This window comes from Cryptomeria japonica, chromosome 9 (genome assembly GCF_030272615.1).
Source record: "Cryptomeria japonica chromosome 9, Sugi_1.0, whole genome shotgun sequence".
In the NCBI taxonomy this organism is placed as follows: domain Eukaryota; kingdom Viridiplantae; phylum Streptophyta; class Pinopsida; order Cupressales; family Cupressaceae; genus Cryptomeria; species Cryptomeria japonica.
Genome location: NC_081413.1, coordinates 576,554,547 through 576,698,725, shown reverse-complemented (window position 1 = coordinate 576,698,725; position 144,179 = coordinate 576,554,547). Strand labels below are relative to the sequence as shown.

The 144,179-nt window shown below is 35.6% G+C and overlaps 1 protein-coding gene and 1 long non-coding RNA gene across 2 annotated transcripts; one reads left to right on the top strand and one right to left on the bottom strand.

Annotated features, from left to right (window-relative positions):
* Window positions 1-24,749: 24,749 nt before the first annotated feature.
* On the top strand, window positions 24,750-39,829 carry LOC131062858 (uncharacterized). The gene is made up of 27 exons (XM_057996595.2): window positions 24,750-25,111; window positions 25,208-25,271; window positions 25,407-25,465; window positions 25,581-25,656; window positions 25,821-25,892; window positions 26,093-26,180; window positions 26,362-26,620; window positions 26,855-26,970; window positions 27,084-27,304; window positions 27,400-27,428; window positions 27,539-27,641; window positions 27,882-27,990; window positions 28,089-28,345; window positions 35,980-36,071; window positions 36,235-36,396; window positions 36,492-36,555; window positions 36,691-36,749; window positions 36,851-36,926; window positions 37,091-37,162; window positions 37,363-37,450; window positions 37,628-37,886; window positions 38,121-38,236; window positions 38,373-38,593; window positions 38,683-38,711; window positions 38,816-38,918; window positions 39,158-39,266; window positions 39,365-39,829. The coding sequence occupies exons 1-27, from the start codon at window positions 24,965-24,967 to the stop codon at window positions 39,624-39,626; spliced, it is 3,312 nt and encodes a 1,103-aa protein (XP_057852578.2). The 5' UTR covers window positions 24,750-24,964; the 3' UTR covers window positions 39,627-39,829.
* A 685-nt stretch (window positions 39,830-40,514) lies between these two features.
* On the bottom strand, window positions 40,515-94,689 carry LOC131062847 (uncharacterized). The gene is made up of 4 exons (XR_009110972.2): window positions 94,553-94,689; window positions 87,901-88,013; window positions 41,266-41,413; window positions 40,515-41,148 (listed from the first exon to the last, which is right to left on the bottom strand). It is a non-coding gene; the product is annotated as an uncharacterized LOC131062847 (long non-coding RNA).
* Window positions 94,690-144,179: the final 49,490 nt, after the last annotated feature.

Here is a 144,179-nt window from a genome sequence, read left to right as displayed (position 1 = left end):
TAATCAAGGGTTGATTTTGAAAGTTGGGAATGTTGGCATTATGTGAACCGGCATGAGCCTTATGTAAACTAGCATGAAGACATAATGATATTATATGTTGTCATTGATGTCAATATGAGACATGGTAAGAACCGGCACATGTGATAGGTGAAGAGAGAAGAACCGGCATATGTATGAACCGGTTTATATGCCAAAGTGAAGCGGCACATTTGTTCAAGGTGAACTAGCATGTAGTGATGTGAACCAGCACATGGAAGCATTGTATGGTTACCGGGTTGTAGGTAGCTTCCAGTTCAGGGTTTCCTGTTGGAGCAACTCAAGTGACTCAATCGGTAATCTTTGTGTGATGAGTTAGCAGTATGATGGAGGACAGATCGTGTTGCCACGTAAGCTCTATGCGTGTGAAGGATCTTGCATGAAGAAGACTATTCCTATCCACCTCGGGAAAGTGCGAAGTCTGTCAAATGATGATAATGCATGATGGGTTATCAACTGCCATGAAAACGGTGGATAATGGATGATAGAGAATGTCTCAAAATCGATTCAAGATTGTTACATTTAATGCAATATGATTCAATGGTCAGGATTGAGCCGTTTGAATTGCTTAGCCTAATAGGTTTAGGGTTTAGGGTTTTTGCTACCAACCTGTATGTTTCCTATAAGGTCGATGTTGGGCTTCTATCTGAGGTTGTTGGAAAAAGTTGTGAGTGTGTATCCAAGGGAAGTGATACGTGATTCTTGCCAGACCAAAGGAGAGAAGAGATATCTGCAAAGTGAATGTGCAGAAGGTGAAGAGGACCCAAAATGGATCTGCAGTACCATTGAGTGTTGTCAACAGATCATTGTAATACCTATTGATCTCTAGACATTTCAACAGTTGTAAAATCCCCTAATAGGGTAGCCTTAACTAGCTTGATTCAAAATCCCTTAAATCGGGTGGTCTTAACCGGCTTGTTTCAAATCCCTTAACCGGGTAACTCGAAGCTAATGAGTTTTGAGAAGCTAGAGAAGCTTAGGAGATCATTTCAGCTATTGAGTTCTTAAAATCCTCTAACAAGATGACCCTACCAGATTTTAACCCTTAACCGGGTGATTCCTAATAGGATCGGTTCCTACCACAACCTATTGTAATGTTCTTAACCGGATAAGGCTCCTAACAAAGTGGACTTCTAAAGAGTTCAAAAAGTAGCTTGTGGGTATTCATCCCCACTGTGGTTTTTCCCAGTTGGGTTTCCACGTGAAAAATATGTGTGTCATGTGAAATGCTTTTGTCTTGTGATGCTTTATTTTATTTGTTATGCACATGAAGGTTCTATGTTTTATGCCTGTCTATAAAACATATTGAACTCACTGTTGTGAAGATTTGATGGTTAAGTCTACTAGTTCATGCATGTGAATATTATGATAATGTGGTATTGAGCTAAGAGAAAAGCTTATTGGGTGACCGGTTCATGACTGATTGAGCTATACTGGATGTTACTGGTTGCACTCTGTTTTATCAGTATCTCTGTTTATCAGTCATTCGGATTGTTTGTTGTCAAACCGGTTTTGGACTGTATTTGTGTTTGTACTGATTCACCCCCCCCCCTCTCAGTATCATTTTGGTACTAGTGGTTCATCATTGAGTTATCAATTGGTATCAGAGCGCTCCAGGTCCTCTGTGTTGTAACCTTAACCGCTTGAGGAAAAGATCCTAGCCAAATGATGAAGAGGGAAGGTCCAAAGTTCAACAGGGAAAACTTTGGCATATGGAAAGACAGGATGAAGATATTCATCAAAAGCATGGGTGTTCAACACTGGAGTTATGTTGAAAATGTATATGTTGTTCCTACCGGTACTCTCACTGATGACCAAAAGAGAGAGATACAATAAAATGGGCAAGTCATGGAAGCCCTCATCAGTAGTCTATTTGACATTGAGTTTATTGATGTTCAAGACAAGGCAAATCCCAAAGAAGTATAGGATTCTCTTGAAAATATCTATGGTGGTGATGAGCATGTAAAACAGGCTAAGGAAGAGAGCTTGAGAGGAAAGTTTGAAGACGTGAGGATGGTTGAAGGAGAGACCATTCAGCAGTATGGAATAAGAATCAAAACAGTTGTTGGAGAAATAAAAAGTGCAAGTGGCAAAATAGAAGATTCCACTGTGGTCAGTAAAGTCCTAAGATCCCTGTTGCCAGTCTATGCAATAAGGGTTGCTGCTATTCAGGAGTTGAGATCAATAGACAAGTCTAAGGCATCCTTGGACTCTATCATAGCCAAGTTGACAGCCTATGAGCTGAATAGTTTTGATGGTAGTGTTCAAAAGTCAGAATCAACTTTTAAAGCTTCTGCTATACCATCTAGAAAAGGAAAAGAGGCTAGCACTAGTGGGGAACCTAGTCAGAACAGAGAAATGAAGGATGAAGAGTTTCTGATGGAATTTGAAGCTCTTCTAGCCAAGAGATTCCCAAAAGGAACTAGTAAATACAAAGGTAAGCTACCTTTGAAATGTTTCTCCTGCAACCAGATAGGACATATTGCTATGAACTGTCCTATTAGTGACAACAAGGACAAACTAGAAAGGTTCACGAAATTCAAAGGAGGAAACTGGAGAAATTATTTTGTGGCAGTTAATGAAGGTGTCACAGATGAGGAATCAGAAGATGAAGAAAATGAAGACATTGTGTTTGTTGCTGTAAAGGAAGATGTGGCAGACAAGAAGGCTCTTGTCTCCCGGTTTGAAAATTCCAATGAGTGGATCATTGACAGTGGCTGCTCTCACCATATGACTGGTGACCGGAGCAAATTTCTATCATTAGAAGAGTATGATGGTGGTGTGGTTCGCTTTGGCAATGATGGACCATGCATGGTCAAAGGCAAAGGGTCCATCTCCTTGAATGGAAAGAGTAGTGCTGACAATGTGTATTGGGTTGATGGTCTTAGACACAACCTTCTAAGTGTTGCCCAATTAAATGATAGTGGACTCACTCTGCAATTCAAGAATGGAGTTTGCAGAATCAAAGGTGAAGATGGTAAATTGGTAGCCACTGGCATGCAGACTAAAGGTAACCTATTTCATCTAAATGCTAATATAAGTACATGTCTTATGGCTAAGCGTGATGATAGCTAGATATGGCATAGGAGATTCTGTCATGTGAACTTTGACAACATTGTGAAGGCTAGTAAGATCAAGGCAGTTAGAGGGTTGTCGGTGCTGAGAAAACCGGATAATACCTTGTGTAGAGAATGTCAATTGGAGAAAATGTCTTCCTCAACCTTTAAAGGTAAATCTTTCACTGTTGACAACTTGCTTGATCTTGTGCATACTGATTTATGTGGTCCTATGAAAACTAGAAGTGTACAGGGTGATAGGTACTTCATGATTCTCACTGATGACTGCTCAAGAATGATGTGGGTCACATTCTTGAAAGACAAGTCTGAAGCTTTTGGGAAATTCAAAGCATTCAGAGCATTAGTGGAGAAGGAAAGCGGTAAAAGGATCAAATGTCTCAGAACTGATCAAGGAGGAGAATTCACTTCCAATGAGTTTAACAAGTATTGTGAAGAATTTGGCATCAAGAGACAGCTGTCTGCCCCCCGGACTCCACAGTAGAATGGCCTAGCAGAGAGGAATAACCGGACTATGGTTGAAGCATCTAGAACTATGTTGATCCAAGGAAAGGTTGCTCACACCTTTTGGAGAGAATCAGTGAGCACTGCAGTTTACACTATGAACCGGGTACTCATCAAAAAGGGTAAGGACAAAACTCCTTATGAGTATTGGACCGGTAAGACCCCTGTGGTAAAACTACTTTAAGGTATTTGGCAGCAAATGTTACATCAAGAGGAGTGAACATCAGGGCAAATTTGAAGCAAAATGTGATGAAGGAATATTTCTAGGATATTCTACCAAGAGTAAAGCCTTCAAGTGCTACAACAATAGGACTCAGAGAATTATGGAAAGCATCAAATGTAAGAGTTGATGAATCCTCTGAGAAGACTGAGAAAACCGGCAGTGAGCAAGTTGTAAATGAATCGGTTGCAACCTTCTGGGAACCGGTTGTCAATCAACTGAGTACCAATAATAGTGTTCCTGAACCGGTGAATGCGGATACTGATGAAGATGAGGATGAAGAAGAAAAGCAAGAAGAACCAATTAAGACCATTCCTCGATATGTCAAGTTGAATCATGATCCCAAGCAGATCATAGGTGATAAGGATGCAGGAATTCTTACCAAAAGAAAGATTAGAGAAAACTTGTGTATGATCTCTGAATTTGAGCCTAAATCATTCAAAGAGGCTCATAATGATGAAGACTGGATCAAGGCAATGGAAGAAGAACTTGACCAGATAGAGAAAAATGGTACATGGTCCTTGGTACCCAGACCAGAGCATAAAAATGTCATTGGCACCAAATGGGTGTTCAGAAATAAGTTGAATGAGGATGGCACAGTGATTAGGAATAAAGCCAGACTAGTATGCAAAGGATATGCTCAAGAAGAAGGTGAAGACTATGGGGAAACCTTTTCTCCTATAGCCAGATTGGAAGGAGTTCGTATGCTTCTTGCATATGCAGCTTTTAAGAGATTCAAGGTATATCAAATGGATGTAAAATCTGCATTCCTAAATGGTGTACTTGAAGAGGAGGTATATATTGAGCAACCAGATGGGTTTACCTTATCTGAAGACAGTGACATGGTATGTAGGCTACATAAAGCATTATATGGTCTAAAGCAAGCACCTAGGGCATGGTATGAGCGCCTACATTCCCATCTTGTGAAGATTGAATTTGAGAGAACAAGTGAAGATAGCAATATCTACTTGAAGTCTGAAGAAGATAAGATCCTGATCTGTGAAGTTTTTGTTGATGACATTATCTTTGGAGGAGATGACAAGATGAGTCATGAGTTTGCTGATGAAATGAAGAAAGAGTTTGAGATGTCACTCATAGGGGAGATTAAGTTCTTCATTGGACTGCAGATCCAGTAGATGAAAGATGGAATCTTCAACACTCAGTCCAAATATGTCAAAGAGGTGTTGAAGACTTTTGGCATGGAAGATAGCAAACCGGTTGGTACACCGATGGTGATCGGTTGCAAATTGACAAAGGAGGATGATTCTGCACTGGTTGATGAGAAGGAATACCGATCAATGATTGGTAAGTTGCATTATGTAGTGCATAGCAGATCGGATATTGCACATGTAGTTGGCATCACTGTAAGGTTCCAGAAGAGTCCAAGAGAATCTCACTTGAGTGCAGTCAAGCGGATTCTTAGGTATCTGAAGGGAACAGTTGACTATGGATTGTGGTACCCATACAGCAATAATTTCAATCTGAAAGTATTCATAGATGTTGATTGGGCCGGTAATGTGGATGACCAGAAGAGCACAACCGGTGGTGCATTCTTTCTCGGTGGTAGACTGGTCTCATGGATGAGTAAAAAGCAGAGTTGCATCTCTCAGTCTACAGTGGAAGCGGAGTATGTTGCAGCTTTCATGAACTGCACTCAGACAATCTGGATGAAGCATGTACTGGAAGGCTTCAAGATCCTTGTATCTGAACTGGTAAGTATATTTTGTGATAACACAAGTGCTATCAATATATCAAAGAATTTGGTTTTACATTCTAGAACCAAGCATTTTGAGCTTAAGTATCATTTCTTAAGGGAAAAGGTTCAGAACAAAGAGATTGCACTGGAGCATGTATCCAGTAAGGAGCAGTTAGCAGACATATTCACCAAGCCTCTCCCAAAGGCAACATTTGTACATTTGAGAGGTGAATTAGGGGTATTGCCCCTTCAGGAGGTGAACTAAAAGTGATTGTTCCACATTAGTCAAGTACTGAAAAGACAAATCTTTTGTTGATTGGTGTGTTTATGGATGCTAATCCTCAGGGGGAGTAGCATGATGAAACAGTGATGATTGTACCTCCACTTTGGCATTATTGTCAAAGGGGGAGAAGGAGTGAGAGTGAAGCGAAAAGATATCTGCAGAAAATGGGGAGAAGATGTGAAGCAGAGAAGATATCTTTTGTATATTGCCATCAATGTCAAAGGGGGAGATTGTTGGCATTATGTGAACCAACATGAGACTTATGTAAATTGGCATGAAGACATAATGATATTGTATGTTGTCATTGATGTCAATATGAGGCATGGTAAGAACCGGCACATGTGATAGGTGAAGAGAGAAGAACCGGCATATGTATGAACTGGTTTATATGCCAAAGTGAAGCGGCACATTTGTTCAAGGTGAACCGGCATGTAGTGATGTGAACCGGCACATGGAAGCACTGTGTAGTTACCGGGTTGTAGGTAGCTTCCACTTCAGGGTTTCCTGTTGGAGCAACTCAAGTGACTCAATCGGTAATCTTTGTGTGATGAGTTAGCAGTATGATGGAGGATAGATTGTGTTGCCACGTAAGCTCTATGCGTGTGAAGGATCTTGTATGAAGAAGACTATTCCTATCCACCTCTGGAAAGTGCAAAGTCTGTCAAACAGTGATAATGTGTGATGGGTTATCAGCTGCCATGAAAATGGTGGATAATGGATGATGGAGAATGTCTCGAAATCAATTCAAGATTGTTGCATTTAATGCAGTATGATTCAACGGTCAGGATCGAACTGTTTGAATTGCTTAGCCTAATAGGTTTAGGGTTTAGTGTTTTTGCTACCGACCTGTATGTTTCCTATAAGGTTGATGTTGGGCTTCTATCTGAGGTTGTTGGCAAAAGTTGTGAGTGTGTATCCAAGGGAAGTGATACGTGATTCTTGCCAGACCAAAGGAGAGAAGAGATATCTACAAAGTGAATGTGCAGAAGGTGAAGAGGAGCCAAAAAGGATCTACATTAGCATTGAGTGTTGTCAACAGATCATTGTAATACCTGTTGATCTCTATACATTTCAGCAGTTGTAAAATCCCTTAACAGGGTAGCCTTAACTAGCTTGATTCAAAATCCCTTAAATCGGGTGGTCTTAGCCGGCTTGTTTCAAATCCCTTAACCGGGTAACTCGAAGCTAATGAGTTTTAAGAAGCTAGAGAAGCTTAGGAGATCATTTCAGCTATTGAGTTCTTAAAATCCTCTAACAAGGTGACGCTACTGGGTTTTAATCCTTAACCAGGTATCCCTTAACCGGGTGATCCCTAACAAGATCGGTTCCTACCAGAACCTATTGTAATGTTCTTAACTGGACAAGGCTCCTAATAGAGCGGACTTCTAAAGAGTTCAAAAAGTAGCTTGTGGGTATTCATCCCCATCGTGGTTTTTCCCAGTTGGGTTTCCACGTGAAAAATATGTGTGTCATGTGAAATGCTTTTGTCTTATGATGCTTTATTTTATCTATTATGCACATGAAGGTTTTATGTTTTATGCCTATCTATAAAACATATTGAACTCACTGTTGTGAAGATTTGATGGTTAAGTCTACTAGTTCATGCATGTGAATATTATGATAATGTGGTATTGAGCTAAGAGAAAAGCTTATTGGGTGACCGGTTCATGACTAATTGAGTTATACTAGATGTTACCGGTTGCACTCTGTTTTACTGGTATCTCTGTTTATCAGTCATTCAGAGTGTTTGTTGTCAAACTGGTTTTGGACTGTATTTGTGTTTGTACTGATTCACCCCCCCCCCTCTCAGTACCGGTTTGGTGCTAGTGGTTCATCATTGAGTTATCAGGGAATCCATGTTTGTAATTGGCACCAATAAAATGGTGACAAATGTCAACATAAGGTTGGTTGAGAGGAGATGTAAGAAGCATTAAATGTTTGAGAAGACCTCATGTTTACCCTAGGGGTTAAGGGTTAAGGTTAAGTTAAGATTACCCATTGGATAAAGCTTTTATCCAAAGGATAAATTCTTGTGCAAAGGATTAAGGATAACCATGGTCAAAGCAATAAATGCTTGACGAGACCCTTGGGTTACATGGAGGTTGAGTTTAGGGAAATTCTTTAGCCATGCTAGAGGGTTGAGTTAACCATTAATGGTTATGAAGACTTTGGGGACAAATTTGTAAGAGTCCTTCCAAATTTGGGGGTATTCAACAAGTTAGCTTGTTGAATGGATAAAGGCTTTAATGCCTTTAGAAGACTTTACTCCAATTTTGAGAAGTGACCTCGTCAAATTTAGGGGAAAGGGATAATGGATGGGTTTGGGTTAATTAATTAGGATTAGATGGATTCTAGAAGAAGTTAGGAAGAGGGTTAGGATGCAAGTGGGAGGTGTAGGATTTTGCAAGTGGATGAAGGGATAATGGGTTTTAATTGAATTTAATTCAATTTGGTTGCAATTAAATAAATTAGATTTATTTAATTTAGGATAACTATTTTAATTAAATTTGAATTTAATTAAAAAGTGGATAGGGGCTTTAATTGAATAAAATGAATTTATTCTATTAAATGGGTATAGTGAACTTAATTGAGTAATTTACTTAATTAAATAGAGGAATATGGGTAATTTAATTAAATTGGATTTAATTAAATAGAGAAATGAACATAAAATATTCATTTAGGAATATGGTCATTTTTATACATCTACACTTATCATTATACTAATTGTATTTAATCTTTGAATATTTTTTGTATAGGTAATAGCGACAGTTTCTACATCAATGGTGGGCCATCGTCAGTCCATTGGAGAAGCATCTCAGGCACAGGCACGTCATTGTTCTTTATATTATAGCTTTTAAGTGTTTTTGATAGATTTATGTTAGTACATTGTATTAATTGTACATTTAATCAACAATAGACCCCTTCGCGGTATGGCCATAACTTGGATCCATTTAGGTATGTCTTCAAGAAAACTCCTTAGAGTGACAAGGAGAGGAGAGCGAAGACATTAGCTCCTAGATCAGCCAATGAGGTAATCTACATTTCAATTGCAAAGGAATTAAAGTTAAGTGCATAGTTATGTTGTTAATTGCGAACTATTTTCTACAAAAGAATTCTAACTTGGCTTTTGAATTATAGTTTTGCAGCGATCTACAGAGCTGCGTACTGCATCGAAGAGGCTTGATTTTGATGATCCACCACAAGTTTAGGATCATATAGTGTTATTTTTTGTCATAGAATGACCAATACATGTAGATATATTCTACATTTTTATTGTATATCAATTTGGACATGGTATATGCCACATTTTTGTAATACTTGTATTGACTTGGCAGACATGCTTTATATATATATATATATATATATATATATAAATATCGATATTCGATCCAATAAATGTGTACTGAGTTCATTATTTTGTATTCGTTGTATTTTGTGGTTGTCCTTTTATAAATTTAAATGAATATTTGCATATGTAATCAACAATATGAATATAAACAACAAAAATTTATGATATAAAACATTGCAATCGTGGAATATGATTTGATAAAATTTCTAAAATGTTGAATTAACCCTACAAAACTCCTTGTATTCAGTTCATTATTGTGTATTCGCTGTATTTGGTGGCTGCCCTTTTATAAATTTAAATGAATATTTGCATATGTAATCAACAATATGAATATAAACAACAAAAATCGACAATATTAATATAAACAACAATATGTGTTTGGTGCGAGAGCACCCTCACGCTCGCAATGGTCAAATTGTGTTCGTCGTGTGCACAAACTGACGTCGCGAGCATGTCCGAGTGGGCAGTTTATGCTAGGCATGCTCTTGTCGTGCATCCCAAAGCATCGGAAGGTCGAGAGTCATACCATACTGGTGCGATCTCTCAAGTGCCCTGAGTCCAAAAAATTGTCAAAATTTGACGGATTGTTTCTTCAAATCTATGACACATATGGTCGATCCGTTTGAACCCGTGGGGTCATGTGAGGCTCCTCTATAATGGCCTATCTCGGTTTTGACGAGTTGGAGCCATTTTCAATTGGTAGCATTTTTTCGCCTGCTGCAAAAATTGTCAGTCGCATGCAATGCAAAGTTGCAAGATTGGCTATAATTGATTTGGTTCATCGTGTCCACAAACCAACGTCACAAGCATGTCCAGGTGGGCAGGTTTACAATAGGCATGCCCTTGTCGTGCATCCCAAAGCACCGGAACATCGAGAGTCATACCGTACCGGGGCAATCTGTCAAGTGCCCTGGGTCCAAAAAATTATCAAAATTTGACGGACTGTTTCTTCAAATCTATGACACATATGTTCAATCATGTTTGAACTTGTGGGATTGCATGAGGCTCCTCTACAATGGCCTATCTCGGTTTTTGACGATTCGGAGCCATTTTCAATTGGTAGCATTTTTTCGCCTGCTACAAAAATTGTCAGTTACATGCAATGCAAAGTTGTCAGATTGGCTAGAATTGATTCGGTTTGGCGTGTGCACAAACTGACATCACGAGCGCATCTATGTGGGTAGGTTTATGCTAGGAATGTTCCTTTCGTGCATCCCAAAGCATCAGAATGTCGAGAGTCATACCATACCGGTGCGATCTCTCAAGTGCCATAAGTCCAAAAAATTGTCAAAATTTGACGAACTGTTTCTTCAAATCCAGGACACATATGGTCGATTCGTTTGAACCCGTCAGGTCACGTGAGGCTCCTCTACAATGTTCTATCTCAATTTTTGACGATTTAGAGCCATTTTCAATTGGTAGCATTTTTTCACTTGTTGCAAAAACTGTCAATTGCATGCAATGCAAAGTTGTCAAATTGGCTAGAATTGATTTGGTTCGTCATGTGCACAAACTGACATCACGAGCGCATCCATGTGGGAAGGTTTACACTAGGCATGCCCCTGTTGTGCATCCCAAAGTGTCAGAACGTCGAGAGTCATACCATACTGGTGCGATCTCTCAAGTGCCATGAGTCCAAAAATTTGTCAAAATTTGATGGACTGTTTCTTCAAATCCAAGACACATATGGTCAATCCATTTGAACCCATGGGGTCACATGAGGCTCCTCTACAATGACCTATCTCTATTTTCGAGACTCGAAACCATTTTCAATTGGTAGCATTTTTTCGCCTGCTGCAAAAACCGTTAGTTGCATGCAATGGAAAGTTGCAAGATTGGCTAGAATTGATTCGGTTCGTCGTGTGTACAAACTGATGTCACGAGTGCGTTCGAGTGGACAATTTTACGCTAGGCATGCCCCTGTCATGCATCCCAAAGTGTTAGAACGTTAAGAGTCATACCATACCGGTGCGATCTCTCAAGTGCCCTGAGTCCAAAAAATTATCAAAATTTGATTGACTGTTTCTTCAATTCCAGGATACATATGGTCGATCCGTTTAAACTCGTGGGATTGCATGAGGCTCCTCTACAATGGCCTATCTTGGTTTTCAACTACTTGGAGTCATTTTCAATTGGTAGCATTTTTTTGCCTGCTGCAAAAATCGTCAGTTGCATGCAATAAAAAGTTGCGAGATTGGCTAGAATTGATTCGGTTCATTGTGTGCACAAACTAACATCATGAGCGCATCCGGGTGGGCAGTTTTACGCTAGGCATGCCCCTATTGTGCATCCCAAAGTGCCAGAACATCGAGAGTCATACCCTATCGACGCAATGTAGAAGTTGCTTGACAATGTTTTTGACATTTTTTTTAACAACAATGACAATTTTTGCTCAAATTGTATCTAGTCTCAATCTATGACCCCTATGACCCGATAATGACTCAAATAATTATCCATGATTATACAAGAATCAAGAATGCTCATGATTGACCAAGGACACATCACATATACTCAAAAAATAGTCACAAAACATTGACACACAAAATAGTCACAAAACATTGTCACATATTATTCAAAAATTTGCGTCTAAATATGGTCAAATCAGCTCTTGGCTATTTGATTATACAAAAAAATGTCTTACAAATCATCGCATGGGATTTTATACAAAATTTGGCATTACAATATGTGCGATTCAACTCATCGCCATTTTAATATACAAATCATCTCATGGGATTTTATACAAAATTTGGCATTACAATATGTGCGATTCAGCTCATCGCCATTTTAATATAAAAAATTTGGTATGTACATATGTACAAATCAGCTCATTGCCATTTAAATATACAAAATTATGCCCCTAAACATGTAAAAATCAGCTCATGGGCATTTATATATACAAAAAATGAATATAGAATAATTCGTTGATGACTTATACAAAATTCTCAAAATCATTCTACTTTGAACTATAGAATCAATCAAGTGAGCCTTCAGGATCGACTCTAACCCGTATTGTGTCAAGTATTGCCTTGTGGTCAGATTCACGAACTTTCCATAAAATCTTGTTATGAGGTCTACCACGATACTTAATCAAATGAATATTTGTTGCAACAACAAGGTTAGAGAAATGAAGAATATGTCTTTGTGTTTCAAAGTCCTCAAACAACCAAACATCAGAATTCTTGATTATCTCTGAAGCCATGTTCCTGTCACGACAACAAACCCTATTGGGTACTCAATACCCTCTCCATCAATGATTGTGGTTGTCAATTTTCTTTTTGGCTCAACACAACAACACAAATAGTAATATGTTCCTTCTTCATTGTTCTCTTCTGCAACAACTGCATACACATGACCTGCATTTTATAAAGTGTTAATTAATAACAAAAATAAAGTATGATGTACAACAAAATGAACCAAAAAGAATACTTGCAAAAAAATTAACTCAAAAAATCACCTGAATCCACTAGGTTGGATACATGGTCAAAATCCACTGATGTCTCCATCTGGCTCAATTGTAGTGCTTTGGGAATTTGATATGAATCAATGGGAACCAACGGTCTACAAGACCATTTGTCAACCCACTCTTGTGATTCACATTCTTCCCACAAACAATACATGCATGAAGAGCAAAAACATACCATTTGTCTCATATAAATTACCAGTGAACTTGAATTTGAACTCATAAATGAGTGCATGTCACTCGATCCTGCAACTGTACAACAATCTAGATAGTTTTCAATGTTATATTTAGTGATCAACCAAAAATATCTACGAACCATTGACGTACCTGGATTACTTGGACCCATCGTAGACTTACACCATCGCACAATTATTTCTGCATCTATCAACTCAGCACCACCTTCCTACTTCAATTCTTCCCTAGCTAGGGCTCTTTTCACACATGCTCCTGCACCATCGTGCTCTCCCTTACCATGTCCAGCCTCAGTGAAATTCCAAAAGTGTTGTACATCATTTGTCATATGCATCCTTGTCAACCAATAAAACATCCTTGCATTCTTGAATTGTGCAGTGCAATTATCTGACCATATTAAGTGTCAGTTATATCGTATGTTCCTTTCCCTTAAACTATCATAGAAAACTTTAAAGCATCCTTGTACAAACTCCGATGAATGAGTATGATCATCACTTATGTAGAAGTGATACTCTCTTACAACCTTTCTATCTTCCTCTGTGCTATCATCTGCATGCATGAATTCTATGTGTACAAAAATAGAAACTTGTGTAGAGTGATAATACATGGATTGCACTTAATTTTGAGGTTGTAGTGTATAATTTTTAGCGAAATCAACAATAGAGACAATGGTGCCAAGAGGAAATGTGTCCTTACATAACTTGAATTGCTCATCTAACCATCGAGCTCTATGTGTATGCATTATGTACTCATAAACTAGTTTTTCTTGAAACATTTTCATAAATTGAGCTACACATATATCATTTTTCACTAGCTCACATCTCTTCAAATCTTTTCCATCTTTAACTCCATATGTGACTGTCTTGTATTTTTCGAAAGAAACTAGTTTCGTACCAATTTCATGTGTGCTCTTCAAATGTACGCATCTTGGTAAACGTTTCAAACCACCACATATAGCACACGAACCTTCCAACCAAGGCATCTTATAATAAATGCAACCATCATGTCTCTTACATAGCACTTTTGAAATAAATTCTCTTACCGACTTTGGAGGTGCTTGTATATTACATTCTTGCAAAACATCGTTAGTGTGCAAAGTAGAACAAATATGACAAAAAATATCATAATGCATGGAAAATTCAATATGCATCCTACAACAACATGTGGTGCGTACATGATTAATCTTAATATAAAAAGGTTTTGCCATTTCAAAAAATCTTTGAGAAATTCTTATTTGAGGAAACTTTTGAAGGAATCTTTCATAAAATTTAGTTTGAAACATATCTAAATAGTGTTTGGCATGTGGCTCACGATTTGTAGACCCAATTCGCCTTCTACAAACATCTTTTTGGTTGGGCGAAACTCTTGTGTTGTCATGCCAAAAAAATTCAATTAATGTTTTTAGTGTATCAACAACCTTGTCTTTGTGTGGTAGTCTACCCGAGAATGCCCAAAGAGAATTATTGTTAGGTTCCTCTATTTTTTCCTACCTCTTTAATGCTTTACTTAATGTTGTTCTACTAACGTTTAATGACTTACTTGTTTTGCTTATCAAACGATCTTTTTTTATTTTCTTTCTCATTATGGTTGATGTAATGACACGTCGAGTAGAATTAGAATCTTTAGTACGTGATTTTGAACCAATAGCTTGATATGCATCAAATAGATTTCTCACAGTAGTTTTTTCATTGTTACTTTCAGATGATCTTAGGCCTATAATTTTCATTGTCTCTCTAAAATTAAAAATTTTAATCATTTGAATAATTAATTGACATCTTGCAGTTTGATTTAAGTTTTCAAAATAGTTTTGTCATATTCTTTTAACCATTCTCCTACAAGTTCGGTCATTCATTTTATTGGGCATTGGCTTCAATATATTCTCATCAATGTCAATTAGATACTTTGGTTTCCTACGAATGATTCTAGGAGGTGTAAACATCAGTGCATTATGTACATTCAATTCATCAAGTAGAGAAGGTGTAATATGTTCATCATTTAATTGATTATTCAATGCGATATCTTTTTCAATTGCATTAGGTTCATACGGTAAATCAAATGTCTCTTCAATTTCATTAGGTGCATTATATTCATTTGGTAAATCGAATTGAGATGTTGAGGATGACATACCTTCTTCTCCCATTATTCTTATGTCACACAATTTCTTCATACGTTGCCTTTGTCTTTCCTTTTGAGCCTCTCGTTGTTCCATCGTTCCTCGCTTGTTCTTTCCCATGGTTGATATTGGTTGTCCTAAATAGAATCATATTACATATATATGTAAACAAAAGTTCATAAACAAACAAATAACCATAAATATGCATCTTATCACTATTGTTTGGAATCAAACTATTAAACAATCACAATACTATTGACAAAACTAATAAGAACAACAATTCAATCATTTGAAATCATGCAAAAACAAAAAATTCACTTACTTCTATGTATAAAATAGTGATAGAAGTGCAGACACAGTACCAGTGGGGCCTTCAACAACCTCAAAAACTTCTTTTGAGGCCATTGAGGCTCTTGGGCAACTAAAACTATGTCTATGTATCACATATGTGCTACATTAATAACCGTGTATGCGCTATTAGTCCATAAAATGTTGGCAAGCCCAACGATATTCTTTTTCCCATTCTGGACTAATAAGTAGCATGTATGCGCTCCTAAGCCTAAAATATTTTATCGCAAGGTAGCAAATAATGGGCTCAGTACCCCGTACGCGCTTACAAGTAATAAGTACCACGTACGTGCTCCTTTGCCTTTAAAAATTTATGGCAGGGCAATAAACTAATAGTTTCAGTATCTCGTACACAATATTGGTAGTAGAAAAGATGTGAATGAAAAGGGAGGGAGGGAGGGAGAGGGAGAGAGGGAGAGAGAGAGAGAGAGAGAGAGAGAGAGAGAGAGAGAGAGGGAGATGAGGGAGAGTAGGGGGGAGGGAGAGAGGAGGGGGGCAGAAGGGAGGGAGAGAGGGAGAGAAGAGGGGGGAGGGTGGGAGAGAATAAGGGGTATGGAGGAAGGGAGAGGGAGAGTAGGGGTGAGGGAGGGGGAGTGGGAGGGGGAGGAAGAGAGAGAGAGAGAGAGAGAGAGAGAGAGAGAGAGAGAGAGAAGAGAGAGAGAGAGAGAGAGAGAGAGAGAGAGAGAGAGGGGGGGGGGAGGGAGAGGAAGAGAGTGAGAGAGAGGTAGAGGGAGGGAGAGAGGGAGAGGAGAGGGGGGAGGGTGGGAGAGGAGAGGAGAGGGGGGAGGGTGGGAGAGGAGAGGGAGAGTAGGGTGGAGGGAGAGAGAGAGAGAGAGAGAGAGAGAGAGAGAGAGAGAGAGAGGGGGGGGGGGGAGGGTGGCAGAGAAGAAGGGGTATGGAGGAAGGGAGAGGGAGAGTAGGGTGGGAGAGGGAGAGGTAGGGTGGAGGGAGAGAGGGAGAGAGAGGGAAGGAGAGAGAGAGAGAGAGAGAGAGAGAGAGAGAGAGAGAGAGAGAGAGAGAGAGAGAGAGAGAGAGAGAGGAGAGAGAGAGAGAGGGGAGAGGGAGAAGGAGAGGGAGAGAAGGAGGGAGAGGGAGAGAGAAAGGACACAAGACACCATATGACTGATCTCGATTGTGACTATAGGAATTACAGAAGAAGAGAAAGAGGGAGGGAGAGAAGAAGAGAAAGAGGGATGGGGTATGGAGGAAGGGAGAAGGGGAGGAGAGCGAGAGAGAGAGGGATGGGGTATGGAGAGAGAGAGAGAGAGAGGGGGGGAGGGAGAGGAAGAGATATCAAATCCAGGACACAATATGACCCCTAACAACATCTATGGGGTCATAGGGTGTCCTAAGGGGTCATATGACACTATATTATCCCTTAGCACACCATAGGACCTATAACGACACCAAATAGTGTCCTAAGGGATCATAGAACACCATATGACCCTTTAGAACACCATATGGTGTTGTTATGGGTCATTGGTGTCCCAAGGGGTCATATGACCTCCTATGACCCCTTAGGAAACCATATGGTGTTGTTATGGGTCGTATGGTGTCTTAAGGGGTCATATGGTGTCTTAAGGGGTCACAAGACACCATATGACCTCTTAGGAAACAATACGACCTCTAAAGACACCTAAGGGGTCATATGATGGGCTAATAAAATGATATATTAAATTTAAAGTTATGAATAGAACATTATACAATGAGACTCCAAGCGAAAAAAACAACGAGGCTTCGCTAAAAAGCAAGTGTAAGAGCTTGACCTAACCCTAAGAGTACTGCCTAAGTTCTAAAATATATGATGCTATTAAATTTGCAAGGTTATAAGATTGATCTCGATTGTGACTATAGGAATTACACACTTAATTTCTTTCATGGGTATGGACTGTTCCAAACCATTTGACAAGTGATGATCATCATATACTACCACTGCCATGCATACAATAAACTTTAATTTCTTTAGGTGACAGGCGTTGTGTAACAACATGGGAACTCTCGCATACCCACCACTATCATTCTCCAGGACATCATCTGTGTTACTCTCCCTCTTTCTCTTCCTACCTGTTGTTTCCTTCTGAAAAACATATTGCAAGTACTTTGACTCATCATGTTGCTTTGTTGACACTATTTTCCACATCTACTTTGCTCATTAAAAACACATTCGAGAAGAATATTGCTACAAGTTTCCTTGTTTGTCACGGTAATACACTCATGGTTCAATTTCAAACCCTATTCCTCCTATTCAATATACACACACAAATCCATCAATCAATTTTCTTAGGAGAGCATATATAATAAAAATCAAAGAGGAAGTTGCAGACAAGAAATAAATTCACTTATTTCTATAGAAGTGCAGACACAGTTGCAATGGGGTATGGAGGGAGGGAGGGAGAGAAGAAGAGAAAGAGGGATGGGGTATGGAGGAAGGGATGAGGGGAGAGAGCGAGAGAGAGAGAGGGATGGGGTATGGAGGAAGGGATAAGGGGAGAGAGGGAGGGATGGGGTATGGAGTAAGGGAGAAGGGGAGAGAGGGAGGGAGAGAGAGGGATGGGGTATGGAGGAAGAGAGAGGAAGAGAGAGAGAGAGAGAGAGGCACCTTGTATGCATTTGAGAGGGGGAGACAATACACTTACATGTGTATATATATACTTAATATATTTTATATATATACATATATATATATATAAATATTATATATTATATGTATATACACATATTATATATACAATATCATATTATACACATATTACATATTATATGTATATACACACATTATATAATACATATATTATATGTATATACACAAATTATATATAGAATATCATATTATACAATAGCGCATACGCGCTATTTATAGTAAAAAGAGCGCGTACATGTTGTTTATAGTAAAAAAAGCATGTACATGCTACTTACACCATAAGTACCCCGTACGCACTTTTTAAACCATAAGTACCTTGTACACGCTTTTGACTGTTTAGGCTTGGAAATAGGCCTAGATGACAAAGCTACGGTTTGGAAGTTTGATTTCCCTCCATTTCTCTCATTTTTGACGTGTTTTATTTTATCAACTTGGTTTCTCGACTTTGTCATCATCAGGTTTACACTTTATCAAGTGGGTATTTCTAAAATTGCTACCATATTTTCACCCATCTTCTGAGATTTCTAACCATATATTTTTTTTTCAATTTGAACAACAATAACATATTATTATTGAATTTCTTTTACCAGTGTCTCCATAGTTCTCACAGACATAGGTGCACCATTTTTTGAATAACTTTTGATATACTTATCCAAATTTTAAAAACTTTATATATTATTGAAGTGCACTCGATTCTTTACAATTTTTTTTTTAAAAATTATTTTTGATTTGTTTAGTGCAATTTATGCTTCGCGCACGAACAGGTACCTAATTTTCAAGATGTGCTCGTTTGGAAAAATCATTAAAAAAAAAATACTCAACAAAAAATTACAAAAAAATACACATCTTCTAGTGCTCACTCTGAACTATTTTTTTGCCAAACAATTTTTCAAAATACTATATCTAACTATGACTTTTTTGATGTGCATGTCAGACACTATGTTATGTTTTTCAGAAAAAATCTGGGTCAATTTTTCATGCGCGAAGGATTTGACCCCTTAATCTTATCCAATTTGAAAAATTTTAGTAGTTTGGAAACTAGATTCAAAGTACTACAATATTTTTTCTTTGATTATCTTCATATCTTGAGTGGATGACTTTCAAATTTTGCCTCCAAGTTCAGGTTCACCTGATTTTAGAAAAAAAAGTGTCCACTTATACCCCCCTTTTTGACCACCATCTTTGTGCACTTACCCTAAGGTACTAAGTAAAATAAGTAAATGATATAATTCTAGATAAATTTATAATATATGAATAACAAATATGACATCAAAGTTAAGTGGGTGTGAACATGAGATAGATAGTGAAATTAAAGACGATGAAATTATATGATCAATGTTTCTAAATGACTATTTGCTAATTTTATTTTATGAAATGATTATTTTAACTATATATCGCACACTTATCTAGGGAAGACTTGCAAATATTTACTAATAAAAGTTAAAATTAAGAGAGAAGATACTGAAATTATGTATAAAAAACTTTAAGGATTAACGACGTGTCTGATATTAGATACATCAATTTTCCACAATCCATGAAATTATGATAAATGCTTTTGAATTTGATTGTGTTTTATTTTTTACATTAACATTTCAGATCACTCTCTATGATCCATCATCAAAATAAATGAGTGTTTGATATTTGTAAACTCACATATTGTGAATTTAAAAATGATTCTACTATAACATGACTCACCACTGAGATCACACTCAGATGATGAAGATATTTTTGGACTCCTTGGAAGAGATCCACTGTCTTTTCTAACTGCCTATAAAACCATTAGCTTGGGCAAGGAACAAAGAACTACAATCCAATGGTGACTCGCTGGCAATTTAGTTGCACTCATAATTTGACCTTTACGAAAATGGCAGAATTAGGTATACCCTCCACTTAAATTGATATTCATAATTATTCATTTATCTTGAAAAAATGGACGACTTAATGAACTTCACACGAAATTGATGTGAATGAACACAGAAAAGAAGATTTAATGTATACACCCGTGGCTGCAATTTCCTACAAATCTCTCGTTGCTTTGCCAAAGTTGTCGTCTTACATTTCCCCTCTTCCTCTTTGCACTATATTTATACATCAATTTACTATTGTGTATCCTACAAAAATTAAAACAAATTAAAATTCAACTAAAATTATATCTGTAAAAGGATTTGCTCATGGTGTAGAAATGAAGATGAGCAAGAGATAAACATTGTTGTTTTAGTTCATCAAGGAATTTGAATTCTTGACTCTCTGCAATTCAAGCTGGGAATTTTGCAGAAAACTTTATATTTGGTTTAGGCATTTCTTGTTAAATTTTCTGCATAGCATAATACAGATCTAGCTAAAAAGTAAAAAAATAAAATTTGCAGAAAAACAGAGAAGAAAAATAAAGCTGCAAAAATGAAATTTAGGTTGATATGAACAAAGAACAAAGTGTTGTGGATACTATACTTAATTTATAATGAGAGAAATTGATATGATTATGTGTGTGGTTGAATAAATTATTATCTTTGAGAGGTAAATTGGATTGTGGAATAAAAAATTTAAATCATATATAATATATATACTGTTACACTTTTGTTTATGTCAAATGTCATCAAGTTGACAAGTTATATTCTTTGATATGGTAAAAGAATGTGTGCTACATTTTTAACTTTCTTCTTATCTATGTCTAGAATTTATATATTCTATTTACATTGTAATATTCTTGTATATGTTGATGCTTAAATAGACTATCAAATTAATTTGATTATAAGAGGTGAGTTTAAAAGTCCTTAGGTTGATATTCTTTTGTTATGAATGGCATAGGGACATAAACCTTAGTATTCTTACATATAAATATGATAACGAAGAATTAAATATGAAATATATACTATGGAAATTCAGTATCTTATGGATTAGACATTATCTAAATTATACCATAAAGTGCAAGTTAATATTGATGTGCAAATTGAAGTAAAGTATATTCATGGTATAGTTTAAGGGAAATGAACATTTAGTAGAGTATGAAATAAGTATTGAAAAAGTTGTATAAATAAATCAAATGTAAAAGCAATGGCTAAGAAATGGAATATAAATATTAAGAAAAAGATTTGAGATTCAAGGAAAATAGATAAGGAATATAATAAACTAGAGACTTATGTTATGTAGATACAAGATAAAGTAAATAGTAAGGTACTAAGTGAAAGAAGTAAATGATATAATTTATAAAAAAATTATAATATATGAATAACAAATATGATACCAAAGTTAAGTGGGTGTGAACAAGAGATAGATACTGAAATTAAAGATGATGAATTATATGATCAATGTTTCTAAATGACAGTTTGCTAATTTTATTTTATGAAATGATTATTTTAACTATATATCTCACACTTCTAAAGAATCGTTGGATGTTGGGGTTTCTTCTTTGGTTGGTTCAAATTCTTTATTGACGATGAAAGATTCTTCAGTTGCCACTAAGGTTGCTTCTAAGATTAATGATGATGTAATACATGTTGATGTTGTCCCCTCTACTGAAAATGGATTGTTGTCTCTTACCCCGCTGGTTGCTTCACCATGTGTTGACATAACTGTTACCCCACCTGTTGGTTGTCTTGTGCCCGCGATGGTTGTTGCTCCTTCTTCTATCACTCTTTTTTCTAGTCCAGAAAGATCAATGTCGAGCCCTTCGGATTGGTCAGTTGTAGCAGCTAAAGTTGAAGAAGGATGGAAACTTGTAAAGGGGAAGCATTCAAAGACATCCAAGCCTTCTTTTGGTATGACTCTTCGTTCCCACAAGGCCAATTGCAAATCTTGAGGGCCCTTGTAGTTGGTTGTTTGGGTTGGTTTTACGGGTCCTTTCTTTGTATGGGTTGCATGTTGTCTTTAGGAGCAATCCCTGTTTTTTTTTTGTTCTTTCTAGTTGGGCCTTCAATGCTTTATCTATTTTTTAATCTGATGTAAAGGGTTTCGGGGCCCCTTCAAAACCTTCTTTTCACTTAATCAAAAACTATATATCTCACACTTATACAGGAAGACTTATAAATATTTACTGATAAAAGTTAAAATTAAGAGAGAAGATACTAAAATTATGTATAAAGCATTTTAAAGAAAAGAGATTGTTTTGGATTAACAATGTGTCTGATATTAGATACATCAAATTTCCACAATCCATGAAATTATGATAAATGTTTCTAAATTTGATTGTCTGTTATTTTTTACATCAACGTTTCAGATCACTCTTTGTGATCCATCATCAAAATAAATGAGTGTTTGATATTTGTAGACTCACGTATTGTGAATTTAAAAATGATTCTACTATAACATGACACACCACTGAGATCACAAGTTCAAATGATGAAGATTTTTTCAAACTCCTTGGAAGAGATCCACTGTCTTTTCTAACTGCCTATAAAACCATTATCTTGGGCAAAGGAACAAAGAATTACAATCCAATGGTGACTTTTTGGCAATTCAATTGCACTCATAATTTGACCTTTACAAAAATGGCAGAATTAGGTATGCCCTCCACTTAAATTGATCTTCATAATTCTTCACTTATCTTGACAAAACAGGCGACTTAATGAACTTCACATTGTGAATGAACACAAAAAAGAAAATTTGATGTATACACCTGTGAGTGCAATTTCCTTCAAATCTCCTGCCGCTTTGCCAAATTTGTCATCTTGCATTTCCCCTCTTCCTCTCTGCACTATATTTATACATCAATTTATTATTGTGCATCCTACAAAAATTAAAACAAATTAAGATTCAACTGAAATTCTATCTGTAAAAGGATTTGCTCATGGTGTAGAAATGAAGATGAGCAAGAGATAAGCATTGTTGTTTTAGTTCATCATGGAATTTAAATTCTTGACTCTTTGCAATTCAAGCTAGGAATTTTGCAAAAAACTTTATATTTGGTTCAGGCACTTATGTTTACCAAATAGTATCATTTGTCGCTATTTCTTCTTTCTTTTCTTTTTTTAAAAGTACAATAAATTTTTTTCTTATATACATGTTGAAAGGGAAGAGGTTAAATAGTTTATTTCATTTTTATTTTTTTTCTGTTACATAGTATTTTCGCGACCCAGCCCAACATCCATTTGGAGCAAGTTAAGGCGAGACTAGTCCCTGGGATGTACCAAGCAAGTCGCAAGCCAAGCGCATTGGGTGAACCCGGGCCTCAGAGTCAAACTCAAGACCAATGGGAAGCAAACCCACTACCCAAGCCAAACTTCGCTATCCGTTCGAACTTAAAAAGTCTATATGTTGTGTATAATGTACTGAAAGTTTATATCATTCTCTCAGATTTTTTCTCAGCACTTTCAACTATCAATTGATAGCTTTCATTCTTGCTTCATTTGACCACTACAGTAAAGTGTCAACACATTGTGCACAACATAAGAACTATTTAAGATGCCACATAATGGATGGCTATAAGCCTTACATTTGTAGTACTTATATATATTTTGGTTAATGTGGATTAACCAAAATATGTATAAGTATCCCAAATGCAAAGTTTGCATAGCAAAATTTAGAATGCAAATGTTGTTGTTCATAATTTTTTTTTTTTAATAATTTGATTATTAATTAGTTGATATATTTCTTATCTAGACATTTATTCTGCAAACTCTCTCAACTAAGCAATTGATACGATATCAAATTATTTTACACTAATTAGGTTAGATTGGAAAAAATGATATCAAATTATACAAACAAGTCTAGACATAAACTGTTATTCTTCACCTCCATTAAAATCTTGGTAAAAAAAAACTTTAAAATCTAAAATCAAGATTTTATTTCAAAATTAGATATTTCAAAATTAGATAGACAAGCAATAGACTTCTACATAAGATGTTATAAATTAAATTATTGTATCTTCTATGCACATATAAAATTATACTTTCTTATATATCAATTTATATAATTCTCATCAGCATAACCCTTGCACCTCTTCCTTAAATAACTAATATTATCTATTGTATCACATATTAGTATGACACTACTATTTTGGAACCAGAATAGCTATGTCATATATATATATGAGGGGAATGTACTCTAGAAGATTTTATTAATACTCATGAATAATGTCATGAACATCAAGGTAGGTGGGTATGTACTCTTCAAACTATAAATGGAAGTCATTGTCTTGTATCAAAAAGTATGTTTTTATATTATGTCGAAATAACATAACTAAATGTATGTTATTATATTATGTCAAAATAACGTAGCTAAATGTTTACAAATTCTTAAATTATCTTGATAGCTTTATCATAAACTGTAGAAATTTAATGCATTCAAATTCTTAAATACAAGGAGTCAAGCAAGCGGTCATTTCGGGGAAAAAATAGACGCAGATGGTGCATATTATTGTCCACTCATTCCAACCAGATATTTTTTTCTGTCCTTTCTTTCTATCCCTGTTATACAACCTTGATTCCACCGACTTTAATAGTGTATACGATTTCATAATTACGATTCTACTGTATTTAATCCAATAAAAAATTGCGATTAGTTTTGACTTCTGTGTACAGTTTTGTATTAAAGCATGATTTCTACCATTTTTCATTTTGTAGGATATCTTGATTCCATCGTTTCTAATTCTCTGTAATATAAAATCGTGATTAGAATTGATCACATACTTATACATATATGTCAACGTTGCATTTCTAGGTCATTCGAATTGATCATTTTTAAACCTGGATAAAACCATGATTCCGTCGCTTTTAACCATTATTTTGGGGGGCAAAAGGTCAATTCGAATGACCTAGAAATACAACGATGACATATTTCCAGTTCAATTGCACTGATGACATTAAGACTTTATGCTCTTCAAACACAATTGATGTGAATGTACCTAAGAACAGACAAGATTTGATGCTTATATTGCGGCTGCAATTTCTTCGGAGCTGCCGTGCCGTGTTACATTTCCCATCCTCTCCTCTTCATTATATATTCATACTTCGATTTTACCCACGCATACACTAATAAAATCGAAACAATTTAAAACTCCAAAGAGCATTCTTTACAAATAGATTTGCTCATAGTGTAGAAAATAGGGGGGGAAATGGAGATTGGCAAGAGAAAAATACTTCTGTTTTGGTTCATCATAGGAATTCAAATTCATGCCTCTCTGGAATTCAAACTAGATGGCCTCAACAGAGATGATTTTCCCGAAAATTTTATATTTGGGGCAAGCACTTCTGCTTACCAGGTAAATTCACTTATCCTAATTTCTTCTCTCTTTTATATAATTTTTTGGACTGGTAAAATAAATTTTGGTATTTGGCTCTGGTATGGCTGTGTACAGGTTGAAGGCGCAGTACAACTTGATGGCCGTAAGCCTTGCATTTGGGATACTTATACGCATTCTGGTGAGTTTCTTATTTTTCTTGTGAGGCAGAAATATAGAATGTGAATGGACCCATTGATCATTTTTGGGCATTAATATTCTATTTTCTTCTTCAATAAACACACTGAAAAGAACTAAGTTAAATGTGCATGTACAGGGAAAATGTCTGATGGAAGCACAGGGGATGTTACTGCAGATCAATACCACCATTATAAAGTAATCTCGATTACTACACTATGCTTGATTGATGCTGGACCGCTGGTAATTTTAAAGAGATTATATTTATCAGCTTTAAGTTGGCTTACCATTTCTGCTGCAAATATATTTTCAGGAGGACGTCCGTCTGATGTTTAAAATGGGATTAGATGCATACAGATTTTCCATCTCATGGTCTCGATTAACGCCTGGTACTTCCCAAAGAATATTTTTTTTCAATATCAAAAAATAGGAATAGCAGTGTATGCTTATTTTTCTCGATGGTCTTATCTATAGTACTAAACTCTACAGAACTAGAAGAGAAATAAACCCTTTTTTTCAGTTACATATTATGTTAACTTGCTGTCTTCCGCAGATGGAAGGGGTGCCATCAATCCAAAGGGATTGGAATACTATAATAATCTCATCAATGAACTCATTCTCCATGGTAATTGTCACATGAAAAGAGCCCAAGCTCACTCATTAATTGTAAACCCAATATTTTATGTTCGCAATCAAATTAAACTATATTATACAGCAATGACTAAAAGAAATCTTGGAACTCTATACAGGATAAAGAAACTAAATTGAAAATTGGTTTAAGTTAACCCAAAATCATATGATTGAAGACACTTGTAAGATTTGCAGGTATTCAACCGCATGTTACCTTATTCCACTTCGATTTGCCCCAGAGCTTGGAAGATGCCTATGGAGGATGGCTCAGTCCCAGAATAGTGTAATGTTACAATTTATAATTCATATTGAACTTGGGTTTGTGTTATAACTTTGTTTGTAAGCTATGCTTAATAAAAATGTTCAGAAGCCAGTATCTTAAGAAGTGGCTATGGTTATTCATGAAGCTAATCTTTACTCTTTAACAGATGCCTAACAGTTTTCTATTTGCTGTTGTTAAACAGAGAAGATTTTAGAGCCTTTGCAGAAGTTTGCTTCAGAGAATTTGGGGACAGAGTGAAGTACTGGACAACTTTCAACGAGCCAAATGCATTTCCCCCTTTAAGTTATGACATTGGTTGGTGGCCTCCGCAGCGCTGTTCTTATCCATTTGGATTCGGCAACTGTAGTGCAGGAGATTCTACGGAGGAACCATATCTTGTTGCTCATCATGTTTTGTTATCTCATGCTGAAGCTGTTGAACTCTACAGAGAAAAATTTCAGGTTATAATTTATAACACTTAAATAGGGTAAAAGTAATTCATATGAGTGGTTTGCCCATGCTCACTTCTGAAAAGGCTCAAGTACTCTTCCTTTGGTTTAGCCCTAAACTAAGAAAATAGAGAAGTCCTTAAGGGCTATCAAACCAGGGATTGAAATTTGGAATGAAGGAATTTACCTTTTAATAGGCCCATAAAGTTATGGTTTAACAGCTGGATAATTCTGTTTTTCCTGCAGGCCAAGCAAAAGGGTTTTATCAGCTTGGTCATTCTGGCGATGTGGTATGTGCCATTGACAAACTCGTCCAAAGACATAGCTGCAACTCAGAGGACATTTGATTTTCAAAATGGGTGGTAAGTGTTTACTGAAATGAAATGAGACAATGCTTTTGAAAACCCTGTGATAGAATTTCACATCTAAAACAATTTAATTTATGATGGCCCTTTTCTTTCTTCATGTCCAAAAGGTTCATAGATCCTCTTTTCTTTGGGGATTATCCTTCCAGCATGAAGAAAATTGTAGGCTCCAGGCTGCCCAATTTTACCAAAGAACAATCTAAAAAGCTAAAGGGATCTTTTGATTTCGTTGGGTTGAATCATTACGGCACTTCCTATGTCTCCGATTTACCTCGTCCGTGGGTTTCTACAGAAAGAGATTTCATGAGAGATTTAAGCTCCAAGACGGCAGGTACATTACATAGCCAATTGTAAAACACATATCAAAGTTTGGAATATTGTTAAATCATTTTACAATCTAATGCATATATATTTGTCTGTGTAAAGTAATGCGAGACGATGTCCCTATTGGTAAGGTAAGCCCATAATTTATTCCTTTGAGTTGGAAATCTCCAAATAGTCAAAATCTTCAATGTTAAATAGAATTGGTAAAGTGGAAGATGAAAATCTTATAATTTAATTGCAGTTCGCACCAACTGGAATTACAATTGTTCCATGGGGATTCCAAGCATTATTGGAACATTTCAAGCAACACTATGGCAATCCAGCTCTTATAATCTATGAAAATGGTACTACTTCTCGTGCTATAGATAGATTGCCTTAACAAATCAATTGTATATTAATGGCTATTCAAGTGAAAAGAGCCTAAAATACCAGTGGTCTGTTTTTATGGGCTCAATGTAACCACAATATACCTATTGTGTACCAGCCATTCAAGTACATTTCTGTTTAGTTCTAGGCAATTTTCAATGTTAATTTGGTTCTTTTTTTTGTTTAGCTTTTGAAATGTTTTATGAATTGGTGCGTAGGGTATGGCACCATAAACAACCAATCTCTTCCACTCTCTGAGGCATTAAATGATACGGGAAGGATGGAGTATCTCCATGATTATCTTGAGAGTATGCTCCTCGCCATCAGGTAAGCTGAATAGACACCATAACTTCAACTGCATACAGCTTATTATATTGATTCTTGAATGCTCCAGAATTATAGTGAGCATGATTATGTGGATGCAGGAATGGATCCAACACTCGAGGGTACTTCGTCTGGACATTAATGGACAATTTTGAGTTTTTGTTTGGTTTTAAGATTCGTTATGGCCTCTTCTATGTAGATTTCAAAGATAAAAATTTGAAGAGATATCCAACTCATTCTGCTCGCTGGTTTACCAAATTTTTGAAAGGGAAGAAACAGATTGAATATATATGGAGGAGAGGAGGAGGGCCCACTGATGTGGATCAAATTGTTGCACCCTCTGATTTTCTGTCCACTACTTAATTTCAAGATGCTCGCTACCCATTTTATTTTCCTTATTGAAACGAAATATCTGAACAGGACACAAGTGCCTAGGATTTTAAGGTTTGTGCCCTGTTTTCGGGGTTTTATACAGTATAATTAGGACAGAACTTCAGCTCTGGTATCAACTTTAATGTCTTTTAACACAACGAAGTAGAATTATAAATGGCGGGGCTTTTCTCTACAGTCTCAATATATACATGGCCTTCAATTCATTTTATTTGAGGATCGATAACATTTATAAAAAGGCAGTTAAGAAGGATACACATAAAACATTGGAGTATGATTGTAATTTACTTTTACTAAAAAGGGGTAAAATATTATTCAATCACAAAAGAGATACAAATAGAGAGTTCAGAAGAGAGCACTAGAGACCCTATCACTATCCACTAACTGATCTAGCATAAGAGCCATATCAGGGGGCAATTGCCCCCTATCCATTATGTTCTAACCCTGCATTTGAACCGAGGCCCATTTGGCCAAACAATTTGCAACACCATTCCACTCCTTAGGAATGTGTGTGAAAGTAACTGAATCCAAGGAGCTGCAAAACTGAAGAATCTATCTAATAACTAAAGCCAAGTGCCAACTAACATCCCCATGCTCTTGCCTGGTTAGCAAATTCACCACCTTAGAATCAGACTCGAATAATTTTGCACCAATCAAGAGCAGAACAATGCTAAACAACATACAAAATGGCAAGAGTCTCCATTAAATTATTAGTATTAAAGCCCTTATAAACAGGGAAAATGAACTAAATATCTCCAAAACTATCCCGCCGAACTCCACCAATGCCAGCATGCCTAGGGTTCCCCAGAGATGAACCATCAATGTTAATTTTTAACACATCGAGGGGGGGTGGTGTCCACCAACCCTCTCGATTGACCCGTCGTAATGGATGTTTGCACCTACCTCTTCCACCCTACCCACCAAACACCGAAGCACCCCCTTGAAGAGAAGAGTAAGACAAGTGCAAATAGAAACATCACCAGGATCCACGATGCCAACCAAATCACACTTAGCCACAACAGTCTCATGAAGAGAATGAATAATTTTCCACCACAAGTGTATAGCATCCATCCTTATATCTTGAAAAATCCTCTAATGCCTTTCCAACCAAACATGCCAGATGAAAAAAGGACCAAGAGCCCAAGCAACATGAAGAAAAGGGGTAATAGCATGGGAATTGTACCCCAATGCGCCCAAAGCTCAGACAAAGAAGAAACATGGCAGCAAGTTTGACCCTAAACACCCCACCAAAAGTGCCCCTATTTCCTTAGCAAAGGAGCATTGAAAGAACATATGAGAGACAAATTCCTCACTATTGTAACACAAAACACACATCGAAGGGCCTTGAAAGCCCTGCTTGCAAGGATTATCCCAGGTCAGACAACGGTTGTAAACTGGCCACAAGACACAAGAAGAAATTACATTTGGGCCAGGAAAATTTATTCCAAACTTGCTTCCACCAAAGCACCTCAATATCTACAAAGAACTGTCTATTAAGCTCCAAGTGCCATGCATAAACAAAGTATTTTCTAGACGACTCACCCTAGAACAGGACATCATGTCCCCCAAAGGAGCTGCACACCCTAGAAGCCATAATTTGAGTCAACTCAATTCGATCCCTCAACTTTGACCCACCCAGTGGCCAATTCGAAGAATCCTTCCATCTGTAACCAACAACCAAACCAAAATGTTGAGCAGTCTTATAGTGCACAACTTTATCCCATCCAACAATCTACTTATGTATTGACATACAGTGCATCTTTGTGTTATGTTTGATTCGTGATCTAAGGTTTGTTCTCATCTTTTTTACATTTTTTTACACCTATTTATGTATGTTTGTATTTATCTCATCATTCTTTTGCACACTCTCACATTCGTTGAAGACAACCATTTCAATTTGCTACAACAAGGTGCATTGATCAATTTGTCAATGATGAGGTGTCAATGCTATGGCTTAGTGCTATAACAAGAGTGTATGTTATTGGGTCTTCTAATTATTATCAATTAACCAAGACAAATTCAAGAAAAATCTCATTAACATATAATTTCTACTATACATTCATATGAGATTATTATAACAACAATTTATTATACTATTAAAAAAATCAAAATAATGAAGTTCTTAATGAACAAACTAATTATTAATTGACTAAATTTTAGCATTCTTGTATAGAAAAAATATGGAAATCGCATTATGTAATTATTATAAATCCACAATTATTTTATATTCACTAAAACATAATTTTAGGTAAATATCTCACAATTTTATTTATAGACGTGGGGAACCTTGAGAAATTAAAATGTTATATAAAATTGGTGGGGAGCAATATGAAGAGAGATGTAGGTTCAAGGGATAAATCAATACAAATTCATTGACCATGTTAGGGCATGTAAGGTAGAAAGGAGGGCAACCCTGTGAAAGAGGTAGGTGCTCAAAGATTTGTGCTGGTCTTTAGAGGTGATTTGGGAAGTCTGCATAAAGAAGAGATCTAAAAAATTTAAAGTAGCGTTTGGGGTATGTAAACCTTATCACTCTAATTTATGTCCATGTAATAAAAGCTTATTATAGCAAAGAAATGTTTTTCTTTTCACCTTTGTCACATCCTCACAAACTTGAGGTTCTTATTAAACACCTTGAGTCCTTATGTAATTTGGACAAAGGTGGAGACCTTATTAGTTCGACATCTAATTGCATTTTGACAATTATGTATCTCAAGATGAATTAATCATCTCTTAAGATCCATAATGGATTCACATGCATAACCAGGTGTAGGCTCCTTTATCTTTCTGTTGAAATCCTCATCAAAGAGTAACCATCTCAACGCACGATCCCAAAAAACATGAGATCTCATAGCCTCACCTAGGTCTATGTAGTCTCCATGAGCATCCACCAATCAATCCATGTTGACTTCAAATGCAACCTACAAAATCATGAAGCTCCAAGCAAATGATTAATACCCAAAAACCAAAGAGAACCAACAAGACCATTGTCAAATTTCCAACCATGGAACTAAGAACATAAACATGACATCACAATCTAACATCTCCTCAAAGGAAGATCATATGCTCCAAAGAACATATTATGAACCAACACCTCAATGAAGACTCAAGAGTCATCCATGGAAAACCAAGATGTCACCATCTCCAAACCACATGAAGATAACCATCTATCATGGAATGATGAATTTACATCACTGCCAAAGTTCCCACTGAACCATGTAACCAAGCCATCCAGGCATCGTGATAAACATCTCCTAACTAAATGATGAATCTACATCATTGCCAAAGTTCCCATTGAGCCATGTAACCAAGCTCTCCAGGTATCGTGATAAACATCTCCTAACTAAAGATCCTTTGTGGCCCCAAAATAATCACATAACTTAGCACCACGAGATCTCAAATGGAAGATACAAACCATGATCTTCAAACCAAGAAGATATAACATTGCACATCCTTTGTTGACAGAACTAGAGATGTCAAACCCTCACTGAACAATCTAAAGGCAAAATCCAAGACCTCCACATGACACCAACAACCATTGAAAAATATCATCCATCTTCTATTCAAATATTGTTTGTATCTCACTACACATTGCAACAACAACTTAGAACCAAAATTTTGAAAAAAAGAAGATATAACACATTATGTAAATGCATAAAGCTCCCATTGAAGGTGATACCAAGTTATATATGGCATCATGAACAACATCATTAACAAACCTTCATTGAAAGTGAATAGAGCTTCTTATGCACCATAATATGTATTGCTAAGAATCAAACGAACAACTATATCAAGTACTCAAAAAATCTTGTTCTCATTGCAATCAACATACCATTATAACAATGGTGACCAAAACCAAGGCTTGCCCAATTGAATCATCAAAAAATTTACAAGATAAGCACATATGCAACATCTTACAAGAGAACTACTTAGTTAGTTCTCCAATCTCAAACAATTGAAAGATTCAACCTCACATCAATATCATGCAAAGGAAAGACTTTAATGTACTATAGAAGACTTTATTAATACTGCTAAATAATGTCATGACCATCAAGGAAGGTAGGTATGTACTCTTCAAACTATAAATGGAAGTCATTTGAGTAAGACAACATGCACCAGTTATTTGAGGAAGACAAGATTAACTAGATAGCAAGCTTCCTAGTCAAAATCAGTAGCAAAAGGTCATACATCAAAAAGAATATGAAAATAAGTTTAAGAGCAAAGTTGCATGGACACAAATACGGATATGGTATCGAATATGGATATGGCCATTTTTAAAAATCCCCAATATGGATACAGTATCGAATATGGATATGGCCATTTTTAAAAATCCCCAATATGGATACAGTTGGATACGTCATTCATAAAATACACATACACATATATTTAACACAATTTTCAAAATTGTTCGAAGAGATTTTCATTACTTAAAAAGCAATATAGACACATAATTGCTACATAAATAATGATAAATTGATTTAACATTTGCAAAAAATAATAGAGTTGCATTGAAAGATAACTCAAAAAATGGATCACTGGAATAGAAAAATGGATCAATGGATCATTTGGAATAGAAAATCTCTCTTCTTTCAATCATTTTCATTTCTCGAAAGGTAAGTTTTTTTATTATGTTCAGGTAAAAAATTAGACGCAGAGTGTGAATATTATTGTCCACTCACTACATCCAGATATTTTTTCCCATGAGAAGGATTCGCTGTCCTTTCTTTCTAACGTGGGAAGGATTCCACCGACTTTAATAGTGTCTAAGATTTCATAATTACGATTCAACGGTCTTTAATCCTGTAAAAAATTACTATTAGTTTTAAATTCTTTGTACAATCTTGTATTAAAGCATGATAGGTATCTACTATTTTCCATTTTGTATGATATCATGGTTCCATCGTTTCTAAATCTGCGTAATAAAACCGTGATTCCATCGTTTTAATATTTATATAAAATAATGATTTCAACATTCCTAAACATGTATATAAAATCTTGATTCCATCGTTTCTAAGATTATATAAAACCATGATTCTATGGTTTCAAAATCTATATTTAAAAACACAATTCCATCAATTTAAACCTGGATAATACCACGATTCCATCAATTTAAACCCTGTTTAAAACCACCATTTGCGGGCAAAGGGTCAATTCGAATGGCACATGTTTCCGATTCAATTGGACTAATGAACTTCAAACACAATTGATGTACCCAACATTTGATGTGTATTTGAGGCTGCAATTTCATTGGAATCTGATGACCGAAAGCTTCGGCAAAGGTGCCGTGACGTGTTACATTTCCCATCGGCAATGGCTATGCAGCGGACAAAATGGCCCGCGCATGCCATGCCTTCTCCATGGATGCCCCCCATGTCCTGACCGCACGGCACTGCACCGCCTTCCGTCCTCCTGCGCAAACGTCGGGAACGGCCAATCACTGTCCAATCAAACCGTACACGTCCACCACCATCAATCCATCAGCTCGATAAGTTAAATATTTAATTTTTTAATTTTTATTTATTTTAATATAATTGTATTATAATATATAATTATGTGATTTTAACATATATGTAAATTTTAATAATATTATTTTTTAACTTTTTAAAATACATTAGGGGTAAATAACAGTTTAATTTTTTAATTATATATTTCTTTTTTTAATAATAAATTTAATTTAAAAATAAAAGTAAAAAAGTTGTAATTAAGTAAAAATATATGTAACTAATATAAAAATTTAACACATTTATTAAAAAAATTATTAATATAACTTAAAAATAAAAGAATAATATAATTAAAAAGAAGCTTTAAAAAATATAAAAAATATGTGTAACTTGGTTAAATATTTTTAACTAACTTAGTTACTTAGTTCCTTTTATTTTTAGTTTAGTAAATTTTTGATATTTCTTAACTTAAAAATGTGTAACTTAGTTATTTAAATATTTTTAACTAAGTAACTTAGTTACTTTTAGTTTATTTTTTAATTTTTTTTTAACTTAAATATGTGTAACAAATCATTAATTTTAACTTACATAAGTTAAAATCGCTTAAGTAGTTATATATTATGGATGTTAAAATTTTACATTACTTACACATATTTTGATTTTATTTTTAAGTTATATTAATATTTTTTTAATATATATGTTAAATTTGTATATTTTGTATATTAGTTACATAGACTTAATTACACATATTTTTACTTTTATTTTTAAATGAAAAAATATCAAAAATATATATTTTTGGTCATGTGTTCACAATAGATATGAACTTTAAATACAGATGTGGTGTATGGTACTTCATAGAAACATCTATTGATCATGTAATCATATGTTTCTATAATATGATTCGCTGAGGAGAATAACATTTCACAATCCATCATTTGCCGAGTCTATTTACTAAACTTAATTGTCATGTACTCTAACTCGAAACTTCTTTGAAGGTTGATGTTTGATCTATAAACATTTTAATCATTATCTTTGCTCTAATATTAGGATTTATAATACATACAAACTATACAATAGACCTATAATATCATATGTTAGCATCGTGTTTTTAAATAATTCTTCCATGTTGTCCATTAACATCATGGTCTCACATAAATTACAAATCACTATCATCCCCATGAAAAGTTCAATTTTATATACCTAGATATATTTTTTGTTATCAATTTTAAAACAACAAGCATTTAAGTTACATATATATCTTATGAACATGAATTAAAAACTCCAAGTGATAGTAGTTTTTTCCTTTAATCCTGGGACATGTCTGACATGTTGAATAGTTCTTACTACTCCATCAAACATCTTGACTCTTACACATATTTTTGATATTTTTTCATTTAAAAATAAAAGTAAAAATATGTGTAATTAAGTATATGTAACTAATATACAAAATATACAAATTTAACATATATATTAAAAAAATATTAATATAACTTAAAAATAAAATTAAAATATGTGTAAGTAATGTAAAATTTTAACATCCATAATATATAACTAATTAAGCGATTTTAACATATGTAAGTTAAAATTAATGATTAGTTACACATATTTAAGTTAAAAAAAATTTAAAAAATAAACTAAAAGTAACTAAGTTACTTAGTTAAAAATATTTAAGTAACTAAGTTACACATATTTAAGTTAAGAAATATCAAAAATTTGCTAAACTAAAAATAAAAGGAACTAAGTAACTAAGTTAGTTAAAAATATTTAACCAAATTACACAAATTTTTTATATTTTTTAAAGCTTCTTTTTAATTATATTATACTTTTATTTTTAAGTTATATTAATAATTTTTTTAATACATGTGTTTTTTATATTAGTTACACATATTTTTACTTAATTACAACTTTTTTACTTTTATTTTTAAATTAAATTTATTATTAAAAAAAGAAATATATAATTAAAAAATTAAACTGTTATTTACCCCTAATGTATTTTAAAAAGTTAAAAAATAATATTATTAAAATTTACATATATGTTAAAATCACATAATTATATATTATAATACAATTATATTAAAATAAATAAAAATAAAAAATTAAATATTTAACTTATCGAGCTGATGGATTGATGGTGGTGGACGTGTACGGTTTGATTGGACAGTGATTGGCCGTTCCCGACGTTTGCGCAGGAAGACGGAAGGCGGTGCAGTGCCGTGCAGTCAGGACATGGGGGGCATCCATGGAGAAGGCATGGCATGCGCGGGCCATTTTGTCCGCTGCATAGCCATTGCCTTTCCCATCGTCCTCTCTTCATTATATATTAATTCTTCGATTTACTCACGCATACCCTAATAAAATCGAAACAATTTAAAATTCAGCCGAGCTTCCTTTACAAATGGATTTGCTCATACGGTAGAAAATAGGGGAAAAAATGGAGATTGGCAAGAGAGAAACACTTCTGTTTTGGTTCATCATAGGAATTCAAATTTATGCCTCTCTGCAATTCAAGCTAGACAGCCTCAACAGAGATGATTTTCCCGAAAATTTTATATTTGGGGCAAGCACTTCTGCTTACCAGGTAACTTCACTTGTCCTAATTTCTTCTCTCTTTTAAATAATTTCTTGGAGTGGTAAATAAATTTTGGTATTTGGCTCTGGTATGGTTGTGTACAGGTTGAAGGCGCAGCACAACTTGATGGCCGTAAGCCTTGCATTTGGGATATTTATACGCATTCTGGTGAGTTCCTTCTTTTTCCTTTTAAGAGGAAATATAGAATGTGGAGGGACCCATTAATCATTTTTGGGCATTAAAATTATATTTTCTTCTTCAATAAACAAACTGAAAAGAACCAAGTTAAATGTGCATGTACAGGGAAAATGTCTGATGGAAGCACAGGGGATGTTACTGCAGATCAATACCACCATTATAAAGTACTCTGGATGACTACACTGTGCTTCATTGGTAATTTTAAATATATCATATTCATCAGCTTTAAGTTGGCTTACAATGTCTGCTGCAAATATATTTTCAGGAGGACGTCCGTCTGATGTTTAAAATGGGATTAGATGCATACAGATTTTCCATCTCATGGTCTCGATTAATGCCTGGTACTTCCCAGAGAATATTTTCTTTCAATATAAAAAATAGGAATAGCAGTGTATGCTTATTTTTCTTGATGATCTTATCTACAGTACTAAACTCTACAGAATTAGAAGAAAAATAAAACCCGTTTTTTCAATTACATATTATGTTAACTTGCTGTCTACTGCAGATGGAAGGGGTGCCATCAATCCAAAGGGATTGGAATACTACAATAATCTCATCAATGAACTCATTCTCCATGGTAATTGTCACATGAAAAGAGCCTAATCTCACTCATTCATTGTAAACCAAATATTTTCCGTTCCCAATCAAACTAAACTATATTATACAGCAATGAGTAAAAGAAATCTTGGAACTCTATACAGGATAAAGAAACTAAATTGAAAATTGGTGTAAGTTAACCCAAAAACATATGATTGAAGACATTTGTAAGATTTGCAGGTATTCAACCGCACGTTACCTTATTCCACTTCGATTTGCCCCAGAGCTTGGAAGATGCCTATGGAGGATGGCTCAGTCCGAGAATAGTGTAATGTTTCAATCTATAATTCATATTGAACTTGGTATTGTGTTGTAACTTTGTTTGTAAGCTATGATTAATAAAAAATTTCAGAAGCCAGTATCTTAAGAAGTGGCTATGGTTATTCATGAAGTTGTTTTTTTCTCTTTAACAGATGCCTAACAGTTTTTGTTGAATGTTGAGCAGAGAAGATTTCAGAGCCTTTGCAGAAGTTTGTTTCAGAGAATTTGGGGACAGAGTGAAGTACTGGACAACATTCAACGAGCCAAATGCATTTACCCCTTTCAGTTATGACATTGGTTGGTGGCCTCCGCAACGCTGTTCTTATCCATTTGGATTTGGCAACTGTAGCGCAGGAGATTCTACGAAGGAACCATATATTGTTGGTCATCATGTTTTGTTATCTCATGCTGAAGCAGTTAAACTATACAGAGAAAATTTTCAGGTTGTAATTTTGAACACTTAAATAGGGCAATAGTTATTCTTATGAGTGGTTTGCTCATGCTCACTTCTGAAAAGGCTCAAGTACTCTCCCTTTGGTTTAGCCCTAAACTAAGAAAATAGAAAAGCCCTTGAGGGCTATCAAACCAGGGCTTGAAATTTGGAGCGAAGGAATTTAGCTTTTAATAGGCCCATAAAGTTATGGTTTAACAGCTGGATAATTCTGTTTTTCCTGCAGGCCAAGCAAAAGGGTTTTATCAGCTTGGTCATTCTGGCGATGTGGTTTGTGCCATTGACAAACTCGTCCAAGGACATAGCTGCAACTCAGAGGACATTTGATTTTCACAATGGGTGGTAAGTGTTTACTGAATTGAAATGAGAGAATGCTTTTGAAACCCCTGTGATAGAATTTTAAATCTATAACAATTTAATTTATGCATCTATAACAATGTAATTTATGATGGCCCTTTTCTTTCTTCATGTCCAAAAGGTTCATAGATCCCCTTTTCTTTGGAGACTATCCTTCCAGTATGAAGAAGAATGTAGGCTCCAGGCTGCCCAATTTCACCAAAGAACAATCTAAAAAGCTAAAGGGATCTTTTGATTTCGTTGGGTTGAATCATTATGGCACTTCCTATGTTTCAGATTCACCTAGCCAGTGGATTGCTGCTGAAAGAGATTATATGAGAGATTCAAGCTCAAAGCAAACAGGTACATGGTAAATTGTGAAACACAAGCAAAGTTTGGAATATTGGTAAATCATTTTAGATACTAATGCATCTATATTTGTGTGTGTAAAGTAATGCGAGACGATGTCCCTATTGGTAAGGTAGGCCCATAATTTATTCCTTGGAAATCTCTAGGTAGTCAAAATCTTCAATGTTAAATAGAATTGGTAAAGTGGAAGATGAAAATCTTATAATTTAATTGCAGTTCGCACCAACTGGAATTACAATTGTTCCATCGGGATTCCAAGCATTATTGGAACATTTCAAGCAACACTATGGCAATCCAGCTATTATAATCTATGAAAATGGTACTATTTCTCGTGCTATAGATAGATTGCCTGAACAAATTAATTGTATATTAATGGCTATTCAAGTGAAAAGAGCCTAAAACACCAGTGGTATGTTTTTATGGGCCCAATGTAACCACAATATACCTATTGTTTACCAGCCATTCAAGTACATTTCTGTTTAGTTCTAGGCAATTTTCAATGTTAATTTGGTTCTGTTTTTCGTTTAGTTTTTGAAATGTTTTATGAATTGGTGCTAGGGTATGGCACCATAAACAACCAATCTCTTCCACTCTCTGAGGCATTAAATGATACGGGAAGGATGGAGTATCTCCATGATTATCTTGAGAGTATGCTCCTTGCCATCAGGTAAGCTGAATAGACACCATAACTTCAACCGTATACAGCTTATTATATTGATGCTTGAATGTTTCAGAATTATAGTGAGCATGGTTATGTGGATGCAGGAATGGATCCAACACTCTAGGGTACTTCGTCTGGACATTGATGGACAATTTTGAGTTTTTGTTTGGTTTTAAGATTCGTTATGGCCTCTTCTATGTAGATTTCAAAGATAAAAATTTGAAGAGATATCCAACTCTTTCTGCTCGCTGGTTTACCAAATTTTTGAAAGGGAAGAAACAGATTGAATATATTTGGAGGAGAAGAGGAGGGCCCACTGATGTGGATCAAATTGTTGCACCCTCTGATTTTCTGTCCACTACTTAATTTCATGATGCTCGCTACCCATTTTATTTTCCTTATTGAAACGAAATTTCTGAACAGGACACAAGTGCCTAGGATTTTAAGGTTTGTGCCCTGTTTTCAGGGTTATATACAGTATAATTAGGTACAGAACTTCAACTCTGTTGTCAACTTTTAACACAATGAAGTAGAATTATAAAATGCATGACTTTCGTCTCTATTCTCAATGATATACTACAAGTGCGTCAATTCATTATATTTGAAGATGGATAACATTTATATTAGCGCAATCAAGAATGATAAACATAAAATGTTGGAGTATAATTGTAATCTAGTTTTAAGTCTATTTGATGGAATGATTTAATCTAATTATGTATTGACATATAGTGCATCTTTGTGTTAATTTTGACTCCCCATCATTCTTTGCACACACTCGCAATTGAAGACGCCCATTTTAATTTGCTAGGGCAAGTTGTATTGATCAATTTGTCAATGATGAGATGCCAAATGATGTAGGTTTTGTAATTGAATTGGGAAGTGTTTCAATGTTGGCTTCAAGTCTAATGTTGATGGCATTGGCCAATCTTATAATGAGAGTGTATGTTATTAAGTCTTTTAATTACTATCAATTAACCAAGACAAATTCAAGAAGAATCTCTTTAACATATAATTTCTACTATACATTCATATGAGATTATTGTGACAACAATTTATTATACAAAAAAAAAAAAAGGTATAATGAAGTTCTTAAGCATCTAACTAATTATTAATTGTCTAATTTTAGCATTTTTGTATAGAAAAAATATATGGAAAGCCCATTATATAATTATTATAAACCCATAATTATTTTATATTCAATAAAACATAAGGTTAGATAAATATCTCACAATTTTATTTAAAGACCCGGGGAACCTTGAGAAATTAAAATGAGTTATATAAAATGGCGGGAAGTAATATGAGGAGAGAGGTAGGTTGAAGGGACAAATAATTACAAATTCATTAATCGTGGTAGGAAATGTAAGGTAGAAAGGAGGACATACCTAAGAAAGAGGTAGGTGCTCAAAGATTTGTGATGGTCGTTTAGAGGTGATTTAGGAAGTTTGCATAAGGAAGAGCTCTAAAACTTTTAAAGTAGCATTTTTGGGTGTGTAAACCTTATCACTGTAATTTATGTCCATGTAATAGAAGCTTATTATGGTAAGAAAAAATGTCTTTCTTTTCACCTTTGTCATGTCTTCACAAGCTTGAGGTCCTTATTAAACACCCAAAATCCTTATGCAATTTGGACAAAGGTGGATACCTTATTAGTTTGACATCTAATTGCATTTTCACAATTCTCAAGATGAATTAACCTTCTCTTTAGATCCATAATAGGTTCACATGCATAACCAGGTGTAGACTCCTTGTTCTTTCTATTGTAATCCTCATCAAAGAGTAATTATCTCAACACACAATCCCAAAAAAGATGAGATCTCATAGCCTCACCCAAGTCTCTATAGTCTACATGAGCATCCACCAATCAATCCATGCTAACTTCAAATGCAACCTGCAAAATCATGAAGCTCCAAGAAAATGATCAATACCCAAAAAAGAGAACCAATAAGACCATTGTCAAAGTTCTAACCATAGAACTAGGAACATAAACATGACATCATGATCTGACCTCTCCTCAAAGTCCAATATCATATGCTCCTTGAAGAACATATCATAAGTTGACACCTCAATGAAGACTCAAGAATCCTCCATGGCAAACCAAGATGTCACCATCTCCAAACCACATGAAGATAACCATCCATCATGAAATGATGAATCTGTATCAGTGCCAAAGCTCCCACTTAACCATGTAACTAATTTTCTAGGCATTCTAATAAATATCTTCTAGCTAAATATCTTTTGTGGCCCCAACAGAAGCACAAAACCCAACACCAAGAGCTCTCAAAATATTAAGATGTAATAACCAAAAGAAATCATGTTTTATATCACTAGTATGTTCTTTTTTATTGTTAAAGATGAGGTTCTTACACTAATGATAAAGGAAAGTATTATAAGAGTAATAAGAATAATTAAAATGTACATTTGTTTCACCTTTGAAATCACAATTTCTTCTTATTTTGGGAATTTCAACATGCATATAATATGAACTATATAAAATATAATTTATTTACACACATCATAAGTACACATAGTGGTTAAGTCATGCATACATCCCATGTTCACATAGTGATATGCAACAAAAGTCGTAAGAAAACAATATGCTAAGATGTCACAACAACAAAAAAAATTATGTTTTATATTACTAGTGCGTTGTTTTTAGTGTTTGAGATAAAGTTTTTACACTACTAATGATAAATGAAATAATTATGACTAAAACTATAATGAATAATTAAAATGTGCTTTTATTTTCACCCTTGAATTCATAATTTTTAAAATTTACTTTGAGAATTTCAACATGCATATAATATGAATTATATAGAATATTATTATTCACACATCACAGGCACACATAGTGATATGCCACAAAGGCAATAGGGAAACAATATGCTAAGATGTTATAACCAAAATAATCACATTTTATATATATCACTAGTATATCCTTATTATAGTTTGAGATAAGACTCTTACACTACTAATAATAAACGAACTAATTATAATTAAGACTATAATTTTTTTTTGCTTTGAGAGTTTCAACATGCATATAATATTATTTATTTTAAATGAATATATTTACACAAACTTCTCTTAGCTTCAAGAATATTTTTTCAAACATTCTCTACTAACAAGGTCAACCACGTGAAGGTGGAAGCTTGTTTGGCCTCCCCTAATTGACCTAAGACAACCACAAAACAACACAACACAATACTACACATGATGCGACATATTTTGTTTTATTTATAATAAAAATTATTTACAGTGTTAGTATGTTATGAGTCAAAATACGTTTTTAAATAATTATGGTGAAATTCTTATGCTCTCTAAATGATATTTTTATAGTGAATAAATGTTTTTTTGTGCATTATTTTATTAACATTTATTTTGAAATATTCATAAAACATTTAGGAAGGGGGTTTATATTTTTTTTTAAATTAAAGGCATTCCTCACAAACCAACCCAACTTCTATCTGCCTCACCTTGGTCTTACTTACTGTCAAGTTCGAGTCAAGAAGGAGTTGAGGCGAAAGGAGGCTTATATTGCGAGGATTATTTATAATTATCGATTTGAAATATTCATAAAATATTTAGGAAGGGGGCTTATGTGTTTTTAAAAATTAGAAGCATTCCCCACGACCCAGCCCAACGCATGTCCACCTTACCTTGGTCTTATTTACTATCAAGTTGGGGTCAAGAAAGAGTTGAGGCGAAAGAATGGGCTTATGTTGCAAGAGTTATTTATAATTATCAATTTGAAATATTCATAAAATATTTAGGGAAGGGGGCTTATGTTTTTTTTTAATCAGAAGCATTCTCCATAACCCAACCCAACATCTATTCGCCTTACATTAGACTTACTTACTGCCAAATTGGGGTCAAGAAGGTTTTGAGACGAAAGAAAGGGGTTTATGTTGCGAGGGTTATTTATAATTATTGATTTGAAATATTCATAAAACATTTAGGAAGGGGTTATGTTTTTTTTAAATTAGAGCCATTCCCTATGACCCAACCCAACGCCTAGCTGGCTTACCTTGGTCTTACTTAATGTCAAGTTGGGGTCAGAAAGGAGTTGAAGCGAAAGAAAGGAGCTTATGTTGAGAGGGTTATTTATAATTATCGATTGGAAATATTCATAAAACATTTAGGAAGGGGGCTTATGTTTTTTTCAAAATTAGAAGCATTCCCCACAACCCAGCTCAATGTTTGTTTGGCTTACCTTGGTCTTACTTATTGTCAAGTTGGAGTCAATAAGAAGTTGAGGCGAAGGAAGGGGGTTTATGTTGCAAGGGTTATTTATAATTATCGATTTAAAATATTCATAAAACATTTAAGAATGGAGCTAATGTTTTTTTTCAAAATTAGAGGCATTCTCCACTACCCAGCCCAACACATGTTCACCTTACCTTGGTCTTACTTACTACCAAGTTGGGGTCAGGAAGGAGTTGAGGCGAAGGAAGGGGGCTTATGTTGTGAGGGTTATTTATAATTATCGATTTAAAATATTCATAAAATATTTAGGAATGGGGCTTATATTTTTTACTTACTGCCAAATTAGGGTCAAGAAGGAGTTTAGACGAAAGAAAGGGCTTATGTTGCGATGGTTATTTATTATTTTCGATTTGAAATATTCATAAAATATTTACGAAGGTGGCTTATATTTTTTTTTAAATTAGAGGCATTCCCCACGACCCAGCCCAACGCATGTCTGTCTTACCTTGGTCCTACTTACTGTCAAGTTGGGGTTAGAATGAGTTGAGGGGGACAAAGGGGGCTTATGTTGCGAGGGTTATTTATAATTATCGATTTAAAATATTTATAAAACATTTAGGAAAGGGGTTTATATATATTTTAAAATTAGAGGCATTCCCCACGACCCAGCCCAATGTTTGTCTGTCTTACCTTGGTCTTACTTACTGCCAAGTTAGGGTCAGGAAATATTTGAAGCGAAGGAAGGGGGCTTATGTTGCGAGAGTTATTTATAATTATCGATTTGAAATATTCATAAAACGTTTAAGAAGGGAACTTTTTTTAAAAAAAAATTAAAGACATTCTTGATGACCAACCCAACACATGTTCATTTTACCTTAGTCTTACTTACTGTAAGTTGGGTTAGAAAAGAATTGAGGCGGAGGAAGGGGGCTTATATTGCGAGGGTTGTTTATAATTATTGATTTGAAATATTCATAAAACATTTAGGAAGAGGGATTTTTTTTTCAAATTAGAGGCATTCCCCACGACCTAGTCTAACGTCTGTCCACCTTACATTGGTCTTACTTACTGCCAAGTTGGGGTCAATAAGGAGTTGAGGCGAAGAAAGGGGCTTATATTGCGAGGGTTATTTATAATTATTAATTTGAAATATTCATAAAATATTTAGGAAGGGGGCTATTTTTTTTAAATTAGAGGCATTCCTCATGACCCAACCCAACGTCTATCTGCCTTACATTGGTCTTACTTACTACCAAGTTGGGGTCAGGAAGGAGTTGAGACGAAAGAAGGGGGCTTATATTGCGAGAGTTATTTATAATTATCGATTTGAAATATTCATAAAACATTTAGACAGAGGTCTTATGTTTTTTTTAAATTAGAGGCATTCCTCACGATCCAGCCCAATGCCTGTCCACCTTACCTTGGTTTTACTTAATGTCAAGTTGGAGTCAGGAAGGAGTTGAGGCGAAGGAAGGGGGCTTATGTTGTGAGAGTTATTTATAATTATCGATTTGAAATATTCATAAAACATCTAGGGAGGGGTCTCATGTTTTTTTTAAATTAGAGACATTTCTCACTCAGCCCAACACATGTTTGTCTTACCTTGATCTTACTTAATGTCAAGTTGGGATCAAGAAGAAGTTGAGGTGAAGGGAGGGGGTTTTTGTTGCGAGGGTTATTTATAATTATTGATATAAAATATTCATAAAACATTTAAAAATGGGGCTTATGTTTTTTTTTTTAAATTAGAGGCATTATCCACTACCCAGCCCAATGCATGTCCACCTTACCTTGGTCTTACTTACTGCCAAGTTGGGGCTAGGAAGGAGTTGAGACAAAAGAAGAGGGTTTATGTTGTGAGAGTTATTTATAATTATCGATTTGTAATATTCATAAAACATTTAGGAATAGGGTTTATATTTTTTACTTGCTGCCAAGTTGGGGTCAGGAAGGAGTTCAGACGAAAGAAGGGGGCTTATGTTGCGATGGTTATTTATTATTATCTATTTGAAATATTTATAAAACATTGAGAAAGAGATCTTATATTTTATTTTAAATTAGAGGCATTCCCCACGACCCAGCGCAACGCCTGTCCGCCTTACCTTGGTCTTACTTACTGCCAAGTTGGGGTCAAGAAGGAGTTGAGGGGGAAGAAAGAGGCTTATGTTGCGAGAGTCATTTATAATTATTGATTTAAAATATTCATAAAATATTTAGGAAGGGGGTTTATGTTTTTTTTTAAATTGGAGGCATTCCCCACGACCCAATCCAATGTTTGTTTGTCTTACTTTTGGTCTTACTTAATGTCAAATTGGAGTCAAGAAAGATTTGAAGCGAAGGAAGGGGGTTTATGTTGCGAGAATTATTTATAATTATAGATTTGAAATATTCATAAAACATTTAGGAAGGGGGCTTATATTTTTTGTTTAAATTAAAGGCAATCCTGATGATCAACCCAACGCATGTTTGTCTTACCTTGGTCTTAGTTACTGCAAGTTGGGGTCAGGAATGAATTGAGGCGAAAGAAAAGGGCTTATGTTTCGAGGGTTATTTATAATTATCGATTTGAAATATTCATAAAACATTTATGAAGAGGAATTATGTTTTTTTCAAAATTAGAGGCATTCCCCACAACCTAGTCCAACATTTGTCCACCTTACCTAGGTCTTATTTACTGCCAAGTTGAGGTCAATAAGGAGTTGAGGCAAAGGTAGGGTTTTATGTTGCGAGGGTTATTTATAATTATCAATTTAAAATATTCATAAAATATTTAGGAAGGGGGCTTATATATTTTTTATATATTTTTTAAATTAGAGACATTCCCCACGACCCAGCCCAACGCTTATCCGTCTTACCTTTGCCTTACTTACTACCAAGTTGAGGTCAAGAAGGAGTTGAGGCAAAAGAAGGGGGTTTATGTTGCGAGGGTTATTTATAATTATCGATTTGAAATATTCATAAAATATTTAAAGAAGGGTCTTATGTTTTTTTTTAAATTAGACGCATTCCTTACGACCCAACCCAATTTCTGTCCACCTTACCTTGATCTTACTTAATGCTAAATTGGGGTCAAGAAAGAGTTGAGGTGAAGGAAGGGGGCTTATGTTGCGAGGGTTATTTATAATTATCGATTTGAAATATTCATAAATCATTTAGGGAGGGGGTCTTATGTTTTTTTTTAAATTAGAAGCATTCCCCACAACCCAACTGAATGCATGTCTATTTTACATTGGTCTTACTTAATGTCAAGTTGGGGTCACGAATGAATTGAGGTAAAGGAAGAGGGCTTATGTTGCGAGAGTTATTTATAATTATCGATTTAAAATATTCATAAAACATTTTAAAATGGGACTTATATTTTTTTCAAAATTAGAGGCATTATCCATTATCCAATCCAACACATGTCCACCTTACCTTGGTCTTACTTACTGCCAAGTTGGGGTCCAGAAAGAGTTGAGATGAAAGAAGGGAGATTATGTTGCGAGGGTTATTTATAATTATCAATTTGAAATATTCATAAAATATTTAAAAATGGAGCTTATATTTTTTACTTACTGCCAAGTTGGGGTAAGGAAGGAGTTTAAACGAAAGAAGGGGCTTATTTTTTTCTTAAAATTAAAGACATTCCTCACGACCCAGCCGAAAGCATGTCTGCCTTACCTTGGTCTTACTTACTGCTAAGTTGGGGTCAGGAAGGAGTTGAGGGGGAAGAAGGGGGCTTATGTTGCGAGACTTATTTATAATTATCGATTTGAAATATTCATAAACTTTTAGGAAGGGGGTTTATATATTTTTTTAAATTAGAGGCATTCCCCACGACCCAGCCCAATATCTATTTGTCTTACCTTGGTCTTACTGTCAAGTTGGGGTCAGGAAATATTCGAAGCAAAGAAAGGGGGCTTATTTTGTGAGGGTTATTTATAATTATCAATTTGAAATATTCATAAAATATTTAAGAAAGGGGCTTATGTTTTTTTTTTTAAATTTGGCATTCCTGATGATTAGTCCAACGCATGTTCATCTTACCTTGGTCTTACTTACTGCAAATTGGGTCAGGATTGAATTGAGATGAAAGAGGGGGCTTATGTTGCGAGGATTATTTATAATTATCGATTTGAAATATTCATAAAACATTTAGGAAGACGGTTTATTTTATTTTTTTCAAAATTAGAGGCATTCCCCACGACCTAGCTCAATGTCTATCCACCTTACCTTGGTCGGTCTTACTGCCAAGTTGAGGTCAATAAGGAGTTGAGTCAAAAGAAGGGGTTTATGTTGTGAGGGTTATTTATAATTATCAATTTGAAATATTCATGAAACATTTAGGAAGGGGGCTTATATTTTTTTTAAATTAGAGACATTCCCCACAACTTAGGTCAATGTCTATCTGTCTTACCTTGTTCTTACTTACTGCCAAGCTGGGGTCAGAAAGGAGTTGAGACGAAAGAAGGGGGCTTATGTTTATTTACAAATTAGAGACATTCATACATAAAACATTTAGGAAGGGGGCTTATATTTTTTTAAAATTAGAGGCATTCCCCACGACCTAGCCCAACATCTATCTACCTTACCTTGGTTTTACTTATTGCCAACTTGGGGTCAGGAAAAAGTTGAGACAAAGGAAAAGGGTTTATGTTGCTTATTTATAATTATCGCTTTAAAATATTTGTTTTTTTTAAAAATTAGAGGCATTCTCCATGACCCAACCCAACACATGTCCACCTTACTATGGTCTTACTTAATGTCAAGTTGGGGTCAGGAAGGAGTTGAGGTGAAAGAAGGGGGCTTATGTTGTGAGGGTTATTTATAATCATCGATTTGAAATATTCATAAATCATTTTTAAAAATTAGAAGTGGACTTATATTTTTTTTTAAATTAGAAAATTTCTCACGACCCAACCGAACGCATGTCCGCCTTACCTTGGTCTTACTTACTATCAAGTTGTGGTCAGTAAGGAGTTGAGACAAAAGAAGGGGCTTAAGTTGCGAGGGTTATTTATAATTATCAATTTGAAATATTCATAAAACATTTAAGGAAGCTTTTTTTTTTTTTCTATTAGAGGCATTCCTCACGACCCAACCCAACACCTATCTGCCCTACCTTGGTCTTACTTACTACCAAGTTGGGGTCAAGAAAGAGTTGAGGCGAAAAAAATGGGCTTATGTTGCAAGGGTTATTTATAATTATCAATTCGAAATATTCATTAAAAATTTAGAAATAAAGCTTATGTATTTTTCAAAATTAGAGGCATTCCCCATGACCCAGCCCAACGCCTGTTTGCCTTACCTTGGTCTTACTTACTGCCAAGTTGGGGTCAAGAGGAGTTGAAACGAAGGAAGGGGGCTTATATTGTGAGAGTTATTTATAATTATCGATTTGAAATATTTATAAATCATTTTTCAAAATTAGAAGTGGGCTTATATTTTTTTTAAATTACAAAATTTCTCACGACCCAACTTAACGCAAGTCCGCTTTACCTTGGTCTTACTTACTGTCAAGTTGGGGTCAGTAAGGACTTGAGACAAAAGAAGGGGCTTAATTTGCGAAGGTTATTTATAATTATCAATTTAAAATATTCATAAAACATTTAAAGAGGGGGCTTATGTTTTTTGTTTTTTTTTTTAAATTAGAGACATTCTTTACGACCCAACCCAACACCTATCTGCCTTACCTTGGTCTTACTTTATGTCAAATTGGGGTCAGGAAGGAGTTGAGGCGAATGAAAGGGGCTTATGCTGCGAAGGTTATTTATAATTATCAATTTGAAATATTCATAAAACATTTAGGGAGGGGTTTTATGTTTTTTTTAAATTAGAGGCATTATTCACAACCCAGCCCAGCGCCTGTTCGCCTTACCTTGGTCTTATTAATACTAAATTGGGGTTAGGAAGGACTTGAGGCGCTTATGTTGCGAGAAATATTTCCCATGACCTAGCCCAATGCCTGTCCACCTTACCTTGGTCTTACTTACTGTCAAGTTGGAGTCAGTAAGGAGTTGAGGCGAAGGAAGGAGGGAGAGTTATTTATAATTATCGATTTAAATTATTCATAAAACATTTAAGAATGAGGCTAATATTTTTTTCAAAATTAGAGGCATTCTCCACTACCCAGCCCAACGCATGCCTAACTTACCTTGGTCTTACTTACTACCAAGTTGGAGCCAGGAAGAAGTTGAGGCGAAAAAAAGAAGCTTATGTTGCAAAGGTTATTTATAATTATCGATTTGAAATATTCATAAAAAATTTAGAAAGAGAGCTTATGTATTTTTCAAAATTAGAGGCATTCCCCACGACCCACGACCCAGCACAACGTCTATCTGCCTTACCTTGGTCTTAATTACTACCAAGTTGGGGTCAAGAAGAGTTGAAACGAAGGAAGGGGGCTTATGTTGCGAGGGTTATTTATAATTATCGATTTGAAATATTCATAAATCATTTTTCAAAATTAAAAAATGGGCTTATGTTTTTTTTTAAATTAGAAAATTTCTCATGACCCAACCTAACGCATGTCCGCCTTACCTTGGTCTTACTTACTATCAAGTTGGAGTCAGTAAAGAGTTGAGACAAAAGAAGGGGCTTAAGCTCCGGGGGTTATTTATAATTATCAATTTAAAATATTCATAAAACATTTAAGGAGGCTTATGTTTTTTTTTATTAGAGGCATTCCCCACGACCCAACCCAACACCTGTTTGCCTTACCTTGGTTTTACTTTCAGCCAAGTTGGGGTCAACAAGGAGTTGAGGCGAATGAAGGGGGCTTATGTTGCGAGGGTTATTTATAATTTTCAATTTGAAATGTTCATAAAACATTTAGGGAGGGGTTCTATGTTTTTTTAAAAATTAAAGGCATTATCCACAACCTAGCCCAACGTCTGTTTGTCTTACTTAATGCTAAATTGGGGTTAGGAAGGAGTTGAGGTGAAGGAAAGGGGCTTACGTTGCAAGATTTATTTATAATTATCGATTTGAAATATTCATAAAACATTTCGGAAAGGTCTTATGTTTTTATCAAAATTAAAAGCATTCCCCATGACCCAGCCCAACGCCTGTCCACCTTACCTTGGTCTTACTTATTGCCAAGTTGGGGTCAGTAAAGAGTTGAGGTGAAGGAAAGGGGGAGGGTTATTTATAATTATCGATTTAAAATATTCATAAAACATTTAAGATTGGGGCTAATATTTTTTCAAAATTAGAGGCATTCTCCACTACCCAGCCCAACGCCTGCCCAACTTACGTTGGTCTTACTTACTATCAAGTTGGGGTCAGGAAGAAGTTGAGGCGAAATAAAAGGGGCTTATGTTGCAAGGGTTATTTATAATTATCGATTTGAAATATTCATAAAAAATTTAGAAAGAGAGCTTATATATTTTTCAAAATTAGAGGGCATTCCCTATGACCCAGCCCAATGCCTGTCTGCCTTACCTTGGTCTTACTAACTGCCAAGTTGGGGTCAAGAAGGAGTTGAGATGAAGGAAAGAGGCTTATGTTTCAAGGGTTATTTATAATTATCGATTTGAAATATTCATAAATCATTTTTCAAAATTAGTAGTGGGCTTATATTTTCTTTTAAATTAAAAAAATTATCACGACCCAACCTCACACATGTCCATCTTACCTTGGTCTTACTTACTGTCAAGTTGGGATCAGTAAAGAGTTGAGACAAAAGAAGGGGCTTAAGTTGTGAGGGTTATTTATAATTATCAATTTAAAATATTCATAAAACATTTAAGGAGACTTTTTTTTATTTTTTATTAGAGGTATTCCCCACGACCCAACCCAACACTTATTTGTCTTACCTTGGTCTTACTTTCAACCAAATTGGGGTCAGGAAGGAGTTGAAGCGAATGAAGGGGGCTTATGCTGCGAGGGTTATTTATAATTTTCAATTTGAAATATTCATAAAACATTTAGGGAGGGGTTTTATGTTTTTTTTTTAAATTAGAGGCATTATCCACAACCCAGCCCAACACATGTATGTCTTACTTTGGTCTTACTTAATGCTAAATTGAGGTCAGGAAGGAGTTGAGGCGAAGGAAGGGGCTTATGTTGCGAGAGCTATTTATAATTATTTATTTGAAATATTCATAAAACATTTAGGAAGGAATTTATGATTTTTTCAAAATTAGAAGCATTTCCCACGACCCGACCCAACGCCTATCCACCTTACCTTGGTCTTACTTATTGCCAAGTTAGGGTCAGTAAGGAGTTGAGGCGAAGGAAGGGGGAGGGTTATTTATAATTATTGATTTAAAATATTCATAAAACATTTAAGAATGGGACTAACAATTTTTCAAAATTACAGGCATTCTCCACTACCCAGTCCAACGTCTGCCCAACTTACCTTGCTCTTACTTAATACCAAGTTGGGGTCAGGAAAAAGTTGAAACGAAAGAAAGGGGCTTATATTGCAAGGGTTATTTATAATTATCAATTTGAAATATTCATAAAAAATTTAGAAAGAGAGCTTATGTATTTTTCAAAATTAGAGGCATTCCCCACGACCCAGCCCAATGTCTGTCTGTCTTACCTTAGTCTTACTTACTGCCAAGTTGGGGTCAAGAAGGAGTTGAGATGAAGAAAGGGGCTTATGTTGCGAGGGTTATTTATAATTATCAATTTGAAATATTCATAAATCATTTTTCAAAGTTAGAAGTGAGCTTATATTTTTTTTTTAAATTAGAAAATTTCTCATGACCCAACCTAACGCATGTCCGCCTTACCTTGATCTTACTTACTGTCAAATTGGGGTCAGTAAGGAGTTGAGACAAAAGAAGGGGCTTAAGTTGTGAGGGTTGTTTATAATTATCAATATGAAATATTTATAAAACATTTAAGGAGACTCATATTTTTTTTTCTCAGAGGCATTCCCCACGACCCAACCCAACACCTATCTGCCTTACCTTTGTCTTATTTTCTACCAAGTTGGGGTTAGAAAGGAGTTGAGGCGAATGAAGAGGGTTTATGTTGCGAGGGTTATTTATAATTATCAATTTTAAATATTCATAAAATATTTAGGGAGGGGTTTATGTTTTTTTACAATTAGACACATTATTCACAACCTAGCCCAACGTCTATCTGTCTTACCTTGGTCTTACTTAATGTTAAATTGGGGTCAGGAAGGAGTTGAAACGAAGCAAGGGGGCTTATGTTGCGAGGGTTATTTATAATTATCGATTTGAAATATTCATAAATCATTTTTCAAAATTAGAAGTGGGCTTATATTTTTTTTAAATTAAAAAATTTATCAAGACCCAACTTAATGCAAGTCCGTTTTACCTAAGTCTTACTTACTGTCAAGTTGTGGTTAGTAAGGAGTTGAGACAAAAGAAGGGGCTTAAGTTGCGAGGGTTATTTATAATTAACAATTTGAAATATTCATAAAACATTTAAGGAAGCTTTTTTTTTTTTTTTCTATTAGAGGCATTCCTCACGACCCAACCCAACACCTATCTGTCTTACCTTGGTCTTACTTTCTACCAAGTTCGGGTCAAGAAGGAGTTGAAGCGAATGAAGGGGGCTTATATTGCGAGAGTTATTTATAATTATCAATTTTAAATATTCATAAAACATTTAGGGAGAGGTTTTATGTTTTTTTTAAATTAGAGGCATTAATCGCAACCTAACCCAATGCCTGTCCACCTTACCTTGGTCTTGCTTAATGCTAAATTGGGGTCAGAAAGGAGTTGAGGTGAAGGAATGGGACTTATGTTACGAGAGTTATTTATAATTATCGATTTGAAATATTCATAAAACATTTAGGAAGGGCCTTATGTTTTTTTCAAAATTAAAAACATTTCCCATGACCCAACCCAACGTCTGTCCACCTTACCACGGTCTTACTTACTGCCAAGTTGGGGTCAATAAGGAGTTGAGGCGAAGGAAGGAGGGAGGGTTATTTATAATTATCGATTTAAAATATTCATAAAACATTTAAGGATGGGGCTAATGTTTTTTCAAAATTAGTGGCATTCTCCACTACCCAGTCCAACACCTATCCAGCTTACCTTGGTCTTACTTACTATCAAGTTGGGGTCACGAAGAAGTTGAGACGAAAAAAATGGGCTTATGTTTTAATGGTTATTTATAATTATCGATTTGAAATATTCATAAAAAATTTAGAAATAGAGCCTATGTATTTTTCAAAATTAGAGGCATTCTCCATGACCCAGCCCAATGCCTGTCTGCCTTACCTTGGTCTTACTTACTGCCAAGTTGGAGTAAAGAAGGAGTTGAAATGAAGGAAGGGGGTTTATATTACGAGGGTTATTTATAATCATCGATTTGAAATATTCATAAATCATTTTTCAAAATTAGAAGTGGGCTTATATTTTTTTTTAAATTACAAAATTTCTCATGACCCAACTTAACGCAAGTCCGCCTTACCTTAGTCTTACTTACTGTCAAGTTGGGGTCAGCAAGGAGTTGAGACAAAAGAAGGGGCTTAAGTTGCAAGGGTTATTTATAATTATCAGTTTGAAATATTCATAAAACATTTAAGGAGAGGGCTTTTTTTTTTCTTTTTTTTTTTATTAGAGACATTCTCCACGACCCAACCCAACACCTATTTGTCTTACCTTAGTCTTACTTTCTGTCAAATTTGGATCAGGAAGGAGTTGAGGCGAATGAAGGGGGCTTATGCTGCGAGGGTTACTTATAATTATCAATTTGAAATATTCATAAAACATTTAGGGAGGGGTTTTATGTTTTTTTAAATTAGAGGCATTATTCACAAGCCAGCGCAACGTCTGTCCGCCTTACCTTGGTCTTAGTTAATGCTAAATTGGGGTTAGGAAGAAGTTGAGGCGCTTATGTTGCGAGATTTATTTATAATTATCGATTTGAAATATTCATAAAACATTTAAGAAGGGCCTTATGTTTTTTTCAAAATTAGAAGCATTCCCCATGACCTAGCCCAATGCCTATCCACCTTACCTTGGTCTTACTTACTACCAAGTTGGGGTCAGTAAGGAGTTGAAGCGAAGGAAGGGGGAGGGTTATTTATAATTATCGATTTAAAATATTCATAAAACATTTAAGAATGGAGCTAATATTTTTTCAAAATTAGAGGCACTCTCCACTACCCAGCCCAACGTCTGCCTAACTTACCTTGGTCTTACTTACTACCAAGTTGGGGTCAAGAAGAAGTTGAGGCGAAAAAAGAGGCTTATGTTGCAAAGGTTATTTATAATTATCGATTTGAAATATTCATAAAAAATTTAGAAAAAAAGCTTATGTATTTTTCAAAATTAGAGGCATTCCTCACGGCCTAACACAACGCCTGTCAGCCTTACCTTGGTCTTACTTACTACCAAGTTGGGGTCAAGAAGGAGATGAAAAGAAAGAAGGGGGCTTATGTTGCGAGGGTTATTTATAATTATCGATTTGAAATATTCATAAATCATTTTTCAAAATTAAAAATGGGTTTATGTTTTTTTTAAATTAGAAAATTTCTCATGACCCAACCTAACGCATGTTCGTCTTACCTTTGTCTTACTTACTGTCAAGTTGGGGTCAGTAAAGAGTTGAGACAAAAGAAGGGGCTTAAGTTGCGAGGGTTATTTATAATTATCAATTTGAAATATTCATACAATATTTAAGTAGACTTATGTTTTTTTTAATTAGAGGCATTCCCCACGACCCAACCCAACACCTATCTGCCTTACCTTGGTCTTACTTTTTGTCAAGTTGGGGTCAAGAGGGAGTTGAGGCGAATGAAGAGGACTTATGTTGCGAGGGTTATTTATAATTATCAATTTGAAATATTCATAAAACATTTAGGGAGGGGTTTTATATTTTTTTTAAATTAGAGGCATTATTCACAACCCAGCCCAATGGATGTTCGTCTTACCTTGGTCTTACTTAATGCTAAATTGGGATCAGGAAGGAGTTGAGGTGAAAGAAAGGGGTTTATGTTGCGAGATTTATTTATAATTATCCATTTGAAATATTCATAAAACATTTAAGAAGGACATTATGTTTTTTTTAAAATTAGAAGCATTCCCCACGACCCAGCCCAATGCCTGTCCACCTTACTTTAGTCTTACTTACTGCCAAGTTGGGGTCAGTAAGAAGTTGAGGCAAAAGAAGGGGGGAGGGTAATTTATAATTATCGATTTAAAATATTCATAAAACATTTAAGATTGGGGCTACTATTTTTTCAAAATTAGAGGCATCCTCCACTACCCAGCCCAACGTCTGCCCAACTTACCTTGGTCTTACTTACTACCAAATTGGGGTCAGGAAGAAGTTGAGGCGAAAGAAAGGGGCTTATGTTGCAAGGGTTATTTATAATTATCGATTTGAAATATTCATAAAAAATTTAGAAAGAGAGCTTATGTATTTTTCAAAATTAGAGGGCACTCCCCACGACCCAGCTCAACGCCTGTCTGCCTTATCCTAGTCTTACTTACTGCCAAGTTGGGGTCAAGAAAGAGTTGAGACCAAGGAAAGGGGCTTATGTTGCGAGGGTTATTTATAATTATCGATTTGAAATATTCATAAATCATTTTTTAACATTAGAAGTGGGTTTATATTTTTTTTAAATTAAAAAATTTATCACGACCCAACCTCACGCATGTCCATCTTACCTTGGTCTTACTTACTGTCAAGTTGGAGTCAATAAAGAGTTGAGACAAAAGAAGGGGCTTAAATTGCGAGGGTTATTTATAATTATCAATTTAAAATATTCATAAAACATTTAAGGAGGCTTATGTTTTTTTTTGTTATTAGACGCATTCCCACGACCCAACCCAACACCTATCTGTCTTACTTTGGTCTTACTTTCTGTGAAGTTGGGGTCAGCAAGGAGTTGAGGCAAATGAAGGGGGCTTATGATGCAAGGGTTACTTATAATTATCAATTTGAAAAGTTCATAAAACATTTAGGGAGGTATTTTATGTTTTTTTTAAAATTAGAGGCATTATCCACAACCCAACCCAATGCCTGTTTGTCTTACTTTGGTCTTATTTAATGCTAAATTGGGGTCAAGAAGGAGTTGAGGTGAAAGAAAGGGGTTTATGTTGTGAGATTTATTTATAATTATCGATTTGAAATATTCATAAAAAATTTAAGAAGCGTCTTATGTTTTTTTTCAAAATTAGAAGGATTCTCCACGACATAGCCCAATGCATGTCTACCTTACCTTGGTCTTACTTACTGCCAAGTTGGGCTCAGTAAGGAGTTGAGGCGAAGGAAAGGGGGAGGGTTATTTATAATTATCGATTTAAAATATTCATAAAACATTTAAGATTGGGGCTAATATTTTTTCAAAATTAGAAGCATTCTCCACTACCCAGCCCAATGCCTACCCAACTTACCTTGCTCTTACTTACTATCAAGTTGGGGTCAAGAAGAAGTTGAGGCAAAAGAAAGAGGCTTATGTTGCAAAGGTTATTTATAATTATCGATTTGAAATATTCATAAAAAATTTAGAAAGAGAGCTTATGTATTTTTCAAAATTAGAGGGCATCCCCTATGACCCAGCTCGAGGTCTGTCTGCCTTACCTTGGTCTTACTTACTACCCAGTTAGGGTCAAGAAGGAGTTGAGATAAAGGAAATGGGCTTATGTTGCGAGGGTTATTTATAATTATCAATTTGAAATATTCATAAATCATTTTTCAAAATTAGAAGTGGGCTTATATTTTTTTTAAATTAAAAAATTTATCACGACCCAACCTCACACATGTCCATCTTACCTTGGTCTTACTTACTGTCAAGTTAGGATCAGTTAAGAGTTTAGACAAAAGAAGGGGCTTAAGTTGCGAGGGTTATTTATAAATCATCAATTTAAAATATTCATAAAACATTTAAGGAGGTTTTTTTTTTATTAGAGGCATTCTCCATGACCCAACCCAACACTTATCTGTCTTACCTTGGTCTTACTTTCAGCTAAGTTGGGGTCAGGAAGGAGTTGAAGCGAATGAAAAGGGGCTTATACTGCGAGGGTTATTTATAATTTTCAATTTGAAATATTCATAAAACATTTAGGGAGGGGTTTTATGTTTTTTTAAAATTAGAGGCATTATCCACAACCCAGCCCAACACATTTCTGTCTTACTTTGGTCTTACTTAGTGCTAAATTGAGGTCAGGAAGGAGTTGAGGCGAAGGAAGGGGGTTTATGTTGCGAAAGTTATTTATAATTACCGATTTGAAATATTCATAAAACATTTAGGAAGGGTCTTATGTTTTTTTCAAAATTAGAAACATTTCCCACAATTCAGCCCAACGCCTGTCCACCTTACCTTGGTCTTACTTATTGCCAAGTTGGGGTCAGTTAAGAGTTGAGGCGAAGGAAGGTGGGAGAGTTATTTATAATTATCGATTTAAAATATTCATAAAACATTTAAGAATGGGGCTAATGGTTTTTCAAAATTAGAGACATTCTCCACTACCTAGCCCAACGCCTATCCAACTTACCATGGTCTTACTTACTAACAAGTTGGAGTTAGGGAAAAGTTGAAACGAAAGAAAGGGGCTTATATTGCAAGGGTTATTTATAATTATCAATTTGAAATATTCATAAAAAATTCAGAAAGAAAGCTTATGTATTTTTTAAAATTAGAGGCATTCCCCACGACCTAGCCCAACGCCTGTCTGCCTTACTTTGGTCTTACTTATTGTCAAGTTGGGGTCAAGAAGGAGTTGAGATGAAGAAAGGGGCTTATGTTGCGAGGGTTATTTATAATTATCGATTTGAAATATTCATAAATCATTTTTCAAAATTAGAAGTGGGCTTATATTTTTTTTTAAATTAAAAAATTTATCACGACCCAACCTAACACATGTCCGCCTTACCTTGGTCTTACTTATTGCCAAGTTGGAGTCAGTAAGGAGTTGAGGCAAAGGAAGGAGGGAGAGTTATTTATAATTATCGATTTAAAATATTCATAAAACATTTAAGAATGGGGCTAATGGTTTTTCAAAATTAGACGCATTCTCCACTACCCAGCCCAACGTCTACCCAACTTACCTTGGTTTTACTTACTACCAAGTTAAGGTCAGGAAAAAGTTGAAGCGAAAGAAAGGGGCTTATATTGCAAGGGTTATTTATAATTATCACTTTGAAATATTCATAAAAAATTTAAAAAGAGAGCTTATGTATTTTTCAAAATTAGAGGGGCATTCCCCACGACCCAGCCCAATGCCTATCTACCTTACCTTGGTCTTACTTACTGCCAAGTTGGGGTCAACAAAGAGTTGAGACGAAGAAAGGGGCTTATGTTGCGAGGGTTATTTATAATTATCGATTTGAAATATTCATAAATCATTTTTCAAAATTAGAAGTGGGCTTATATATATTATAAATTAGAAAATTTATCACGACCCAACCTAACGCATGTTCGCCTTACCTTGGTCTTACTTACTGTCAAATTGAGGTCAGTAAGGAGTTGAGACAAAAGAAGGGGCTTAAATTGTGAGGGTTATTTATAATTATCAATTTGAAATATTTATAAAACATTTAAGGAGACTTATATTTTTTTTTTATTAGAGACATTCCCCACAACCCAACCCAACACCTATCTGCCTTAACATTGTCTTATTTTCTGCCAAATTGGGGTCAGGAAGGAGTTGAGGTGAATGAAGGGGGTTAATGTTGCGAGGGTTATTTATAATTATCAATTTTAAATATTCATAAAACATTTAGGGAGGGGTTTTATGTTTTTTTAAGATTAAACGCATTATTCACAACCTAGCCCAACGTTTGTCTGTCTTACCTTGGTCTTACTTAATGCTAAATTGGGGTCAGAAAGAGTTGAGGCGAAGGAAGGGGGCTTATGTTGCGAGAGTTATTTATAATTATCAATTTGAAATATTCATAAATCATTTTTCAAAATTAGAAGTGGGTTTATATTTTTTTTTAAATTAGAAAATTTCTCACGACCCAACTTAACGCAAGTCCGCCTTACCTTGGTCTTACTTACTGTCAAGTTGGGGTCAGTAAGGAGTTGAGACAAAAGAAGAGGCTTAAGTTGCGAGGGTTATTTATAATTATCAATTTGAAATATTCATTAAACATTTAAAGAGGGTTTTTTTTTTTTTTTAATTAGAGACATTCTCTACGACCCAACCCAACACCTATCTACGTTACCTTGGTCTTACTTTCTGCCAAATTGGGGTCAAGAAGGAGTTGAGGCGAATGAAGGGGGTTTATGTTGCGAGGGTTATTTATAATTATCAATTTTAAATATTCATAAAACATTTAGGGAGGGGTTTAATGTTTTTTTACAATTAGACGCATTATTCACAACCTAGCCCAACATCTGTCTACCTTACCTTGGTCTTACTTAATGTTAAATTGGGGTAAGGAAGGAGTTGAAGTGAAGGAAGGGGGCTTATGTTGCGAGATTTATTTATAATTATCGATTTGAAATATTTCATAAAACATTTAGGAAGGGCCTTGTGTTTTTTTCAAAATTAGAAGCATTCCCTACGACCCAGCTCAACGTCTGTCCACCTTACCTTGGTTTTACTTACTCCCAAGTTGGGGTCAGTAAGGAGTTGAGACGAAGGAAGGGGAGGGTTACTTATAATTATCGATTTAAAATATTCATAAAACATTTAAGAATGGGGCTAATGTTTTTTTCAAAATTAGAGGCATTCTCCACTACGTAGCCCAACGTCTACCCAACTTACCTTGGTCTTACTTACTACCAAGTTGGGGTCAGGAAGAAGTTGAGATGAAAGAAAGGGGCTTATGTTGCAAGGGTTATTTATAATTATTTATTTGAGATATTCATAAAAAATTTAGAAAAAAAGCTTATGTATTTTTCAAAATTAGAGGCATTTCCACGACCTAGCCCAACGTATGTCTGTTTTACCTTAGTCTTATTTACTGCCAAGTTGGGGTCAAGAAGGATTTGAAATGAAGGAAGGGGGTTTATGTTGCGAGGGTTATTTATAATTATCGATTTGAAATATTCATAAATCATTTTTCAAAATTAGAAGTGCGCTTATATTTTTTTTTAAATTAGAAAATTTCTCACGACCCACCTTAACGCATGTCCGCCTTACCTTGGTCTTACTTACTGTCAAGTTGGGGTCAGTAAAGAATTGAGACAAAAGAAGGGGCTTAACTTGCAAGGATTATTTATAATTATCAATTTGAAACATTCATAAAACATTTAAAGAAACTTATGTTTTTTTTTTTTATTAAAGGCATTCCCCACGACCCAACCCAACACCTATCTATCTTACCTTGGTCTTACTTTCTGCCAAGTTGGGTTCAGGAAGGAGTTGAAGCAAATGAAGGGGGCTTATGTTGCGAGGGTTATTTATAATTATCAATTTGAAATATTCATAAAACATTTAAGGAGGGGTTTTATGTTTTATTAAAATTAGAGGCATTATTCTCAACCCAGCCCAACACATGTCTGTCTTACATTGGTCTTACTTAATGTTAAATTGGGGCCAGGAAGGAGTTGAGGCGAAGGAAAGGGGCTTATGTTGCGAGATTTATTTATAATTATCGACTTGAAATATTTCATAAAACATTTAGGAAGGGCCTTATGTTTATTTCAAAATTAGAAGCATTCCCCACGACCCAGCCCAACGCCTGTCCACCTTACCTTGGTCTTACTTACTGCCAAGTTGGGGTCAGTAAGGAGTTGAGGTGAAGGAAGGGGGGAGGGTTATTTATAATTATCGATTTAAAATATTCATAAAACATTTAAGAATGGGGCTAATATTTTTTCAAAATTAGAAGCATTTTCCACCACCCAGCTCAACACCTGCCCAACTTACCTTGGTCTTACTTACTACCAAGTTGGGGTCAAGAAGAAGTTGAGGTGAAAGAAAGGGGCTTATGTTGCAAGGGTTATTTATAATTATCGATTTGAAATATTCATAAAAATTTAAAAAGAGAGCTTATGTATTTTTCAAAATTAGAGGCATTCTCCACGACCCAGCCCAACGTCTGTCTGCCTTACCTTGGTCTTACTTACTGCCAAGTTGGGGTCAAGAAGGAGTTGAGACGAAAGAAGGGGGTTTATGTTGCGAGGGTTATTTATAATTATCAATTTTAAATATTCATAAAACATTTAGGAAGGGGGTTTAAGTTTTTTCAAAATTAGAGGCATTCTCTACGACCCAGCCCAATGCTTGACTGCCTTACCTTTGTCTTACTTACTATCAAGTTGGGGTAAAGGAGTTGAAGCAAAGGAACGAAGCTTATGTTGCGAGGGTTATTTATAATTATCGATTTAAATGTTCATAAAACATTTAAGAAGGGGTTTATGTTTTTTTTAAAATTAGAGGCAGTCTCAACGACTAGCTCAACGTCTGTCCACCTTACCTTGGTCTTACTTACTGCCAAGTTGGGGTCAAGAAGGAGTTGAGGTGAAGGGTGCTTATGTTGAGAGGGTTATTTATAATTATCGATTGTCCACTATTTTAGTAACAATTCATATATATTTTTTAAATATTCATAAAACATTTAAGAAGGGGGCTTATGTTTTATTTTACCTCTAGAGTATCCCTGTGACCAAGCCCAGGGCTCGTCTGCATTACCTTGGTCTTACTTACTGCCAAGTTGGGGTCAAGATGGTGTTGAGGTGAAGAAAGGTGGCTTATGTTATGAGACGAAGTAAGGGGGCTAAAATTTATTTTCACAATTCTGATTTTTTTTGGGGGGGGGCAAAAAGTCGAAGCCTATAATATATTAATAAAAGAGAGATTACAATATGGTGCTTGGGAGAAAAAAACAACTTCCCCAAAGGCTACAAAAAACCTTCCACAGTATGAGGCCAAGAATATACAATGCAGCTCGAATACATGGAATTAAAGTTGCAAAATGAGTCTGATCTGATTGCAGCTCAATTACATGAAATAAAAGTTACTAAATGAGCCTAATCTGCAAAGATTGTTCCAAAAAGAAAGACAGGGACACTCCATGTCTCCTTCCATTACCAACTAAGAAGACTGATCTAGCCTCCAACAAAGCAACCAATCTCTAGCAAAATAATCAAAGGCATTGAGGGATCGTAGCCATCCAAAACACTGGCCAGCTACTGAGCCAACCAAAGGAAACCTATAGAGAAGATACACTGCCACATCCAACTCAAGCCTACCAAAGCTAGCAGTGGCACTATCCAAAAATAAAATTAGCTGCAACAATCTTCGTCTTAAACCTGAGAACACCACCAAAATCTCAGCAGGCACATCCACTGAAAAAATCATGACCCCAAAAACTTTGCAATCCATGCTTAACAAGAAGTTCTAGATTCGTGTGAAGAAGCTGCTTCACATGGATGAGGGAAGGAATTTGCAAACCCCAAAAAATCAATCAACGTGAACTCCCTCAAAATCCAGACTGCAGTGAATTTTGCAAAAAGAAGAGACCGAAGAGATTCCCCAATTAACCAAGCAAACTAATGAACCCAGGAAAGGGGTGAGGAAAAGGGAAATGTAAACCATAGATGAGGGAAATGAACTATGCTTTCAGGATGGAGTCAACCAAATAAAAAATCCATATTCAAGAAGCCATCCCACCAAATATCTCCCCTAAACAGGTCATAATTATCCAATTGGAAGTTCACTTCCTCCAAAGTAAAGGTGAAGGAATGAACATACGCTCCAATTACCAACTTTGTTAGGTCCCTTGACTGAGATAAGTCCATGAAATTTGAGGCAAATCTAGAAGTAACGATATTAGGAGAAGCTACTAGGTTTGCAACTATCCATTCTTCCCCAATAACCGTCCTAACTGCCCATTCTATAGAGTCATTTGAGATTGTAAATGTATCAGTCATGATGATTGGATGAACGAATGCAAATCTCATTGGTTTGTTGGGACTCCCCTATAGATATATTCGTTGAGCCATGAACCGATTGTGTCGATGTTGCCCATAAGCAAACACTATGCCAACTCAAAGTAACCTCAAAACACCTTGTGCTCCTGCGAACCACTCTCGACAAAGATTACCCACAAGAAGAGGAAATTGATTTGAATTCAAACAAAAAACCATCCACTTTACTGGACCCAATGAGCTTGAGAAAAAAAGTGTTGAACTTCTCTATGGCCGCATATTTCAAGGGATTTCCCATGTGCAAAATCTCTATAAATCACTTAATCGTTGAGCAAACTGAAATTGAGGCTTGGAATGACCTTCACTTAGCAGAGTTGTACTACACAATAAATTATTCCCACAATTCATAAGCAATCAATCGTAAATATGTAATGATTAATAACCCTTAAAGTCGCCCCCTTCTTTATAAATGAATGGCAAAATCTAGTTAAAATAAAAGACATAACTATAACTCGCGTAATCTTACGGCGAGTTGATATAAGGCTCACTACTCCAGCTTGACAGTGTACCATTCATATGCTAAATTGTTGCCACGTAATCCCTTGTCATGACATATGAATTGCACTAAAAGGATAATCCCATAGAAGTGAGGATCTCCAATTAATGTACTTTATCAGTGTGAAGGACTCCTAGGAGTGATTACCCACATGGCACCAATCAGTAGTCATATCCAAAGGGTTTTACAAGATGTCTGATCTAACAACAACTACACTTCATCCTACCAAGAAAATAATATGTCATAGGCAAAGGAAATGAGGAAGCTCGTGCCAACACTCTAATATGTGCACCTAAGCAGTGGCGTTGAGCTCAGTGATAAGTGCAATTGAAGTTCGTCCCAATTTTAAAAGTAAAATTGAAATTGACATATATGTAAAATATTACACTATGCCAAATCTGCAATCAACGCAAAAAAGAATTAATAAGGGGATAATAAAATTGAGACAAGTCCCTATCTGGTTGATCCCTGAGTGATTCGACATCATGAAATTCCTGTTGAGATACCACCTTGTTAGCTTCTTTGTAACAGTGCACTATCTGATAAGGAGCTAGAGAAGGAATTAATTCTCTTGCTTCTTGTATAATGTAGTCTAACTGCCAATTGGGAGTTTGATTCTTAAGGAGTGCAGATATGATATTCCGAGAGTATCCTTCAATAATTAGATTGAAGGCATTATATTTGATTGCTATCTTGATACTGAGAAGGAGTGCCTTTGCTTCTACAATGTTATTAGAACCATTCGGGATCCTTCCATAACCTGCTACAAGTATTTTGCCCTCTTGGTCTCTGATGACACAGCCAATTCCTGAAGTTCCTGGATTCCCATGAGCTCCACCATCAAAGTTCAATTTGGAAAACAAACCAATGGGGGGTTTCCATCTAATTTCCTTTCTGTCGATTCTGGATTCTTGATTGCACATTAGACTCTGCTTGAATGGAAGCTTAATGGATTTCCATTCTTTCATAATGTTATCATCCCAAGAGGAGAACAATGAACTTAATTTTTTCTTTCTGGATGTGCATGCGTAACTGGTTCTGAAATTGTTGACTCTATTCTGAGCTTCATATCTGCTATCTTATTTTCCTCCTTTCTAAAAACTCATTTGTTTCTTTCCCACCAAATATTCCAGATTAAGACTACTAGGGCTATTTCCCAAATGACTGCAAAGAATGACTCTTTATAAAGTTTAGGCCAAGCTTCGAAAACTTCTCACACTGATTGTTGCAAGGGAGAGGATTAATCTAATTTGTAGAGAAGCCACTTCCAGCATTCTTGTGCTACATCACATTGTAAGAGGAGATGATCTGTAGTCTCAATGCTTGAATTACATAGAATGCATTTGAAAGTTGTGGTAATTTTTTAGTAAAGCCAATATGTCACTAGTCAAGATATGATATTTCAATGCAAGCCATGCGAAAGCTCCAGCCTTTTGATGAATAATGATGAACAGTTAGTACCGAACCGGTACTAAGAGGGGGGGTGAATTAGTACATGCAAAAACTTTCCCTGAACTAGTTTGACTGTAAAGACTGTACTTAATTGGTAGATAGTAACACCGGTCTAAATCAGGGCACTACCGGTAAAACACAGTGAGAGTATAAAAGACATAAACTGATAAACATTTAGATCTCCACACAATTGAATATCTCCTTTCCACTTCACCTGTATGCATAAACAAAAAATATATCATCAAAAATATAATGATTTCTGGTTCAACATGCTTTACCACTTGACAAAGAATATTAAAGCATCACATGAAAAGCATCACACATGACACATAGATTTTTTTCACATGGAAACCCAACTGGGAAAAACCACGGTGGGGATGAATACCCACAAATTTTTCTTTGAACTCTTTTGAAGTCCACTCTGTTAGGAGCCTAGTCCGGTTAAAGACTTTTATAATAGGTTCTGTTAGGAACCGATCCTGCTAGGGATCACCCAGTTAAGGGATGGCTAAATGCTCGGTTAAAGGTTTACAACCCTATTAAAGGTTACCTCACAAGAGGATTTGAAGAACTCATTGAATTGAGTCACCCTCTTAAAGGATTTACACAAAAGCCTGTTAAAGCTACCCGGTTAAGGGATTTTCCAACTGCTGAAATGGTTAGAAAACAGGTAAATCACTGATCTGATAACAACACATAATGCCAAGGTAGATCCACTTTAGCTCCTTTGCTTCTGCAATCACACTCTGCAGGTATCAACACACTTCTCTGGTCTAGCAAAAATCAAGTATCTCTTCACTTGGATACACACATAACATTTGCCGACAACTTCAAAGTGAAAAACATCATCGACCTTATAGGATATAGATAGGTCGGTAGCACAAACCCTAAACCCTAAATATTTAGGTTTAACAATTCAATCGGTTCAATCCTGACCGTTAATCATATTGCATTGAATACAACAGTCTCGAACAGATCTCAAGACATTCTCCAACGTTCATTCTTTGTCGGTTTAGGAAGTTGATAACCCATCACGCGCTCTCCACCGTTTGCAGAGACTTTGCATATTCCTGAGGTAGATAGGATCAAACTCCATGCAAGATCCTCAAGGGAATCCTTCACACGCACAAGGCTGACATGGCAACACAATCTGATCTTTATTACAATGCTAACTCATCACAAGATGCCATCGGTTGAATCACACAGGCTTAGAATGCATCAATTGGAAACCCTGAAGCTGAGACTACCAACCGGTAGTCATGCCAAATGAAACCCCGAAACAAAACTTCCCATATATCGGTTCACAATATCATACCAATTCTCTTGCCAGTTTGCTTACTTCAATATACCAGTTCATACATCAGCATATTGACATCAATGACAACATTGCTTACTTTAATATACCAGTTCATACTTCAGCATATTGACATCAATGCTTCAGCATATTGACAACATACAATATCATCATGTCATCAAGCTCTACACATATGCCAACAATCTCCCCTTTGGCATTGATGGCAATATACAAAGATATCTCTCTGCTTCACATCTTCTCCCCAATACTGCAGATATCTTCTCCACTTCACATCTTCTCCCCCTTTGACAACAATGCCAAAGTGGAGGCACAAACAGCTATGTTCCACTATGATGCTCCTCCTAAGGAGTAGCATCTTTCAACACACCAATCCTGAAAAAGATTTATCAATGCAATACCTGATTGATGTGGAGCACACACCTTTAGTTCACCTCTTGAAGGGGCGGCACCCCTAATTCACCTCTTAAATAGGTAAATGTAGCCTTCGATAGAGGCTTGGTGAATATGTTTGCTAACTGCTCCTTACTGGAAACATGTTCCAATACAACTTTTTTGTTCTGAACCTTCTCCCTCAAGAAATTATACTTGAGATCGAAGTGCTTGGTTCTAGCATGTAAAACCGGATTCTTGAAAATATTAATTACACTTGTGTTGTCACAAATATACTTACCGGTTCAGATACAGGAATTTTGAAGCCACTTAATACATGCTTCATCCAAATTGTCTGAGTGTAGTTCATAAATGCTACAACATATTTCGCTTCTACTTTAGACTGAGAGATACAACTCTACTTCTTACACATCCATGAGACCAGTTTACCACCAAGAAAGAATGCACCACCAATTATGCTCTTGTGGTCGTCCACATTGCTAGCCCAATCAGCATCTGTAAACACTTTCAGTTTGAAATCATTACTGTATGGATACCATAATCCATATTCAAAAGTTCCCTTCAGATATCTAAGACTCCGCTTGATTGCTACCAAGTGGGATTCTCTTGGACTTTTCTGGAACTATGCAATAATGCCTACTGCATGTGCAATGTCTGGTCTGCTATGTACTACATAGTGCAGCTTACCAATCATTGATTGGTATTCCTTCTCATTCACCAACGTTGAGTCAACCTCTTTTGATAATTTACAACCGATCACCATCGGTGTACCAACCGGTTTGTTGTCTTCCATGCCAAAGGTCTTCAATACCTCTTTGGCATACTTGGACTGAGTAATAAAGATAGCATCTTTCATTTGTTGAATCTATAGTCCAATGAAGAACTTAATCTCCCCTATAAGTGACATCTCAAATTCCTTCTTCATCTCATCTGCAAAATCATGACTCATCTCGTCATCTCCACCAAAATATTATGCCATCAACAAATACTTCACAGATCAGAATCTGATCTCCTTCTGACTTCAAATAGATATTGATATCTTCACTTGTTCTTTCAAATCAAATCTTCACAAGATGGGAGTGTAAGCGTTCATATCATGCTCTAGGTGCCTGCTTCAATCCATACAAGGCTTTATGTAGCCTACACACCATGTCACTGTCTTCTGATATGGCAAACCCATTTGGTTGCTCTATATACACCTCCTCTTCAAGTATTCCATTCAGAAATGTAGATTTTACATCCATTTGATATACTTTGAATCCCTTGAAGGCTGCATATGTAAGAAGCATAAGAACTCCTTCCAATCTAGCTACTGGAGGAGAGGTTTTTCCATAGCCTTCTCCTTCTTCTTGAGCATATCCTTTACACACTAGTCTGGCTTTGTTTCTTACCACTGTGTCATCTTCATTCAGCTTATTTTTGAAAACCCATTTGGTGCCAATGACATTTTTATACTCGAGTCTGGGTACCAAAGACCATGTACCATTCTTTTCTATCTGGTCAAGTTCCTCTTCCATAGTCTTGATCCAATCTTCATCTTTATGTGCCTCTTTAAATGTTTTAGGCTCAAATTCAGAGATCATGCAAGGATTTTCTCTCACCTTTCTTCTTGTAACAATTCATGCATCCTTATCTCCTATGATCTGCTTTGGATCATGATTCAGCTTTACATACCTAGGAATGATCTTAGCCGTTTCCTCTTGCTTTTCTTCTTCATCCTCATCTTCATCAACATCAACATCTATTGGTGTAGAAGCATTGTTACTGGTACTAGGCTATTTTGCAACCGGTTCCCAAAAGGTTACAATCGGTTCATCTACCACTCGCTCACTGTCGGTTTCCTCAGGTTTCTCAGAGGTTTCATCAATTTTGACATTGATACTTTCAACAATTCTTTGAGTCCTATTGTTGAAACACTTGAGAGCTTTACTCTTGGTGGAATATCCTAAGAATATTCCCTCATACATTTTGCATGAAACTTGCTCTGATGTTCACTCCTCTTGATATAACATTTGCTACCAAACACTCTAAAGTAGCTTACTACAGGAGTCTTACTGGTCCAATACTCATAAGTTGTTTTATCCTTACCTTTCTTGATGAATACCTGATTCATTGTGTAGACTGCAGTGCTCACCGCTTCTCTCCAAAAAGTGTGAACAACATTTCCTTGAATCAGCATGGTTCTGGTTGCTTCAACTATGATCCAATTGTTCCTCTCTGCTAGGCCATTCTGTTGTGGAGTTTCGGGGGCAGAGAGTTGCCTCTTGATGTCGTTCTCTTCACAGTACTTGTTGAATTCACCAGAAGTGAATTCTCCTCCTTGATCAGTTCTTAGGCACTTAATCCTCTTACCACTTTCCTTTTCGACTAGTGCTTTGAAAGCTTTGAACTTTCCAAAAGCTTCAGACTTTTTTTTCAAGAATGTGACCCACATCATTCTTGAGAAGTCATCAGTGAGAATCATAAAGTACCTATCTCCCTGCACACTCCTAGTTTTCATAGGACCACACAAATCAATATGCACAAGGTCAAGTAAATTGTCTACAGTGAAAGATTTACCTTTGAAGGTTGAGGAAGACATTTTCCCCAGTTGACGCTCTCTGCACAAAGGATTCTTTGGTTTGCTCAGCACAGGCAATCATCTAACTGCCTTGATATTACTGGCCTTCATAATATTATCAAAGTTTACATGGCAGAGTCTCATATGCCATATCCAGCTATCATCAAACTTAGCCATTAGACATGTACTGATATTTGCATTCAGCTGAAATAAGTTACCTCTGGTTTGCATACTGGTGGCCATCAGTTCACCTCTCTTTCCTTTTATTTTTCACATTCCATCTTTGAATTCCAAAGTTAGTCCACTATCATTCAGTTGGGCAACACTCAAAAGGTTTTGCCTGAGACCTTCTACCCAATACACATTATTAGCACTGCTTTTTCCATTTAGAGAGATGGATCCTTTGTCTTTTACCATACATGGTGCATCATTACCAAGTCGGACCACACCACCATCATACTCTTCCAGAGACATAAACTTACTCTGGTCACCAGTCATGTGGTGAGAACAACCACTGTCAATAATCCACTCATTGGAATTATCAAAGTGGGAGACAAGAGCCTTCTTGTCAAACACATCTTCCTTAACTGCTACAAACACAATGTCTTCATTTTCTTCATCTTCTGATTCCTCATCAGTAACTCCTTCATCAACTGTTAAAAAACAGTTTCTCCTATTTCCTCCTTTGAACTTCTTGAACTTCTCTGGTTTGTCCTTATTATCACCATTAGGACAGTTTACAACAATGTGTCCTATCCTATTGCAAGAGAAGCATTTCAAAGGGAGATTACCTCTATATTTACCAAATCCCTTAGGAAGTCTCTTGGCAAGAAAAGCTTCAAATTCCATTAGGATCTCCTCATCATCCATTTCTCTTCTTTGTCTTGGTTCACAACTGGTACTAGCCTCTTTTCCCTTTCTAGATGGTGTAGCAGATGCTCTAAAGGGTGATTCAATCTTCTGAATACTTCCATCATAATTATTTAGCTCATATGCGGTCAACTTAGCAATGATGGAGTCTAGGGATACCTCTGTCTTGTCTATAGACCTCAACTCCTAAATAGCAACAACCCTTATTACATAGACCGGTAATAAGGATCTCAAGACTTTGCTAATAACAGTGGAATCATCTATTTTATTGCCTGCACTCTTGATGTCTCCAACAACAGTTTTGATTCTTATTTCATATTGTTGAATGGTCTCTCCTTCAACCATCCGCATGTCTTCAAACTTTCCCCTAAGGCTCTCTTCCTTAGCTTGTTTCACATGCTCATCACTGCCATAGATATTCTCTAGAGCATCCCATACTTCTTTGGGATTATCTTTATCCTGAACATCAATAAACTCAATGTCAGATAGACTGCTAATTAGGGCTTCCATGACTTGCCCATTCTCCTAAATCTCTCTTTTTTGATCGGTGAGAGTACCGGTAGGAATAACATAAGCAATGTCAACATAGCTCCAGTGTTGAGCACCCATGCTTCTGATGTAGATCTTCATTCTATCCTTCCATATCTTAAAGTTATCTCTGTTGAACTTTGGACCTTCCCTCTTCATCATTAGAGTAGGATCTTTTACTCAAGCGGTTAAGCTTACAACACAGAGGACCTGGAAGATGCTCTGATACCAATTGATGAATAATGATGAACAGTTAGTACTAAACCGGTACAGAGAGGGGGGGGGGGGGGGTGAATCAGTACAGGCAAAAACTTTCCCTCACCAAGTTTGACTGTAAACTTTCCCTCAATCCTGACCGTTAATCATACTGCATTGAATACAATAGTCTTGAACAAATCTCAAGATGTTCTCCAATGTTCATTCTTTGTCGCTTCAGGAAGTTGATAACGCATCACGCGCTCTCCACCATTTGTAGACTTCGCACATTCCTGAGGTAGATAGGATCAAACTCCATGCAAGATCCTCAAGGGAATCCTTCACACACACAAGGTTGACATGGCAACGCGATCTGATCTTCATTACAATGCTAACTCATCACAAGATGTCATCGGTTGAATCACATAGGCTTGAAATGCATCAACCGGAAACCCTGAAGTTGAGACTACCAACCAGTAGTCATGCCAAATGAAACCCCGATACAAAGCTTCCCATATACCGATTCTCATTCCAACATACCGCTTCACTTTTTCACATATACCGGTTCACAATATCATATCGGTTCTCTTGCCAATTTGCTTACTTCAATATATCGGTTCATACTTCAGCATATTGACATCAATGACAACATTGCTTACTTCAATATACCGGTTCATACTTCAGCATATTCACATCAATGCTTTAGCATATTGACAACATACAATATCATCATGTCATCAAGCTCTGTAAATATGCCAACACCTTTTGCAAGCAACAATCGTTCCAATAGAAGGAAAACTTTCTCGATGGAGGAGCGAAGTCCAGATTTGAGAAGACTTTTAGACCATCCTTGACCAAGTAAGCCTCGGATTTTGATGGAATCCATACCATTCTATCATCCTTTTCTTTAAAGAAGATCTATCTCAACTTTAATGCTGCAATACGTTTTTGAATTTGGATCTGGGAACTGGAAATTGTGCAAAGGATTTCCATTTTTCTTTGGGCTTGCATTTGATAGATGTGATATAAAAATAATGCCTTACTAAACAACCCCAAGTATTTTGCAAAAATTGTTTAATGTCCTTTAATCCCTGGATGTTGATTAAAGCCGAGAAATTGTTCCATGAATCCTCCCAAAATCTTGCTAACCTGCCATTATGAATTACCCAAGCTAGATTTGGTAACATGAACTCTTTACAACTCACAATAAAGTTCCACATTTTTTATCCTTTGGGAGGATTGGCAATAGTAAATATCCTTTCAGGTTCATTAGAGTCAAGATATTTTCTTCTAATAATAGAAGCCCAGATGGAAGAGGGATTTTCCTAGAGTTTCCATGCTAGCTTTGCACCAAGAGCAAAATTTCTATCTTCAAAATTTGGAATACCCGCTCCACCTTGCCTTTTTGGAGCACATACCTTTTCCCAAGCTATAAGCTGAATTTTATTTTTGGTATCTCTATTTCCTTGCCACAAGAATTTCTTGAGGTGAGATTCAAGAACATCTCTTATTTTTTATGGCATAGGTAGAACTCATATGATGTAATTGGGGATAGTAGACAACACGAACTTGATCAGTAATATTCTACCAACAAGTGATAACCAATTATTCTTCCAAGAGTCCATCTTGTTTTTAATAGTTGAAATGATTGATTCCCAATACTGATTTTTGTTTACACCAGTAAACAAAGAGATACCCAAATATTTACAGGGAATCTTGGCTTGCTTGAATCCTATGGTACTAATCAAATTGTTAGACAAGATGGGAGAGCAATGAAATAAGAGAACTTTGGATTTTGCCTCCCTGACTTTTTGACCAGATGCTTCACAATAAGATTTTATGATTTCCTTGATGATCTTGGCTACCTTAACCAACGCTTCTGCAAACATAATTGTATCATCAGCAAATAGGCAGTGTGTGAGGACTACTTGAGATTGGGGAATATGTACTCCCCTTCATAATGAGGACTCCTAACTAGCCAATATCATCCTGCTTAAGGCTTTAGCCATAATAATGAAGACGGAGACAAAGGATCTCCTTGTCTCATACCTTGTGAGGATGAGAAAAAACTTACTGGAGATTCATTCAACAAAACTGAGAACTTTGCACCCAAAATGCAAGAAAGAATCCATTTGCTCCAAACTACAGAGAACCCAAATCTAATAAGGACCCGATGTAAGAAGTTCCAAATTACTCGATCATATGCCTTTAGCATTTCTAGTTTGATCATCATTGCTTCCATTTTATGTTCCATGATTGTGTGAATTGTTTCATGGACCACCAATGCCCCTTCTGTAGTTTCCCTACCCTAAACAAAACCTCCTTGTTGCTTCAAAATGATATTGGGAATAATTTGAGCCAACCTTAAAGAAATGGCTTTTGAGATGATTTTATAAATCGTATTGCATAGTGATATCCGTTTGAAATCTGCAAAGGATGAAGGATTTTGCATCTTAGGGATGAGAACTATAAGAGTAGTATTGAATTGAGCCAACATTTTACCATGTTTTCTTGAATCCTCAACTACCCTCCAAATTTTTTAGCCCAAAAAACTCCAACATTTTTGAAAGAAGAGGGCGGGGAAACCATCAGGCCCTGGAGACTTGTCCGGATGCATAGAGAAGGCTATGTTTTATTTCATCTAAAGTAAACAGTTTCAAGAGAAGCAAATTGTCCTGCTCATTGATTAACTGGGGAATATGTTGGAGGATAGTCTATAATTTTTGCCTAATATCTACCCCATTTGTGAATAGTGTAGAAAAGAAGGAACTGCTTCTTGTTGAATCTTTTCTACACCCACTATGATATCACCATCTTCATTCTTTATTTGGTGAATTAGATTGTTAGATCTCCTCATTTTTATCGAAGCATGGAAATACTTTGTGTTTGTATCACCTTCTTGTAGCCATGTTTCTCTGGACTTTTGTTTCCAAAATAGTTCCTCTCTTGCCAAGATTTCTTGAAGTTGGGCATTTGGTTCATTTTGCATCTTGTAAGTGTTTTTATCTATTCCATTTTGGATAATGAGCACATTTAAGTCTTTGATCTTATTTTCTATTTGACTTTTTGTATGGAAGATGTTTTGGAATGAGGATGCATTGCACTCTTTAATTTTTTATTTTAACCATTGAAGCTTTTTACATAACTGAAACATCCAACTACCTTGATTAAAGGGTCCTTCTAACCACCATTTCTGTAGGAGTAGCAGAAAGGAGAAATCTTTGAACCACATCTTCTAGAATTTAAAAGATGGCCTACCCTTCCTCAAAATAGGAATAAGTGGAACTTCAATCTGAAGAGCAAAGTGGTCAGACCTTGAAAGTGGAAAAATTATGGAATTTGGAATTCCAAAAGCTGGCATCTAATTGGGGTTAACAAAAAAAACTTCAAGGCGCTCTGCTATATGTGTAAAACCCTTCCTTCTATTTGTCCAAGTAAAAGAGCCATTGATGGGGATGCAATCTTTTAATGCAAAATTAGAGACAAAATTATTGGAATCTTGCATACTTTTTGGAGGTGAGATGATACCCCCGTCTTATCTTGAGAAGAAAAAATCGCATTAAAGTCCCCCCCTCTAACAAAGGGGTCTAGGGGAAAGATAAACAAAATTTGTGCAATGCTATCCCAAAATGCCTTCTTGCCTGTTGTGGAGGTTGGGCCATACACCGCTATGAGTTGAAAAGACCCCCTGGATGACTGAACTAAAATGTGAATGAAATTTGCCTTTGTTTCTATGATTGAAACACTGCCCACATTCGATTTCCATAATATGGCCAACCCTTTGGAGGCACCAATGGCTTGCGAAGTTGAATAGTTCCAATGTTGCCACTTTTTGAATAGCTTCTCATCTTTACTGTTTGATAATTTTGTTTCTTGGATAAGAACAATATCTTCCCCACAATTCTCAATTTGAGATTTAATGTGGTGTCTTTTGTCAGGAGCATTAATACCCCTGACATTCCATGTTATTATTAATACCCCTGACATTCTGTGTGCTAGGATGGATTGCAGACTTGCTTTAATTTCCTCAGTCATCTTTCTTGCAAGTCTCTTCTTTTTTGGAGGCCTTCCTACCTTTCCTTTTGGTTTCTAAACCTATTTTGGGGATTTGGATCTTGTTTGGTATATAGAGGACACTATGGTTCGGTTGACTTGTTGATCTTGAAGAGTGACAGAGAAGTGATCTGAATAAATTTGCTCCTGATTCTGATCCAAGTATCCATTGTCTTGCAATTTTGGAAAGGATCTTATGGAATCCACCTTAAGCTTGTCCTTTTTTGTGATATTATCATAGATTTGGAAAAGGTCCTTAGTATCTAGATTATAAGTTACTTGGGCCAGTTGTTCATCTAAAAACAGTGAACAAGCTCTGTGAAACTGATCTTCAATGATTTTACATTGCGATCCGCACAACAATGGAGCTTTAAAGTGCAATAGAAAATCTCTATTACTATCTAGTAGAGAAAGCCTGGAATCTCTAGAGGACATGGGAAGACATCTTGGAGGATCTAGGCCTATTGTTATTGATTGAATTTTGTGCCTACCAATCCATTTTGTAACCTTGGTGGGCCCTCCTTCATTAGAATATTGGATGACTACCTGGTCTTGCATTTGATCCTCCTCTTTATTAATTTTCCCCAAAAAAGAGTTATTAGAATAAACGGCTTGAATTTTTGCTCTATTCCACATATTAAGCTTTTCTGGTGGAAAGGAAAGTAATCCAACATTTCCCCTATTGGGCCAAGTATTGTTCTAAGCTCTTGCCCTCGATTGCTTTAATACTGAGACTAAGCTCAATTTAGAGGGAAGAGCCATATCCTGAAATCTGAAGTTAAACTTTTTGATCCCTATGCTTCTATGATATCTATCCCAATGTTGTCTCATTTTAGAGCAACTAAAAACAATATGTTGATTTGAAAAGAGTGTTTCCTTGTGATCTCTTAATTTGAAAGTTGCTACTGAAATCTCGCCTGCCCGTAATAACACTTCCTGAGAACACTTTCCCTCATCGGCTGAGTCTCTGAACCCAAGCCCCTCCTCTAGGAGAGGATTCACAGATTGGAGAGATATGGGCTGAATTTTACTCTAAAGTGGGGGAACAATATATGGATGTACTTTACATTGACAGGCTTTAGAGGATTGGTCTTCACAGACCATATTGATTTTGCAATCCACCCCCATACACTCCGACGTCAAATGGCCTAGGTGCTCGCATTGACTGTTTTTGGATTATCCAAGTGAATTTTTGGCAAACATTTTCCAAAGGAAGAAGACATAAGGATTTCTTTGGCCAACGGTTTTGACAGGTCAAAGAGGAGGCAAACCCTAATACGGAGTTGTGGTTTCTCAAATGGGATAAGATCATGTCTAATGAAGATTCCCAATCTATTTTCCAAAATCTCTATGAGGTCTAAATCATTGTATTCAAGAGGGAGGTCCAGGAACGAAATCCAAACTGGAGCAAATTATATGATGACACTTTTAGGATCAAAGTTCAGATATCACAACATAGTGAATAAATTGAACCCTTTGAAAAACCATCCTTTATTTTTATGAACTAAATCTCTGGCAGATTTTGAGTGAAATGTAGCAATAAAAACACCAGAGACTTGATTGCAATAAAATATTTGATCTAAACCCGGCCAAATTTTTTGGGCCCATGCATTTAAAAGCTCAGAATTGGGGGAAAAGACCTGAACTTACCGATCAATGCATACTTCCTCAATGTCTGGATTTGAAGCTCTAGCATGGCATGTGGAAAGGATATCTTGAGGCACTCTTTCATCTCTTTCTCTTCTGAGTGAGAGTGCTCGATTTTGTCTATTTCCACTTCCCTTGAGGGTTTTTTAAGTTGTCATTGTCTCTTTGAAGGGCGATGAAGATAGTTGCCTTGATAACCCTTGATTTGCGGTTTGTGCCTGATGTGAGAAGATTTTCTCTCTTTCTGCTTATGGTCAAAGATTTTAGGCATATAGCGAAGACCCAAGGGGATGTTGTTGGGGGATGAAATAAATGGACCCGAAGAAGAGGTTCCATAAGCTAAAATATCCTTTCAAATGATATGCGATCCAATCGGATAATGTTCGAGAAAGCTAGACAATGCTCCCGCAATCCGATCTGGATATTATTTGGAAAGGTTAAGCAATGCTCCCTAGGTAGCCTCTACTCTACATAAAACTTACCGAGATACTCCTGCTGCCTGGTTTGGAAGTCTCGGGAATCAAGAGAGCGATAACTACCAGGTCTGTCTACCAAACAAATGTCGAAGATAGGTTGTTTGCCTTTTGATTGACGTGGGAGGGAGGATGAAAAAAAGGTTTGTTTCTCATATCGAATCTTGGATTGACCATCCTTATGGTTTCTGCCCCAGCTCCTTCTATCAGTATTGGGAAACCCTCCCTGATCTTTAGAATGGTCGATGAAGAAAGCTTCTACGGAAACCTGCTCTATAGAATGGTTTACGATCTGCCTCTACCCTCCATTGAATTTTTTTGTATTGAAAAGGAAATTCCCACTCGACTGCCTCCTCCTTCACCTCTACCCTCCATGCTCTTTTTGTAGAATTCTGATTTTTAAATTTACTGTTGAGATCAAAACTAATAAGTTCTTAAATAAAACATAAACTAAAATGAAAAATGCAAAGAAAATGAGACACAAACCTTAAAGAATGGTCATGGCCTACTGACCATTCTTTAGGCTGTTAGAAAACATGACTTCAAGGAATAACCATCATTTCTATCAAGGCAATCTATTTTTGGCCTCTAACAAATCTTATGCAAACAATAAGGTACCCTTACCAGTCACTCCACCCATGCCCTTTAGAATAGTCAAATCATATTGGTGAACCACTAAACCGTAATCTTCTAGCTCATATAATCTATAATTTAGTTGCTAAAAGGAAAAGAAAATTACAGGTTCAACAAATCAACAAAACACAAACTATGGATTAAATTTACTAGAAGGGCTTGTAAACCAAAAATAAATCCCCATGGAATTAGAAAGGAAAGGGCTATAAATGAGTCTTTAATTTTGTAATGGATAAACAGATTTCAAAAAGGTCTTTGATAAAACTCTAACCTAAAGTAAAAGTCATTGGAAGAAGGATAAGTGTATATCCCATTAGAGAATCTTTACTTTTGTAACAGAAACAGATTTCAAAATGGTCCTTGACAAAAAGACAACCTAAAGTAAAATTCATTGGAGGCGGTAGAAGTTTATATCCTATTAGGGAATCTTTAGTTTTGCATCAAACAAACAGATCTCAAACAAGGCCATAAACAAAATTTCCACTTAAAAGAGAAAAAGAAATTTTAAGTAGGTTAAGTTTTGAACAAATAATCAATAGCAATTTTGCATTATATTCATATTGAAAAGTAACAAATAATATTTTATTTTTTATCATAGCAAATGTTCTACTGTGGGTGCAATACAGAAATTTTGAATCATTACATCAAAGCATTGCATTCGTTGACACTAGAGTTGCATTACTTAAAAGAGTGTGGTAACATCCTCTTGCATCAATCAAAACAAAAACAAAAGTAACATGATCTAGATATGGACCTTTCTCTTGCATTTATTATTAATCAGTCAGACTATACTCTATGGTTCACATAAAGGAAAATTTGTTCAATTTCTTGAAGGAATGTTAATCATTTATTATGCACCTAAATTGAGCAAATTATTCATCCTAGTTTTTGTTCATGCTACATACCAAAGTGTTTTCCATATTTTTAGACATTTATACCACATTCAAGCATATGTCTAGTGTCTCATCACCTATGTTGCTTTGATCTCAAGAACAACACTACTATAAATGACTTAGCAACTAGAGATGGACCTTGAAATATTGTAGGGTTCATTCTCAAGTGTTTGTCATTCAACATTTATATGCACTCATATTAAACAATAAAATATTTTGCAATTAAATATGAGCTATTGGACCATTGTGGCATCTGCATTTTTCTTGTGTGGAATGACTTTCAATCTAGGGTCTATGTACTGAATGGAAAGAAGATTTGTAAGATTTAAAAAGGTAAATAATAATTAATAATGTCATGTGTGAGATAGGGACAATCATGAGGGTCATAGCAAAATAAAGAGGTATGGGATGTGAAAAGAAATATCAAGAATCCATAAGCAGACACATTATTGGGGAGAAACAAGTGTGAAGATAGTCCATCCCATTACTTTGGGAGACAAATCGATGGGAAAATAAAAATAGTTAATTTTAAAGAAGAGCAGTATGAATGAAAGGGCGTAGGAACCTGAACAAAAGTCCCAAACAATAATAAAATCAAAAGTAATTGTTACCTATTTTTTTCCTCCAGGTCAAAAATAGCCTCTTTAGTATTATTAGTCTACATTTTAAAGGGATTTTAATATAAGAGAGACAAAATTATAGTCAAAATATCTTTAGTCCCTATATATCAAGTCATAAACATTAAATTCCCTCCTCATTTTGATTAAAAGCTTTGACTCTCCAAATTTATGTATTTTCACATTAAATGAAGGCAAAAAAACATCTTTTGAGATTTGTTGGGAAGTTGGAGTTGAAAGCCATAAGTTTTTGTCATGTCCCCTCCTTGATCATTATTATATCCTAAATGAAGTAATTATTATTAATTAATAAAAATTATCAACAAATGATTACTTGAAATCATTCAATATTTATTTATTTATTAAATATTATTGTCTAATAATATTTATTAATTAATATTCTTGAAATATTTAAATAAAAATAAATTAATATTATATTTGAAAATACTATAAATAAATATTACATATTAATAAAATAGTGATTTAAATGTTTGATCAATAACAGTGTATAAAAGTAATTGATCAATAATTAATTAATAAGCAAACATTCATTCCCATAACAATGTAATTAGAAATAAATATAATAATAAGTTTAGAAAACAAACATTCAATTAAAAAAAACAATATATAATAGAATAACACTCATTCTGATCAATAAATAAAGTTAATTATTATATCAAATACTAAGCAAATTGTTGGTGTTAGAGGTTGTCCCCTCAACAATAGACAGTGATATTCAGCAAGAGTGCATTCACAAGGCAGCGTGTCATGAAAGGAAGAATACATACGTTTCAGAATGAATGTTATATATTAGCAAGCATGAGGTGGTAGAGGATAATAAATAGCGTTGGAATATTAACAAGTCAGCAATGTAATCAGAACTAGTTAGATTTGACTTAGTCAAGGAGGCAAACGATGATTGATATCCAACAGATAAATAATTAAAAGGTGCGATGGATATTGGAAGAGATGTGATCCCTCTCAAGCAACCATTCCATTGAGGGGCAGAGATATATTAGGAACCAGCTCTCATTTGTCAATGGGGGGAAATGCTAGTAAAAACACAAATCAGAATATATGGATAATAAACATCGATTACCATGAAGAGGTAGGATTTCTTAATGACAAGGTCATGTATTAATCGGGTAACACACACAAACACACCAAGAGGGACTAAGGGAAATGAAGGTTAATATCATCATTGAGAACGATCTAACTAATAAAGCAATATATTCCCTAAGACGACATCTATAAGATGAAAAGAATAATCAACTTGGTAAAGTATAGATTAACATTGTGGTTGGCAGCATCAAACCAATCAATATGCCTTATCAAACCCAAAGACCAGTCATATGATTAATTATGAACATCAAATTATAATTAATAAGTAAACATACTCATCAATAACAAGCAATACATGCAGAAGCATTCCCACATTCATGGCCAAGGAAAGATAATAGATGCTTACATTAATTAACAAATCATTAGTGTCAGTTATCTTTTCATATGGGATGTGATCTCATGTCGGGAGGACAACTGTTCACATTCACATCTTTTTGCTTCTTATTTAAGAGACATCAATATCATTCCAATGGGGGAAGATAGAAGAATTTATGTATTTATTTTATTCAAATCTGAATGCACCAATATGATGGTAGATATACCAAACACGGATGCATGAGTTGACGCTACTGATCAAGGAAGACTCTATCGTAGAAGTTTATATCACTGATCAAAAGGACCCAATACTATATTGATGCTCGACATTGAGGGGTGAAACAAGTTGTGCAATGAGAGATTTCTAAGCATATGGAAATCAATATATAATATAGGAGTAGATAGTGAGGAATTTTATGAAAGGTTTATGAGGAGATTGTAAGAGTTCTAGAGCAATTTGTAAGAAGATGATAATCAATTTAGGGGGGAGGTTTATGATCCTCATAATCAAGGAAAGTTATCAAGATAAGCTCCATCTTCTAAAATTATTCTTAGCATTATGATAGTAAAAAATGTCTTTAGAATCCATTAAATTATATTTATGAGTGTATTACAAATCTCATTTTAAGTTAGAATTGTTGATTCGGGACTAAATTAAGATAAATTCCAAAAGGGGACATTACAATTTTGCATGCATTTAGGGCTTCATTTTATTTCTACTCTGAGTTCTTTCATGAGAATGAATTCTTGTTGTGAGTAGGTTCTCATGCAAAGTTTCACATGTCTACTACAACATCAAAGATAAATATCTCAAGATTCACAAAAGGGCAATCATCTGATCTATGTAATGGGTCATGCATAAAGGAGAGCAGTCAAAGGGTTACTTCAAAGAGTTTGAACGTGAAGTTAGTCTCTTCAATGAAGGAGTTTGCATGAAAAGGTTAAGAGAAGCCATGTGCCAACTACAAAGGACCATATCATGCAAAGGCTCAACAAGCTCCAGACAGGTTCTTCTTTTACATTCACACCCTCTTTGTGTTTCATGACAGTGATTAATTTTTGCATGTATATAATGGATTTTACCTCTTTGTTTCTTTGTTTTTAAAGCAAATCATTCCAAAATCTGTGATAAAGAATGAATGAAATTTCTTGAAGAGTAGTTCACATGTTTCAAAACATGGACTCACACCTTTGACAGTCTAAACCTTTAAAGGAAAGAATGCTTGATAACTTGTATTCGACTGTCATAGGAATAGGGCATGTTTGTTGATAATTTTTTAAAGTCATGAGCAAATAGCAGTCCATTTTTCATTTCCAAGCCTCCACGTACAAGCACATCAAGATCGAGGTGAAGACAGTCATATGAAGCTTCTACAAGACAAAGAGAGTCGAATCAAAGATATACATAGATAAATGACAGTCAAAGGCAACCATGAAAGATGGAGGGACAACCCATGGCAAGCAATGAATCAACCCATTCAAGGACAACAATAGCACAACCCATTCTAGTCTGCAAAACACAGATATCACTATCAAAAAAGCATCCTTTAAACACACAATGACATAACCCTACCCAAAACAGAGAGAGAGAGAGAGAGAGAGAGAGTAGCACCTATATCAAAAGAATGAAGAGTTGAACAATGTTCATTGTTGTTGCATTTCTAAACAAAGCATTAAGTAGTCAATATTGTGACAAAAGGAGATGTGATCAAGGATAAATCATCTTCACAGTGAAATGATAAGGATACAGAGCAATCTTTTGTCCTAAACATAATAGAGGATAATCATAGCAGTAATGTGAGTTGTTATATACTTGAAGGCTACATGTATTATAGAAAATTGTAGTTGTTGAAGCAGAGTTGTTGCAACAATCTCTTCATGATTTTATGAAGTAGTAGTAGCACAAATAAAATAACATCCAAAAGAATCAAGTCAACAAATAAAGAGACTGTTGGAACCCTCAAAGTCTAAAAAAAGCTCAAGCAAAGGATAAAAGGATCAACTTCAAGGCATATATGGCTATCAAGACAGTCCAAGGATATAAAATGAGCATGAATACTCATTCATAATGGTTATATGACATAGAGAATTTTGTTGTAGACCTCACACAGTCACTATTAAAGAGATAATACAATGATAAAGTCATAAAGATAGTATGATAAGGTCAAAAGTGAATGACAAGGGTTGTGTGAGCAGCCTACATAGAGTGCCTATGATACAACCCAATAAAGAAGTTTATGATAGTGGTATACAATGAGCAGCTTTAGATCATAATGAAAGATGCAGGGTAGAATTGATTTGTTTTGTTTGAGCATATTGGAGGTTAATACCAAAGGTGACAATGAATAAACGTTGCAACAACATCAAGAATAATAAGGCCAATGCTAGCCTCAATCAACATACATAGAGTAGAGATGATTCACAAAGTAGAGATGGGTGTTAAATGGCATATATGCATTTATTTTTTACAAGAAAAGACAGTAAAATTATCAAGTTGCAGTCCCTTTGAAATAAATAATGGATTCAAGAGAAAAATAGGGAAGGTCTTAACTATAAATAGAGCACTATATAAATGTTGTTGATAGTGAATTTCTTCATGATTAAAGAGAAGACCTGAAAGTGAATAAGAAATAACAGTGAATAAAAGAATGAATTTGTCTTAGAAATATTAATGCTTAAGAGCCCAAGTATCAAGAGTTCACCATCAAAAGAGGTAAAGAGTAGTTCATTCTCAAGGCATAAGGAGTCAAACTTAGTCATAACAGGCCCTAAAAAGACAATTCTAAGAAACAGAAGGTACAGTTCATGACAGTGATGATTGACAGTCAGCATAAAGGATTGAGCACAAGGTAATCATTGTGATATCAAGATTGAAGTCATAGTGTAGTGTATATGGTGTATATTAAAGAGGATGCATTATAAAGATACTATTGTAGCATTTGTCGTAGAATATAGTCAATCCTACCATATATCACAAAGGCATTACCTACAATGTTCACCAAGGATCATTACATACATAGTCATAAAGATACATCACTATCAAAGAAATAGAGAATAGTATCAAAACCTCAAAGTAACACCAAATCATTGAACAAAGGCAGCCTCAAGGCCGTGGAAGCCTTCTACAAAGAAATTACTAGACTTGTGAAAGTGTTTTGAGCATTTCAATGGATAAAGAACACAGATAGATGAGAAAAAGGTTATAGGCATAGATCATTACAGTCAATGCCTTGACAAGCCGTTTTAGCAGCAAGCAAGATTACTTTTAGTAATCATAGCAATCCCTAATGGTATCCTATCCATCAAAAAGGCTCAAGTAAAGAATGTATAAACACAATACTCCAAAAGCTCAGTCACAAGCTTTAAGGGGGTTATCAATTTTTAGCCAAAACATCTCTATCAAAGCACAGTGCTTCTACAAGATAAAAGAGTTGAATTCAAAAATATGAGTAGACCTAACCTTAGATCTTAGGGTAAAAGAAATAGTCATTTCAAAGACAAAGCAGTGATATCGGGTCTAAATTATAATAAAAACAACCATATTCAGTAGATAAAAGAACAAAGCAAACAATCACTGTCCTAGTATCTTTTCCAGAGCTATTGCAAATCCCAGAGCATTCAGAGGTTTGGGATGTTTTCTTTACAAAACTTCAAAGCAGTTGAATATTATGATGCAAATATCAAAGCAAGGACCTCATGACTATGACATCAAGAAAGAGTCAGGCGATAAAGGATAGAAGCTGATTTCACAAGGCACATGATAAAGACACCAATGAAGAGTAAATACAGTGACTACTCTTTTTTAAATAAGTCATTGTCTCTGAGCAATCATGAAAATAACTAGACAAAAGACAGTGGAGGAATGGAGAAAGATGCAGTCCATTAAAGGAAAACCTAGCAAGGGGAGTATTGACAAGGGGAGACAGTGACTTTGATAGAGAGAAAGACAAGAGAGTGTCATGTCCCCTCCTTGATCGTTATATATATCCAAAATGAAACAATTATTATTATTAATTAATATATTAATTACCAACATATAATTATTTATTTATTAAATATTATTATTTAATTAATATTAATTATTAATAATATTCTTGAAATATTTAAATTAATAATATATATTACATAGATTATAAACAAAGTTTATTTCTAAAGAGTCAGCAAATTCCTAATCAGCAATTACATAGTCATCTGATATACACATACGACTTGCTTAAAAGTATTAACTAGAATTAAAGTCTCCATACTATGGATTAAGGGAATGGTCATCATGAAATTATGCCGAAACAAATACAAAGAAAGATTATTAAGTATGAAAAGGTACGATTTATATAGTTATTGAATAGTCATAACCGAATCGTTGTGTATTGAAACTATACACTCTTTCTTTGAAAGGTTACATGCAAGATATTTAGGGGGATTTAGAAAACAAAGATTCGGAGGAGAAAAGTAATGAAAAAATCTATACCAATAGAATAATAATGTCAACAAAGTATGAGGAGATTAAAATATAGTATCAGCAATAAAGATAATAGACAAACTAGTATTTTTTGAACATATACAAGTATCATCAAATCATTAATTTGTCAATAAACTACAGAAAATTAATGATATAAATCTGAGGGCATGTATTAATAATAAGGAAAAAGCCCCGGGAATTCATCTTTGAAGATTAATGCATTTTGGGATAAGTATGTTTAATATATGAAGCACCATATTGTCTTTATGCAGAATAATAATAATAATAACATAGACTAAAATATGTATTATGGTAATACATAATTTCATGACAGTGGCAAACCAAATCTGCCATGCGTCAGTTTTGTCTGCCATTACTAGCTACTAAATATATTAATAACCAATATTTTTAACCAGTGATAGTATTAATAGTTTATAGAATAGGTAATTAGCAAGTACATAAATTATTGGTAATGTTATTCATATATATATATATATATATATATATATATATATATATATATATATATATATATATATATATATATATATATATATATATATATATATATATATATATATATATATATATATATATTCCAATCAGAATAAGGAATAATATAAGGGTTATAAATATAGATATTGTTATGATAATAGATATTACTATAATGATTATAATTAGTATAATATTTGTTAGGACTACTCTGCAGTAAAACATAGAGTGTATATATATATATATATATATATATATATATATATATATATATATATATACAGACTAGTCTATCTATTATCTTGTTCAGCAAGTACTATTTATATGTGTATATATACATATATATATTTATTTATTTATAGCAATAGGAATTTGAATAAACAAATAAATATGAGACTATAAATCAGATTGAATTATCAATTCAATACTAGAAAAAAGATTATGTTATCACTGGTTTGATTCATGTTAAGATAGATTTGTCTCCTAATCAACTTAGTTTAAGTCATAAGTATATTGAATTAGCTTAATTTTGGTTAAAACAAGCCTAGACCTAGTAGGGAACATTACAGAGGGCAAAGTCAAAACTAGTGAAAAGATTCAAGACAAGGCTTCTAGGGTATAGAGCAACAATATTGTTATAACAGTCCCAATAAAAGACATTTCACAGAGCAACCTTTTAGGGGCAGTCATATCATCCTAGTTTATCTTTTTGCCAGCAATTAAGAGAAGGTCTAAAAGACAGTCCATAGCCTTATAATGAGTATAAAGACAATGATTTAAGAGTGTTGAGAGAAAAGAAGACTAAAGAAAACTCTTGGTTAAGTCAACAAGATCCTAGATCATTCATTAAATCAAGGATAATGCAACCACTTGATAGCATCAAACAATCAATTCATGATCAGTTTTGGAAGTAAAGGTGGAGCTTTCAGTTTGAGGCCTGAAAATGGGGATTTTGGAAGATGATGCAACAGTTTGTCATCAATTTAGGAGCCCACATGGATAATGCATGGGTCAAGGAGAGGTTTGGGTCCACGAACTCTCAATTTGCAGCTATTATAGGCCTTTTTCTATCTCATTCTTCACCAAATTTGACCCAGGATGAATCAATCATGCAAGGTAAAGATAGAAGCAAGAAAGGACAATCAGTTAGAGCTCAATCCCAAGAGGCACAAACAGTTCTTCATCAACTTTTTTTCAGTTACTCTCAGGGCTTCTTTTCTATTCTTTCTCTCGGCTAGTATTGTAGCTTTTCCAAGCTCTTCCAGGATGAAGCACATTGTAACTTAGATTTTAGAAGCATTTTCAGATTTGTATCAACAATCCTTCTAGTTTCAATAAAAGAACAACAATTTTCCTTCTTAATACTTCATGACATAGAGAATTTTGTTTTGCAGAGTAGCAATAGAATGTAAATGATGTTTGCAGCATAGCAAACTGTAAGATAAGTTTTGTTTTGGAAAATAAAAATAAATATGTTTGAATTTGTTATTGCTTGCTTAGATTATGGTCAAGGGAGTACTTGCTTCAGATTAGGCTCTCTCTCTCAATTTGATTTGTATCATAGTCAATATGAGAAATGTTCTTTTAAAAGGTTTTCAGCCTGTTAGACAAAACAGATGTGTGTAGGACATCTTTTATAGAGAGAAGGGAAAGAATATTATAATGTAATAAATTATCACATAAATGATTTAATCTATCAATCTCAATTTTTATTATAGTTCATTTATATTCAAAGCAACAAAATAAAGTAATGAAATGCATGCCTATATTAAAGACCCCAAATCTATAAAATTACTTTTAAAAGTTCATCATATAAGGGTATAAACAAAAAACACATAAAACAAAGCATGGTGGTCACACAAAGTGATCATGAAAACAATCTAAAACATCAAGCACATGTACATACTAGGTTTCATGTTTAATCATTCATGTCAACCTCACCAAACAAATCAACTTCAATGATAGCAACTTCCCTGTAATTATTACCATCCATGGAAAATCCTAGTACAATTTGACAAAAAGGTACTTAAAATAAAATAAAATAAATACAAAAATGCATGCAAAAGACAAAATTCCACACCCTAGGTTTATAATATAAGGAAAAAGAAAAGGGAAAAAGGAAAAACCTAAGTTGGTGATGTAGCTCACTAATCCTCAGTTGTCAATGGCCTGTAAGAAGTGCTAATACCAGCGTGACAAATGGGCCCACCCATGAATCCAATGTCAGTGCCATGAATGGCTGAAACATAAATATGAGTCAATCTATAAGAAATTAAAACAAATCAAAATATTTGTTCTCAAGAAAAATAAAACACAATATGAAAACTTAAAGAATAAGAGAAAAATATCCTTTGAAGGGGTCAAATCTAAAACTTATTATCTACAAATTTATACTAATTTTATCAAAACATTGAATTACATCCTAGATCTAACATGTAATGCTCACTATTATCATCGTAATGGTATAGAGAGTAAACCACGTCAAAAGCAACAAAGATAATAATAGTAAGGATGAATAAACCAGGGTTGACAACTTCAAAGATAGATGGCTATTTTATATTATTATTATCATAATATAATCAACTGTCTATATATAAACATTCTACAATTCCTATTTGTTCAGATGTTCAAACAGGGAAAACAATCCATTAGTTTTTTGAGTAAAGATAACCTATAGTAAGATCTGTGATTCCTATTCATTCTAGTAGGGTAAATAGTCAATTAGTTTTTATAGTAAAGATAATCTATAAGAAGATCTTTGATTCCTATTCATTTTGGTCGGGCAAACAATCCAATTTATTTTTATATAACAAAATATTTTCTTAGTGTTTCTTGTCAAAGTTATGGGCCTTTATCCCCGAGTACCATTTGCAAGCCACTTTGAACTCCCCAAGGTTTGTCAATTCCTCAATACATTTTTTTTACCGTTAACCTCGATACCTTGTTTAAGTTATGCTTAACAACTCTTCCTTGAGTGCCCTTCCTTTGTAAAACTTCCCTCATTTAATAGTTGTTTATTGGTATGTCATCATCCTTAATCCCTATTAATCTAAAGTCTTGAATACCTTAAGAGGGAAGAGTTAATCCTCAACCCTAATCCTCAATTCCCTAATTTAAATATTGACTACATAACAACTCACCGTAATGACCCAGAATGCCACATGCATGCTAAATAAGCTACTAACCGCTTATAATCCACTTAGAGCAAAAAAAAGGGCCTAACCCCATCTTTTTGCTCCCATGAGATAGGAAGGGGTCTTAACAGCACCTTTTGCTTGTAATCCACTTAGAGCTAGAAAGAGGGCCTAACCTCACTTTTTTGCTCCTGTAAGCTGGGAACAGGGGCCTAACCCCGCCTTGCTGCTCATAAGCCACTTAGAGCCAAGAATAGGGCCCAACCCCACCTTTTTGCTCCCATGAGACAGAAAGGGGGCCTAACCTCACCTTGCTGCTCCTATGTGTGTCATAAATTTTCTCCAATATGCTTCAAACATTTGCTCAATATGTCCCATAGATCTGCTCCAATATGCTTCAAAACAAATTTCAGATACTCTTCATATTTTTCTACTCTATGACTGCTCTAGATCTGCTCTAATATGCTTCAAGGCCCTGCTCTCGAAGTCCCTTTGGATTTCATCATAAACCCTCTTTTACATCTGCTCTTAACTCTTGCTTTAAATAGGAAAAATATTCGTTAGTTGCTTTAACTACGGTTTGTCCATCAGGCTGCGAGGAACGAGACTCTATTACCAATTGTAATGTCCCCAATTTGAAATTAACCAATTAGTTTATATTGCACTATGGCTGTATGGTGTGAACCTTATTTACTGAGATCAGATTTCTCTACTTTCTTGATTGATTTATTCTTATTCTGGTCAAATGCCTTACCTTGCTTCGATTGCCACTATGTTTACTAGACCACCAACTGCTATGTATTCGGTAATGCAGACCACTTATGAATCAATCTGCCTTAAAAGCACAAACTAGCATTATAGGATTCCATATTTGTCATAACAATTATTTCCAGAACTATAGTATTTTCTGCTAATCTTATTGTGTGATGAACTCAGTCTATTCTGCTCCTTTTATAAGAACAGATTTTCCAATTGATATATTCTCTCCTCCATGAAGAGAGGCATCCTTTGTAAAGATGGTGTCCTTTCAAATAAACGTAACTCTTCTTAAAAAATTATTTATGCATCTTTCTAGTCATTTTTCTTAATCATTTTCCTTAATTTTCTAAAAGCTTCCTTTTATTCCCTTGCTCTTTTCTGCCCCTTTCAAATGAATTCTTCTCCCTTTTATAACTCTTTTATTCCCTTGCTCTTTTCTGCCCCTTTCAAATGAATTCTTCTCCCTTTTATAACTCATGTTTGTGGGAGTCACAACTCTTCATAGCACGCCTCTTGACTTTTCATTAAACTTAATTAACTTGTAATTATAGTATATTATATTTTATTATTTATTTATATTTTAATTTAATTATTATTATATCCTATTTCGGAAAATATTTTTTTTACAGGCTACTCACTGTTGCCTTACTATTGTCATGAAGAAAGAGACAACAGCTAACAAAGAGGGGTTAAGGGTTAAGATCTATCTTAATTGAAGTTAACAATTACTGGCAAACATTCATGTCTTTGAATCTGTAAATCTCAATATTGGAAACTTTCCTCTCATATTAAAGTTATAGTTTGGACTTCTGACAATGATTATATTTGAAGTTTATGTTATTAGACTCTCTTTGAATTTTTCTTATTTCTTTCAATGAGTCATGTTTTCTCATTCTGGGTTCTACTGAAGTGATATAATGTTGACTCCATGTATCTGTTTACTGAATCTACAGATTCTTATTCTTGTAATTATGAGATTCACAATTGTTCATGACGATTTGGAGATTAAACTTTGAGATAGTCATGGATGTGAGGTTAGTGCTGTTCTCAATAGGCTTGGTCTATTATTCTTTTTCTTACGAAGGCATTCAATGTACATAGGAAGAGGATTACTATATTTCTGGCTAGCAAATGCAATGCAAAGGGCACCAAATTCTTTGTAAAGATTCCTTTCAAATTCATTATTGATTATTATATTTCAAAAAGAGTTTGAACTGTCAGAGAAAAGAATCCAAGCCGCTTGTTTGGGTTGAGTTCTCCTCTCTTGACGTAAAAATGTATTTTATAATTAGTTGGCACATTTATAGTTTGCATGACCAGGGTGGCCATATTTTATTTCATTTTTTTTCTCAGATTTGTCATTCATTATGTTATTTCAGCTCAGTTTGTTTTTCAGCTCAGTTAAACAAATTTCTTGGTGAAACATTTAAGAATGTATTTTCTTTTCTTGGTCGTTTGTCCCTACTGTGGTATCAAATAATTTTTTTCTCTAAGCAGGTAACTGTGCCCAACATATATTTTGCTCTCAACTGATTGTAGTTTAACTTTGGATTTGTATGAATAGACAATTTAGATGCACAGAACAATAGAAGTGATAATTACGACACTCTTTCCTCGACAACCTGGAGTTAAGGGACTCCAGAGTCCAGACCCATAGAAAAGTGGTTGGTAAAGGTATTATCTACCACACCCTGATACAGTTAGGAGTTATACCATGACTGGTAAACGAGTCAGTTTAACACAGCTGAGTGATTATTGCCTAGCCAATGAAGAATTGTCATGACCATTTTTTCACATAATTTATATGATTTAAAGAAAATATACTGTAGTGAGCTAAAATTTACCTTGTAGAATCTTGTACAGAAATCTGCCATCAAACCTTATATCCTTTTGGCTTCGTTATGAATTTGAGCTATTTCTTTTTTCCTTTTACACTCTCAAATAAGACAAGAAAATAGCAGGTGATATGACATGAAAATAAAATATTTACAACTCCCAGCTCCCTATCATTTCCTGTCCTGCCAGTAATTTACATGATTAAAATTGAAAACATCAACCATCTTTGACCCCCGAGTTAAAGAATCAATGTGTGTGCAGGTGCAAAGAAAATCGAGGTGTAAGACGGACACTGTTATACAAATAATATAAGATATGTCTGAACTATGAAGACCACTTTCAATTAAACTAGAAAGACTGGTAAGATGTACTCATTGGATGAAGTCTCTGGTTTGATACCTGGTGGGAATGTCCCAAAGCATTGAACTCCTAAAATCTCTAGGACTGTGGAAAAGTCTTAAATAAACCTAAATTGCTGCTGTCTACACAGATGACAACCCGAACAGAAATCATAAAAGCTATGTGGTGGTTCAGGCTTGGGTTCAGTGATTGGTTGAGTGCTTTCTCCTGTGAAAAGAATAGAATTAAGAACACAGTTGATACTCTTTCACTACTTGAAGATTATTAGTCCCTGCCTTTAGGCGGAGACTAATGTTTTCACTCTGACCATTTCAATTAATTCAGCTCTGCACAAAATGGTTATCCTATGGTTTTAAGCAATTTTCCTATGAAAGTGCTTTTTAGGATAATTATTTCTGTTTTGTGATTGGCTACTTAGCTTTTACCCGCTGTTTTCCCCTTTTTTCCATTTAACAAAAATCTTCAGTGAAGACAATAATTTCATGATTTATTTTCCTATGGCCACTTGTCCCCTGCATGTAGCGCTATGGTTCTGTGGCATTCTGCAGAGAAGTAAACGTGTCGGCTTCATCGATTCTTGTCTCCTTTGCACCCTACTAAAAAAATTGATTTCCTTCCTTTCTTAGACAAATCTATCTGCAGGAGTCTTTTTCTGCCCTTATAATTTCTTCCGGTTTTGGAAACAAACACTTTTGGACGTATAGATTATCCTACAACATTTTGATCCTGACTTCATGACTTCCTGAGGTATACAGTTTTATTCCTGCTAGAATCTAAATAGATCGAATGCATGAAATTTATTTGTTAACTAGGTAAGATATCATGTAGAGTTTTGAATATACAGCTTACATTGAAACATTTAATATATCATTTCCCAGATTTGAGCTCAGTCGTAGATGATTTTATTTTATTTCCATCAAGTGATTTGTGATTTATTTGAATACTATAAATGTTTTGCTTGCTTTGGGCATCATTCAATTGAAAAAGTTCCTGAAGTTATGAAACTTTGCAGATTAGAAAGATTTGCTTCTGCAGGTTAGAAAGCCAAGCCGTTAATGCCTTAATTTTGTTATTTTTATAGGTTTGTAAATGCAGAAGCTCAAAGAACACAATGAAACTGATCCAGCAAAGGCAAATGCCATACTGAGCATAGTATTCCCTCAAATTTGATACCTTATCAGTTATGTCTGTTTCCTCCAAGAACATTGACTCTAATAAAACTTTGACAACCTTATTAGATTTTTAGAACACTTATTCATATTCTGCCTTGAATTTTGGACTCTCAAACATGGAATCTGGTTCTGAAAGTAATCAAATTTAGCGAATCTATTGTTTACGCAGCCACAACACAGTATTTAAAAACTGAGTTGACTCAATTTTCTCTTCTTCAAATCAGTGTACTAGTTTTGTCATTAATATGTGCAGCATAGTTAATTGGTAAACAGTGCTAAAAAATAGTTCTGTGAATAAAATGTACAGCATAGTAACACATTTACTAAATTTTATTTAAAACTTCAATTTGCTATCTGGGTGCCATGTAAATGGAATGCTACTATGCATTGAACTTATGGTTTTGTCTCATTCTATAGATTTACATTCAAACAAGTTTTAAATGTGAATCTTAAGTTTGGGATACTTGTAAAAGTTCATACCATTTAGGGCTATATCCAATATCAGCATTGCTGTTACCTCCCAGCCCACTTGAAAATTGATGGCATATTATGCCAAATAAGTTACATCCAGTGCAAAGTTTGCTTCTCCCCTCCAGCATTCGCAACAACACTTTCAATTACCTGATGTAGCTTGCAACTGTAACTGTCACCCCAGCATTGTTACAAATCTCAAATTTATTGCGATGGCAGGGACTCCTATGCAGCTCTTGTTATACATGGTTTTAATGCGATTTTGAACTAGTTTTCAATGGTGGAAAGTAGAAAGTGATTAGGGTTACATTTGCTGGCTATTTTAGCCCTACATCTATCCAAGACAAGAATGAGTAGAGGTGCTTTTGTGCCCTAGCCTCATGAATTCAATGAAGCAGAATGCCATGATAGCCAAAATTAATGCAAAGAATTAAATCTTAGAGAGGTCAATTTTTCATGCCATTTTGAGCGATCTATTATTAAATTTCATAGGGTGTTTATTAATTTTACTGGGTAGGGTAAACGATACATTACTATGTTGCTTCATCTGCTCGCATGAACTGATGCCATTAACCCTACAATTCTATGGTGGTTGGGTGAGTGATAACCTGGGAAATTTATTTCATCGGTCTGCTCCCGGTAGGGCGACGACCGAGAATGCCCTATTGTCTATAGAGGGAAATCGGTCACTATCTGAGGGGGGATTTCTGAAAAATGTTGAACCGTACGACTGATTCTGAATACCCCAAACCTTAGCTTTTCTATCCCCATGCGTCAAACCGAAGTAAACTCTACAAAGAATTACCTGGAAGAGGGTATTTGATCTCATTTGGTTGCTATTTTCTGATCCTCCGTTTTGCCTCTTCATCTTTTACCAGCCAGAATGTGAAAAACGAAAAAACAAATAATAGATAAAAATCATGAACAGATGGACCAGGGAGTTTTCAGAGTTAAATATTGTTCATAAACGTGATTAACGGATCTTGGTGTAACAAATCAAAACAATAAATGATCTATGACAGTAAATAAATTATGTATTAGCTTACAAATTTTGAATTCGAACATGTATGTCCATATTTGATGCCGATTCATTTAACGGAGCTATAAGAGGTATTTAATTCCAGGGGAGGTTCGAATCTCGATATGGTTGAAGAATTCTGAGAAGAGAAAACTGAGGATTTACTTTCAACGCCTGCCTACTACTCCGCTGGATCGGCCTGTGAGAGAAAAGAAGCCTGTAAAAACCTTTGATCCTTCCACCATTAGGGATATCTCCAGAGAATTCATCATTGAACAGGGCAAAGGCACACAGCTTAAGAACACTCCAAATGTGGCCTATAAACTATCCAAGCTCACCAGAGGTGTTGAAATGCCAATCATTCACAATCTTCTTTATGGAAGGCGCGGAAAGGCTTATCATTTTAAGAGGGATGTTTTGCAGTTTTCAGGGTTTGTTTGGGGTGAAGAAGAGGAGAATAAACTCAAGGGAAAATTGAAATTGAAGGACAAGCTCCAGAAGATGAAGGAAGATGATTTGTGGAGGGTATGTGATGTAATTGAACTAGACAAACTCTTACCTAAAAAATGTCAAGGGTTATAATGTTAAACTTCACATGCTTTTCCCCGCTCCATCCCATTTGAATTTTCCTTACCGTTGTAGGTTTGATTTGAATTTTCTTTACCGTTGTAGGTAGGTTAATTTCGAACAATATTTCAATACTGTTGTCGGTTTGGTTAGAAAATTCTCTCAATGCTAGGTATTTCAGTACATATTTAAACAAATTAGTAGCTTTTGGGTATTAATTTTTTTTCATATTTTAATTAATTTGTATGTAATTTGATTATTATATTAAATTTTTTTTATATAATATTAATTAATATTACTATTTTTAGATGTGTAATAGATTTGTTATAATAATTTATATTTTGTATGTATGTTTATACAATTGATTAAAATAATTCATTTGTAAGAGTAGTGATAAAGAAAACACTAAATCTTAAAAACAACATATAATGACGACATGATGCTCTATAATTAGACGGGTAAATATTAGCGATGACATGTTACAAGTACCCAGACTCAAAAAAATCATCAACATTGTTCCAACCAAAAATAAGTAAAAATCATCAATCATTGTTGAGAAATATGTAATATAAGGAAACTAAAGCAAATATACCTAGCAATTCAAATAGAACACAATAAATTTTTAACAATACAAAGTTTTTACGCATTCAAATGTGCTTATGTTTATTTCTTTTCTTACCTTGGTAATTTTGGTGAGAAGTGAGTAGCAATGACAATAGTAACTTTCAAAAGATTTTAAAATCCATGTGCATGCTCTTACTTAAGTTTCTAATTCTCTCAAGATACCCACTTCCTCTACCCTCTCCACGTCTCTTCCTTGCATACTTTTTTTCATTTCATCTTTCTATATATTTGTTATATTTTATTATTTAGCAATAGGAAGTATCCTAATTTTTAGTATTTCATCTTTAAAAAAGAAGAGTCTCTACTTATACCTTTATTATTATTAAATTGAATAGGCATTTGTTTTTCTTATTTCTTTTGGAGAGGAGATGAATAAGATTCTTTAACATTCACTTTCAAGATATTTAGCAATAAATTTATGATTCCCTCAATCAAATAGGCATGGATCCTTTAGTGGGCTATTCTACCCTCCACCTAGCATACTTTTCTCTAGGGGCAAGTCATGAAATGTCACACGTCCCACCATATTTTGGGAGTTTCTAGATTATTGGACCAACAACTATCCTCTCCATGAGGATGCCCATGTGCATAAAATGTTTTTGTTCTGCAAGATTCCTATCTTCTAAAAGGAGTTCAAACTCAACTCGACAAAGAGGTCCCCATGACTTGGAAGATGTTCCGCATAGGACTACATCCCTAATAGAACAAAGAAATTTAAAACTTACCCCATCTATAAATTTGTAAGATCCCAACTTGGAACAAAGTTGTGAAGCAAGGTGAAGATGTGACTTCAGCCTAGGGGAAGACATGAAAAAGTGTATTGTAGCATTTGTGACTTGGTGAAGATGATTGAAGAGGTAGTGGTAAATGTTTGGGCATGTTGCATGGATTAGGAGGACCCTTTATTTCATGTCAGTAACATCCTCATCTCTCTCATATGCCTTTATGCATCATATTATTCCTTGTTTTACATCACCAAATCATCCTTATCACAAGAGGTGGGATTTTGAAACACTACAACTACTATCCCCACCCTCAAATTTCCTCTTCCACCTTCCTTCATTAGATTCAATGACTGAACAATTGTAAACCTACTCGAGCTCCACTTGTTTTTGAAAGATTTGGAAATTTTGGTTTATTTTTCTCCTTCTACCTAAATTTATGTTCTTATTTTTCCTACTCCTTAAAACCTCAAACTATCAACCCAATTTGTATATAAATCTAGCTAGGTTATAGTTCCAAATTATGTACAAAATATAGCATGAGTATTTTTTTGTGAAGTATTGAAAATCCTCTTTTTTGTAATGTTTGTTGTAAATATGATATTTTTAGACAACCACCAAGGTCATGATGAAAAATAAATGGAGAAAGTGGTGGAGGAAGAAAGGAACAATTCAAATTGCTTTCATGTGCCTATATGATTCGTCAATGGCATCCAAGTGTATAAGCAACATTTTTTATTTAGTATTTGTCACTACTTTTAATCTTTTTGAAAAATTCAAGTTTGGGAGGTTTATATCTAGCTGTTAAATTTAATATTGAGGTTTATCCAAGTTGCTGAGAGATTTTATTTTTTCTAGTAAATCTTGGTGAGGCTATGAGCAATAACAACCATTTGTTGTAGTTTATGATCAAAGTATTTTTAGTAAGGATGACTGTTGATAGCTAAACAAATACTTTTACATTCTGGATAGACTCATTTAATGGTGGTACATACATTAACCCATTCAATTTTTTTATTATGATACGCAAGAGTTTCTTGATTTTTTTTAAATGTAGTTTTTTATATAGTAGTGCATATAAAAATAAAATTTGTGCCTTGTGATTTGGTGTGAAGGGTTTGTTTGATAAGTGACATGTTTTTAGTGCAAAAATGTGTTTATATATGATCTAGTAAACATACAAAATATATAGAATGTCATATATAAACTAAAGTGCAATTGGGTCAATAGAGAAGTATACCATTTAATAAGAGGTCTTTAAAAATGTTATTTCTTTCTAATTTGAGATAAAGTTCCAAACTTAAACAATTATATTTGGATATTTGCTAAACAAGAGTGCTCAATGGAGCATAAATGTTGTCCATCATTTAATAATTAAATAATCAATATGCTTACCTTTTGAGGGAGGGGAGGTTCACTCATAGGAGTGATTATTTCCCTACTTGAGTATATCTATAAAGCTAAGTTTCTAATTATGAATGTAAATATTTCTCAAGTACCACAGTCTTTACTTAAATCTAATGACATAATTGACTTCGTAAGAGGCACAAGTTCTTTGTAGTAGGAAAAGAAATTTTAAAAGAAGAAATAAATTTAACGCAAGCATTAAAACAATCTCATCCAATATTCTCGAAGCATACTAAAGTTAATCTAATTATATTAATATAATAAATTCAAAGGGACACACAGGATACATAGAATTGGAGAATCTAATAAAGTTCATGAGACTTACCCTTAAACTAACTTTGAAATTGAAACAAATTAACATGTTGTATGACATTTTGATACATAGTTGCACTAAAAATGAATAAAGATGAGCAAGAGCTCTACTCTGATATTAAAATTAGCTTCTTTAAGTACAAAGATTCCAATAAAAAAAAATTGTTGTAATGAGACCATATTAATACCTATGAATTGGTGTGCACTATTTATCATACAAAAATAGAAGAAATCAAATTTTAACAATAAGACTATTATAAGATTGTATGACATGAAAATATTATAGTCAAAAGAAATAGGAAAACAACCTCCATGGAGGGCTACTTTTTAAAACATGGAGTGAAAGTTAATAGCCAGTGACAAGAGGAACACAAAATTTAGCAAGGGAGGAGATGATTCCTCAATGATGTTACTCAATGAGTGTGATATATATATATATATATATGCATGGAAGGCTACTTTTTAAAACACGAAGTGAAAGTTAATAGCCAGTGACAAGAGGAACACAAAATTTAGCAAGGGAGGAGATGATTCCTCAATGATGTTACTCAATGAGTGTGATATATATATATATATATATGTATGTATGTATGTATATGTATGTATACATATATATATGTATGTATATGTATGTATACATATATATATGTATGTATATGTATGTATACATATATATGTATGTATACATGTATACATATATGTATGTATATGTATGTATATGTATACATATATATATACATACATATGTATGTATATATATACATATACATATGTGTGTGTGTATATATATATGTATGTATAATATACATACATACATACATATATATATATATATATATATACACACACACACACATACATACATACATATATATATATATATATATATATGTATATTATACATACATACATATATATATATATATACACACACACACACACGTATATGTATATATATACATACATATGTATATGTATATATATGTATGTATATATATACATATATATGCATGTATATATATATTTATGTATATATATATATACATACATATATATATACATGCATATATATGTATATATATATATATACATACATATATATATACATGCATATATATGTATATATATACACACACACACACACACATATATATATACATACATATATATATATATATATACATGCATATATATGTATATATATACACACATATATATATATACATACATATATATCCCGCTACTTTGACCGATCGAGCGAGATGATGCCATGCATTTGACAAACTGCTTCTACTGGACCTAACTACTTTAGCGAAGAGAACTGCTTTTGTTTGGATAGCTAGCCCGGGTAAGAGAACTGGACCGATGGACTCGATCAAGTAGTCCAGATGGTTCAATCAATGTCAGAGCCTCCAATCGATGATGAACTGCTGGAGATAAATGATACTTTTTTTCTGCCGAGTTAACAATTCTTTTGGAGGAAATATGATTCAGTCCCAAACTTACTTGAATGTAGCAGACAATAGTGGAGCCCAAAAATTAATGTGTATTCGAGTGCTAGGAGCAGGTAATCGTAACACCGCTAATATTGCCTAGAATAAGGAATCATAGGATTCCCTGCATTGGGAGCCCTTTGCCCCCCCACCCCCCCAATAATAATTGTAGATTATTGTAGGGGTTCTGAAACTGCCCGGGTTGGCTGAATTGAGGGTTGTCTTAAGCCCCACTCTACCTTTTCTTATTCGAAAATGATCATAGATTTCATAGAAGGGGGAGCTAGCTCATACTCACTCCCTTTAGTCATTTGGGGAAGAAAGGAAGAGAGAAAGGAGCTTGAGTCGCCGCCATATATAGATAGGCACACCCATTAGCGGTTCGTTCTTCTCCAGACACTTTCTTCGGGCCATCCGATTCGAAGGAAGTAAGTCCCTATCTCCTCCCACCCACCCAGAGTCTGGCCTCTTGTACGAAGTTGGAGAATGACGAGGCCTAACCAATACCCCTCCTTTGGAAGTCATTTCTCTTACTTATGCTACCTCTGCCTACGACACCTTAGCAGCTACCAATGAATTTGCATCATATAGAACTTAATTTGTTCCTAAAATTCTCTGGGGTTTCTTTCAATCGGTCAAACCCCCATAGAATTGTAGGGGGACATCGTTTTCCTGTTCCTTTCCGAAAACTTCCCTGCTTTCCTGTTTGGTGCCCTACTGTCTACTTGCTTACCTTTGCAATGGAATCAACTGCTTTGTATACTATACGTAGATCCAGTGGCATGGGTAGAAGATTCAGTTGACCAAGCTTTCTTTCTTCATAAGTAGAGACAACAGCATAGCCATCACTCTAGCAGGCTAATTAATTAGGGGTGGAACTAGCCTAAGCCTTTCTCGATGATTCTATATGTAACAGAGGAAGGATAGTCAGGAAAAATAATGAACGGGGGGAGGCTTGGGGTGGTGCGTATATATGCATGCCAAAGAAACAGATTTGAGAGCTTGTCGAAAACACACCCATAGTAAGTCAAAATACCAACCCTAATTCACTTTCCCATATATGTCTGCCAACCCTAAAATTATATGGTGATCAAGCCCCTTCTTTTCTATTATCAATTGAATCTACTACTGCTTGCTCCGTTGTTGCCATCTATGCCTAAGCTGCTTGAGGGAAGTATCCCCCACAAGGGGATACTTCACTAACGAAGACAAAGGAAAGTGACAGTACATGCCTAGCATGTTCAGCTGCTGCTCGATGGCCTTGACTTTAGTGCCTCCCCCTCCCCTATCCCAGTCCCTGACTCTGCCCCAACATCTCTTCTCGGCCAATATATGTATATATATGTATATATACATATGTGTGTGTGTATGTATGTATATATGTATATACTGTTGGCAATTTAGCATTATAACAGATAATGAAGGATTGTTGACATTTCAATAAAGGATATTGAGAAGGTTGTTGATGATTATGGATGCAACTAATTAAGGATGTCTACTATCTTAATATTATTATTTTGTCATTGATGTCAAGAAATTGATTTTCTAATTCAGTATGATGTTGCCATATCTTGAGAAATATGATTTGAAGAGTATAAAGGTGTTGGTAAAAGACACAGAAAGTTTATGATGGATAAGGGGATGAATAAGGTATTCAATGGGCAACTATTACCAAGTCAAACAATGATGAGATCATGATGTTTAGATTGTTTCGGTATCATACATATGTTATAAATTGTAAGGTTAATACTATACTATGTTACCAAGCAAAGAACCTAGTCGGTAAACCCTAAGGTTATCGTTGTCAGTTAATGAAGGTAGAATGTCTACTGAGTGAAGTTTAGTATTTACTGACTTATAACCGAGTCGTAACCGAGCTGTAACATAATGCATTAAATGTTTACATGCGTTATTTAATGAAGGAATTTGATGAGCTGGAGTTTCTTAAATGATTGGTATGCCGTAAATAAAGTTTGTTAAGAATCTGTGGCAATGGAAGATCGGCAGGAAGATCTACAGTTCAGATTGAACCGCAATACCCTAGCACAAGTGCCAAGAAATGTATGCAAGTTCCAAGGTAGGGTAAAACGTTTTCAGACTGAAAGATGCATTGAACCTGGTCAAGTTTGAAGATCTGATGGCTATGATTGATCATGGGAAATGTGATCAAAGGAGATTAAGCGGTTAGCTAATTGTTTATAAATAGGGAACTGTTGATAAACAATGTATGCGGGCAAATGTATGCATAGGGATGCTACATAGTGATTACTGAGCACTGAAGCTTGAAGACCTATTTTGAATAATAGAGTATAGAGCCCAGCAAAGGGACAAGATAAGTCCTATGACTAGGTTGTATAGAGCAAATAAGAATCTGCTTTAGCATTTTTAGATGTGAAGTTGCAGATATGTTTTATTACTGTTATTTTGTGAAGTAACAGAAAATCTCTTAACCGAGTGGACTTAACAGTCTTATTTGTAAAACCCTCTAACAAGGTGACATTCTGATTGAGTGTTTGAAATCCTTTAACAAGGTCACTTCTAACAAGGTGAAGATTCTAACAAATCTGAGGGAAATCCCTTAACCGAGTCACATCTAGCAATGTGTTTGTAATCTTTAATAGGATTTTCTTTTAACTGAGCATACTCTAGAAGAGTATATTTCTTAGTGGGTCTGAAATCCCACAGTGGTTTTTCCCTATTTGGGTTTCCACATTAAATATGGTGTTATGAGGTTTATGATGTTTATATGCTTTTGAGTTTGCATGATTAACAATTTTGGTTATATTACTAAAGTATATGTTACCGAGGTTGAATCTGATGTTTTTATGGAAGATTAAGGTTGTATGATTCCCCCCCCCCCCCTCTCATCTTGTTGGCTATTGGATCTATACTTACATTTAATATCATAACTATCAATTGGTATCAGAGCCTTGGACTCCAGAAGAAAAGTTTAAAGGTACTTGAGTTAAAGATCCAAAGATGTATAAGAAGGATGCATCGAAGCTGAACAAGTCAAGTTTCTCTACATGGCAGAAAAGAATGAAGCTGCATCTATCAAGAGTTGGAGAATATGTTGTATAATATCTAGAGAATGATTTTGTTACATCGAGCACCTATCCATTGACAATGGAAGAGATAAAGGCAAAGCAAGAACATATCCAAGCAATGATTGAAATAACATCTGCATTGATCGACTCAGAGTTTAATGACCTACAAGGCTACAATGATGCAAAGGCAATGTGGGATAAGCTAATATCTGTGTATGGAGGAGATAAACATGTTCAAAGAGAAAAAGTAGATAGTCTAAGAGGACAACTTGAATCCATGAGGATGAATGAAGGTGAGAACATAACTCAGTACAGTACAAAACTAAAAGAGATTGTTAATCAAATCAAAGGAGCAGGTGGGACTATTGAAGAAAAGGATATAGCAAGTAAGTTGTTAAGAACCCTACTACCAGCTTATGCAATCTGAGTCTCTGCAATCAATGAATTAAGGTTTGTACCTAATATGTCAGTTTCTTTAGATGCTACCATTGGTAAGCTACATGCATTTGAGTTAAGTAACTTTGATAGTAGTGGATCTTCGGTAAATAAAGTTGAATTTGCATTTAGTTCTTTTCATCTTGATGAATCTAATGATTACAATAAAAGAAAGTATAAGCACTCTGAAGGAGATCACAGTGGAGCAAGTGAAAGATTTTGTAAGAACATGGAAGAAGTACACAAACTGTATGAGGAAATCAGAAAGCAGGAAGAGTTTGTAGCACTATTAGCCAGAAGGTTACCGAGAGGCAAAGGTAAGTATAAAGGAAAACTACCCTTGAAATGTTTCAATTGTGATAAAATAGGACATATAGCTTCTAACTGTCCTGACAAAGATTCTACTGAAAAAGAGAGATTACCAAGATGATAGACAAAAAGATAATCATTACAGAGGACACAAGACTTTAGAAGAAGAGATAGAAAGACATGCTTAATAGCCGGTGAGGAATCTAATGATGATAAATCAGATGACACTGATACAGAGGAAGTAGTTTATGCTGCTATCAAAGATGGATTAGATGAAGAAAAGTGTGAAGAAAAAGCCCTAATATCTCACATAAACACTAATGATTCTTGGATCATAGATAGTGGATGCTCACATCATATGACAGGAGATAAACATAAGTTTGTTATGTTAGAAGATTATGATGGAGGCTATGTTAGATTTGGTAATGATGCACCATGTCCGGTAAGAGGTAAAGGATCCATAACACTTCTTGACAATGCTAAATGTAATGATGTTTATTGGGTTGAAGGTTTGAAATACAATTTGTTGAGTGTAGCACAACTAAACAACACATGTTATTGAATAGAATTTCAGAAAGGAATTGTCAAAGTTCATGACAAGAATGGAAAGTTAGCTGCTACTGGGACACAAACAAAAGGTAATACATTTCATCTTGACTCAACTCGGAATAAATGTCTTTATGCAAAGATAGATGATACTTGGTTATGGCATAAAAGGTTTTGTCATGTAAATTTTGATTATCTGATCAAAATAAGTAAGAAGCACCGAGTAAGAGGTCTACCGAGTCTTGAAAAACCTGAGAATGCTATGTGTCGAGGATGCTAGATGGGTAAGATGACAAGATCAAGCTTTACAAGTAAGTCTTACACTTCTAAGGGAATTTTAGATCTTGTGCACACTGATCTTTGTGGTCCTATGAAAGTTCAAAGTTATTATGGTGATAAATATTTCATATTATTTGTGGATGACTATTCAAGAATGATGTCAGTAATGTTTTTAAAAGAAAAATCATAAGCTTTTCAAATGTTTAAATGGTACAAGGCAAGAGTTGAAAATGAAACAGGAAGACAACTGAAATGTCTTAGATCAGATAGAGGAGGAGAGTTCACATCTGATGAATTCAACTTATTCTGTAATGATCATGGTATTAAAAGACAAGTCTCTGCACCGAGAACTGCATAGCAAAATGGAATAGCTGAGAGAAGAAACAGATCTATTGTGGATTGTGCTAGAACACTGATGATTGAAAAGAAAGTGCCACAAACATTTTGGAGAGAAGCAATAAGAACAAGAGTTTACACCCTGAACCGAGTACAATTGAAGAAAGGTACTTTGAAGACACCATATGAAATCTGGTATGATAAGAAACCCAATGTAAGTTATTTTAAAATCTTTGGAAGTAGATGCTATGTTCACAAAGATGATAGAAATGGCAAGTTTGATCAGAAAAGTGAAGAAGGAACATTTCTAGGTTATTCTTCTAGAAGCAAAGCATTTAAATGTCTGATCAAATCATCTAACAAAATAGTAGAAAGTGCAAATGTGAAAATTGATGAATTTGCAGAAAGAAATGATGAAGGAAATTCCAAGGAACCAGAAGACTATGATGAATTTGTCTATGTTCAACCGACAAGTCTTACCGAGAAAACTGTTGAAGAAAATGAAGAGAATATCCAGTTACCGAGTGATGAAGAATATCATACAGAGCCTGTCGAGCCTATATTAGCCAAGTATGTCAGAAGACATCATGCACCAAGTCAGATTATAGGAGATAAGGATGATCCAGTGATGACAAGGAACAAACTGAGACAGAACACATGTCTGATACTTGAATTTGAACCGAGAATAGTGAAAGAGGCATTTAATAGTGAAGATTGGATAAATGCTATGACAAAAGAGATTGATCAAATCAAGAAGAATAACACATGGACAGTAATCCCAAGACCGAAGGACAAAAATGTAATCGGTACAAAGTGGATTTTCAGAAACAAGCTAAATGAAAAAGGAGAGGTCATTCGAAACAAAGCAAGACTAGTTTGCAAAGGTTATGCTCAAGAAGAAGGAATTGATTATGGTGAAAATTTTGCACCTGTTGCTAGACTTGAAGGAGTAAGAACATTGTTGGCATATGCTGCTTTCAAAAACTTCAAGGTATATCAAATGGATGTCAAATCTGCATTTCTAAATGGAATATTAGAAGAAGAAGTTTTTATTGAACAACCTGAAGGATTTGTTAAAGACAAGAATAAAGATCAGGTATGTAAATTGAACAAAGCTTTATATGGTTTGAAACAAGCACCTAGAGCATGGTATGAAAGATTGTACTCTTATTTGATTAAGATTGGTTTTATAAGGACAAGTGAGAATAGCAATATGTACATGAAGAATGATGAAAATGGAATACTGATCTCAGCCATATTTGTTGATGATATTATATTTTGTGGAAATGACTCTTTATGCAAGAACTTTGGAAATGAAATGAGCAAAGAATTTGAGATGTCATTAATCGGTGAGATAAAGTATTTTATAGGTTTACAGATACTGCAAATGAAAAATGAGATTTTCATTACTCAATCCAAGTACATAAAGGAAATCTTGAAGAAATTTGGAATGGAAGATTCAAAACCAGTAAGTACTCCTATGACTACCAACTGTAAATTATTAAAGAATGATGAATCTGCATCTGTTGATGAGACACTTTACCGATCCATGATTGGAAAGCTACAATATGTTGTTCACAGCAGACCAGACATAGCACATGTAGTAGGTATAGTTGCAAGATTCTCTGCAGATCCTAAGGAAACACACATGACAGCAATCAAAAGAATTTTTAGATACTTGAAAGACACTGAAGATTATGGCTTAGTATATCAGAAAGGAAATGATTTTGATTTAAAAGTTTATACTGATGCTGATTGGGTAGACAACATTGATGACAGAAAAAGCACAAGTGGAGGAGCTTTCTTTTTAGGAGAAAGACTAGTGAGTTGGCTTAGCAAGAAACACGGATGTGTTTCACAGTCAACAGCAGAAGCTGAATATGTTGTTGTAGCATTGAATTGTACTAACATTGCATGGATCAAACAAATTTTGGAAGGTATAAATGAGAAAGTTACTAAGCCAGTAACTATATTCTATGACAATACTAGTGCCATTAACATTTCAAAAAATCTCGTTATGCACTCTAAGACAAGGCACATCTCTATCAAATATCATTATCTTAGAGAAGAAGCTCAAGAGAAGAAAGTGGTGTTGGATTATGTTAGCACAAAGGAACAAATAGCAGATATCTTCACCAAACCACTACCAAAGGACACTTTTGAATATCGCAGAAGTAAGTTAGGGGTCCTACCCCTATCTTCTACTCACTGACCGAGTTCAGTGAAAGCATCAATCCGATGACTCTATCGAATATCTTTTAGGAGTTGATGTTGATTTACACACTTTAGGATGTTTTCTAAAGGTGTACAGGAAATATTACAAGAAATAATGCAAATAACAATACAGGGAACAGGAATTCACTTCATGCAGGAAGAAATTATGTTTTAGTTATTTACTTTTTGGCATTGTAGTCAAAGGGGGAGAAAACTGAGAAAGGGGAGAAGACTGAGATTGGACAGAAAATTGAAGAAAATAGGAGAAGTCTAATGTATGGGGGAGAAAATCTGTTGACAGCAAGAGAGCATTTCAGCATTTCAAAATCACAGCAATCCGAATCTTTTAAGGTCAACTCAATTGGTTTTGCCATCAATGCCAAAGGGGGAGATTGTTGGCAATTTAGCATTATAACAGACAATGAAGGATTGTTGACATTTCAATAAAGGATATTGAGAAGGTTGTTGATGATTATGGATACAACTGATTAAGGATGTCTACTGTCTTAATATTATTATTTTGTCATTGATGTCAAGAAATTGATTTTCTAATTCAGTATGATGTTGCCATATCTTGAGAAATATGATTTGAAGAGTATAAAGGTGTTGGTAAAAGACACAGAAAGTTGATAGTTCTGATACTTAATATAAGTACAGATCCAATAGCCAACAAGATGAGAGGGGGGGGGGGGGTGAATCATACAAACTTAATCATCCATAAAAACATCAGATTCAACCTCGGTAACATATATATCAGTCATATAACCAAAACTGTCAAGCATGCAAACTTAAAAGCATATGAACAATATAAACCTCATAACACCAGATTTAACGTTGAAACCCAAATAGGGAAAAACCACTGTGGGATTTCGGACCCACTAAGAAATATACTCTTCTAGAGTATGCTCGGTTAAAAGAAAATCTTGTTAAAGATTACAAACACATTGCTAGATGTGACCCGGTTAAGGGATTTCCCTCAGATCTGTCAGGATCTTCACCTTGTTAGAAGCGACCTTGTTAAAGGATTTAAAACACTCAATAAGAATGTCACCTTGCTAGAGGATTTTACAAATAAGACTGTTAAGTCCACTCGGTTAAGAGATTTTCTGCTACTTCTCAAAATAACAGTAATAAAAATATGTCTGCAACTTCACATCTAAAAATGCTAAAGCAGATTCTTATTTGCTCAATACAATCAATTAATAGGACCTATCTTGTCCCTCTGCTGGGCTCTATACTCTGTTATCAAAATAGGTCTTCAAGCTTCTGTGCTCGGTAATCACTATGTAGCATCATTGTGCATACACTTGCTCGCATTCACTATTTATCAACAGTTTCCTATTTATAAACAATCTTCTAACCACTTAATCTCCTTTATCACATTTCCCATGATCAATCATAGCCATCAAATCTTCAATCTTTTCCAGGTTCAATGTATCCTTTGATCTGAAAATGTTTTACCTCGCCTTGGAACTTGTATTTTCACCTTGGAACTTGTGTTAGGGTATTGTGGTTCAATCTGAGCTGTAGATCTTCCTGCCGATCTTCCTTTACCATAGATTCTTTAACAATCTTCATACACGGCTTACCAATCATTTAATCTGCTCCAGCTCATCAGCTTCCTTCATTAAATATCACATGTAAACATTTAATGCATTTTGTTATAGCTCGGTTGTAACTCGGTAAATACTAAACTTCACTCGGTAGACATTCTGCCTTCATCAACCGATAGCGATAACCTTAGGGTTTACCGACTAGGTTCTTTGGTTGGTAACATAGTATAGTATTAACCTTTCAAACAATAGCATATGTAGGATATCAAAACAATCTAAACATCATGATCTCATCATTGTCTAACTCAGTAACAGTTTCCCATTGAATAACTTATCCCCTTATTCGTCATATTCTTTCTGTGTCTTTTACCGACATCTTTATACTCATCAAATCATACTTCTTAAGATATGGCAACATCATACTGAATTAGAAAATCAATTTCTTGACATCAATGAAAAAATAATAATATTAAGACAGTAATCATCCTTAATCAGTTATATCCATAGTCATCAACAACCTTCTCAATATCCTTATTGAAATGCCAACAATCTCTCATTGTAATTGGAATGCCAACCTTCTTCTTGTCTGTTATAATGCAATATTGCCAACAATCTCCCCCTTTGGCATTGATGGCAAAACCAGTTGATTTCACTTTATTGATTCGGATTCAAATTGCTGTGAAATTCTGAAATGCTGAAATGCTCTCCCCCATACATTAGACTTCTTCTATTTTCTCAGTCTTCTTTCCAATCTATAGTCTACTCTTCTTATGTATTCTCCCCCGTTCATAGGTATTCTCCCCCTTTCATGGGTATTCTCCCCCTTTGACAACAATGCCAAAAAGAAAAGAACTAAAAACATAATTTCTTCCTCTGAGAAGTGAATTCCATGTTGTTATGTATCAATTCAGTCTCAGCCAGAGCATTTGTCTTCAATTCCTGTCTTCAATTCCTGTTCCCTGTTTATTGTTTCCTGCACACCTTTAGAAAACCTACTAAAGTGTGTAAATCAACATCAACTCCTAAAAGATATTTTGTAGAGTCATCGAATTGATGCTTTCATTAAACTCGGTCAGTGAATGGAAGATAGGACCCCTAACTAACTTCTGAGATATTCAAAAGTGTCCTTTGGCAGTGGCTTGGTGAAGATATCTACTATTTGCTCCTTTGTACTAACATATTCCAACACCACTTTCTTCTCTTGAAATTCTTCTCTAAGATAATGATATTTGATAGAGATGTGCTTTGTCTTAGAGTGCATAACAGGATTCTTTGAAATGTTAATGGCACTAGTGTTATCACAGAATATAGTTACTGGCTCGGTAACTTGCTCATTTATACCTTCCAACAGTTGTTTGATCCATGCTATATTGGTGCAATTCAGTGCTGCAACAACATATTCAGCTTTTTCTGTTGACTGAGAAACACATCCTTGTTTCTTGCTAAGCCAACTCACTAGTCTTTCTCCTAAAAAGAAAGCTCCTCTAGTTGTGCTTTTCCTGTCATCAATGTTGTCTGCCCAATCAACATTAGTATAAACTTTTAAATCAAACTCATTTCCTTTCTGATATACTAAACCATAATCTTCAATGCCTTTTAAGTATCTGAATATTCTTTTGATTGCCGTCATGTGTGTTTCCTTAGGATCTGTAGAAAATCTTGCAACATTACCTACTGCATGTGCTATATCTGGCCTGCTGTGAACAAAATATTGCAACTTTCCAATCATAGATCGGTAAAGTGTCTCATCAATAGATGCAGATTCATCATTCTTTGATAGTTTACAATTGGTGGTCATAGGAGTACTTACTGGTTTTGAATCCTCCATTCCAAATTTCTTCAAGATTTCCTTTATGTACTTGGATTGGGTAATGAAAATCTCATCTTTCATTTCCAATATCTGCAGACCTATAAAATATTTTATCTCACCGATTAATGACATCTCAAATTCCTTACTCATTTCGTTTCCAAAGTTCTTGCATAGAGAGTCATTTCCACTAAAGATAATATCATCAACAAATATGGTTGAGATCAGTATTCCATTTTCATCATTCTTCATGTACATATTGTTGTTTTCACTTGTTCTTATAAAGCCAATTTTGATCAAATATGAGTGCAATCTCTCATACCATGCTCTAGGTGCTTGTTTCAGACCATATAAAGCTTTGTTCAATTTACATACCTGATCATTATTTTCTCCTTCAACAAATCCTTCAGGTTGTTCAATGAAAACTTCTTCTAATATACCATTCAGAAATGTAGATTTGACATCCATTTGATATAACTTGAAATTCTTGTAAGCAGCATATGCCAACAATGTTCTTACTCCTTCAAGTCTTGCCACAGGTGCAAAAGTCTCACCATAATCAATTCCTTCTTCTTGGGCATAACCTTTGCAAACTAGTCTTGCTTTGTTTCGAATGACCTCACCTTTTTCATTTAGCTTGTTTCTGAAGATCCACTTTGTACCGATTACATTTTTGTCCTTCGATCTTGGGACCAGTGTCCATGTGTCATTCTTCTTGATTTGATCAATCTCTTCTGTCATAGCATATATCCAATCTTCACTGTTAAATGCCTCTTTCACTATTCTCGGTTCAAATTCAGATATCAAACATGTGTTATGTCTCAGTTTGTTCCTTGTCATCACTGGATCATCCTTATCTCCTATAATCTGACTTGGTGCATGATGTCTTCTGACATACTTGGCTAATACAAGCTCGGTAGGCTCTGTATGATCTTCTTCATCACTCGGTAACTGGATATTTTCTTCATTTTCTTCAACAGTTATCTCGGTAGGATTTCTCGGTTGAACATAAACAAATCCTTCATAATCTTCTGGTTCTTTGGAGTTTTCTTCATCATTTCTTTCTGCAAATTCATCAATTTTCACATTTGCAATTTCTACTATTTTGTTAGATTATTTGATTAGACATTTGAATGCTTTGCTTCTAGAAGAATAACCTAGAAACATTCCTTCTTCACTTTTCTGATCAAACTTACCATTTCTATCATCTTTGTGAACATAGCATCTACTCCCAAAGATTTTGAAATAACTTACATTAGGTTTCTTGTCATACCAGTTTTCATAAGGTGTCTTCAAAGTTCCTTTCTTCAGTTGTACTCGGTTCAAGGTGTAAACAGCTGTGCTTATTGCTTCTTTCCAAAAATTTTGTGGAACTTTCTTTTCAATCATCAAGGTTCTAGCACAATCCACAATAGATCTGTTCCATCTCTCAGCTATCCCATTCTACTATGGATTTCGCGGTGCAGAGACTTGTCTTTTTATACCATGATCATTGCAAAATAAGTTGAACTCATTAGATGTAAACTCTCCTCCTCTATCTGATCTGAGACATTTCAGTTGTCTTCCTATTTCATTTTCAACTCTATCCCTGTACCATTTAAACATTTGAAAAGCTTCTGATTTTTCTTTTAAAAACATTACTGACATCATCCTTGAGTAATCATCCACAAATAATATGAAATATTTATCACCATAATAATTCTGAACTTTCATAGGACAACAAAGATCAGTATGCACAAGATCTAAAATTCCCTTAGAAGTGTAGTACTTACTTGTAAAGCTTGATCTTGTCATCTTACCCATCTGGCATCCTCAGCACATAGCATTCTCAGGTTTTTCAAGACTCAGTAGACCTCTTACTCTATGCTTCTTACTCATTTTGATCAGATTATCAAAATTAACATGACAAAACCTTTTATGCCATAACTAGGTATCATCTATCCTTGCATATAGACATTTATTCCAAGTTGAGTCAAGATGAAATGTATTACCTCTTGTTTGTGTCCCGGTAGCAGCTAACTTTCCATGCTTGTCATGAACTTTGACAATTCCTTTTTCAAACTCTATTCGGTAACCTGTGTTGTTTAGCTATGCTACACTCAACAAATTGTATTTCAAACCTTCAACCCAATAAACATCATTACATTTAGCATTGTCAAGAAGTGTTATGGATCCTTTACCTCTTACCCGACATGGTGCATCATTACCAAATCTTATATAGCCTCCATCATAATCATCTAATTTAATAAACTTGTGTTTATCACCTGTCATGTGATGTGAGCAACCACTATCTATGATCCAAGAATCATTAGTATTTATATGAGATATTAAATCTTTTTCTTCATACATTTCTTCATCTAATCCATCTTTGATAGCCACATAAACAACTTCCTTTGTATCAGTTTCATTTGATTTATCATCATTAGATTCCTCATCAGCTATTAGGCATGTCTTTTTATCTCTTCTCCTGAAGTCTCGGTGTCCTCTGTAATGATTATCTTTCTGTCTGTCATCTGGGTAATCTCTCTTTTCACTAGATTCTTTGTTAGGACAGTTAGAAGCCATATGTCCTATCTTATCACAATTGAAACATTTTAAAAGTAGCTTTCCTTTATACTTACCTTTTCCTCTCGGTAGCCTTCTGGCTAATAGTGCTTCAAACTCTTCTTGCTTTCTGATTTCCTCATACAGTTTGTGTACCTCCTCCATGTTTTTGTGAAATCTTTCACTTGCTCCACTGTGATTCCCTTCAGAGTACCTATACTCTCTATCATTGTAATCATCAGTTTCATCAATATGAAAAGAACTGAATGTAGATTCAACTTTATTTACCGATGACCCACTGTTATCAAAGTTACTTAACTCAAATGCATGTAGCTTACCAATAGTAGCATCTAAAGAAACTGGCATATTGGGTACAGACCACAATTCATTGATTGCAGAGACTCGGATTGCATAAGTTGGTAGAAGGTTTCTTAACAACTTACTTGTTACATCCTTTTCTTCAATAGTTCCTCCAGCTCCTTTGATTTGATTTACAATATCTTTTAGTCTTGTACTATACTAGGTTATGTTCTCACCTTCATTCATCCATATAGATTCAAGTTGTCCTCTTAGACTATCCACTTTTGCTCTTTGAACATGTTCATTTCCTCCATATACTGATATGAGCTTATTCCACATTGCCTTTGCATCATTGCAGCCTTCTAGATCATTAAACTCTGAGTCGGTCAATGCAGATGTTATTTCAATCATTGCTTGAATATGTTCTTGCTTTGCTTTTATCTCTTCCATTGTCAATGGATAGGTGCTCGGTGTGATGAAATCATTCTCCAGATAATAGATAGCATATTCTCCAATTCCTGATAGATACAGCTTCATCCTTTTCTGCCATGTAGAGAAGCTTGACTTATTTAGCTTCGGTGCATCCATCTTATACATCTTTGGATCTTTAACTCAAGTGCCTTTAAACTTTTCTTCTGGAGTCCAAAGCTCTGATACCAATTGATAGTTCTGATACTTAATATAAGTACAGATCCAATAGTCAACAAGATGAGGGGGGGGGGGGGGTGAATCATACAAACTTAATCATCCATAAAAACATTAGATTCAACCTCGGTAACATATATATCAGTCATATAACCAAAATTGTCAAACATGCAAACTTAAAAGCATATGAACAATATAAACCTCATAACACCAGATTTAATGTGGAAACCCAAATAGGGAAAAACCACTGTGGGATTTTGGACCCACTAAGAAATATACTCTTCTAGAGTATGCTCGGTTAAAAGCAAATCCTGTTAAAGATTACAAACACATTGCTAGATGTGACCCGGTTAAGGGATTTCCCTCAGATCTGTCAGGATCTTCACCTTGTTAGAAGTGACCTTGTTAAAGGATTTCGAACACTCAATAAGAATGTCACCTTGCTAGAGGATTTTACAAATAAGACTGTTAAGTCCACTCGGTTAAGAGATTTTCTGCTACTTCTCAAAATAAAAGTAATAAAAATATGTTTGCAACTTCACATCTAAAAATGCTAAAGCAGATTCTTATTTGCTCAATACAATCAATTCATAGGACTTATCTTGTCGCTCTGCTGGGCTCTATACTCTGTTACAAAACAGGTCTTCAAGCTTATGTGCTTGGTAATAACTATGTAGCATCCCTATGCATACACTTGCTCGCATTCATTGTTTATCAACAGTTGCCTATTTGTAAACAATTTTCTAACTACTTAATCTCCTTTATCACATTTCCCATGATCAATCATAGCCATCAGATCTTCAATCTTGTCCAGGTTCAATGTATCCTTTGATCTGAAAATGTTTTACCCTGCCTTGGAACTTGCATTTTCACCTTGGAACTTGTGTTAGGGTATTGTGGTTCAATCTGAGCTGTAGATCTTCCTGCCGATCTTCCTTTGCCATAGATTCTTTAACAATCTTCATACACGGCTTACCAATCATTTAATCCACTCCAGCTCATCAGCTTCCTTCATTAAATATCACATGTAAACATTTAATGCATTCTGTTATAGCTCGGTTGTAACTTGATAAATACTAAAGTTCACTCGGTAGACATTCTGCCTTCATTAACCGATAGCGATAACCTTAGGGTTTACCGACTAGGCTCCTTAGGGTTTACCGACTAGGTTCCTTAGGGTTTACCGACTAGGTTCTTTGGTTGGTAACATAGTATAGTATTAACCTTTCAAACAATAGCATATGTAGGATATCAAAACAATCTAAACATCATGATCTTATCATTGTCTAACTCGGTAATAGTTGCCCATTGAATAACTTATCCCCTTATTCATCATATTCTTTCTGTGTCTTTTACTGACATCTTTATACTCATCAAATCATACTTCTTAAGATATGGCAACATCATACTAAATTAGAAAATCAATTTCTTGACATCAATGACAAAATAATAATATTAAGACAGTAATCATCCTTAATCAGTTATATCCATAGTCATCAACAATCTTCTCAATATCCTTATTGAAATGCCAACAATCTCTCATTGTAATTGGAATGCCAACATTCTTCTTGTCTATTATAATGCAATATTGCCAACAAAAGTTTATGATGGATAAGGGGATGAATAAGGTATTCAATGGGCAACTATTACCGAGTCAGACAATGATGAGATCATGATGTTTAGATTGTTTCGACGTCATACATATGTTATAAATTGTAAGGTTAATACTATACTATGTTACCAAGCAAAGAACCTAGTCGGTAAACCCTAAGGTTATCGCTATCGGTTAATGAAGGCGGAATGTCTATCGAGTGAAGTTTAGTATTTACCGAGTTATAACCGAGTTGTAACTGAGCTGTAATAGAATGCATTAAATGTTTACATGCGTTATTTAATGAAGGAAGCTGATGAGCTAGAGTTTCTTAAATGATTCGTATGTCATAAATAAAGTTTGTTAAGAATATGTGGCAATGGAAGATCGGCAGGAAGATCTACAGTTTAGATTGAACCGTAATACACTAGCACAAGTTCCAAGAAATGTATGCAAGTTCCAAGGCAGGGTAAAACATTTTTAGACCGAAAGATGCATTGAACCTGGTCAAGTTTGAAGATCTGATGGCTATGATTGATCATGGGAAATATGATCAAAGGAGATTAAGCAGTTAGCTAATTGTTTATAAATAGGGAACTATTGATAAACAATGTATGTGGGGAAGTGTATGCACAGGGGTGCTACATAGTGATTACCGAGCACTAAAGCTTGAAGACCTGTTTTGAATAACAGAGTATACAGCCCAACATAGGGACAAGATAAGTCCTATGACTAGATTGTATAGAGCAAATAAGAATCTGCTTTAGCATTTTTAGATGTGAAGTTGCAGATATGTTTTATTACTGTTATTTTGTGAAGTAACAGAAAATCTCTTAACCGAGTGGATTTAACAATCTTATTTGTAAAACCCTCTAACAAGGTGACATTCTGATTGAGTGTTTGAAATCCTTTAACAAGGTCACTTCTAACAAGGTGAAGATTCTAACAGATCTGAGGGAAATCCCTTAATCGGGTCACATCTAGCAATGTGTTTGTAATCTTTATGAAGATTTTCTTTTAATTGAGCATACTCTAGAAGAGTATATTTCTTAGTGGGTCCAAAATCCCACAGTGGCTTTTCCCTATTTGGGTTTCGACGTTAAATCTGGTGTTATGAGGTTTATGATGTTTATATGCTTTTGAGTTTGCATGATTAATAGTTTTGGTTATATTACTAAAGTATATGTTACCAAGGTTGAATCTGATGTTTTTATGGAAGATTAAGTTTGTATTATTCACCCCCCCCCTCTCATCTTGTTGGCTATTGGATCTGTACTTACATTTAGTATCATAACTATCATATACATATATACATATGTATATATACATATATATATACATAGATATATATTTATACATATATTTATATTTATATATACATATATATGCATACATATACATATACATATACATATGCATATACATATTGATGGAATTCACCTAGCCTGCCCAACACTTCCTTAGTTGATGTTGCTCAATTTCACCAACTCATCAAGCCTAGTTGCTTTCTAGACCTACAAGTCCTTCTAATTATCTTATAGGGCTTTCTCTTATTCTCTCCAAGGTGTTTTCTTCAAGTGTCTTTGCTAGGAACCCTACCAACTTGCTATGTTTCCCATATTCTCAATGTTGGCCTCTTGGCTCAAATTCATCAAACTACCCTCCTTTGGCCTTGAGATGTTGCAGAGGTATAGAGGGATCTTCTCTCATGTCCTTAGATGGTTTCAAGGTCCATTTTTGGTTTGCAACTCAAAGGTTTCTTACCAATTTCAAAAATTAGTCTAGAAAAGGCTACAAGGGAAAGAGCCCCAATTAGGCCTCCTAGAACCGATTTTCTAGGGATTGGAGGAAAATGACTCAAAAAACCCCCAAAAAAATTAAGATTTTCTTCAATGAAACACCCAATCCTCAAATATTTTTGTGGTTTAAGGTCCTAGACTGTCCGTACAAGGTATGAACCCCAAAATGAGGGCTTGTAGGGTTTTAAAGGCCTTTAACCGGCAGTGAGTAGGCAAGTTGGGATATTGCTATCAAATGGATCTATCAAGGCTCCTCCTTGTACATACAAGTCTTCCCCAACCTCATGGACCTCTCCAAACTCTGAGATGATGACCTTGCACTCACCCCTGCACTTTACATCACTTTTTCACCTCTTTTCCTCTAACCAGGTTGCTCCTAGACTCGCCTAGAATGAGGTGACAATCATATCCAAACACTTCTTCAACATTTGAACCTGCATATGTACAATGTACAAGTGGTTTCCAGTCATGTCCCAACTATTCATGATGGCAACACGTGTGGGACGCATGGGACAACCATATTTACAAGGAAATTGCCAATTACAAGCCAAAACTGGCTACTTGTGAATCAAATCCCTTAAACGGAAGTAATTGCTAAATAAAAGGCTTGAAAATGGAAATCCTATCTTGAAACACACTACTAACCTCAATTCATCATTGGATTCATGGATTCAATCCATTAAACCCTCAAAGAATGCAAAAATTGACAAAAACAATGAAGAGTGCAGTCCAAAATCTTGTGTTTTGATTATTGCTCCAAAAATCCAAGTACACCAACCTTGGTGAATGTGTAAGAGAGGGTTTATATATTCTTCCCATGTGTGGATTCCTCCCATGGCATTGAGAAATCCCTAGCTTCAACGTTGAACCAATTTCCGTACAAAAATTGTCATGACAACTTTTTGCAACTTTTTATTTTTTACATTTTTTATCTCTCCAACCTAAGAGACCTATTCCTAGTCATCACATATGACATTTCAAAAATTCCTAAGACCTATTTGACCCTCTCTAATGCTTTTTTCTACATTTGACACTTTTGACCAACAAAAGGCCAAAAAAACTACTCAAACACACTACTTACACAAAAATGCAAACCTAGGTAAAATGAACTCCACCTAGGCCTACATTGCCAAATTACACACTCTTGGACCCTCCTAGAGCCCTTATTCACTACTAACTTGGCTAGGGTCAGTACAAGCCAAAAATTTTAAAACAAGAAAGCTAGGACCTAGGTGCTCCTGCACCATTCTCCCTAACAAAAAGAGATCATGTCACCTCTTGAGGAATTAGTGTTGAATCAATCCCAAGCTTCTAAAACTATAACTCCATCACCCATGTAGCCTCAGCATCATCCATACCCTACCATTTAATGAGGTGCTCCCAATAGGCTTGATGCCTAGTCTTCTTGGTAATTCTTGAACTTAACACCTTCTCGGCCTTAGGATTAGGCTTGGCTAGTAACTGAAGATTATGTGCATCATCTGAAACCTCTGAGTGACTACATTTTTCACCTTGGACTAGCCCCTTGTATGCAACCAAGTCTACTATGTTAAAGATCAGTCACAAACCTATGTCACTAGGTAGATCCACCTTGTATGCATTTTCACCATACTTAGCTAGAATGGCACATGGACCTATCCTCCTCATTTGTAACTTGTTTGGCACTCCTTTCTGTAGTCTTGCTTACTTCAAGTGCACCATTACAAGATCTCCCACTTGAAATTGTAGATTTCTCCTCTTTTCATCAACTTTTTGTTTGATTTTGCTTGTGTTCTCTATCAAAGCTTGCCTAACTGATTCATGGACCTCCTTCATGGACTGAGAAAAGTCCTCTGCATATCCACTTCTGATTGTTGCACTTCCTAAATCCCTTAACTAAAAAATGCCTCTTGGGTGCACACCATAGACTACTTCAAAAGGGCTCTTACCAGTAGTCCTATTTATGGTGTCATTGTATGCATATTCAAATTGAGCAAGTACTTGATCCCATGACTGCCCATACTCCTTGGTAAGGCACCTCAATAAGTTTCCCAAACTTTTATTCACCACTTCGGTTTGCCCATCTGTTTGAGGATGGTAGACTGATCCAAAAGAGAGATTTGTGCCAATCTTTTGCCATAATGTTTTTCAAAAATGACTCATAAATTTAGAGTCCCTATCTAAAACTATTCAATGGTAAACCATGTATCCTTACTATTTCATTAAAGAACAACTGAGCTATGTGGCATGCATCATGAGTGGTCTTATAGGGCACAAAGTGAGCCATTTTGCTAAATCTATCCACAATGACATAAATGTTGTCATATCCTTGCTTTGTCTTTGGCAAACCTACCACAAAATCCATGCTAATGCAATCTTAAGGTTTACTTGGTATGGGAAGAGGTTGATACAAACCGGCATTTTTTGAAGTACCCTTAGCCTTTTGGCAAACTATGCAAATCTCCACATACATTTTCACATCTTGATTCATCCTTGACCAATAATAGAATCTCTGAACCAACTCTTGAGTCTTATTGACTCCAAAATGACCACCAAGGCTGCCATTATGTTTCTCTTGTATAAGGTTTTCCCTCATTGAGCCTTTAGGCACACAAAGTTGTCCACCTTTGAACAATAGCCCATTTTGTAAAGTGTAATCTAAGTATTCACTATGGAAATTATTTTGATACTCTTTGCATACTTGGTAGGCACTTGAGAAGTCTTCATCCTCTTCATACAAATCCTTAAAACTTTCCACACCTATGTTTCTCAATTGAATTTCTTGGATTGTCAAGAGCCTCCTACTTAGTGCATCAGCTACCCTATTTTGCTGCCCTTTCTTGTGCTTAATGGTGAATGTATAGGCCTGCATATACTCCACCCATTTCATGTATTTGTGACTGAGTTTGTCTTGGGAATTCAGAAAACTCAATGCTTGGTTATCTGTGTACACCACAAATTCTTTGGGTAAGAGGTAGTGTCTCCATTTTCTCAGTGCTTGCACTAAAGCATACAACTCAAGGTCATAAGAGGAGTATTTCCTCTTGGCATCACTTAGCTTCTCACTATGGAAGGCTACTAGTCTTCCTTCTTGGCTTAGGATAGCTCCTACTGCAATATTGCTTGCATCACACTCCACAATGAAAAGTTTCTCAAAACTAGGCAACGCTAGCACCGGTTGAGTAGCTATTTTCTCCTTCAAGGTTTCAAAACCTTTGTTTTCTGCCTCACTCCATTGAAATTTTGCTTTCATTCCACCTCTAATGGTGTCTAACATTGGTGCACATATAGCACTAAACTGCCTTATGAACTTCCTATAGTATTGAGCTAGCCCATGGAAGCTTCTCACCTTTGTTGCTGACTTGGGAGTAGGCCAATTTACTATGGCTTCAACTTTGCTAGGATCCATCTTGAGGTTTCCTTGTGACAACACAAAACCAAGGTAAACCAACTCCTACTTGACAAACTCACACTTATCCAAGTTCATGGTTAGCTTTTCATCATACAATCTTTGTAATACATCTTGCAAGTGACAAATATGTGTTTCTCTATCCTTACTGAAAATGAGAATATCATCAAGATATACTACCACAAATTTACCTAAGAAGTCCTTCATCACCTCATTCATGAATCTCATGAAGGTTCTTGTAGCATTGGATAAGCCAAATGGCATTACAAGCCACTCATAAAGACCTTCAGTAGTCTTAAATGCAGTCTTCCATTCATCCCCCTCCTTAATTTTGATTTGGTGATAGCCACTCTTAAGGTCAATCTTGGTAAAGTATTTGGCTTCCCCTAAATAATCCATTAGGTCTTCTATTCTAGGAATAGGGAACCTATATCTGATGGTGATCCTATTTATGGCTCTAGAATTAGTACACAATCTCCAAGTTCCACCTTTTTTTGGTGCCAACACAGTAGGGACAGTGCAAGGGCTAATACTCTTCCTAATTAGGCCTTGGTCTAAAAGCTCTTGGATTTGCCAATTTCAATGTTTTGTTGAGGAGTCATTTTGTAGGCTTCTTTATTAGGTAAGGATGCTCTGGGAATGAAGTCTATTTGATGGCTTATGGTTCTTTTAGGAGGTAAGGTGGATGGCTACCCATCACTTACTATGCCTTTGAATTTCCTCAACAAATCTTGCACTTCTTCTGGTAGATCTTGCTGCTCTTTCTTGTCTTCCTCTTTAGGCTTCATCGCTAGTGCAAACCCTATACCTTCACCTTCCTCAGGTGTCTTCAAGAACTGTTTTTCACTCACCAAGAGAACATTAGGTCTTGCTGCCCTTTTTTCACCTTCCTCAAGGATAGACTGAATCTTGAATGTGACTCCATCTTTCTTGAATGAGTATGCATTCTTGGCTCCATCATGGATAGCTTGTCTATCAAATTGACATGGCCTTCCTAATAGGAGATGGCATGCATCCATGGGTAGGACATCACACAACACCTTATCCTTATACCTCCCAATGGTAACCCATTCTTTCTCATTGACTAGAACATGTTGGCCTTTGTTCAACCAAGTGACTCTATAGGGATTGTTGTGAGGTATCCTTTGCAATTTGAGCTTGCTCACTGCCTCTTCTAATACAATATTGTATGTAGACCCTGAATCTATTATCACCTTACACACCTTATCCATAATGTTGCATTTGATTCTAAATAAGGACCTTCTTTGGCTAGGCTCTTCTCTAATTGGTTCCTTGATCAAGGTTCTTCTCATCATCAAGTTGTCACCTACTTCTGACTCTAAGGCAACTTATGATGTCTTGCTGCTTGAGGACTCTTCCTGAAGATAACCCACTCTTCTCTCACAACCTTGTGACTTCTCTGGACACCTATAAGTTGGATGACCAAGTTGGTTGCAATGGTAACACTTCATTGTTGCAAAATATGAGGAACCTCTACCTTGGCCACTGGATCTTTCTCTAGAACCATTGTTGGCAAAACTGTTTACTAGAACATTGAGAGATAAAGCCCTACAATGGTATTGTTCATTGCCTTCCTATTCTATTACTTCTTTCGAACAACTTGCAAATGCTTTCATTCAACAATTTCAAAACAATATAAGTCCTAAAGTTACTTTGATTGATTTAATGCATTGTAAACAAGGTGTTAAAGAAAAAGTGACTGATTTCATTGGTAGATATAAGGATTTGTATGCTCAAATTTCTTTTCCAGTGCCTGACAATGATATTCAAAGAATCTTTATTTCTAATTTACAAAAAGATATTCGAGACAAACTTCTATTTTCTGAGTTTACTTCTTTCCAACAGTTGTGTGCAACTCTTCACAATTATCAAATGACTATGAGTCAAATGGAACAAGCAAATCCTATGGCTCCGAGTGATAAGGGTGATAGCAGTCAACAACCATTTGGAAAGTTTAAACCGAACAGAGAGACCATTAAATTCAATGAAAACATCATCAACAACAATGTGAATGCAGCATCAGGTGTGCCTCCTATTTCTAAGTTTTTCAAGAAAGAAAGAAAGTATACTCCTTTGAATGAATCATTGCATAGTATTATGAATAAGTTATTGGAACAAAATGTGCTTACTCTTCCTCCTATAAGGCAAATTGATCCTACAAAGATTAATTCACCTTATTTTGATAACAAATCTTTTTGTCAATTTCATCGTCAACCTGGGCATGATACTGAAAAATGTTTTGCTTTAAAGGGTAAAATTCAAGATTTGATTGATAATAATACTATCTCTGTTTCAGGAGTGAATGATAAAGGCAACACATCTGTAGCTCCTCCTAACCAAAATCTTCAGATTTTTACTGATCCATTACCTTCTCATACCTCTAATGCGATTGAGGCTAATGATTCCTCTTTCTCATCTGATGGTCTTGTGTCTATGACTCCGAATGTGATTAACTTTGTAGAGCAGCAAGAAAACCCTAAAGAACCTTCCATCACATTTGATTCTAGTGAAACTATCAGGGCACCTGATGGTCCTTTATACATAGTTGCAAAAGTCAAGAATACACCTTGTCATGGAGTACTTATTGATCCTTCGTGCATGGTTAATGTTATTACCGAAGAATTTCTTTTTACTTTGCAATTGAATCAAGTGATCTATGACAAAATAGATGTGGTTGTGAAATTATTTGATGCATTTTCTTCTCCTGCAATTGGTTCTATTACATTACCTATTGAGGTCCATAACAAATCTCTGGATGTGAACTTTGCTATTATTCCTTCATCCGAACAATTTCATGTGAAGCTTGGCTATCCTTGGCTATCTTCCATGAAAGCTATTGCTTCTCCTATTCACAAGTGTTTGAAATTTCCCCATAATGGTGAAGTTGTTACTGTCAATCATAGCCTCTTTAAACCAGCTGAAAGAACTTCTAGTGTTCCTATTGATTATTTTTGGCCTAAACAATTCCAATCTCTTCCTCCGCGAAGTGATCATCTTTTCAAATCTTATCAAAAGTGGAAAACAGATATGATCCTATCTCTAAGTGAACCTAGAACACCCAAACTTGATATTCCTATCGTTCTTGAGAAGGAAGTTTTTCCTTTGAAAGATAAAACTAATGTCTTTCCTCAAGAAGATTCCCAACCCATTCCTATGGATGTGACTATGTCTATGTCTAATAAACTTTCTAAAAGTAGACCTATACCTCCTCGTCATGATGGACTTGGTCTCCTTCCTAAACCAAATATTCCTCCTTTATATGGAGCAGTTCCTCCTTCGTCCTTTTATAGAGAGAAAAGACCTTCCTCTTCCCCTATTTTCCAACCTAAGAGTCCACAACCTAAACACCCAAGTGATAAGGATGAGAACATTCCTCCTCCTCAATCTTCTCCACTTCCTACTAAGACTAGATGAAATCGTTCTGCATGTGAACGTCGACGAAAGCATCATCTTAGAGCTCAAGCAGCTGCTTCTCAAACTTTGCAATCTCCAAAAACACCTTCAACAAGCATTATTCCATTTTCTCCTCAATCAGAAATTGAGCCAAAATCTCCTAAACATAAGATGCATGATGGTCTTGATCCTGTGCGAGTTAAAGATCCTATTTTTATAAATCTTGATGATGATATAGATGAAAATGTTATTCATGATGAAAATGTTACTTCTCTTGCTTCTGATAGTGAATATGAACTTGTTGATATTGATAACCATTTATCTAATGAATTTTCTAAAGCACTTATCCTAGCTCCTAGACAAGAACAACGTGGCTTGGAACATGAACATAGCCCTTGTTTGGATCTTGTGATAGCTCCATCTGCTGTGTTGGATGTTCCTCCTCTAGCGTGTTCCCTGCCTTCTCGAAACATTGATCAGCAAGATCGGGGGGTAGATGACGTGCTAGACTAGTTTCATTAGCATAGCAGATTCTCTCCTCCTCTCTTTTCTTACTTCTTCTATATGTTATTCTCATTCTTCTATTTGTTGTCCTTAGTGTTGTCTACTTGAGGACGATGCAAAGCATTGAGATCTCTTTTGGTCTCTCTCATGTTGACTCAAAAGACACATGTGTTCCCTTCTTCTAGGTGACCTTCCTTGATTGGGGAATGAAGAACAATTATGCATACATACATATGATATATACATGAATTATCATACAGCATACTGACCCCGAGGAAAGCGAAGTCACCTCGTGCTTTGTGTTTTGTGTCTATTATCCTTGGGTTTATCTCACACTTGGGGGCTAAATCTTTGTGATAACGTGCTCCTTTCCTTTCTCATTTCTTACGTGTATCACTACGTTAAAGAAATCGCCCCCGTTGAGGCATGTGTGATCGCTTTAACGTAGGGGGGCATACACCCCGTTTATCCCTTCAGGATACTTGAAAATTTCTTGGTGAACTTAGCTTTGCCTTGAAAATTTTTGGTATTTCTCTTGCATGACTCATAGTGAGGGAACCTTACTACTGACAGTCATGGTTCTCCCTCATGATCTTCCCTTTTACTTTGTCAATCGAAGTCGTAAGATCCTTAGTCCACTGGGGGCTTGGTGTGTCTTGCCTCCTTGACGTGGTGAAAGTCTTTCAATGTTGTTTCCTTGTACTTTACTGGAAGTATGAGCATACATACTCCCACTAAAGTGGGGGCTAAATGTAGCGTCCTAAAATTGTGACACTTGCAATTTCGACTGCATTTCGGTCTTCACGATGGCGACGCAACATGAAACCTGAATGGAGACCCTGAAACTTGTTCATGACATCAAAAATTGCATTTTTCCAACACCCTGCCTGATCCCTCCTTGCACCCTGCTGTCCCGGGAGGTGGGACCAGAGCGCCCAGCACCCTGGTCCTTCAGGACCTGGGTGCCCAGCACCCTAGTCCCCCAGGACCATGGTGCCCAGCGCCCTGGTCCCTGGCCCTATTTTGGGCCCGGTCTCCTTTGGGGCTTCGGGTCTTTTTGTTTGCAAATTGGAAAATTATCTTTCCTTGTTGGCCCAAGGTCGGAAAAATCAGTCTATTAACCCTAATTGACAAGTATATAAACTACATTTTCCTCTCTCATTTGGATGGATGGAAAAAGTGTGGAAATGATATTCAAACATTCAAGCATTCAAGCATTCCTTCAAGCAATTGATCATTCTAAGCCTCCATTCAAGGCTAAGTGTTGCATTCAAGTCAAGGATTAAACCATTGAAGAGGAGATCACATACTACAACATACAACATACAACATACAACATACAACAACATGTATACCTTCGCACATAAGGATACAAACATCCTTAGAACAAGGTACTAGTACTTGTTTTACATTACAATCATTTACATTTACAGCATTTCTCATTTCTTGGTTAATTCCAAAACCGGGGTTTGACCTAAGGGCAAACCCCTAATCCCTAACCCCCTAATCATCTTCGTTTTTCTGTGTGTAGGTTGTAGGTACGCAGCTGAAATTGAAGATTTGGAATCCTTGTGCAGAGACGAACAGATCCCCCTTCGTTTCGCGGATTTTTCGGAGGACCGTGTGCACTCCGGGCGCTATCGTCCCGTCAACTTTTGCTCAAATTTGCAGGACAGCGCCGTATCGACATTTTACTGCTAATTCTAGGTCTGCAGCTTCATCCTATATCCCTATCTCTATTTATAAGAGAATCTTTCTCACTTTCTATGCATTCCTAGCTTAATCATTCTATCTACATTCTTTACAAAAGAGGGTAGCCTTGCTGTCTTAACCCTTGAAACTCATTTAGAATCCAATCTTGCATTGTGTAGGATTGGATCTTGTGGGTTTCAACCCCTCTTTTGAATGTAAAGTCTCCCCTAAGTGAAAACCGTCAATCCTAGTGACCTCCCTTCTCTCTCCTCGGAGTTGGAAGAGGGGAGAACAACTAGGGTTCGATTTTCCGCTTTACAGGACTCACCTTGTATTCTTTGCTCACTATGTCTTCCTCCAAAGCCTCCCCTATGGCCTCTATTGTCTTTTCCTCTACCCCTACCCCTATTGATGCTTGTATCATGTTTTCTTTTTAGTTTTTCCTCAACCTTAAGGGCAAGTTGGAAGGTTTGATGGACTTTTTTTGGGCTCAATAAACTGATTTCTTCTTGGATGTTCCACCTTAGGCCATTCAGGTACCTAGTAACCTTGAGACTCTCTTCTTCAACCACATGAGATCTAAGGCTAGGTTTGTGAAACTCCTCCATGTAGCTACTAAAATAAAGGTCTTTTTGTCTAAGGTTTTGTCTCTTCCTGTGAATTTGTACTTCATAATCATCAGGGAGATAGACTTCTTTGATCTTGACCAACATCCCTTTCCAAGAAGAGATGGGTGCTTAGCCCATTTTCTTTCTCTCATCTTGCACAAATTTCCACCATGTGAGAGCAGCTCCTCTCATCTTGGACTTGGCTACTCTGACTCTCTGAGCTTCAGTTATACCTTCACATTCAAAGTGGTTCTCCATACCCTCTATCTATTCTAGGACCACTTTTGCTTCCATTTGACCAGTGAACAATGGTAATCCTTCTAGTGATTTACCACTCAAAGCTTTCAATGCTTTTAGGAAAGGTTCTTGCTCTAGGATGAGACCTAGTTCAGGCACCTTATCTATCTCCAACACTTCTTTTCCCTTCCCTTCTGCTCCTTCCACCTTTACCAACACTTCATCAGCCTTGGTTTCAATTGCACCAAGCTTACTCTCCAACTCAATCAATTTCTCTTTCAGGAGTCTATTCTCTTCCTCCTGATCATCCACTTTCCTGGCCAACTCTGCATTGGTCACCACGTTGTCTCCAACTGACTCTCCTGACAACAAGGACATCAACCTTACTAGCCCAAATCTTGTAGGTTCTGATACCAATTTGATAGGATTCACCTAGCCTACTCAACACTTCCTTAGTTGATGTTGCTCAATTTCACCAACTCACCGGGCCTAGTTGCTTTCTAGACCTACAATTCCTTCTCATTCTCTTCTAGGGATTTCTCTTACTCTCTCCATGGTGTTTTCTCCAAGTGTCTTTGCTAGGAACCCTACCAACTTGCTATGTTTCCCATATGCTCAATGTTGGCCTCTTGGCTCAAATTCATCAAACTACCCTCCTTTGGCCTTGAGATGTTGTAGAGGTGTAGAGGGATCTTCTCTCATGTCCTTAGATGGTTTCAAGGTCCATTTGTGGTTTTCAACTCAAAGATTTCTTACCAATTTCAAAAATTGGTCTAGAAAAGGCTACAAGGGAAAGAGCCCCAATTAGGCCTCCTAGAACCGGTTTTCTAGGGCTTGGAGGAAAATGACTCAAAAAACCCCCAAACAAATTTATCTTTTCTTTAATGACACACCTAACCCTCAAAGATTTTTGTGGTTTAAGGTCTTGGACTGTCCGTACAAGGTATGAACCCCAAAATGAGGGTTTGTAGGGTTTTAAAGGCCTTTAACCGACAGTCAGTAGGCAAGTTGGTATTTTGTTATCAAATGGATCTATCAAGGATCCTCCTTATACTTACAAGTCTTCCCCAACCTCATGGACCTCTCCAAACTCTGAGATGATGACCTTGCACTCACCCCTGCACTTTACATCACTTTTTCACCTATTTTCCTCTAACCGGGTGTTGTTATTTACTAAGTTGTCATTAGTTGTATGACCAAAGTCATCCTATATACTCTAGTCAGTTAATACCACCAAAATGTCTAGTCATTAATTACTAAGGTGTCGGTTACAGAGAAAGGCTAGTCACCGAGATGAGACACACCGAGTTGTCTACCGAGTAAAGTTCTATGTCTACCGAGCAGCAAAGAAGCTATACCGAGTCAATCTGAACCGAGTGAAAATGTGTTACCAGATTCAATGAACCTGGACACACATGTGAAATGTGTTACAAGATTCGAGAACATGGAACCGTTATTACATAGGAAAATTACATTTAAGGATTTTGTATGATTTTGAGGGAGTTTATCCAATGAAATAATTTCTACGTTTATTCATTCGATAAAACATGTTTGTATGATCGATGCATGAATGGATCACCATCTCAAAGATCTATATATACAGAATGATTTGAGTATCTAAACAAGAGGAGGAAGAATGATGAGTTGAATATACAAATCTTGAGAAAAGATAAGATGTGAAGATTAACAGAGATATTCAGAGGTCACCGAGAAGGTTTTTCAAAGAACAATTTAAGTGATAGAGGTTATAGAAGTGGTCACCGAGTTGACTTATCAATTACCAAGGTATGCTATGAGCAAGGTAATTTCATATTGAGCACATAGAGTCTGCTATAACATTTCAAATGTAAAGTTGCAGATATTTTGTAAAGATTTTGATTGAATTATTTTGAGTTGAGTTAGAAACCTTTAATAGGGTAAAAGACTCTAACAAAGTCTATATATTGTAAAGCCTTTAACCAGATACAACATTTTGTAAAAGTGTTTGTAAAATCGTTTAGAAAGGTAGATCTAAAGGCCTTTGTACTCCTAATAGGGTAACCTATCAGAAATAGCTAAACATGTAGCTCTAACCGAGCAATCTTGATTATTGCAGTAGTGAAGTTGTGGGTGCCATCCCCACCGCAGTTTTTCTCTCTAACCAAGAGTTTTTGCATAACCAAAATCATTTTGTTATGGAGTGAAATTTGTATGAATGTTATTTCTATGATTATGTTTCAGCATTATGTATTATGAGATCAGCAGTATTCAGTTTATGTTTAACAGTAAAATTGTTGTTTAAGAAAAGTTTTGAAGTATTGATTCACCCCTCCCCTCTCCGTACATTAGCTTTCCTAGTTGGACCTAACAATTGGTATCATAGCTCTACTCTTGGTAAAGGGTTTAACAGCCTAAAGAAAAAGATCCTATCAATGGAAGGTTACAAACAATCTCGCAGAATTGTGAATCTTCAAGAAAAATTGGATCATGCTAATCAAGTGATTGCAGATATGCAGAGACAAATGCAAAGATCACTGAAAGTCAGAAGAAGGTTGTCTGTTGATTTACAGGACTCATAAGAATTGGTGGAACAAATTGAGACATCATCTAAGAACAGCATATCAGAAGAGTCTGAAGAAATTATTGTAGAACTAAAAGAAAAGAACAAAGCACTGAATGACAGGTAAAAGCAATGAGAAGGGAACATGAGTATTTCAGCACACAAATGACTGAAAATCTTGATGCATTGAGAACAGCTAAAGATAATATTTGAAATGTAGAAAGAGAAAAACAACAGCTAGAAGCAATGGTGTCTGAAAAGAATGATGAAATATCAAGGATGACTGGAGTTCAACATAATCTGTCTGATCAATTGGGTTATGCACATCATGAAGCAACTCTAAAAGAAAATGAGAACCAAGCATTGAAACTTGAATTATCAAGATTGACCGATGAACTAGAAGAAGAAAAGAAGTCCAAAGAAACACTAAAGAAAAGTTATGAAGCATCAAGAATGTTGGATGAGCAACTAAACTCAAGATCACCTAACAAATTTGTCGCACTCGGTTATAAACGAAATAACTCTACCGAGAAAGGGATCAACACCACCGAGAAAGGAGAATCATCAAAGAAGGCTGGAAACAAAGATAAGATGAAAGACAAGAAGCCTATTTGCAACTACTGTGGAAAAAAAGGACATACTACCAATGTATGCAGGATCAGAAAAGGTAAGCAGCCGAATGTAACTAGGTCTGATGGTTATTGTTAAAATTGCAATAAGTATGGTCACACATCTAAACAATGTAGGACAAAGTCTGTTAACAATTATCAAAAGGTAAAATTCAAGGGGTTTTGCAAAAATTGCAATAGATATGGACACAATACCGAAAAGTGTTTGTTTAAGCAAAAAAACTATATGTGGTCTCCACACCGAGCAAATACCAGAAGCTGCCGAACTCACACAGATCTCAATCGTCAATATACTGCAGTACCATAGGATTACAATACAAGGATATGGTGTGAATGATGTTGAAGATACGAACATATACGTGCTAACTGTATGATAAGGTTTGGAATGAACAATCGGAGACCATGGAGAAATCCTGGAATGGCATGCTTTCATTGTCACAAAGTTGGACACTTGGCTAAAGAATGCAGAGATCAACCCAGAAGAGATACTGAGGAGATAACAAGCAAACTACAGAAATTCTAGAAAAAGAAAGAAAATGTGTCAACCAATGAAGAAAGCACCTTACCTACCGAGTTAGGTGCATCTACTTCCAATTAATCAATAAAGGTATGAAGGGACTGCATTCTCACAAGGTTAGATATTAACAGCTCCTATTTAATCATATACTTAATTCCAAGATCTGCATAGCTAAAATGCAATAGAAAATTTGAAATATTATCTAGTATTTTTTATTTACCACAGAAGTCGGTAAATACATTAAGCCTGTCTAGTCGGTAGAAGCATATAAGGGAGATAGTCGGTTTAATGGAACCGATTGCATTTAATGCTTAGTATACCTAACTGCATGAAGCCCGATAAGGTCGAAGGTATGTATTCAAAGTACTCTGCGCGGTCATTTTTCACTTACCAGTTTTCAAAGAGCAGAGTTAAGTGAATTAAAGGCGATCAAACACTCCCAGAAGTGAATTCAAGGTATTTCACACAATCTAAAACACATTTTCAAGCAAGTTAACCGATTAAAATCAGTTGTGAATAGTTGCATTGTATTTACTAAGAGGAAGCGTTTTCTGGTTATTTGAAACCCTAAGCTATTCCGTAAGTAGAATTCCAAGTTTGAAATGGCTCCCAAGGTGCAAAAACCCGTTGTAGTTGAGACCATTGAGAAGCCATCAGTGAAATACACCTTACCTCCCAAACTAGCATCCGAACTCGATGAGAAAACTGCATTCTCTCCTGATAGGGTTCTATTGATAGAAGATGTCAAATTTTACACTAAGTGTCATGTTGAAGAGCTAGGTCATACTAAAATTAAGGATATGTATGATGAATTGTGCACCGATGGAATCCTGGATAGCAAGTTTGAGCACATCAAAGTTAAGGGATTGACCAAAGCCCTAACCTATCCCCGAGTCTTCAAACCCCAATGGGTCAAATTTGTCTTGAGTAGAGTCCATGATGATTTTATGTGGTTAGAAGATCAACCTTTCAAGATCACCAAGGAGATTATTCACATAATAACTGGATACCCTATATTTGACCATGCCCGAGCACAAAAGATGATTTCACAAAAGGAATTGATAACATTAACTGGGGTTGAGTCTGATTGCAAAGGTCTTAAGTTGAACAATGTAACTGATGCAAAACTCAACTTTGCTATGAGAGTTATTGGTTATTGTTTCTTCCAGTCGGCAAGAGAAAATAGTGTATCATGTGCAGCTGTAGATTTGGCCTATAAAATTGTGAAAAAGGGTATGAAAATTGACTTATGTGAAGTATTGTTGAAGAATCTTTTTGAAAATCTCAACACAATAAGGAAACCGAAGAAGAATAATACTGCTAACACACTAAAGTTTGGGTCACTCTTAGTGTGTATGTTCTTCTATTTTCAGAAATTCTTTCCTTTAGTCGGTAACATTGATTGGCTATTACACCGACCAATCACCCATCAGATAAATGATTTCATCAATCAGCTAGGTGATAATTTCAATGTGATAATGGATGATTACTTTAATAGTTTTCAGAAAAAGATGCATAGCAGGTACAGGATCCCACCGCAGCTAATGGAAAAGTATAAGGATACCATCTATTTTGAGTTGGATACCGACTACTATTATGTTAATGCAGTAGAGCCCAAGACTCAATCTTTACCGCCTATGGGTTATGAGATTGATTTTGACATTGCTCAACAGCAGATAGATGCCTTCTTAGCACTTCCAAGGCACTCTACCAAGATCAAGTATGGCACCTATGAAGAGGTAAAAGAAAAAGTAAAAATGAGCATTGTAGTACCTAAGGCTACCAAAAAAGCCACCAAAATGATAAAGGATTAAACTGAAAAGTTTGGAGAAGGTTCTACCTCCACTCCTACCAAGAGTGATCAACTTTCAATCGAGGAAGAATCTGAAGCTCAAGAAGCAACAATTACTCTAAGCACTGAGTTGCCAAAAGGCAAAATTTTGAAAAGGAAAAAACAGGATACAACCAAGATATCACCAACCCCGCCAGTAAAGCGACCGATCACTAGATCATCTGCTGTGTCACCCGACAAGAGGCAGAAAAATGTTGAAATGCCTAAGGTTACAAAAACTTATAGAAAGAAGAATAGAAAACTAATTTTGGAAAGTGACACAGAGTCTGAAGATGCAAATAAATTTCAGATTGTAGAAATCACTAAGGAAGATGTACACAGTGTTGATAATTTTTGTGCAAATTTAAAACAATATGGTAGATTTGGGTCATTTAGATATGTAAAGTATGACTCCAGAACAAAAGAAGAAAAGAGGCAAATAGAAGAGTCAGTAGTGTTTACACTTCTCAAGTTCCGAGTAGTTCCATTGGAAGTAACTGATTTTCTTCTAAAAGCATTGTACTCTCATATTGACAATAGATGGAAATATGCTATGGACTCGGAGAAGCAAATTAGAGAAAGAGTTTTGGTACATCTCTTTCCAGATATGTCGATAGATGATGTAAAAGATCAGTTGAAAAACTACCAGACAAATTTTCAAGTAAAGCAAAGGGCCTTGAAAATGATGAATGACCTTTATCTTGAAGTAGAGAATGAAACTAAAGAAAAATGGCAAGAAATACTCAGAATTCAGACTGAAGAACCTCAAGGTGAAGTTGAGATAGTTGACATCACCGAGCAAGATCCTGCTTCAACTATTCAGCTAGATGAGGATGTCATGGATACTGAGGCACAGGAATAAGCAATGATAGAAGGGAATGCCTATGCCAAACTGGTATCAAGTGAATCAGTGTTGGAACAAGTTAAGTCCTATCCTCTGATACCCCAACAAGTTTCAACCGAGAAACCACAGAACACAGATCTAGGTAAAGAGGGTCAAAAGGATACACAAAGTGAATCTACCTCTCAGGCCACTGGCAAGCAAACTTCCCAAGCACCTTCCAACACTGAAACTATTGCCACTGAGACCCCAAGCAAGGAAACACCGAAGGATACAACAGAGGCTATAGGAACTGACAAAAGTGTTGCCTCCACTGAGAAACTTATTGAGGAGGGACAAGCCTCCAAAGCCATTGTCCTCATTCAACCGGTGAAGGCATCATCATCAAAGGAGAAGGAGGCAAAGAAGGACAATTTCAAGATAGATATGTCAAAACCTATTGTGTTGTTGAATGTTGAAATTGCAAAACTAAAAGGGCAAGCATTGATAGAATTCGGTGAGCTTTGTAAAGCCAAAGCAGAGCAAGAAAAATAGATAGCCATACAAAAGAAGAACTGAGTACTTCAGAAGGTTAAAGCATTATCGACAAACATGCTACCTAAAGCTACCATAAATAAAGATGCTGCCATCCATATGCAACTAGATGAACTACTCACTCAATTGGAAGCATCAGGAGTAGAAGCATCAGAATACCTTAGCAAATTAAAGAAAAAGAGCTAACTGCCAATATGATTGAAAAAGTGTAGAAAGCAATTGCTATAGGTAAAACTAAGCTTATTGGATTCATTGTTGAGTTGTCCCCTCAACTCAAGCATATTCTTTATTTATTTCAAAAGTTATGTACATTTTCATTATTCATCAAAGATATCAAGAATAAGACCGAAGTCATTGAAAAAGAGATTACCGATCTCTCAAATAAATTGACTACCGAGCCAAATTCTATTTAGAATTTTAATAAAAAGCTACAAACTCTTATGGCTCAACAGTTAGAACTTTGGAATGAAGAGCACAAAATAAGGATGGATACCATGACTCTTTAGACATTATTTATTCCCCATTTATCATCAGTTCAAGAGCAGATCAACCGAGCTACCCAATTGTCCACTCAAGCCGAGGGAAGCACTTTAGATGGTTTGATCTCACTCTTAGCTGATATTACAACTCAAAATTCACTAATGGAAAGTGTCAAGGATGCACTTAACATCGCTCTCAAAGATGCTCGTACAAAGTATAAATCTATTTTTGATTAGTTGCCCCCACCAAATGGTAACTAGTTTTGATGTTTGTCAAAAAGGGGGAGTGTACTGAGTATACAAAGTATCTGAGTGTATAGTTGAAATCGACAGGGGAGCATAGAACATCAGGAGCATGAAATACAAAGTATAGATCATCAAGTTGTTCAACATATTGATAAGGGGAGTGGTGCAAGAGCACCTAGTTGAGTAAAACTCCCATTTTTGGATATTTAATGCTTTTATGTTTGTAAAGTATTGTGTTAGGTTTATTTTGTTGTTTTAGGTTATTTTGGGTCATGTTTATTGGTTTTGATCTCTTTTTGGGCTCTAGAGATCAAGTTTTGCCTTTTAGGCCTTGAGTTGACAATTTTTGGCAAAAATGTGAAAAATTGCCAAAAAGGTCTCCTAATGTCTTCAAGAGAATTGAAACATGTTTGTTTAGTGTTTTTAAGCATTTCTAAGTTGTTTAGGCAAGTTGATAATGCTAGGTTGTCAAAAATGCCTTTTTGAGCAAGAAAAGTTGTCATTTTGGCTTAAGAAAGTTCTCAAAATCGACATTTTCTTGAAAAATGAAGTTATTCAAGCCTCATGTCCATACAAGGGCATGAAAACCAACTAGAGAAACTATATAAGGCCTCCCTTTTCCTTGGTAAGTGTTGCTGATTGTATTTACAAGTTAAACTTAATAGAAATCATGCTTTTTTTGGCTTTTATGATTGTTTTTCCTTCCTTTTGAAGAGCAGTCTGTACTGTAGTTGTGCAAATCCATATTGTACCTTTTTGGGAGTTGAAATTTTGATGTAATAAAGCTTCCTATGTAATTGTTTCATTGTTTTTTCATTTGCAAGGTGTTTGTACAAAAATATTTGTAAACGTGGAACCTGTTGCCCTGCCAGGGGTTTCGAGTTGTAAAATGCATCAACTTGGTTGATCTAGGTCTGGGATCCTTCCAGTGGATTTTTCCAAGTTTATTCATGAGTATATAATGTATATATATTTCTTTTTGTGCCAGAGAAGTGGTTTGAAGATGCATTTGAGTGTGAACTAGGCAAGTTGGAGCAACTAGGCTAGTTCATGGTTAAAACTCAAGATTGTCATCCAAAAGTAATTTGGAATGAACAAATAAATGAGGCAGTGATCTGGATGTATGGTCAAGAGTGTTGAGCATCACCTTGGCTTGTTGGTTTATCTTGTTTTATCAAATATTCCTATTTTTGTAAACAAACAGTAAGTACATTGTTTTGTGTATGGTATTTTGTAAAATGTTCATTGGGGTGCTTCCAAAAGCATCATTCATGCCTTGTAATAGAAAAGGAAATGTAATAGGAGTTCCTCTAGTACTTCTCATACCTATTTGAGGTATTCTCCCTATACAAATTCTTCTTTGTGCAATTTTAAAGTGATGGCAGCAGTTGACTGGCAAAAGGCAGCAAAAGACAGTGACAGAGGCAATTCACTGTTTTCTCTCTTGCTTGCAAAGTGTTTGACATTTTACTTGTAGGAAAAAAGAAAGGGAAGGTTATTTAAGATGTGGCAGAGGTCCTAAACCATTGTGGAGGCTTGAAGAGTGGAGTTAGAGAGACTTTCTAACATTACTTGCTCCAAACCCTCCAAATATGCCACAAAAGGTGGACAGTCTTAAATCTGCACTAACAGTGGGCTAAACCTTGAAAATATTTGAGCATACACCCCTAATACATCATTCAAAACAAGCTTGAGGGATAAAATGACCATCATTTACTGGTAGGAGCAAAATAAGACCAATTAGGCCTCCTCGGGCTAGTAGCCCTCTAGGACTGCGTAACACACAAATGAATTGTTTTTGTCAAATGCGTGAACCCGATGGAAAAATGAAACTTGGAGACTTATGAAACATATTGACAGAAATCCAAGCAATCCAACAAGTTTACTTGGGACTCCTAGATAGTGTGCAGCCTCATTTTGGGGTAGTTGAGCCTTGTTAATGAATTTGGGCAAGTTAAGGGCTATAGACCTCAAACAAGATTATGAGCATTCAAAGGTGATCAATACCTTACTACCCCTACATTTCCATGTGGAAGACCCCTAGTACACTCTGAAACCTAAGGTTGAAGACCCCAAGAGACAAGCATGAGAAAGTGTAGTTGGAAGAAATAAGTATTTTGAGTAGATCTGTGCATGGGAGAGAGTCACAACCAAAAAGGGAGTTTGTTAGGCAAGTAAACCATGGAGTACTTGGCATTACAACAACAAGATAGATTGAGTAGTCATACACAACAGACTCTACAAGTCTTTGGGGTAATAAATTGACCGTTATCGAGCAAAATTAGCCTTGTGAGCACTTTCCTAGTAAGCTCCCTATCATAGTGGTATTAGAGCCAACAAAAGATTCAGGAGAAAGACACATTAGGAAAACATGGTGACCAATGCAAAATTGGCTAAGAAGGTTGAGGACCAAGAAGAGGAAAATAGGGCACTCGAAGAGAGATTAGACCAACTAGCAATGAAACTAGCTAAAGTAGAAGTCAAAACTGAAGAAGTCCATGATAAGATTGGAGATCAGGGTAAAATGATGGCAATAGAGGATAAAGTCCCCATGCCCAACCCTATCATTGAGCAAGAACCATTCTTGAAAGCCTTGAGAGCTATGAGTGGTAAGACCTTAGACGAAGTGGCTCTTTTTTAGTGGGAAGATGGATCCAAATGCTCTAATAGAGTGGATTGAAGGGTTAGAAAACCATTTTGAGTGTGATGGAGTGACTGAAACACAAAAGGTCAAGGTGGCAAAATCAAGGCTGAGAGGGGCAGCCTTAACATGGTGGAAATTCATCCAAGACGAAAGGGTGAAAGTAGGTAAGCAACCACTAGACACCTAGAAAGCAATGGTAGCCAAAATCAAAGAGACCTACCTTCCTGAAGACTATGAGATACAACTTCACAAGAAAAGACAAAACTTGAGACAAAAAGACCTAGATGTTAGTAGCTACATTGAAGAGTTTCAGAAACTATGCATGAGATCCAGAGTAGTAGAGGATGAGAGTATCAAAGTGGCCACGTATTTGAATGGGTTAAGATGGAACATCCAGGAAGAGATGAGCTTGTTGTGCCCACAAACCATGCACAAGTGCTATCAATTAGCACTTAAGGTGGAAGAGAAAGGTAGGAGAAAGCAAGAACAAAATAATAGAGGAAGAGGTAGGGGAAGAGATGGTAGAGGCCATAGAGGCAGTTTTTGGGGAAGAAACATAGATCAACGGTCCCAGGGAGAGTCTAAGCTTATTGAGCAAAGTGGGGATTCTCGGAGCAAACCCAACTATAGGGGTAGGGGATCAAGAAACCTGAGTAGGGGTAGATCTAATGGACCAGGGAGAGGGTCCTACTTCTCAACCATGAAGTGTTACAACTGCCAAAAGTTGGGCCACCCTGCCTATAGATGCCCAGAGAAGCCTAGTTCATCCTATGGAGGTGAACAGAGGGTAAATTATGTTCAGGAAGATGGATGTAGTACCAGAACCTCAACATTGAACCACCTAGCTTCAGAAGATGGTGAGAGTTTGATGATCAAGAGAGTGTTAATAAAGAAGCCACATAGTACAGAGGCCTCACAGAGAAATGCATTGTTCAGGATTAAGTGCAAAATCATGGGAAAGGTGTGTAAGGTGATCATAGATTCAGGATCCACAGATAACATCATATCAGAAGAAGCAGTAAGCAAATTGAAACTACCTAGGATACAACATAAGGAGCCATATAAGGTCACATGGCTGAATAAGGGACAACATGTGTTGGTAAATGAGCAAGCCTAGGTAGATTTCCACATTGGGGGATACGTAGATAGGATCCTATGTGACATCCTTCCTATGGATGCTTTCCACCTGCTGTTGGGTAGACCATGGTAGTTTGACTGAAAAGCACAGCATGATGGGGATAGGAACTCCTATTCATTTCAGAAAGATGGAGTAGCCTATCAGATCCAATCCCTCATTGAAGAAGGAGAGAGCAGCAACAAAGTACCTAAAATCTTGTTAGTGAATGAGAAATAGTTCATAAAAACACTAGAAGAAGGTGAAGGAGTAGGATTTGCACTCATAGTGAAACCCAAGGAAGAAAATGTAGAAAAGATAGTTGAGATACCATATGAGGTGTAGCAAATCCTTGATAACTTCAAACAAATAATCAGTGATGGTACACCTGCAGCCTTACCACCTCCTAGAGCCATTAGCCATCAAATTGACTTCATACCAGGAGCCTCTTTACCCAATAAGGTAGCCTACAAGATGACCCCTGAACAAAACAAAGAGGTAGCAAGACAAATACAAGAACTCTTAGACCAAGGGCTGATTAGGAAAAGCATTAGTCCTTGTGCAGTACCTACAGTGTTGGCACCTAAGAAGGGTGGAACATGGATACTTTGTATAGATTCCAGAGCCATAAACAAAATCACCATCAGATACAGATTTCCCATACCCAGGATAGAGGATTTGATGGATTGTTTGGGGGGTGCACAGTATTTTAGTAAGATTGATTTGAAGAGTGGCTACCATCAGAGAAGAATCAAAGAGGGGGATGAGTGGAAGACAGCTTTCAAAACAAATGAGGGACTCTATGAGTGGCTAGTCATGCCTTTTGGACTCTCTAATGCTCCCAACACATTCATGAGGCTCATGAATGAAGTTTTACATGATTTCATTGGAAAATTTGTTGTAGTGTATTTAGATGATATTCTTATTTTCAGAAAGACTAAGTAAGAGCACTTACAACATTTAGCTAATGTTTTGAAACAGTTTTCTGATGAACAGCTAACCATTAATCTTGAGAAATGTGATTTTACGAAGCAAGAATTGGTCTATCTTGGTTTTGTTGTATCAGGAGGCAATCTGAAAATGGATCACTCAAAAGTGGCAGCAATAACCAGTTGGCCAACTCCTAAGACAGCCAGTGATGTCAGAAGCTTCCATGGTTTGGCACAGTTTTACAGGAAATTCATCAGGGGATTCAGTGAGATTTGTGCTCCAATGTTGGACACCATCAAAGGGGGTGTAAAGGTAAAGTTTCGATGGAAAAGTGCAGCCAATAAGGGGTTTGAATTACTAAAAACTAAAGTAGCCACTCAACCAGTGCTCATTTTACCTAGTTTTGATAAGCTTTTTACTATTGAATGTGATGCTAGTAATATTGAAGTAGGAGCTATTTTAAGTCAAGAAAATAGACCAGTTGCATTCTTTAGTGAGAAGTTGAATGATGCAAAGAAAAATTACTCATCCTATGATTTAGAACTTTATGCATTAGTACAAGCACTTAGGAAATGGAGACACTATCTTCTTCCTAAAGAGTTTGTTGTATACACAGATAATCAGGCACTCAGTTTCTTGAACTCACAGGATAAACTGAATCATAGGCATGTTAAATGGGTAGAATACTTACAAGCTTACACTTTTACTCTTAAGCATAAGAAGGGTTAGTTGAATAAAGTAGCAGATGCTTTGAGTAGAAGGTTGTTAACTATTCATGAGATTCAAGTTCAGAGTATTGGTATCGATAGTTTCAAAGACATGTATCCTATTGATAATGATTTTGTTGAAGCTTATAAAATTTGTAAAGATTTTGAGAATAACTTCCATGGTGCATATGCTGATTTCACTTTGCAGGATGGTTTTTTATTCAGGGGTGGATAGTTGCGTGTTCCAAAGGGTTCTATGAGAGAGAACCTCATTCAAGAGAAGGACAATGGGTACTTAAGTGGACATTTCGGTCTCAATAAGACCTTAGAGCTGGTTCAAAGGTTCTATTATTGGCCTAGAATGCAGCGAGACATCAGGAGGTATGTTGAGCAATGTCTGGTATGCCAGAAAGCAAAAGGTAACTCCTCTAATGCTGGTTTATATCAGCCTCTTCCCATTCCACATAGGCCTTGGGATTGCATTAGCATGGATTTTGTAGTAGGGTTACCTAGAACTCAAGCAGGATTTGATAGCATCTTTGTAGTATTTGATAGATTCAGCAAGATGGCTCACTTCATTCCTTGCAAAACAACACATGATGCAAGTCATATTGCCTATTTGTTTTTCAAAGAAGTTGTTAGAATTCATGGTTTTCCTACTAGCATTGTTTCAGATAGGGATGTTAAGTTTCTTGGTATTCTATAGAAAACATTGTGGAAGAGATTGGGTACTAATCTCTCTTTTGGTTCAGCTTATCATCCACAAACTGATGGCCAAACCAAAGTTGTGAACAGGTCTCTTGGAAACATGCTTAGGTGCTTGAAAAAGGACTATGGGCAGAGTTGGGATCAGCTCATTCATCAAGTAGAATATGCCTATAATGATAGTGTTAATCGGTCTACAAGTAAAAGTTCATTTAAAGTTGTTTATGGTATGCATCCAAGGCGTATAATGGAGTTGAGGGATATCACTAACTTACGGCATAAGAGTGGGACAACATATGACATGGATCACTCCATGAAGGAGGTTCATGAGCAAGTGAGACAAGCTCTCCAAGACACCTCTCAAAAAGTCAAGGCAAGAGTGGATGCTACAAAGAGAGATGTTCAATTTTCCATAGGTGATTATGTGATGGTTCATTTGAATAAGGAAAGGATACAAAAGGGAGTTCCAATCAAGCTTCAAATGAGGAGGATAGGCCCTTCCAAGATCTTGGCTAAGTATGGGTCTAATGCTTATAAAGTTGATTTGCCTACTAATGTTTCTTTGTCCCCCATTTTTAATGTTGTAGATCTGATTGCTTTCAAAGGGTAGCCACCTGCGGAGGTTCAAAGAGTTTCAGATGTTTCCAAATCCCTTTCTAATCTATCTCTCCCTTCTCTTTCTTTTCCCCAAGCTGAACAGGTTCTAGACTCCAGAGTTCTCAAAAAGACAAGGAATCACACCTACATGGAGCATCTCATCAAGTGGAAGGATCAGCCTATCTCAAAGGCCACTTGGATGCCTAAATCTGAATTTCAAAAAGTTGGCATTTCTTCTTCTTTTCTGCCTCAAGGAGTCACGTGACTTCTTTGTTTTTGGGGGAGTATGGTGCAGGAGCACCTAGTTGAGTAAAACTCCCATTTTTGGGTATTTAATGCTTTTATGTTTGTAAAGTCTTGTGTTAGGTTGATTTTGTTGTTTTAGGTTGTTCTGGGTCATGTTTAGTGGTTTTGATCTCATTTTGGGCTCTAGAGATCAAGTTTTGCCTTTTAGGCCTTGAGTTGACAATTTTTGGCAAAAATGTGAAAAATTGCCAAAAAGGTCTCCTAATGTCCTCAAGAGCATTGAAAAATGTTTGTTTAGTGTTTTTAAGAATTTCTAAGTTTTTTAGGCAAGTTGATAAGGCTAGGTTGTCAAAAATGCCTTTTTGAGCAAGAAAAGTTGTCATTTTGGCTTAAGAAAGTTGTCAAAATTGTGATTTTCTTGAAAAATGAAGTTATTGAAGCCTCGTGTCCATAGAAGGGCATGAAAACCAATTGGAGAAACTATATAAGGCCTCCCTTTTCCTTGGGAAGGGTTGGTGATTTTATTTACAAGTGAAACTTAATAGAAATCATGCTTTTTTTGGCTTTTATGACTATTTTTCCTTCCTTTTGAAGAGCAGTCCGTACTGTAGCTGTGCAAATACATACTGTACCTTTTTGAGAGTTGAAATTTTGATGTAATAAATCTTCCTATGTAATTTTTTCATTGTTTTTTCATTTGCAAGGTGTTTGTACAAAAATATTTGTAAACTGGGAACCTGCTGCCCTACCAGGGGTTTGGAGTGGTAAAATGCATCAACTTGGTTGATCCAGAGTTGATGATCCAGGTCTGGGATCCCTCCAATGGATTTTTCCAAGTTTATTCATGTGTATATAATGTATATATATTTATTTTTGTGCCAGAGAAGTGGTTTGAAGATGCATTTGAGTGTGAACTAGGCAAGTTGGAGCAACTAGGCTAGTTCATGGTTAAAACTCAAGATTGTCATCCAAAAGTAATTTGGAATGAACAAATAAATGAGGAAGTGATCTAGAAATATGGTCAAGAGTGTTGAGAATCACCTTGTCTTGTTGGTTTAGCTTGTTTTATCAAATATTCCTATTTTTGTAAACAAACAGTGAGTACACTGTTTTGTGTATGGTATTTTGTAAAATGCTCATTGGGGTGCTTCCAAAAGCATCATTCATGCCTTGTAATAGAAAAGGAAATGTAATATGAGTTCCTCTAGTACTTCTCAGACCTCTTTGAGGTATTCTCCCTATACAAATTCTTCTTTTTTTAGGTTTAAAGTGATGGCAACAATTGACTGGCAAAAGGCAGCAAAAAGACAATGACAGAGGCAATTCACTGTTTTCTCTCTTGCTTGCCAAGTGTTTGACATTTTACTTGTAGGAAAAAAGTAGGGGAAGGTTCTTTAAGATGTGGCAGAGGTCCTAAACCATTTTGGAGGCTTGAAGAGTGGAGTTAGAGAGACTTTCTAACATTACTTGCTCCAAACCCTACCAAACCCTCCAAATATGCCACAAAAGGTGGACAGTCTTAAATCTGCACTAACAGTGGGCTAAACCTTGAAAATCTTTGAGTATACACCCCTAATACATCATTCAAAACAATCATGAGGGATAAAATGACCATCATTGACCGGTAGGAGCAAAATAAGGCCAATTAGGCCTCCTCGGGCTAGTAGCCCTCTAGGACTGCATAACACACAAATGACTGGTTTTTGTCAAATGCATGAACCCGATGGAAAAATGAAACTTGGAGACTTATGAAACATATTGAAAGCAATCCAAGCAATCCAAAAAGTGTACTTGGGACTCCTAGATAGTGTGCAACCTCATTTGGGGGTAGTTGAGCCTTGTTAATGAATTTGAGCAAGTTAAGGGCTATAGACCTCAAACAAGATTATGAGCATTCAAAGGTGAACAATACCTTACTGCCCCTACATTTCCATGTGGAAGACCCCTAGTATACTCTGAAACCTAAGGTTAAAGGCCCCAAGAGCCAAGCATGAGAAAGTGTAGTTGGAAGGAATAATCATTTTGAGTAGATCTGTGCATGGGCAAGAGTCATCACCAAAAAGGGAGTTTGTTAGGCAAGTAAACCATGGAGTACTTGGCATTACAACAACAAGACAGATTGAGTAGTCATACACAACAAACTCTACAAGTCTTTGGGGTAATAAATTGACCCTTATCGAGCAAAATTAGCCTTGTGAGCACTTTCCTAGTAAGCTCCCTATCAGGGAGTACGTAATTGAGTATGTATTTGAACAAATGTATATACTGTCATTTCAGTTTATTTTGTAAGTATATAGATTTTGTATTATGACTTTGAAGGGATTTTTTGTCAAACATACCAAACTAATGTCAAAAGGGGAGATTGTTTCTATTTACTAAATTGTCATTAGTTGTATGCCCAAAGTCATCCTATATACTCTAGTCGGTTAATACCACTGAAATGTCTAGTCGGTAATTACTAAGGTGTCGGTTACAGAGAAAGGCTAGTCACCAAGATGAGACACACCGAGTTGTCTACCGAGTAAAGTTCTATGTCTACCGAGCAACAAAGAAGGTATACCGAGTCAATCTGAACGGAGTGAAAACGTGTTACCAGATTCAATGAACCTGGACACACATGTGAAATGTGTTACAAGATTCGAGAACATGGAACCGTTATTACATAGGAAATTGCATTTAAGGATTTTGTATGATTTTGAGGGATTTTATCCAATGAAATAATT

Excerpts from the sequence above, each read along its gene's own strand:
- LOC131062858 (XM_057996595.2), top strand. The coding sequence starts at position 24,965 with ATGGAGATTGGCAAGAGAAAAATACTTCTGTTTTGGTTCATCATAGGA. Across the intron at positions 25,893-26,092 it reads CAATGAACTCATTCTCCATG|GTATTCAACCGCATGTTACC; the intron begins GTAATTGTCACA and ends TAAGATTTGCAG. Across the intron at positions 36,072-36,234 it reads GCATCCATGGAGAAGGCATG|AAAATAGGGGAAAAAATGGA; the intron begins GCATGCGCGGGC and ends CTCATACGGTAG.